We start from the raw sequence: 144,179 nt of genomic DNA, 5'->3' as shown, positions 1-144,179 counted from the left end.
AAGCCTGAAAGCGGTGTCAGTAGTTTTCATAAACCTGCAGAAATATAAATCATATTGCTTAAATAATCCTATAGGATTAGTGGTTGATCTGACAGTGCACAGTGATATATAATTGTTTATAATTCCTGTAGGATATTTTATTTATTAAGCTGACATTTTTTCCTGATAGTATAAAAATTGCCTACTTTCTAGAAACATCAAATTACCAAGTGCTTTTTTTTTTTTTTTTTTTTTAAATACTTGTTTTATTTATTGTATATTAGTTTTAATCTGTGCCTCAATGGGCAGCTTTAGTAAATGGTTTCCCCTTAAAAAATCTCTCTCCTAAATTATTTCTTTAATCAACCATTTCTTCATGTGTTAAAGAGATTTTTATAGGTAAAAGATATAGCAAAATAGCTGTGGTACAGTAACACAGTGTACACAAATTCAGATTGCTAAAAACACTAATTGCGTTTCTCTTTCTCTCAGAGCAACTAATAATTGATAATTCAAGAGCTTCTTGCCACTTCTAGTGATGCTTCCATGCACTTTGTGCTGGCCATTTGGTGAGCACCCCACCCAGCTCGGCAGGCTGCTGCCACTGTCCATTTTGGTCTCTATTGTTCTCCCTGCCTCTGCTGACCAGACCAATTCCCGCTGCCTTAATCTCCGGGGAAATGCTGCCTTCGAATGGGGGCAGGGCCATTCACTGTGTGTGCAAGATAATCTTTTATAGAATTGTTAAGGTACAATGCTGTCCAAGTTGCTGACATAACAGGATGAAAAAAGATTTTAGAAAAGGAAAAATAAAATATTATTTAATTAGTTATACCATTTTTAGAAACCTCTGTGCTTGACTGGTAGGCGTTTTCTGAGAATCCTGTTGCAATGTAGCTGAGCAGGGAAGCATCAATGTTAAAGCATCAGCTGACTTCTGGATCATATCCAGGTTCATTTTCCCAAAACTCAAACTAAATACGAATAAAACTTTGCAAGATTTTAAATTCCCAACCTAACTCTTCCATCCTATCTCTCTCTTTCTCTGGCTCTCTCTCTCTCTCTATAAATATGTTATGGTGCTCTAAAATGTGCCTCATGCCATTAACTTGTACTTATCAGTAGGGAAGCCCTCCTCTATATAATTGCTAGAATTTTTATGGTATTATTTGAATGTAACTCTTTTATTCCTTGCTTACTTTTCTACAGTACATAAGAAAATCTGACAATACAACACTTCTTATTGCCCGCACTGAAATACTTCAGATTCAGCCTTTTGAATAGAAAAACTGAATTATTTTCCTGCTATTTATGGACTTTTGTTATAATTTACATCTGAAAGAAGGGAACTAGCTGGTTACTTTCATATTGGTCCAACCAAAGATAGCACAACATGCAAAGGATCTTGTCAATTTTGTAATATGACTGTGTTAGGCTTTACTTTTCAGCCTTGTAGGATTTCATGGATTTAGAGTTGGCCATTTTGGTTTAAGTCAGTGCTTCAACACAGTTGACTAAAAGTCAGATATGTCTAGAAGCTCCCCCATGGGTGTAAAAAGATAATTTGCAATGCTATATATGCCTTTTGGAGGGAGCAACATAACATTTTTTTTTAAAGTTACTGAGTTTTGGGATTTTAAAGTTGGCACAGGCTAGGCCAGTGGCGTTTTAGTACCTGATTTTGAGAAATCCCTGCAGAACACTGATGTACTATACGGAAAAAGGAATTTTGGCGCTCCTGGTTATATACATTATCTGAGTTGCAGAAGCAAATATATTTTAAATGCTATATTTTCACCTTGGTAGATTAGCATTACAAAATATTACCTTACAGCCATGGGGGTGCAAAGTTTTATGCCGTGTATTGCACAGTATTGCTTTAAAACATGTTTATGAAGGCAACTATCAGTCATTCCAGAAAGCATTATAAAGTATGGCTAGCTGAGAAAAAAACTGCAAAAGAAGGCACATCACCTTCTCTTCCTATAATGACCATTTAAAATATTTTTTAAATCTTAGCAGTGCTTGAAACATAACACTTCTGTTTTTATGTTTGCCTACATAAACAGTGCTATCTAAGCAAGATTTCACATGCAAGCTTTTTATTCTGGAAGCGTATCGGTCTTCTGTAAAACACAAAGGGAAAGGTTCTGAAATCTCTGCTCTGTCATTCGTGCTTTGTCCTTCTCAGAGCAATCATAGTCTTAGGACTGCTAGAGCACGTGGATGGCTCCCTCTAGGCTTTGATACGTAACACAGCAGGAGGAGAAGGCTAGCAGATCAATAATCTGACTCTAGTCTGCAGCTGCCCGCTTCCATATTCACACACACACATACACACACACACACACACACACACACACACAAAACCCTGAAAGACTCACCATGTTGAAAGGATAGCCTGATTTTTAAATGGTGGGTTTGAGAAAAGCTCTTCACATTGCACTGCATGAAATGAGCAAGCTACACTTTTTGTATCCTGAGAATGAGATGCTCGGAAAAGGGGAAAGGGGAATTGCAAATAAAGCTGCAAACATGACTGTCCCTTGAGATCAAGCCTACTTGCCCTTCCAGGCTTTGGATTCTTGCTCTGTGGCCAGCCCATAGTCATTTAGTGCTTTGTTGTGGGGCTGTCTTTCATTGCCTCTGCTTTAGCCAGGTGCTGATAGCCAGGCTCTGAAAAGCTCCCCAGGGTCCATGTTGTCTAATAAGCATACACGCTGCCCGAGGCTACTGTTAAGGCCCGACAAACTCAGCACCATCGTGCTTGGCAGCTTTCTTCATAAAGCAACTTCTGAGATGACAGCATAATTCATTTTACATCATTCTTGACATACAGATTACCAATGGCAAATAGTTTTCTTTTAAGGCTCTATAATATTCAAATTTAGAATTAGTTTACGAGCCCCTTGTCAAGTTTGCTCCACCTATCCTTCTCGGTAGCACTGTTTGATATTCCTACTTTCAGACATGCCACACTGAGGAATTTCCAAAATAAAAGTTGCTGACAAATCCATAATATATCGGGCTTGGTAGTGTGTCCGTCAGTGCTCGCGCATGTTCCCCAGCCCGCCGATAGATGGCGCTATAATATATCGGGCTTGGTAGTGTGTCCGTCAGTGCTCGCGCATGTTCCCCAGCCCGCCGATAGATGGCCGCCATGGAGGCTCAAACACGCCGTACAGCAGTCATGTCACAACACCCGCTACAAGAGGTACTCCTGGGGGAATTCAGCACTATGGCGGAATGCAGATTTTGCGCAGAATTCCTCCTTCCCGCAGATTTCCTCCCTCACTTCTCCGATTTCCTCCCTCGCGGGAAGACTTTTCAAAACAGGAAGGACAGTGGCCATCGCGGGACAAGCAGAAAATATCAGAGAAGACCCTGGTATGCTGCGAATGGGGTGCATCCCGCGCCACATGCGCCGTTCGCGGCGAAAAGGGAAGGCCCTCGTGTGCCGTGATCGGCGCACCCGGGCCTTCATCTTCGCCGCCCACTTACACCTACGATTCCATTAGTAGTGACTACTCCCCTCTTTCTCCCCCTACTTGCTTGGCATAGGAGGCCCTGGCCCACTGTACTCCAGCTCCCTTGTGGTCTAGCTCCACATCTCCATGGTACCAGCATTGTCCCCACTGCCTTCCTTCCATTCTCATCCATGTCTGTGGCAGCAGCAGCAGCAGCAGCTCACTCCGGTGCTGCTCTCCCTCCACCCATAGCATTGGCACTTGCAGGAATGCTCCTGGTCACTCCTCCCCTCCCGGAGACGTGTGGAACATGTGCAGACCCTCACCAAATACAGAAAAATAGAAAGCATAAAATATAACATGCAGGCAAAAAACTGAACTGGAAACCACAACAATGGAAAAAAACAGAACTATCACCAATCATCAATCATTAAACAATAACATTAAGAAATATAATAAATATATTAATCATAAGAGTATAAACTTACTAATAAAAAGAATATTTCAAAGCAGCTGACGAGTGGAAGATCCAATAATTAAAATATACAATTTGTTTTAGATTTCCCAAACATCTTTAAAATATTTAAAAACAGCAAATACCCCCAAATTAAAATTAATAAGGATAAAATAATTCACGCTCTCCATACCTGGGAACTTTTGATTTCCAGCCACTCTGAGACTGTCGTGGATTAATGGGAGAGGGATACACAAACTTTCCTTTCCATCTCGCACAGATATAGATATATATCTATACATACACACATACGCTCCTTCTCCCACACACATACATATATATGCTCTCTCATACACACACATGCTCCCACTTACACATGTTCACACAGACACACACATGCTCTCTCTTACATGTACATACTCACATACACAAGCAAGATCCCTCTCTCTCTCATACATACATGCTCAGGCACATACACATGCTCTCTCTCTCTCTCTCACATACACATACTCAGACACATAGACGTATACACATACACATGCTCAGACACACACATGAAGAGAAATGGCAGGCCTGGACTCCCACACACTCAGAAAACACCCTATGCTTCAATACCACAATCTTTTCTGATATAAACTGCATAATTTATTGCTCAAAAGAACTTGCTACTTGCTATTTAGACCTCTTACTCTATCTCCCTAGAGCTTGGGTCTCTGCACTTGTTTCAGTGCTCCCTCTCACACACACATGCTCAGGCACACCCAAACACACTCCCTCTCATATACACATGCTATGATGCTCAGACACACATATACACACACATACATTTTCAGACACCCACAGTGGCTTCCTTTCACATACACCAAAGTCTCTCTCAGCAGCCCGGAGCTCTCTTTTTCTTCATTTCCACCAAGGGGCAGGCTAGGAACTTCCTTGTGGTCTTTTCTTCTGGCTGTGCTGCTGACTGGGAATCACCAGGTGGCCCCGCAGCTCTCTCTTAGCCACGTGGCAGGTTAACAACCGCTGGGAGGCCCTGGGGCTCTCTCATCTCGGCCATGAGGTGAATTGACAACTACTGGGTGGCCCCACATCTCTTTCTTCTTGGCTGTGCGGCGGTTTGGGAACCGCTGGGCAGCCCCGGAACCACTGGGCAGCTTCTGGCATTAGCGTCTTCAGGCCACCTGGCAGGTTCCTTTCAGGTGGGTGGTGGCCTCTTTCTCATCTCGGGCACTTAGTGGATTGCAGGCCAGTGCTCGTAGCATTCTTTCATTTTGGCTGCTGGCTCTGTGGCTTTTGCTTGATTTTGGGCCCCGGTGCCTCTCAGGCTGCCGCCCCCTTCAGGCCACTGCCCTGTGCAAGTGCTCAGCTTGCACAGTAGGTTGAGCCGGCCCTATATCTAATGCATCTAGGCAAGAAGGAATTTATTAATAAAAAAGAAGCCATTGGGAGCATGGGCACTGTGTTCCTGCATACTCAGTAGATTCAGACAGGAATACATGGAGAGAAAGAAAATAAGAGACAAAGGAAGAGTGAATGCAACAGGAATTGAAAAACTAAATTAGTTGGATGCATGGGCAGATTAGATAGACCATACGGTCTTTTTCTGCCATCACATTTTTATGTTTCTATGACAATCAAAAGAGCTGGAATTTCAGAGGTAGAGGAGAAAAGGAGTGGCTCCTGGCTTTGATGGTGGGGGCGAGGGAGGGGGGAACTGGATACAGACAACAACCAACATGGGCCTTGACTTTTATGGTCTGGGGTACTGATACACAGACGTAAAGGAAAAAGCACTTGACGGCTTCGATGGCCAAGTCCCAAAGCAAAGAACATCAAGCAACATTGTCTGAATTATCAAGAAGGCTCCTCACCGAGAAAAATTTTGCTAGCAGCAATTTATGGGTTTGACAGTTGCTTGGTTTTGATTGACTGTAAATATCGCTACCTTTATCATAAGGCTTGGGGGTAACTACACGGAGTGGCAGATGCTACCATAAAAAGCTTGCTGGGCAGACTGGATGGGCCATCTGGTCCTTTTCTGCCATTATTACTATGTTACTAGTTATGTATGTATGTAAAACCTATGGGGCGTATTTTCAAAGAGTTACATGCATAACCCCGAGAATCCACTCCTGCGCGCGCCAAGCCTATTTTGCCGCTGTGCCTGGGATCGGGAGCCGGCTGTTGGCTGGCACGCGCAACCTACGCCTGCCCAGAGGCAGGTGCAACTTATCAGATAAAGGTAAGGGGGGTCTTTAGGTAGGGCTGGGGAGCAAGTTAGGTAGGGGAAGGGAGGGGAAGGTGGTGGGGGGGGGCGGAAAGAAAGTTCCCTCCAAGGCTGCTCCGATTTCGGAGCGGCCTCGGAGGGAACGGAGGAAGGCTGTGTGGCTCAGTGCGCGCAATATGCACAAGTGTACACCCCCTTGCGTGTGCTGACCCCGGATTTTATAACATGCGCGCGGCTGTGCGCGCATGTTATAAAATCGGGTGTAGATTTGTGCGCGCCGGGTTGCGAGCACAAATCTATGCCCGCGCGTAAATCTTAAAATCTGGCCCTATGAGTTTAACCTTATGAACATTTTTACACCAGTGTGGTATAGTAGTCACCTGTGTAAGTTATATAAAGAATGCAAACTACCATTATCATTCACAATATTCTCCAATTCTTGGGATTTGTAGATGGTCTTGTTGCTGTTTTAATAGTAGAGTGACAATTTTATAAAATATCCCTGAATCTCTCTCTATGCAGAGTGGATTGTACAGTACATGCACAAAATAAAATTCATTAAGTCACAATATGCAAATATTAAAGACTGTGCAAACTCTATCCATACCATTTACTTAGTGGCCAAGGCATCTCAAAACATTTTTTGTTGCAGTGTTTAAAAATGGTCTCAGAGCAAAGAAGCTCAGACCCACATGGCTTTAGACATCTTAAATAATGTTTGTTTTTTTTAATCGAGATCTTATTCTGATCACTAATACAGTTTAAAAGTTTTCATTTATCGTCATGCAGGGAAATATTCTTTTGTCTGCTGTGACTCTGGAAGTTCCAGGTTAAGTAAAGAAAATAGAAAGGGCTAAAATGTCACTGTGTTTATTACACTTAAGGGTGAATTTTCAAAATGATATGCATGTAAATAACAAAATGAATGCCCGTATGTGAGGCATATACACACACTTCTAAATTTCAGAACTGCCTACATACGCACATAGGGGCGGTATTGGGGCATTCCAGAGCAGTAAGTTGCTATTTTATAAAAGACTTACATGCATACATTTTCCAACCGTCTCGCATAATTTTACACCTGCTAATTATCTGGCGTAAGTGACATTAAACGTGTTTATTGCGTGCTACTGACTGACTGGAAGGTCTGGGTGTCCTGGGGGAGAGTTAAGGCTGAAGAACCAGGAAGGTCTTGATGACCTGCAGAAGGTCTGGGTGAACTGGTAGACTATTGTTAAACTAGTTAATTTCATTTATGTGCAAATGTTTTTAAGTTGGCCTACTTATACTCATATATCGGGACTTATGCAAGTAAATAATACTTTAACTTTTTGCATAAAGTATACGCGAGTAAGTTTTTTAAAATAGGGAGGAAAAGTATGTGTGGTCAATGCATTGATATATGTGGCTTCAATGCATTGCATGGATTTGCACGTACGCATACATATGTGAATATTATGGTAAAACTGTGCAGTCATATACAAGCATATATGCCACCTCGTGTAGTTGTTTGAAAGCTATCCTCCCACTATATTTCAGGTCATAAATTCATACAGGGCCGGATTTAAGATGTTGGTGCTCATAGGCAGCAAGCCTAGGGCAACAGATTCATGCCTTCCCCTTCCCCTGGAAACAGATGTGGGAATCCTGGTTTTTGGACACCTTCAGAATTTGGCATCCAAGGCACATGCCTATGATACCTATGTCTAAATCCAGCTGTGCATTCATATATTACTTTAAACAATTGGCTCGGTAAATTCACATCTTTCCATGGGCTTATTCTCTTAGAGATATATAGAAAAAAAACCTATGTGATTTATCAATCCAAAGAAGGTAAATGCAATTGTTGCGCTTGTTGGTCGCAGACGGCTGCAACCTTTGCTGCTCACCTCATTTTGCCCTGTAGCTCCGATTCTGGCTAAGATGGATACCTCTGCCTCTGCACGCTGACCTCCCTGGCGTTCCCGGGATGGTGTGGGCGAACCCGGTCACCATCTTGAATCTGGTGTAACTTAGGGTACGCGTGTGCCTGCCTCCGTCTTATCCACGTCATGGCAGGAATCTCGGGGGCATCCCCTCCGCATGACGTCACTGCCTACGAGTACTTAAGCTTACCGGACCTTCCTACCAACGAGTTAGCAAGGATTCCATCTTGCTCAATTCCTTTCTCAGAGACGCTTCGCCTCGCTGTTCCTGCGTTCCAGACCGAGTGACTCAGGTACCCACTCCTCGGGGGCCTTGCTGCACTCAGGGCTATCCACTCCTCAGAGGGCCTTCTCTGCGAGTCTCACCTTCACCAGCTCAGTGAGTACCTCTCGCTACGGGTGACCCTTCAGTGTTCCTGTTCCGGGTCTCCTGCTGCTACTACGATATCTGTACTGCAACACTTCGGAGTGAATACTGACCTGATCTACAATTCTGCTTCTCTCTTGCTGTGCAGATCCTCGGGTTACCCCGTTCTGCAGACCACTACCAGATCCACACTGTCTTGTTCCTGCTACCAACATCTATCTCTGGCCTACCCCGCGCTGCGGACCACTACCAGAGTTACTACTCACAAGAACCACTGAGAAGCAAGTACTACCCAGGTTACCCCACTCTGCGAGCCACTACCGGAGAACCTATCTCAGGTCTTCCTACTCACGGACTGAGTTTACTAACCCGCTCCTTGGGTTTCTCTTTGCTGTATAATAAATATATCTCTGACTCCTGTGTCCATCACTGTTGAGACCCTGCCTTTCGTGAAGAGTCCCCACAGGGCTCCTCCTTGTGGGTGGAGTCAGCTCTCTCCACGACCTAAGGGCCCACTAACCAAATTCAAGTATAACAGCAATAACTTCAATCTCTACTCACCATTCATAAATCTTCAAAAATGGAGGTGATAGACATGACAGTGACAAGAAACATTTCAGCATAGTGTCTTCTAGAATATCTCATGCAAGGTTTAAACAAGGTTTAAACAAATATATATATATATGTATATATATATATAAAAGAACTTCTAGCCAAGTGCAAATAACAGCATACTATTTGTGTAAGCTAGGATATTTGTATAGTTACCCCAATATTGTTTGTGTCACTTTACATTCCTGAGAGCCGGGATAAAGTGTATTATAAAATGAAACAACTGTGGCTGCATGTCTATTTGTAATCCAAAAAGTCTGCCAGCAGGAAAAGCCTCCATTTCACATACTATTGAAAGTATACAAAATGGAGGTTGTAACCCTCTACATGAACATTAGTCACATGAGAATAACTCTGTTAGCATAAAAAAATTTGTTGTTCACCACCTCAAGCACCACCATGCTTAGGTGTCCACAAAATCAAAAGCATGGTGGGGGATGAGAATTACGTAATTTCTAAAAGTGCATTTTTAGCAGGTTTCTGAAAGGTGAGTAGAGACGGAAGTTATTGCATATACCTTCTCTGGATTGATAGGTAGGGGGAGATTTAGTTAGGGTTGGGGGGTGGGTTAGGTAGGGGAAGGGAGGTAAAGGTGGGGGGGGGGGGGGGCCGGAAAAAACGTTTCCTCTGAGGCTGCTCCGATTTCGGAGCGGCCTTGGAGGGAATGGAGGCAGGCTGCTAGGCTCGGCGCACGCAGGTTGCACAACTGTGCACCCCACTGCGCGCGCTGACCCTGGGTTTTATAACATGTGTGTGGCAATGCGTGCCTGTTATAAAATCGGGCGTAGATTTGTTTGCACCGGGTTATGCAAACAAATCTTCGCCCGCGCATAACTTTAAAAATCTACCCCTTAGTTTTTGGGTACTTGCCAGGTTCTTATGGCCTGGATTGGCCACTGTTGGAAACAGGATGCTGGGCTTGATGGACCCTTTGTCTGACCCAGTCTGGCAATTTCTTATGTTCTTACCAACTGTGCAAGTGGGGGAATTTTACAAGGGCCGCGCACCTATGCTATTTGCCTTTTTCCCAGTTTGTTCACAATTCACCCAGTTTAGGGTCAGGACTTGCAAACCCCCATAATTTAGTAGCCTCCCTTCCCCCTTGTTAGCTCCAATCCTTAAAACCCCACTGATGATTCGGGTAGGGGTGGGAAGAAGGAAGTTATAGGGATGGTGATTGTTAAATTACAGAAGGTACTTCTTTGTACTAGTGAGGTTCCCTGTTTCATGTTTGTAAAGCTGGCAAGCTTATTTTGTCATAGCAATCTGTACTGTTGTTAAAAACCTAATAAAGATATTGAAGAAAAAAAAAAGCTACATGCCATCCATAGCAGGGGACCTCGGCGCATGCAAGGAAGTATAAGTAATTCTGCGCACATTTCTTGGCCAGGCCCCAGCATGCCCAGGACCCTCCCAGACCAGGCCCCACCCCTTTTGAAAAGCTTTTAATTTGGGTGTAAAGCAGGAGATACACGCATCCATGGGCACCTTTTAAAATCTACCTGGCCCGCACCGATCCAACTTGTGCACGTATCTGTGGCACGCACAGGGCTTTTAAAATTCACCTTACAGTGAATCAGGCAGAAAGATAGCCAGATAACTTTAGACCTGTAGCTGGCCTTGGGTGGCCAGAAAGCTTGCTACTTATCCGGATATCTTCAAAAATAATCTGGGTAAGTAGTGCCTTTGCCAAAAAAAAAAAAAAAAAAAGAATTAAAGGGATCTATGGCCTGATCTCTTCTCTGCCCCCATCTAATATTGAAGATGCCCAATCGGACCTTGCATCCCTCCAACCCCCCCCCCCACATGTCCTGAATCAAAAAAATGTGCCATCCCATACTCCGCCCCCACACCACCTGCTGACAAACCCCTTCCCTCAGAGCAAACCCTATAACCCTCCCATCACACGCTCCACAATATAAAATAGCACCCCACCCCAAAGCACCATCAACAAGCCCAGACCTCCCCCCCCCCCCCCCATTTCCCGAGACCTGCAAATCCTTGCCGGTAGCGGGGTCTGCACTTTCTCGCTCCTGGCAAGGTCCGGCGCAGCTGTGCTGGAGACATAAACTGCACTCACTTTACGTTTCCCACGCTAGAGGTAAGTACCCTAGTGCTATTTCATATTGCGGAGGTGGGGAGGTGAGAGGGCCTGGCCTCAGTTATAGGATTTGCTCTGAGGAAGGGGGTTGGAACAGCTTGCAGCGATTCAGCACATTTTTTTATTCATGACGTGGAGGGTGGAAGGGGATGAAAGGCCTGATAGGTCAACTTTAATATTAGATGGGGGGGGGGGGGGAGAGGAAATTGGGCCATAGGCCCCTTTAATTCTTCTTTTTTTTTTTTTTTGGGCAAAAGCGCTATTTACCTGGATATCTTTTGAAGATATCCAAATAAGTAGCAAGTTATCCAGCCATGCATGGCCAGATAAATTAAAAACCTAAATGACTATATTCAAACATGTAGCCGGATAACTTTAAGCAAGTGTATTCAGCGGGACATTTATCCCGCTGAATATACGGGTCAGATTATTCAACTAACCTTAGCCAGATAGCTTGTCCACTAAATGGCCTACTGAATATTGGCCTCGTATAGAATATTTGAACATTTAATACACATGTCAAAATGGGCTGCCTACTCCTACCCTAAAATATTCCCTTGTTTATGCAGCAAAATATTTATGCATTATAAAAGTGTGTGCATCTGTTCAAGTAGGTAACAATTCACTTATGTGAGTGTGACTGGTTTTCTGTCCGTCTCCTCTATTTTACCCATTGTAACAGATGACTACGGTTTTGAAAAATTGAGAGAGTAGATAGCCTCCTAGTGACTAGAATAATGGTGTGGGAACCAGGAGAGTCAGATTCACATCCTGCTGCAGTTACCACCACTCATAACCTTGGGCAAATCCCTTTATTTTCCATTGGCTTAGGTAACTACAAAGGGCCTGATTTTCAAAAGATTTTACACGCATAAAAGTGGGTTTTACACTTGTAAACGCATTTTACCAGTAATACACAATTATCCTATAGATTCAACCATATTTAAAAAATGATTAAATTGTCATATTTGTGTGAACAAACTGTTGACTCCAATATGCATATAAAGCAAAAATATATGGAAAAGTTAAGTCTGAATTCTTGTTACATCAAATGCTCTGACAGCGTATTAAGACCTGTACTTGTTCCTCCTGTTGTGTGGTGGACTGAACCTGTTTTCCTTTCGATAAAATTAACTTTCTTCAACCAAAATGTATTTTTGGGTTCTGTGGTGGCCTAAGTCAGAATTCAACAAAGCACGAAAAGTGTTTTTTGACCGGGCTTTTTCTTAGTGGGCCTTCAGTTAACACACAGCATGTATTCAAGACTACTGAGCTACGGAAATATTCCCAAGGCACAACATCCATGTTCTAAATGCAGTTCATGTCTAGATATCATACACATGACAGCTATAACAGAATAGAGCATGACAGGTATGCCAGAAAGCCTGGTAAACTGCACTTGCTTGCTTAAGTCTAGATGCATTTTGCAATGGAATGGTTTCAGCTATTTAAATTTGCTCCTTTTTTCATTTAAATCCCTTTAAGGCAAAACGTGAATTGAAAAGAGCCAAGCAGGTAAAACAAGAATGTAGTGGTTTCAAACTCATGTTCCAATTAGTACTAAAAGTGTAGTTTGTTGTAGCAAGAAGGGATGTAACACCTTGGCAATTAGGGAATACTTTGACCACAAGGGGATCCTAATAAAGCAAATTTCCTATACTGATGCGCTTCCTTTCTTTGTTCTACTGGCCCGGTTGTTAATAACACCCTGCAGCAAAATATATTCATGAACCAAGAGCTGTCCAGATAAGAGAAAAGGTCATGACCCCCCCAGTGCATGTTCATCAGCGAATGGACACCAATCTAAAAATAAGAGGATGCCTGTCAATATGGAGTGGAAAGCAGCAGCATAACATCAAATTAAAGCCAACGAATGCTCATACAGTTGTACTGAGCTCCAGCCCTAACCAAAAATCAATAATCAACAAAGTATTACAATATGAAGTGACCAAATCACAGGGAAAAGGCACAACATGCAAGATGCCATGTAAATGACAAACAAAAATATAACAAAAAAAGACATTCAGTACTTTTATAATTGTCATGTTAAAATAGGCTGTCTGAGTGCCCTGCCCATAGTACAGCAAAGATGGGAAGTCAGCCCTACATTATTAATAGATAAATGCAGTAGGTGTTATCCTCTCATTTTTAACATGAATCTGAATCCAATTAAAAAAAAAAAAAAAAATATATATATATATATATCCAAAGTGTTTGATTTGAGTCTCAAATACAATAGTAAGTTGACTGGTAACCTAGCATGATTAATTCATGATACATGCATCTCTCTGGCAGGAGGGGAGAGGGAAGTACTCAGGTTGGGAGAATAATGAATGTTTTGAAACAAATAATATCACAAATCTAGGCAAACTCATGTCCGAAAAATAATTTATGGATATTTAATTGAGATGGAAACATGAGCAGGTTCTCCTCAAAGTGGTGCATGGCACTGCCATTGAGCCATCAGACCAGTCATGCATATTGTTTTGTGATTGTCCTGGATCTTCTTCCTCTTAGACGGTAACTTTTAAACAGACACGTGGGTGCACACGTGCGTGCATTTTCCGGTTCGCGTCCAGAGATGTGTCCATTTTATCACATACGCATGTATATGCGCGCATATAATAAAATAGCCTGGATGCACGTACAGGTGCGCACGATTTTAAATGGGCGAGCGCATGTGCGTGCAACAGCTGCTTCTACCACGTAAGTGGGGGAATTTTATAAGGGGCGCATGCTGACGCCATTCATCATTTTCCCCTAGTTCATTGCCAGTTCACCCAGTTTAGGGATAGGACTTGCAACACTCCTTAATTTAATAGCCTCCCTTTCCCCCTATTGGCACCAACCCTTAAAACCTGCCCAGACCAAATCCATGCCCCACCCTTTTTCAAAACTTTTGACTCGTGTGCATAGCGGGAGATACGCGTGCACTTGGGCAGCTTATAAAATCCGCTTGCGTGCACCGACCCGACTTGTGCACATATCTCCTGACTTTGGTGCGTGCAGGGCTTTTATTAGTGTATTCCCTCCCAACTCACTTAGTCCAGAGTCATGGTAATCTACCAAGATGAATTAAAAGTCCTTCCTTGTTGTCCTATGTGGCCACATAAAACATTTTAATCAGACAGCCAATGATTTCTGGATTTAGACTTGTGCCAATTGAGAGGGTCAATGCATGATCATATGAAAGGGTTCAATACAATATCAGACCAGTAGAAGGACCATGCATTAATATCAATAGTAACAGGGAAGAGTAAAATGTTCTTATATGAACCTCTTACAGTCCTAGTCAGATTCCCTTATACCCGAAATGTCAGGGACTGACAAGATACATATTAGAGATGTGAATCGTGTCCTCGATCGTCTTAACAATCAATTTCGGCTGGGAGGGGGAGGGAATCGTATTGTTGCCGTTTGGGGTGTGTAAAGTATCGTGAAAATCGTTAAAATCTTGAGCCGGCACACTAAAACCCCCTAAAACCCACCCCCGACCCTTTAAATTAAATCCCCCACCCTCCCGAACCCCCCCCAAATGCCTTAAATTACCTGGGGGTCCAGCGGCACACTAAAACCCGGCACACTAAAACCCCCTAAAACCCACCCCGACCCTTTAAATTAAATCCCCCACCCTCCCGAACCCCCCCCCCCCAAATGCCTTAAATTACCTGGGGGTCCGTAGCGGCGGTCTGTAGCTTAAATTACCTCTGTAGCCTTAAATTACCTCCGTAGCGGCGGTCCGTAGCTAAATCGGGGGAAGGGGGAGAGCAGGAAAACCGGCACGCTAAATCGTGTAGTCTTCAGCCGGCGCCATTTTGCAAAATGGCCGCCGCAAAATGGTGGCGGCCATAGACCAAAACGATTCGACGCAGGAGGTCGTTCCGGACCCCCGCTGGACTTTTGGCAAGTCTTGTGGGGGTCAGGAGGCCCCCCCAAGCTGGCCAAAAGTTCCTGGGGGTCCAGCGGGGGTCCGGGAGCGATTTCCTGCCGCAAATCGTTTTCTGTACGGAAAATGGCGCCGGCAGGAGATCGACTGCAGGAGGTCGTTCAGCGAGGGTTCCGGACCCTCACTGAATGACCCCCGCTGAACGACCTCCTGCAGTCGATCTCCTGCCGGCGCCATTTTCCGTACGGAAAATGATTCACGGCAGGAAATCGCTCCCGGACCCCCGCTGGACCCCCAGGAACTTTTGGCCAGCTTGGGGGGGCCTCCTGACCCCCACAAGACTTGCCAAAAGTCCAGCAGGGGTCCGGAACGACCTCCTGCGTCGAATCGTTTTGGTCTATGGCCGCCGCCATTTTGCGGCGGCCATTTTGCAAAATGGCGCTGGCTGAAGACTACACGATTTAGCGTGCCGGTTTTCCTGCTCTCCCTCTTCCCCCGATTTAGCTACGGACCGCCGCTACGGAGGTAATTTAAGGCTACGGAGGTAATTTAAGCTACGGACCGCCGCTACGGACCCCCAGGTAATTTAAGGCATTTGGGGGGGGGGGTTCGGGAGCGTGGGGGATTTAATTTAAAGGGTCGGGGTGGGTTTTAGGGGGTTTTAGTGTGCCGTGTTTTAGTGTGCCGCTGGACCCCCAGGTAATTTAAGGCATTTGGGGGGGGGGGGTTTGGGAGGGTGGGGGATTTAATTTAAAGGGTCGGGGGTGGGTTTTAGGGGGTTTTAGTGTGCCGGTTTTCCTGCCCTCCCCCTTCCCCCGATTTACGATTTTTTGACGATAAATCGGGGGAATTGGTATTGTATCGTGGCCCTAACGATTTTTGACGATTTAAAATATATCGGACGATATTTTAAATCGTCAAAAAGCGATTCACATCCCTAATACATATATTAAATATCAGGAGGTCCATATTCAGTCACTGTCTACACTATTGAATATAACTGGCTATCTTAAAGTTAGCCGGCTAACTTTATCTGGTTAACTTTAGGACAGCTCTTTGGCCCAAACAGACTTAGCTGGCTAACATAACTCTTCCCCGAAATGCCCCCCCCCCGGAAAGTCTGTAAGTTATCCGGCTAAATTTTAGCCAGATAATAAGATATCTGGCTAAAATAAAGCAAACTAAATGCCCAAATATTCATTTAGAAGGATAACTTCTGACTTATCTGGCTAACTGCCTCTGAATGTGAACCTCTCTTTCTATATAGGACACTATCTGTTAGAGTAGTGGTTCCCAAACCTGTCTTGGAGGACCCCCAGCCAGTCGGGTTTTCAAGATATCCACAATGAATATGCATGAGATAAAATGTACATGCACTGCCTCCATAGCATGGAAATTTTATCTCATGCATATTCATTGTGGCTTCCTGAAAACTTGACTGGCTGGGGGGGTCCCCAGGACAGGTTTGGGAACCTCTCTGTTAGAGAATCTTAATACAACTCTATTATCCCTCATTCCTAGGCTGTGATATATTTCCTTTAAACAGTATTTACTGTATTATTTTAGTTAACTGGCTAAGAAATGCAGCGTTAATGCTGTCTCTTAGAACAAATAATCAGTTCCTTATTAGATCAATCACTTATTGCAGAGATAGGTTATTTGATTTGATTTTTTTCTTATGTTGTGCAATGTGTTCATTAGTTTCGAAAGTATTGAAATATTTCTTCCATATGTAGTGCTGTCTCTCCTTAGGCTGGTTCAAGACCTGACATGCTGTCATAAGCTTTTGCTCTCTCGCAGAGATTATAGAAATGAGAACTTTCAGTGATGGAACAGGACAGCTTTAACTAATGTAACTGAATTCCTACACAACAGATGACTGTTTCCCCAAGAGCTTGCTTTATTCTTAGGGAGTTAAAGTTTAAATATTATCACAAAAGACAATTCAGTCTCACCTCATAGCAGGCTGGCAAGCAGGTGCAGTGTAGTAACAAACAAAAGATTAAAAATAGGTACAGTCACTTCAGATACAATACGATATAACCAGTTTTAACTTCAAAGATAGCATTTGTCTCTTCCTGCAAATTATTAATATTTACTTTTTATAGTACTTACCAGATATATATAGCACTGTAAAGACACAAAATGGACAGCCCCTATTCTTGGAACTTACAATCAAGTCAAGATAAATGTACAACAAAAAACCCAATAAGAGGCTTTGAATTAAGCGAGGGAGGCACATCATAAAAATACCTGACCCATGGCTGAATTAGCACTCTCCAGTGGTGCCTAATCTAATTAGATAAAGGGTAGATATTAAAAGGGCCGTGCATTCACCCATAAATGCATGTGTCTCGCCATGCACAAACATGCATGCTATTTTATAACCTATGTGCATAGGTTATAAAATGCTGTATGCACACAGTGCCTCATGGGGGGCAGGAGTCTGACAGAGAAAGAGAGAGAGAATGAGAGACAGACACTTTACTTTCATTCGGGATGAGTTTTTGGGAGATAGGCAGGGGTTAGGAGGGTGGTATTAAAGACACATTCAGAGGTATCCATTGTAAAATTCATATCATTAAATAATTTTTGACCTTACAAGTGATGAAAATTCTAAAAAGAGGAGTTGATTTATACAATGCAGCTAGTGGAGACTGCAGTGTCTGTAACATCACCCCCCTAATCCCAGCCCACCTCCTGAAAAATGAAAGTGCCCCCTTACAATGGTCCATATATAGAGTATCAGACTGAGCTCTCTCTCTCTCTCAGCTGTAGCAAAATGCTGTGTGTAACATATATGTGCTTGCTGAGAAATATTTGGAGTAATACATTTCAGCCCTTTCCGGCTATTTAAAATTTGCATAGCTCCTGCTTGGGCCACTTAAACATGTAAGTGGCTGTTTTTGCATGCACAGGGCTTTTAAAATCTACCTTTAAGTCTAGCAACCAACGACAGCCATGCCAGCCCTTTAGGATTCTTGGATTTTCACCTTTATTGCAGATAAGCATGTTAACAGAGGGTACAATACCAGCCCATGAACGGATTTTACTTACTGAGCCTATCAGAGATGGCTGCACAGGATGGCAGCAACAATAGAGCACAGCTTCCAGAATTCTTATTTTTATCCTTCCGTGAGAGATGATATAGGCAGTGAGCTTTGTTGAAAGCACAGAGATAGATTCCATGTGCCAGTTAACTGGTTCCAGCTCCACTATGGATTCACTACCAAGTTTGGGTTCCCACAGGAAGAACTGATTGCAGCTTTCCATGGTTTAACACAGCAGGGCCTGACTGCAACCTGCAAAGAGTCACAGAAGCAGTAGCTTGCTGACTCTATCTGTCTGACTGCAGCAGTGGCTCTCTCAGAACTCACTAATCCCTCCAATAGTCAAGACCAACCTACTGGGTTTGCCTGTCTCTTCTTACCAGTGGTATACTTCACCATAAGTCTAGGGATTCCAGGCCAAACTATTTTTTATCTTTTGGAAATATGAGAAACAAATTCAGGGACCTGCCACTCATATAAACATTGACTATGTTATTTCTGTACTACTTTATAAAGTCAAAGCCCTTGAGATTCCTTGCATAGCTGAGTTTTTCAAGGTGGATGCTCACAGATTCTCTCTCTCTGGACCTGCTCAAGGCTTTGAGCAGCTGCCAAATTGATCATCTTGGTTTGATTTACCTCAGATTGGCTCAGAGTTTGGTCTCCTGAAATTTCATTCTTGGGACTCTGCCTGGGATGAATCTTGAAAAGGCCATGCTCTTGCAATACTTTCCTAGCAGATGGCTGCATTTCACAATGTAAAGGATTTGATTTCAAGAGTTTTATCTTTATTCAAACCATGGTAAATATCTTTTTGTGAGCTGTAAATATATTCTGAATAGACACTTTTATGAGAACAGCTATTTGGGAAAACCTAAATAACTGCTGCTATCCACCCCAGTGAGACTGAAATTTGCAAGAATGAATGGACCCTCTACCCTCTACAGAGATTATGCTTTTAAGATTGTCTCAGACTTTGTTGTATGCGAGTTTCATAACTATCTCTGGTTATAAGGGTGCTGTAGAATGTGGAAGATGTAGTAGGCTGGGCTCTAGGTGGTCATGGAGACTCACTGGTCATGGAGACTATCCTTCTGTGGCTAACAATTCCTCTTGCTTAGTAACTGGCTCCTTAAGGCAGAAACCAAATTCTGTGTTATGTTTTATGTAAGGGTGTGTTTGGATTTGTTTAGTGTTTGAAGAGTTCTGGGGAAACATGGGCACAGAAATGACTCAGGTTCTGAGACTGGTGAAGAATCATCTACAAAAGATCAGGTAGCAATTAGCAGAATACAATTAATTAACTGATTGTATTTGGTGCTGGAACAAGCAGAATTGTAATTTATTCAAATTGTTACATAGACAAGGTATGTTAAGTTGTGTTTCCATTTGTGAGCTATTATCAAACAATTCTATCAAACTGTATCAGTATTAATAGTGTGTGTATATATTTGCTCTACAGGAGTATAAGACATGCAAACATATAGATATAAATACAGCACATATATATTATATAATCTACAGTATATATATAAAACATAACATATCACAGGCAGTGCATGCTGTTAGGGTGATATCATCTTTGATGTTTCACCGAGGATGGCGGACAGAAACATGCAGAATCCCTTCTGAGGGTAAGAGTCACGGAAAGAGTAGTCAAGTGCAGAAGTGGGAAAAAAAGGACAACAAAATTATCTTGTTGGGAAATGCCAAAAGAATAGATGTATAACCCTACCGCTGAAAGAATCACACATTTGTACAGGAAACAACAGTATGTATGCTGGCATAGTAAGTTCCCAAAACAACCAAACAGAATGGGAAATCCTGGGATGTGTATTTGAGATAAACAGCATGATATATTCTATCTACTGTCTGGTTCTTCAATATGAAATTGTATTTGGTTTTCTGGAAGTAAGAGAATGACAAATTAAATCGACTGAAAAAAAAAGTTTGGTGGGATAAAAAATATTGTGCTGAGTTCTTTTCCAATGAATTGCCTAAGAGCTTTATCCTGAATCCCCATTCCTTTCCATGCATTCCAGCAAAGTGAATATCATGCATTTATAACTCCTATTATTTACTTTATTTATTTTAAACTAGAACAAAGGGGAAAGCCGACAGTCGCTCAGCAGCGCATGGTTTGGAGAGATGTATCTTTAAAGGATACTAATGATGCATTAGAATTAGGGCATCCCGACAGTGAAGTTCCAATAATTAGAAAAGTAGTCCAAGTGCCTGTAACTAAAAACTCACCTTAGCTAAAAAATTCTAACTTACCCTATCAATTAAAAAGCAGAATAAAAATACAAACAAAAAACAAACTTTGAAATGTTTGTATGCTAATGCCAGAAGTCTAAGAAGTAAGATGGGAGAATTAGAATGTATAGCAGTAAATGATGACATAGACTTAATTGGCATCTCAGAGACATGGTGGAAAGAGGATAACCAATGGGACAGTGCTATACCGGGGTACAAATTATATCGCAATGACAGAGAGGAGCAGTCGGGAGGAGGTGTGGCACTTTATGTCCGGGATGGCATAGAGTCCAACAGGATAAACATCCTGCATGAGACTAAATACAAAATTGAATCTTTATGGGTAGAAATCCCTTGTGTATCAGGGAAGACTACAGTGATAGGGGTATACTACCGTCCACCTGGGCAAGATGGTGAGATGGACAGTGAAATGCTAAGAGAAATTAGGGAAGCTAACCAAATTGGTAGTGCAGTAATAATGGGAGACTTCAATTACCCCAATATAGACTGGGTAAATGTATCATCGGGTCACGCTAGAGAGATAACGTTCCTGGATGGAATAAATGATAGCTTTATGGAGCAATTGGTTCAGGAACCGACGAGAGAGGGAGCAATTTTAGATCTAATTCTCAGTGGAGCACAGGACTTGGTGAGAGAGGTAACGGTGGTGGGGCCGCTTGGCAATAGTGATCATAATATGATCAAATTTGATTTAATGACTGGAAAAGGAACAGTGTGCAAATCGAAGGCTCTCATGCTAAACTTTCAAAAGGGAAACTTTGATAAAATGAGAAAAATTGTTAGAAAAAAACTGAAAGGAGCAGCTACAAAAGTAAAAAATGTCCAAGAGGCGTGGTCATTGTTAAAAAATACCATTCTAGAAGCACAGTCCAGATGTATTCCACACATTAAGAAAGGTGGAAAGAAGGCAAAACGATTACCGGCATGGTTAAAAGGGGAGGTGAAAGAAGCTATTTTAGCCAAAAGATCTTCATTCAAAAATTGGAAGAAGGATCCAAAGAAGAAAATAGGATAAAGCATAAATATTGGCAAGTTAAATGTAAGACATTGATAAGACAGGCTAAGAGAGAATTTGAAAAGAAGTTGGCTGTAGAGGCAAAAACTCACAGTAAAAACTTTTTAAAATATATCCGAAGCAGAAAGCCTGTGAGGGAGTCAGTTGGACCGTTAGATGATCGAGGGGTTAAAGGGGCACTTAGAGAAGATAAGGCCATCGCGGAAAGTTTAAATGATTTCTTTGCTTCGGTGTTTACTGAAGAGGATGTTGGGGAGGTACCCGTAATGGAGAAGGTTTTCATGGGTAATGATTCAGATGGACTGAATCAAATCACGGTGAACCTAGAAGATGTGGTAGGCCTGATTGACAAACTGAAGAGTAGTAAATCACCTGGACCGGATATTAGGTGCTACAACCCAAGAAAGAGATCTAGGTGTCATAGTGGATAACACATTGAAATCGTCGGTTCAGTGTGCTGCGGCAGTCAAAAAAGCAAACAGAATGTTGGGAATTATTAGAAAAGGAATGATGAATAAAACGGAAAATGTCATAATGCCTTTGTATCGCTCCATGGTGAGACCGCACCTTGAATACTGTGTACAATTCTGGTCGCCGCATCTAAAAAAAGATATAATTGCGATGGAGAAGGTACAGAGAAGGGCTACCAAAATGATAAGGGGAATGGAACAACTCCCCTATGAGGAAAGACTAAAGAGGTTAGGACTTTTCAGCTTGGAAAAGAGACGACTGAGGGGGGATATGATAGAGGTGTTTAAAATCATGAGAGGTCTAGAACAGGTAGATGCGAATCGGTTATTTACTCTTTCGGATAGTAGAAAGACTAGGGGACACTCCATGAAGTTAGCATGGGGCACATTTAAAACTAATCGGAGAAAGTTCTTTTTTACTCAACGCACAATTAAACTCTGGAATTTGTTGCCAGAGAATGTGGTTCGTGCAGTTAGTATAGCTGTGTTTAAAAAAGGATTGGATAAGTTCTTGGAGGAGAAGTCCATTACCTGCTATTAAGTTCACTTAGGGGTAGATTTTAAAAGAAGCGCGATCAGCCTACTTTTGCTTGCGCATCAGACTCAAGCAAAAGTATGCTGGATTTTAGTAGATACGCGCGGAGCCGCGCGTATCCACTAAATCCTGGATCGGCGCGCGCAAGGCTATCGATTTTGTATAGCCTGCGCGCGCCGAGCCGCGCTGCCTCCCCCCGTTCCCTCCAAGGCCGCTCCGAAATCGGAGCGGCCTTGGAGGGAACTTTCCTTTGCCCTCCCCTCACCTTCCCCTCCCTTCCCCTACCTAACCCACCCGCCCGGCCCTGTCTACACCCCCCCCTTACCTTTGTCGGGGGATTTACGCCTCCCGGAGGGAGACGTAAATCCCGCGCGCCAGCGGGCCTGCTGCGCGCCGGGCCGCGACCTGGGGGCGGGTACGGAGGGCGCGGCCACGCCCCCGGGCCGTAGCCACGCCCCGTACCCGCCCCCAAAACGCTGCCGACACGCCCCCGGAACGCCGCGACGACCGGGCCCGCCCCCCGACACGCCCCCGACACACCCCCCTCCGAGAACCCCGGGACTTACGCGAGTCCCGGGGCTCTGCGCGCGCCGGGAGGCCTATGTAAAATAGGCTTCCCGGCGCGCAGGGCCCTGCTCGCCTAAATCCGCCCGGTTTTGGGCGGATTTAGGCGAGCAGGGCTCTGAAAATCTACCCCTTAGAGAATAGCCACTGCCATTAGCAATGGTTACATGGAATAGACTTAGTTTTTGGGTACTTGCCAGGTTCTTATGGCCTGGATTGGCCACTGTTGGAAACAGGATGCTGGGCTTGATGGACCCTTGGTCTGACCCAGTATGGCATTTTCTTATGTTCTTATGTTCTTAACTGCTTCCTCGATACAAAGATCACCAGAGGTGGCACACAGAGTCAACATGCATAGTTCCTTCAGATTACATAAAACAAAAGACTAAACAAAGCATACATAAAATCAAATAACAAAACACAAAATGCATTAAAATTAATAAACAAAGAAAATTACTGCTGTATAGTATAATTCATTTCTTACTCCTATCACCTAACCTCCTAAAAGGTTATCCAGTTTTGCACTCTTGAGACTAGCCATGTTTTAGTCTTTTAAGGAAAGTTAAATAGTTACGCTCTAGTCTAATATGAAGAATTGCCATTTTTACTAGTATTGGTTACATATATGAGCACATTACCTAAAAGTCAGATTTAACCATCTGTTCTCAACACTAATTGTGTTAAAAAGCTAAGGTGGTTTATGTACCCAGCTGCTCTCTTTGCAGTGAAGCATTTAGCATCCAGCATTCATTTTCTGTTTTACAGCTAAAGGAATGGACAATACATTTCTCCTATGCAATATAGAAAAGATAGACTGAGGGAGGGGAATTTTATAACAGTCTGCACAGTGACAGAGAGTATTTTTTAAACCAAACTTACGCTGATTATATGCACTAATTACCTTGCATAAAGTTTCACCTGCTCAGAATATAACATATATGCTTATACTTTTTAAAATAAAAAAGTATGCACGTCAATCCCAGCTCTGCCCCAACTCCACCTCTGGATTGCTTCTCCACAGAGTGCGCACTTTAACTCACAATGTCCTGACTGATTTTATAAACATGGTTTTATGCATATAAGTGGCTTTGAAAATCCAGCCCTTATTGTATCAAGACAGGCTTATTAGATGTTTCACCCTTTTGTAAGAACAAAATACAAAAAAAAAAAAAAGTTAAAAAATGTAGATATGGTGCAGGCCTTGTGACTCAGTGCCCTGCTACATACAGGGCTTTTTTTTATTAGGGGGTACCTGCTTGATTTGCCCTGTGGTCCCTCAAAAAAAAAAAAAAAAAAGCATACATCCTTCATGTGAGTACCGTCACCTTTTTTTTTCCCCCCCAGAAAGAAAGCACTGGCTACAAGGAAGAATGGAATATCTGCATTTAATTCCCTCACTGAATTTCTGATCTTTGGTTCAGGCAGGGCTAGGTTACTCTGGAGGATGTGTTTACAATCCCCATGGAGGAAGGGATCTCAGTCATTGCTTAATGGTGACACCTAGTGGACAGACTTCAGGTCTACATTAGCTGGGTTCTAGAGTTTACGGTCCCTGGCCAAGAACTGAGTTGGGAGGGGAACATAAAAGTAGGGAACAGCATGCCACTCCCCCCCGCTGGATAGTTGTGAATGAAGGCGCATGGTGCTGTAGTCCAATCACTGAGCTGGAAGTTCAATGGGGAAGGAGGAAACTGCTGGTCCAACCCCCCTCTACCATCCCCCCCACCCCCAAAAAAAATTAAACCAAATGTATACATGCACTGAGAATGTCATCCACTTTTGAGTAGACCAGAAATGGCAATTGTAGTGCTAGTGAATTTCTCCCATCATGCCTTGTGCTCTATTGAGTTCACTTAAGATGTAATTGGAAAACATATTCAGCAACACTATCATCAGGACAGACACAAGTGCTTGTCTCTGGAATGGGCTGCCATATAATGTGATAGGCCTTATTTCCACTGACACTCTTTATTCTTTTCTAATAAAGTACACTGCTACAGCCTCGGCAGCCCCACACCATTTGTTAACCTACAAACGTTCACCCAAAGCATCCTGAGAAACATTTTAATAACTATTATAATTAGTTTAAATGTAGAGCATAGGTTCAATTCGTATCTATAGTGCTTTGCTAATCTAGTTTAAGCTAACTATAAGCAAGGGTTACAGGGAAAAATATACTCTGTATAGTAGATATTGATTTTAGAGGTGAGTGATGCCCTTATTATGAATAATAACATTTATTTATATAGTACTGTCAATGTATGCAGTGCTATGAAAGATAAATCACATGGTTTTACTTTCCCTTCCCCAGAGGGCAGACAATCAAGCATAGGCAGGTTAAGTGACTTGTTCAAGGTCACACAGTAAGCAATGTTAAGGGAGACTGAACCTGGATCACCAGATTTCATAATCCTGTGCTCTATCCTAAAATGTACGCTTTCATCTGAACTGCATTTTCTCTTTTTGCTTTACACGTAATGCAAAAGAGCTATATGTGATTGGTGGTGGGGGGGGGGGGGGGGGGGGGGGGGGGGAGAAGGCTGATGTGCATGAACCAAGAGCAGGATCTTGGGGTGATAGTCTCTGGTGATCTGAAGATGGCGAAGCAATGTGATAAGGCGATAGCTAAAGCCAGAAGAATGCTGGGCTGCATAGAGAGAGGAATAAACCTGTAAGAAAATGAAGGTAATAATGCCCTTGTACAGGTCCTTGGTGAGGCCTCATCTGGAGTACTGTGTTCAGTTATGGAGCCCATATCTCAAAAGGGATAGAGGCAGGATGGAGGCAGTCAGAGAAGGGCTACCAAATTGGTGTGGGGTCAGTATCAGAAAATCTATGAGGAGAGACTGAAGGATATGAATATGTATACCCTGGAAGAGAGGAGGCCCAGGGGTGATATGATGCAGACTTTCAGATACCTGAAAGATTTTAATGTTATACAAATGTCAAACCTTTTCCATTGGAAAGAAATCAGTTGAATTAGGAGTCACGAAATGAAACTCCAGGGAGGACAACTCAGAACCAGCGTCAGAAAATATTTCTTCATGGAGAGGATGGTGGATGCCTAGAATGCCCTTCTGGAGGAGGCAGTAAAAACCAAAACAGTGAAAGAATTCAAAAGGGCATGGGATAAACACTATGGATCCCTAAAGGTTAGAGGATGGAAATGAAGAAAAGAGTGCATGGAGTAACTTGCTGGTGCAGCAGTTACTATATTTAACCAATAAGCCTTGATACTGTTGATGCAACTCCAACATTGCTTTCTGCTTCAATGGCAGGGAGAAAAGGGGAATTGAATTCATACAGTGACCAATGAGGGCCCTGACGTTTACGGTCTGGGGAAACAAATATGGGGTAACTTGCTGATGCGACAGTTACTACCCTTAAACCAATATTTATTTTATTTATTTAAAATCTTTTCTATACCGTCGTTAAGCTAGTTGCCGTCACAACGGTTCACAATAAGGCACATAATTTCAAACTTAAATGTGTTGAGTTATATTAACTAAACAGGTGCCATCAAATACTGTAACATATTTTCATATTAAATATTATTTATTATATAACCCCAACTCAATCTGGCTATGTTCACTTCTAAGACTATATAAACCAAACAGACAACTTAGATCCATGAATAAATGTATGCTGGAAATTCCCACTATAAAATCTGCAGGTCTGACATTAACCAGAAAACGAGCTTTTTCTATTGCAGATCCCACTTTATGGAACTCAATTCCTGAGTATATTCGATTAACAGAAAAACGAAATGACTTCAAAAAAGCATTAAAAACGTACTTATTTACTTGTGCTTACAATATATCTGAATGAACATCTCACTTCTGCTTCTAATATTGCTTGAGAATACTGATAAACAGTTGTAAAGTAACTGTAATGTATTGTATTTTACTGTATGTCTTTTGATATTATATATGTTTTAATATGTAAACCGCTAAGATGGATAGACCACTACCCCTAGTGCGGTATATAACAACTTTTAAATAAATAAGTAAGTAAGTAAGTAAGTAAATAAATAAATGTCTCCTTTAAGTATATCAGCTTTAAGATAAATTAATACTTAAGTATGGTCCTCTGTTGTTGCAATCTAATAGAGGTAAAGTAAAATAAAATATACACACACACACCATTCGAGTAAGCTGATGTGTGTGTGTGGGAGTTCTTCGGACTGCATCATACAATTCCCTGGATTCTACTCTTTATTCCCTTTGTGGTATGCTTGCTTAAATAGCCATGTTTTTAAACTTTTTTTGAATGCTTTGATGTCTCTTTGTGTTCTGATTTCTAAAGGCATTGTGTTCCATATTATAGGTCCTGCCAGGGATAGGGCCCTATCTCTTACTTGAGTTAGTCTGTCTGTTTTTACTGAGGGAATAGTTAGTAGGGCTTTGTTTGCTGATCTCAAATTTCTATTAGGGACGTGTACGTGAAGGGCTGTGTTCAGCCATTCTGCCTTTTCGTCATGTATTAATTTATGTATGGTGCGTAGAGTCTTGTATTGAATTCTTTGTTCAATGGGTAGTCAGTGTATTCAATTAGGGTTTTGGTGATATGGTCTCTTTTACTTTTACCGGTTAAAATTCTTGCAGCTGTGTTTTGTAATACCTGTAGTGGTCTTATCGTGGTGTGGGGTAATCCTAGTAGAAGGGCATTACCGTAATCAGTGCTTGAAAAAATTAATGCTTGTAGGACTGACCGGAAGTCATTTGGTGTTAGTAGTGGTTTAAGTCTTCTGAGAGTCATAAGTTTGGAGTAACCTTCTCTTACTTTTAGAGATATATGTTGTTTCATACTTAGTTCCGTATCGATAATCACTTCAAGGATTCGTACTTTCTCTGCTAATTGTATTTTTTGGTTGTTATTGATTGTGATTGGGTTTTGAATGATTGTGATGTTTTTTCGTTCAAGATGTAGGAATTCTGTTTTCTCTATGTTAATAACTAATTCCATCTGGTTTAAGAGCTGTTTTATTATATCTAGATACATGTTGGCTAAGGTTAATGTTTTCTCAATTGAGTCATTAATTGGAAGTATTAATTGAATATCGTCAGCATATATGTAGTGTGAGATGCCCAGACCAGCTAGCAGGTGGCATAACGGCAGCATGTATATGTTGAATAGTGTGGCAGATAGGGCTGATCCCTGCGGAACTCCTGTTTGAAGGTTTATTCTTTCTGACATTGCTTTTTTGATTTGCACTTGGAAATATCTGTTATTTAGGTATGATTTGAACCATTTGATTGTTGTGTTGCATAATCCTATTTCTTCTAATCTATTTAATAGGATATCATGATTTACTTGATACTGTTGATGCAAATCAAACATTGCTTTCTGCTTCAACGGCAAGGTACAATGAGGAATTGGATTCAAACAGCAACCAACAAGGGCCCTGACTTTTACGATGTGGGGAGCTGATAAGCATGGGGGTAACCTACAAGGTGCAGCAGATATTACCATAAGCTTACTGGGCAGACTGGATGGACCATTTGGTCCTTTTGTGCCATCATTTCTCTGTTTCTATGTTATATTGAAACACTCCAAATAGAAGAACTGAGAAAATATTTGTGATGCTAGTCTGTAGTGCAGAGGTCTAGCAGCTGAAATGGTTCTGGAGAAAACTGGAAACCTTGAAGGCCAGGTTACCATTTATTGGCATCTGAAGAAGGGACCTTAGTGGTCTGAATTACTCAGGTACTGCAACAATTTTTCTTGCTGGTCCTTTAAAAGATATCACAACCTATAAAGCCCCCAGTGCTAATTAAATGTTAACTAAGTTGCATTCAGTGAGATGTTTGACTCTCAGTGATAGGTTTAGCTAAAAAGATAGTTTATATTATTGCTTCATGTTTCTATATAGTGGTGATTTATTAATTAAAGTCAAGGCAATTCTAGGGTTGAAATGGATTGTGCCTGCCTGTATTGTTGGATGTCCTTCTTGCTCCAGCTGGAGGGTTTGGTTGGGATTTTTTTTTTTTTCATTTTAATGTTGGTAATGAGAGAACATATTCACCACAGGAAATGCAAAGCATACAGGTTGTCAAGAGGCATTTAGCCCCATTTACAATACTACAATTATTTGGTTACCTTCTTGTGTCTGCTTCCTGTCTGCTAAGTGTGATGTCTTTTCATTTATTTATTTATTTTGCTGCCTAATTTCCTGCGAAGGTGCCAATTACCCTGCCGCTTATCAGCAGAAAACCCAGCTTTGTGCAACTGGGAGCATCAATTATTTGTGAGAGGAGAGCAATCATAATGATAGTACGCTGGGACTTTCAGCCAGGAGGACATATAAAAGGCAATATAAATCTGATAAGGAGCAGCCCGTAAGGAATATTCTTAGAAGTTCATTCTTCAGTGTTTAATTGCTAAAATTATGTTGTTTTTACCGAAATGGCATAAGCATTAAATATAAAACAGCAGGCAGATCAATGACAAAATACAGTGCACTTTTCTCCTCTCCCTTAATGCGCGTCGTCCATTCCGTCCACGTCCAGCCTTAGCCTTTCTGCTGCTTTTCTATCACTTATACAGTGATTTGAAACTGATAACCATGAAGTAATGTGACAGTCCCCTAAGATACGCAGAATAAAAAGGATTCGCCTACAACTAACTTCCTGGCCTGTGTTTCTATGAAGTGGATAACCACACAACTCTGCGAATATTTCTTTCTTTCTTTTTTTTACTATTTAGATCACTGGTAGCTCAAGGTGAATTACATTCAGGTACTGTCATTATTTCCTTGTCCCCAGAGGGCTTATAATCTAAGGTGCTCATTTACTAGGTTGCGTTAGGCATTTACCGTGCCGTACACACCTTAATGCAGCGATAGTGCGCATAACCACTCTCAGCATGGAAAACTGTGAGTACAATTTATCAGCTCCCCCATCCCGTTCCCCTATCCCTATAATCAGGCCAGGGCTGCTATGGTGATGCAGCTTTCTGACGGTCATCCCATACCACACACACAAGAACTCTTACCAACATTAAACTAACCAACATACACCTGTTTTCTGCAACTACTACCCTATTCTTTATTCTCACAATTTATTATGAAAACAAAAATCCACCGTCATCTATGACCTACTTGTCTCCAGAGCTTATGACTGTTTATGTGTCACCAAAAACTGGTTGAAAGACTACAACACTCCAGTTTTCAACCACTGCTGCCCACCTAACTTCTCATACTTTCATAGACCTAGATTAGGATGAAGAGGAGGAGGTCTGGCTGTATTCTTTAAATCCCACCTCAAAATTTACTCTGGTAGATGTCTCTACCCCTGCCCCATTCGAGTTGCTATGTCTAAAATCCCAACACACTGTCTGACCTACAGCCCTCCTGGGCTACTTGCCAAAAAGTGCTCTCCCTCTGTGCGAAGCAATTCTTAATCTCAACCTGTATCCATCAACAACCATAATCCTAGGCCACTTTAACATCCACCCACTGGCCTCACATATTTCAGTTCCCACCAATATTATGTTCGATACCCTTCTTTCATGTGGCTGGAAACAAATCATCTCCTCCCCCCATGCACAAGAAAGGCAATTGCCTGGACCTAGTATTTGTTAACCTCTTTGGCTTTCACATAAATGAATTGGATATAAACATATCTGAAAGTCCTTGGAATGACCATTTCCTTATCAACTTCGCCCTGAAACCCAAATCTTTGATCAAATCTCTCATGGAACTAGTACCACAACCATGAAATGAGGTCATATATACCCTGTGTCTCTTGCATCCAACCTCACTCGAATTCTATATAATATCTCTGATAACTCACCTGAAGAACTCTTAGAATACTGTAACTCATCCCTTACATCAGCACTCGACAAACTGGCCACTCTGAAACCATACTCAACTAAAAGAACAAAATTTTCTCAATGGTATAATACTACACTCCAAACCCAAAAACATGAGCTGAGAAAATATGAGAGAAAATGGAGAAAAGACCCATCCCACACAAATAAAACTCTATACAATGATAAATTGACATCATACCAAGAGGCCATCAATGCTGCAATGGAATCCTACATCTACAAGAAGCTATCAGCCACACGAAAAATCCCAGAGAACTATATACCTCTGTAAAGAATATAATCAATCCAAGCTCAACCTCCTCGACTCTTCCTCCTCCCATCCTGGGGATGAACATTGCTGAGACATTCGCTACTCACTTTACCAACAAAACAGCAACTGTCATTAGCACATTCAATAAATCCGCTTCTGATGAAGCCATCAGTGATCCGGAAATTCAAGGCCCAACCGGGGAACACTTTGATGACATTACAACATCAGATACCACTAGGATCATCGGCAACCTGAAACCTTCATCCAACCCCCTGAACCTGTGCCATACATCCCTACTCAAATTGATCAAACTTGATCTTGCTCTGTTTGTCACTAAATTCATAAACTCATCACTGCAAGATGGCGTCATCCCTAATATCCTAATACAAGCCTCAGTCCGACCCATAATCAAAAAACCGACAGTGGATCCAACCATCACCTCCAACTACCACCCGATATCCACCCTATATTTCATAGCCAAAGGACTAGAAACTGCAGTTCTCCACCAACTCTGCATTTTCATAGAATCAAATAATATCCTCAATCAATACCAGTTCACGTTCAGGAAGCACCATAGCAGTGAATTGCTACTATTTTTTAGCTTTGATACAGTGAGATGCCTAATCCACATTTAACCACCAGAATTTTTATTGTTTTAGAACTTACCTGCTCGATGGAGCAGCAGTAAGTTCCGTGCGCCGGCAGCTGGCGAGCGTGTGCTTCACTGAGGCAGTGCCTAATGGCGCTGTCCTGGCCAGCCCCCGCCCCACCCAAACTACACCCCTTTTAAAAAGTTTGGCACTTCTGCACGTACTGGGAGATATACGCATGGCCAGGTTGCTTTGAAAATGTGCTCGGCCCAGCCACACATGTATCTCTTGAGATTTGCACACGCCGGGCTTTTAAAATCGGCCACTTAATGCGCTCACAATGTATTAGCTAGAAGGAAGAGGGAAAAGTAAGGATATGGTAGAAACATTCAATTATTTGGCAGGCTTCAATAAATTACAAGAAGGTGAAATTTTACATGGAAAAAAAATTTCACGGACAGGAGATCCTGATGAGGAGATTGGAAGGCTCAGCGGGATAATGAGAAAATACCTTTTTACAGAGAGCATCATAAATGCCTGGAATAAAGTTAGTTTTATGGCCATATTTCTTTATGGCCATAATTCAAAATGGCACCAACTGGGTCCATTTTTAAAGAGAACCCAGTGGTGCAAGAACAAATGACAGTTGCTCCTGTCCATTTCAGTATTACCACAAAAGGGATAAAGGATGCAGGGGCCACATTTTTTTAAAACAATTTCTTGGCAAGTAGAGTGCGCTGTTTGCTAATAGTGTACACTATTTGCTGAAATGAAAATCTCGAACACTTTTGTGGGTTTCAGACCAGGTAGGGATACAGTTCTTTTGAAATGAACCAAGCAGCCATTTTTGGTTCCTATTCCAAATTCATTTCAAGTGAACGTGCAGCCCTATTGGAAATGACATAAAATGAAACAGCAAATGATGTAGGAGTGTTTTTTTTAAACAACTGCACCTCCCTATCAATGAGGAGTACAACACAAATAAATTGGATAAGGAGTCATATCTTACAAGCCGTCAAGGTTGATCAAGTAGTAACTAGGAGATAACCGTAGCATTGTAAACTGGAATAACTGGACAGACTGGATAGGCCAATAGGTCTTTATCTGTCATCATCTACTATATTACTGGAATAAGAACATATGAAATGCCATGCCACATCAGACCATCAAGGCCAGCATCCTGTCTCCAACAGGGTCCAGCTCACAAGAACCCAGCAGATTTCTTGTTACTCCCAGGGATAGCAATAGCTTTCTTTAGTTTACTTGGCTAATAATGTGTTCCTGCCTTATCTTCTCCTGTTCCTACCTTCCTGTCCCCTTGCCGTGTTCCAGCTGTTGTCTTCACCTTGGTGCCTTCTGTATATCCTGTCTTGCCCCTGTCTGTCTTTGTCTTGTTCACCCTCTGCACAATAGTGGATAATATATTGAAATCATCGGCTCAATGTGATGTGGCAGTCAAAAAAGCAAACAGAATGTTAGGAATTATTAGGAAGGGAATGCCAACTAAAACGATGGATGTCATAATGCCTCTATATCGCTCCATGGTGAGACCACATTTTGAATACTGTGTACAATTCTGGTCACCGCATCTAAAAAAAGATATAGTTGCGATGGAGAAGGTACAGAGAAGGGCGACCAAAATGATAAAGGGAATGGAACGGCTGCTCTATGAGGAAAGGCTAAAGATGTTAAGGCCATTCAGCTTGGAGAAGAGATGACTGAGGGTGGATAAGATAGAAGTCTACAGAATCATGAAAGGACTTGAACAGGTAAATGTGAATTGGTTAATTATACTATCAGATAATAGAAGGACTAGGGGAACTCCCTGAGTTAGCAAGTAGCTCATTTAAAACTAATTGGAGAAAATTATTTTTCTCTCAATGTACAATTAAGCTCTGGAATTCATTTTCATAGAAACATAGAAACATAGAAACATAGAAATGACGGCAGAAGAAGACCAAACGGTCCATCCAGTCTGCCCAGCAAGATTCACACTTTTTTTTTTTTCTCATACTTATCTGTTACTTATATGTGGTTAAGGCAGTTAGTGTAGCTGGGTTTAAAAAAGGTTTGGATAAGTTCATGGAGGAGAAGTCCATAAACTGCTATTAATCAATAAGGAATAGCCACTGCTTGTTACCAGCATTAATTACTTGGGATCTGTTTAAATTTGGGTATTAGTCAGGTACATATAGCTTGGATTGGTCACTGTTGGAAACAGGATACTCGGCTTGATGGATCCTTGGTCTGGCCTAGTATTGCATATCTTATGTTCATAAGTTATTATGTATGTTTTTGACAAACCTTTTTCCTCTGCCTAGTTCCATAAATGCTTTAGCAGTGCAGATTCTAATAACAATTTGGTAACAATTTCTTAATAATTAAAATTATTACAGAGGACGGTGAGTTATCTTTGACCTAATCTGAATGCTAGGTATGATCCCATTGACCTTAGCACTGGGCAGCTTTCACTGAGTGTCAATTGTAGCCAATGGCTGGAAGGCAAGGGGAAACATGCATGGAGCATCAGCTGCAACCTAAAGGGGTCACAATGGTATTGGGGATTGGATTCCATGTGGGGAATTTGATCTACTTTGGTTAGATGTGCATAAAATTGCTGCTGGGCAGATTAGATGGTCCTTTTTGGTCTTTCTCTGCCGTCATTACTATGTTATTATGTTAGTTGAACTTGTTCAATAAAACTCGTTTAAGTCAAATGGAAATCCAGTTTGACTTGCTCTGAATTTGCACTCTTTTCCATGTAAAAATTAGTATAAGAGCACAACTAGTATGGAAGGTACTTCAGTATTTATCATATATAGAAACATAGTAATGACGGCAGAAGAAGACCAAATGGTCCATCCAGTCTGCCCAGCAAGCTTCACACACTTTTTTTCTCTCATACTTATCTGTTTCTCTTAGCTCTTGGTTCTATTTCCCTTCCACCCCCACCATTAATGTAGAAAGCAGTGATGGAGCTGCATCCAAGTGAATATCTAGCTGATAAGTTAGGGGTAGTAGGGGTAGTAACCGCCGCAATAAGCAAGCTACACCCATGCTTATTTGTTTTACCCAGACTATGTTATACAGCCCTTTTTGGTTGTTTTTCTTCTCCCCTGCTGTTGAAGCAGGGAGCTATGCTAACTTTAAAATGCTTGTTTTGCATCACAGTGATCCAACATATGATTAGTGAAATAACTGGAATGTTACAGTATATTTGTAAAATGTAACAAACAATTTCTCAAAAAATGTTTAATATAGTGGACAAGCAAGAGTCAATGTGTATAACCTAATGGCCATCATAAAGCACCGGGTTCAGTTAGTGTCCCTTATTCTGCAACCCAATTGTTTTCTTTGTGCTTAAAATTTTTTTAATCATCAGTCACTAGGAACACAAGAATTCTAACAACTTTCCAATTATTTTTATGAGAACTCATCTTCATCTTCCTTATATTAAATCTTTTAATCTTTTTATATATCCTTTTTTGTTATTCTTTTTTATATTTTTGAAACTTTTTTTTTGTAAAAATGCTGTTCATCACTGAATCTTACAATAGAAATAGTTCACGCTTACTACGCTTATCGCAGCGAGGATATATAAAAAGGTTAAAAGATTTAATATAAGGAAGATGAAGATGAGTTCTCATAAAAATAATTGGAAAGCTGTTAGAAGTCTTGTGTTCCTAGTGACTGATGATTAAAGTTATTTTAAGCACGAAGAAAACAATTGTGTGGGTTGCAGAATAAGGGACACTAACTCAACCTGGTGCTTTATGATGGCCTCTAGGTTATACACATTGACTCTTGCTTGTCCATTATATTAAAAAAAATTTGAGAAATTGTTTGTTATTTTTTATATTGATATTTTTCTCAGAGATAGGTTTGTATGATTACAGTATATTTGTAGGCACAGGATGAAATGGGAAAGAATTTAGCATATAGATAGGTAGATAGTTGGATCAGTCCTGCTAGGCTAGGGTCTTCTTTCTAATACAATGTAGAGTCTTGATTAAGCTGAACTACTAGTAATGAATAACAAACTAAAGCCATGAACAACTTTTCTCACTTTCAGTGATAACAGAGGTCTTACAGCATGTAGGCCTACAGTCAGCGATGTTGCCAACTTCTTTCTGTCACAAAGCAAGCCAGAATCTCTGCTGTCAGAAGACATACATCCTACGTATAGTTATGCCATTTCCCCTCAAAACAACAGCTATAATGGCTGAAGTACAAAATTCACACTCAGCATTCCACTGAGTCCATATTCTCTCCTCTTCCTCCCCTCCAACTCTTCATGACTCCTAGGATTTTCTTAGAAAGAATCCCTTCTTGGAGCTATCATGTGCTTCCATTTCTTTCTATGCCCTCGTCTGCTTTCGACTCAGACTTTTAACACTGATAGCCTCAACCAATGGACAATTAACTAGGACATAAAATAGGCTGTTTCTGTTACATGTCTGACTAGCTGTCAGAATATATTATCTTAATTATTAATTAAAACTGAGGACAGTAATTTGCTTTTCCATAAGCAGAACATACAGTTGTACTTACCTAGATTGCAAACATTGACAAGAAAGATATTTGGCAAGGATTTTGCCAGATTCAGATTAATCAGTTGCCCGTCCCACTGCCTGCCTCACATTACTCTTACTATATTGAAAAACTTCTGTTTCAGGAATCTACACTGAGTAGAAAAATAAACAACAACAACAAAAAATCATTGTACATGCAACCAGGCAATAAGATAAGGCAAATAGTACTAACCACCATATCATTGACTACTAGACAATGTTAGCCATCTAATTTTTTTTAAATATGTGAGAATAGACATTTGTTTAAAATAAACATGAAAATAGATTCCCATAGAAAACAAAATTCTAGACACCAGAGTCCAACAATGGATGAGTTCTATGACAACCTATGTCAATAGTTCTGACCTGTCGATAGCAGAGGACTTGAGGAAGAGCAAAGGAAAATCAAATGGAAATCTAAAGTTCTTTGAACTTCCTTTAGTCTTCTACTATTTATCTACAGTAACGGGGCAGAATCATTGATAGGCTGTCATAGAACTCTTCCATTATTATGGAAATGTTTGACTCAGGGGTAGGGACATTTTTTTTATATGGGATTCTAGTTGCATGTTTATTTTTAACAGCATATGAAAAAAAAGAAGGTCCTTCATGAAATTATTGGCATGAGCATCTATAAGTGTAAGTGATGGAAAATATTTGCAACCGCTTTTTAATATTTTACAGGGCTCTAGACTATAGTGAAAGCCAGGAGTTGTAAAGTCACAGGTAGATACCAGAGAAAGAACAACAGCATTTCTAAAGGAAAAGAACAAACTGAGCAAAAAAAGGGAATTACGATTTAACCAATAAGTTCAGTCAATTTGTTCTCCTGATTGGATTCTGAATCTGAATCTTCAGGGGCAGAGTCTTCAATGTCCCTTAATAATTTTTCCACTGAATCAGACTCTCTGGAAAAGTGCAATTTTTTTTTTCCATATGCCAAACATAAAGCTTTGCAGAAGTGGGAATCACAGTTGAAAATAGTCTTTTAGAAAAGCCCTGCTTGATCAGCAGTAGGTTTCATATGAAAGTGCACCTGTGCCCATGATTTGGGTGAGAAATGAAAACCAAGCAACATTGCTTTGAGAATATACCAGAAGGTTGTAGAGAACAGTATATGTAATACCTATTAATAATGTCAATGTAAAGCCTGTTGCTAAGTTATTGTTAAATGTAAACCGCGGTGATGTATCTCTTTACGTACTGCGGTATATAAAAACCCTTAAATAAATAAATAAATAAATAAACAGAGACCATATGTTATCACTTTTTAATGAGGCTACTGCTTCCACGTGAGAAAATATTCTCTACCTCTAGTAGTGCTACAATACATTTTCCATATGGTATTTTTATTATGGTCCCACAGTGCTGAATCATCACTGCAAAAAAAAACCCCCAACCCATTCTATTAAAAATAATTGAAATTGTCTTGCAATATGTTACATTTTAAGTACGTGGCACTTTAAAAGTTAAAATTGAAATGATAAAATATACAATTCAGTTTAGAGGTATGCCTTCATTGGATAAAGATCACATCTGGAGCGAAATATTGTTTCTTATCACGTCACACTCAATTGTATGCTTAATTTTTGGTGCATTCTTGATAATGCCTTATGTGATCCTGTAAAGCTGTGAAAGCTTTTTTTTATGCATCTTTTATATACATGCATTGTATTTTCTGCCATTGGCACTATGCTGCCTCCCTGCAACAGGACCAGGGAGTCATTCTCTCTATCACTGTGGTGTAGTAGCACAATTGTTATGGGTTTACTGACACTTTATGCTACATCATGATTTTCAGCCACTGACAAATTTGCTGATAAAAGTTATTTTTTTCAGTACACACTTTCATTTCCAAACCCATTCTGTCATATTTAATAAAGATTGGTTTAATATTAACGGGTTTAGATGATCATAAAAAGAAGATATTTTCTTTAGCTGAAACATTTTTCAGATTATTCATGTTTTTCCAGAAATCCCTTTGAATTGTAACCCAAATTTCATGCAAATAAGGCAATGTATTAATGTGATAACACATGGAAAAAATTGCAAATAATAAGTAATATGTTTGTGAAATGTTGTCTGCATTATTGGCTGTTTTTACACATATAATTTTGCATTTGTGCAACCAAATGTGAAAATTGTGCAAAATCAATAATGAACTGAAGAATTATGCATATAGGCTCATTAGAAAATTTTACAAAGTTCTGAAAAATCATGCAAATTGATGATTTTCCATGAAATGTAAGCAGACCACAAAAAGCTGTAGTGGATTTTTTGTGACAAGATCCATGATTTTGCATAGATTTTATTGCAAAAAAAAAAAAGTTACTTTCATGCCATTTTCATAATATGTAAATGAGTTGGTATCATGAGAAAAACATCTTGCAATACTGGCTTATTGTGATGAAGAGCTTCACTGCTTAGTAACTCAGTCTCAAAGTTAGGGATTAGGCCACTTTAGAAAACTCACTAGGTAAAAAGATATTGACATTGCTGACCAGACAAGGACATGTTCAAAAGAACTGGATAGCATGTTTTATTGTCCATTACAGAGAGAGAGTAATTTTCTCAACAGCTCGCAGAAGGATAACGTCTACGGCTATTTTGTCCTTGCAGACTTTATCCCAAATTTTCAGAGCAGACATACGTGCATGCATCCACTTTGACAACCTGTGGGTTGTTCTAGCACACATGCAGATACAGTATACACACAGATAGATCGCCCTGCTTGGAGCAGGTGGAACTTCCTGTGGGCACATTTATGTGCATACGTTTGAAAATCACTGCAAAAAAAGAAAAGCAAAACAACATTCTATTAAAAATAATTGAAATTGAAAATCAAAAGTATAAGTGCATGAATCCCACTCTCAGATGGGTAAGTTTGTAACTGCCTGCATTGGTGCAAAGTGCAAGGGTATCTTTTATCGGGGACTTTATACGAACTTTCATACTAACATTGCACACATAATTTCACTTTGAACATTACCTAGGAAAACCACCTGCACCCATTTATAACTGCTAATTTGTGAGGACATTTTTCCCTGAGAAAATTAGAGGCGCACTTTTGTGAATCCAGAGTATGCGTGAAAGTGCAAATCCCTCTCCAACCCCATCTCCAGGAATGCCAACTCCTATGGAGGGTAAAAATATCGGCCAAATTTTAAAAGTCTGGTGTGCGTAAAAATGAGTACTTATGTGCGTGGCCGGGACCTGCACGCATTAAGATTATTTTCAAAAGGGCCTGGCCACGTAAGTGCCGATATGCGCAGAAGTGTTGAGCCCTGAAAAAGGGCTGGGCTGGGGGCATGGTCTGGGCAGGGAGGGGCGGGACAGAGGCTGGCCGGGACAGCGGCCATTAGCCGTTGGCCCAGGGAAGTATTCCGGCAGCCATCCGGCATGGGTAAATTACTTCTGCTCCCGAGGAGCAGAAAGTAACAAGATAAAAAAAAAATTGAGGAAAGGTAGGTTAGGCTTAGGGGTGGGGAGGAGAGGGGAAGGGGAAGGAAGGTTAGGCAAAGGGTTAGGGAACCGGAGAAGGCCCAATTGCGTCGCTATGCAATACTTTGCACACGGCCCCCACATATGCGCGTGCAGATTATAAAAAAGGCTCGTCCATGTGCACATGCAGGAAACCGCGCGCATATGGATGTGCGCGCACATCTTTTAAAATCTACCCCTATATGTATAGTTGACTGCATATGGGATGGGCAGTTTTCTAAAGCTTATCGGCCAAATTTTAAAAGGCCTGTGTTATGTCACATACTTAGCAGTCATTTTGCAAGCTGATCACTGCAGAGGCAGTTCATGCAAAAATTGAGCAGTGGCACCAGTGAAGGCTGCCCTTCTTTATTTAACCAGTCTACCAGGGCAAGCACCAGGATATCCCATGGTGGATCTACTGTAAGATAAACTTTTATATTGGAGAGTCAAGGTGAGGTTCGGAAGAGGTTAGGGATTTATGGATAGTTCATTTAACCTACCTTAAATTTGTATAGGCTATTTAATAGAAGCGATAGATAATTTTAAAATGTATTGTCTTTTCTTAGTATCAATTATCTGCAGACACACCAGGGGAAAAAAACCAATCACCTGTTGCTGTGTCACAAGAATTAACAGTTTGATCTGAGTCAAAGATGTGAGAATCTGTACACAGTTCATAGCTCTATGAGAATCAAAAGAACAATTCTATTTTAGAAAAAAAGTTATTTCTTTGATATACTTTCTCATTCTGGTGTTAATCCTTAGCTTTATCATTCATTTCATTACCATATAGCAGATGTAAGCCATATAAAACATCACTGAAATACAACTTTTGATTTTATGGAGTTTGTAGACAATCCCTAAAGCTTTACAAGACACTAGGGATGACTGCAAAGGGAGATTTTTTTCTCTTTCTCCTTCTTCTCTTCTTCCACCGTGAAACAATCATCAATTACCCTTATCCACCTGCACCATCTCATCTAAGTTCATTTTCAAGATGAAGTTTCCTCGTTGGATGGTGACTGTCCAATCCTCTTTCTGTCCATCACTGACTGCTTTAGAGCTGTCCTCAGATTGACAGCCTAAGAGCGAATCAATAATAATTATCCGACAGCAACCATAGCGAGCTGTGTAATTCTGCAATGGGATAGCACTGAACAAACAACCCCCAAGTCCTCCCCTAGCAAGCTTAAATCTACAATTCAGGAGGATCCTCCATTTAGGTACAGCTAATCATGCATTACATAGCTAGGGAATCTTGTTGCATATAGAATCATTCACAATAAATGAAATCCTTTACTTCTTCCTTTCCCACTTATATGACAGCTAACTAAATAAACATATTTACTGAAAGACAATCATTCTTTACAATCTGATGAATTGAACCACTCCAGATTATCATTAACTGTTGCTGAAGCACTCATTATAAGAGAACTGGATACCTTTTTTGTGTCTTCTAAACAAATGAAAAAATATGGGGAAAACAAAGTAGTGCAATGTATTGTGATTGTCTAGCATACTGACACTCTTAGGGGCAGATTTTTAAAATTACGCGCGGGGGGGGGGGGGGTACATTTGTGCGTGCTACCCGGCACGCAGAAATGTACACCCGATTTTATAACATGTGCGCTGCCGCGCACATGTTATAAAATCCAAGGTCGGTGCGCGCAAGGGGGTTGCATACATGTGCACCTTGCGTGCGCTGAGCCCTAGGGGAGGCCCAATGGCTTTTCCCGTTCCCTCCAAGGCCGCTCCGAAATCGGAGCGGCCTTGGAGGGAACATTTTTTTTGTACCTCCCACCTTTCCCTCCCTTCCCCTATTTAACCCACCCCCCAGCCCTACCTAAATCCCCCCCTACCTTATTTTGTTGAGTTATGCCTGCCTATAACTTGCGCATGCCAGCTGTCTGCCGGCACGGCAGGCCCCGACACAGGCTGCTGTGTCGGGGCACTCGGCCATGCCCCCAGACTGCCACCAAGCCCCCAGACACGGCCCCGGACCGCGGCCCGCCCGCAGCCCTGCCCATGCCCCGCCCATTTTTGCTAGCCCCAGGACATATGCGTGTCCCGGGGCTTGCGCACACCGCCGAGCCTATGCAAAATAGGCTCAGCGCACGCAGGGTTTTTTTTTTAAGGATTACGCTCGTAACTTACATGCGTAACCCTTTTAAAATCCGCCCCTTAGAGTAGTGTAAACATCAAGAAACATCAGGTTTTCTTGATGTTTACCACTTAGTGCCCTGTAAGAAATAGACACAAGGGGCTAATTTTTACGTTTAATGCAGGGCTTGCAAACATTTTGTACCCATGGGACTCAAGCGCATTTTCAGAGGGAAACTCCCCATAGGGTTTTCCTTTGAAAATCAGGCTCGCAGCCTATGAGTACTTAGTACCTGCATATGTTTGCTCCTGCTTTGAAGTATGCACAAGGCTTTCAAAATGAAAGCCCTTACGGGCTAATTTTCAGAAGCCTGCACGCGTAAAAACGGGAGGTTATGTTAAAATCCACCGCGCATGTGCGTGCAGATATTGTATTTTATAACAAGCATGCAGCAATGTGCGCATGTTATAAAATAGCCACATCCATGTGCGTGCACTGAGAACATGGACCTGCACATGGACGTGTGTGTGCAGGTCTTCAAATCGACCCTTTAATTTTCTTTTCCCTCCCTCAACCTAATCTCCCCCTTGCCTATCCTTTTTTTAATGCAGGTAAAAGTATTTGCATAGTGATAAGTGGAGGGGTGGGTGGGATTTTCAGTGGGGGCTTTTTATGTGGGTAAACTTGTCTTCTATAAGATTAGTAAATATTGAGTCTTATTAGAAAAGGAATTTTTCCCATTCTGTGCCTATCGAAAAATCTTTATTGAACAGACCCTTTGTCCTTTTTAATCAGAAAACTCTGAGGTCGATATTGAGCAAGCCAGAAAGCTGGTAAGTTTAACTGGATAACTTTACTTGGATAGTCAGAGGAATTTACCCAGATAAATGCACCACTGAATATACCTGGCTAAAGTTACTCAAGAAAAGTTACCTGGGTAACTTTTAGGACAGTGATTTTTCCAGCCAGACTTACCCAGCTAATTTTATTAGCTATCAGCACTAGCTGGATGCATTTTAACCATAGCTCCAGAATGCTCCCCACCTTGCCGTTTTTTTCATCTGGCTAAATTTTAACTAGCTAATAATTTATTCAGCTAAGATTTTACCAGTGAGAGAGGCAGGAAGTTCAAATGTTGGTGTTAATCTAGGTAACTAAAAAGTTACCTGGACAAACCCTTTTGAATATGTACACCAGTGTATTTTTATGTTGATTGCATCATGTACTAAAGCTGAAAATTAGTCCTGATAAGTAAAAGCATAAAACTGACATTTAGGGCTCTAATAAATCTTCAAATTACACTTCATAGCATTATTATTATTGTTGAGGTCCATATCAAAAGAATTTAGCCAGATGACTCAGAGGTTATCTGGCTTAAAGAAGATTTTGGAATTTATCCAGCTACATTCTAGCCGGCTAATAAGTTAGATGGCTAAAATTTAGCCAGCTAAATTGGGGTATTCTGGGGATGTAACTGGGAGGATTTGAGTTGGCCAGCTATGTTACCCAGCTAATTCTACTTAGCTGGCTAAGTCCGGTTGGGCCCTAAATTTAGCCAGGTAAGTTTATCCTGTTAACTTTTCTATCTGGACCTTGACTGAATATGGACCTCATTATTTTTATTTATTATTTATAAAGCTCTGTCGATGAACATGGTGCGGTACAACTGTAGGGATCATAGTAGGTCATAAGCCTTAAATAAATAAAAAGAACAAAAACACAAATAGTCTTAGACAATTGTGTGGCCTTACACCAAAACGGACTGAACAGTAGTGGTGGACAATATTCACAGGAAAGGAAATGCATAACAAGAGGAGGAGTGGGATTTGTGAAAAGCTGTAGGAAGAGAAATTATGGCCCTGCAAACAATGTGGGCTTTGAGGTGGGTTTTGAAGGTCGCAGGAGAGGAGCTTTGGAGAAGACGGAGGAAAAGGAAGGTAAAAATGTGTCATGAGGGCAGAGGCATCTTGTGGCTATGGGATACAAAAAAAAAGACGTGATAGAAAACGTATAAATGAAAAAGAAGGGGAGGAAAAACGAAGGGGATTTCAGAAGTGAGGTCTGAGCGGAGCATGGGGTGAGGAGAAGGAAAAACAAAATATAGGGAAAACTGAGGGCTGAAACAGGAGAGTGGCCTGTTCTGAAATGTTTCTTCCTCATCAGTTGGAATGCACCAAAACTGGCAAAGGGCGATACCACAGCACTGTGTATGATGGAAGTCACTTCAGTCACTTCAGTGCACAGCAACACAGAGCTATTGTACTGCCTTGCACTTCAAATTCCAGCACCTTTGATTGCTATCCTGTTAGCATCCATTTATTGATTATTATGATAAATCATTTATTAAATAGGGTCCTTAGACTTTTTGTTAATGTCAGCCATGGCTATTTTACAATAATATGTGGTTGTAGCCCAAAACAAAAAATGCAAAAACAAGCTCATGCATTTTACAGTTTCAAGCTAAATTGCTACAAATTCATTCATAATAATAAATAATTTCTGAGCAAACAGGTGGATGGGGAAGATACCAAAGAAAGAAAAGTAGTGGTACTGAGATGAGTGGACACAACTTTATTTTGTTTAATACTCTTTCTTTTTCGTTTCCAGCCGGTGGAAAAAAAAGTCACAATAAACAAAATTACTAGAAAGGATATCTGCCAAAGACCGTGCCGCTGAGGACTGTTGAGAAAAGCAGAGCAGAGAGGAATTCTTGCCAGTGGCTGAGAAACAGGTGAGCACTTTACAAGGACAAAAGGGCAAGGAAGAAGTGATCTATCCACAGAAAGGAAGGCCAGGTGGTGGGACTGCTGCCTGCTTGCTGTATCACTGTGAAAAGTTGCTGCATATAATATGGTGAGCTTTAATACCCATTAATCTATTATTGCAAAAGCAGTTTCTGAAAGCCTTACAGAAAAATCTAACTCATTAGTTCCAAATACAAAACAAGATTATCCTGCTTACTGCAGAAGTCCCACTAGAATCCCTAAAAATTGCATTTTTTTCCCCTTAGTATCAGTGATTTCTGCAGAGCGATTTTCACTGTATTTAAGCATGTGAGTCACTTTCTGTTAGCAAAGAAAAGCATAAATATCACAATAGAGAAATAAACAACAGGAGCTAAAGACATCTTATTAATGCATTGTGCATTAGAGGAAAGAACATGGCAGTGACTGATTTAGAAAATCAATCACATTCTTTTGGCTCAATGTCATGTTATGAAAAGAAAAATAACCTTGTTTACATGAATAGCAAGATTAATCACTGGATTCCCAGTGTTCAGGAAGCAGCATATTCTTATTATTCTCATGCAGCAAGAAATTAGCTCGATGCGGCTGCCTACTTGAACTGTGAGCCTACCTGGAAGGACCCGGCAAAGAACAACTTGCTCGCCCCGGAGGCCCCGACGTCAGGGGGAGGGGCCCTGAACGCCATAAGATCAGCGCAGTAGCGGCGTTTGACGCTGCCTACTTGAACTGTGGCCTACCTGGAAGGACCCGGCAAAGAACAACTTGCTCGCCCCGGAGGCCCCGATGTCAGGGGGAGGGGCCCTGAACGCCATAAGATCGGTGCAGTAGCGGCATTTGACGCTGCCTACTTGAACTGTGAGCCTACCTGGAAGGACCTGGCAAAGAACAACTTGCTCGCCCCGGAGGCCCCGACATCAGGGGGAGGGTGGCTTTGTCTGGCTTAGTCTGGAATAGGCCGGAGTAGCGGGAGGAAGCTTACGTTTCGACTTCGGCAGCCACAGAGGTAAGGAGCTTCTCAAGAAACTGACTATATGAGACATATCCTGCTGGAGTTTAAAGTTTTTATTTGCTTACAATGCCACCTAAGCGAAAGGGCAAGGTCAGGGTGTTTCCCACCATGCCCTTACCATCTCCTATCCAACAGGAGATTGTTAGATATATGTCAGCGTCTGTGCAAAATACTCCAGCAGCCAAGGAATCTGCTGAACCGGATCATGAGGGAGGATGCTCTGGATTTATAGAAGAGGCGTCACTGAGTCCCAATCTGGGTTTATCACCTTTGCAGCGGGTGAACGAGTCGACACTTGGAAATATAATGTGTAAACCAGCTTTGGTAGGAGCAGAGGCCTCCCTGGAAAGTTCAAGAGGAGAACCCTCAGTTGTAATAGGATTAAGTGCAGGTCAGAGTGATGAACAACAAGAGGGAATGAAATATTCTGAGACCATAAATGAAGGTGAAAAACAGCCAGCTGAGGGAGAGGTCTTGGAGACTCTAATTCATCCTGCAGTGGTTACACTGGATCGAGTGTGGGACTTGATGGTTGTAATGTCTACCAATATTAAAGGGTTAGAAAAGAAGATAGATTCTATTTCAGGGAAAAATCAGCAGGATTTAGAGAGTATACAAAATGTGGTTAAAAAATCTGAAGATAGAATTAAAGCCCTGGAAGAAACAGGAGTAAAGAATTTGGAATTTCAAGCTGCTGTAGCAAAGGACAGAGAAGTATTATCTAGGCGAATAGAAATTTTTGAAAACAATTCCAAACGTTTAAATCTCTGTCTACTTAATTTTCCAAGAGTAGTCGGAGAAACATTGATGGAATCATTGCAAAATTTTCTAAGGGAAGTGTTGCTTTTTTTGGAACAAGATTCGCCTATTAGTTATTGTTATTTTTTGCCAAAGAAAAATGTTAATTTGAATGTTTCAGAATTGCCTTTCCAAGGCGATCTAACTAATTTTCTAGAAACATCAAATAATCTGATAATTGATAGGGGTATATTACTAGTTTCCTTTATAAATTTTTCCGACTTAAATAAAGTTATGAAGAGATATTTTTCTAAATACCCTATATTGTATCATGGAAATCCAGTAAAAAGTTTTCCTGATCTATCTTTTGCTACACAGCAGAGGAGGAAACAGTTTTTGATATATCGCCAGGAAGTGATAAATATGGGATATTCTTTTATCCTAAGATTTCCCTGTAAGTGCATAATTAAGAGAGATCAAGATGTTTTCATATTTTTTCTGCCTGATCAGTTAAAGTGTTTTGTAGAACAAAAGAGATTAACCACCTCATCCCCTCTCCCCAGTGAGTAAGTGAGAAAAAGGAATAGCACAGAATTATGAATTACTAATTTAGATAAATGATTATCTTAAATAATATCTCCCTATTTTCTTAATACCTCTGTTTTTTGTTGACAAAAGTACCAGTTACACTTGATTATGCTATGAGAAAACATGTTTAATTACTTAGTAATTTTCATATGTGAAATTAAGAAGTTTGGAAGGTTGATTACTGAACCAAACTTAATCTATTTTCTGTTTCTGTTTTTATTATGGAAAATCAATAAAGATATAATTATAAAAAAGAAATTAGCTTCATGTACTAATAAACTGCTAAATGTTTTTGCAAAGGACTTTTCACAGAAAAAATCCCGCAAAATGCCTAGAAATGTGCAAAATGCTAAAATATAGGCATTTTGTGTGAATTGTTTTTGCGAAAAACCCATTTGTGAAATATTTCACAAAAGCAGACTTTGCTATTTCCAGGTACCTTGACCAAGTAGCTGTCATTTATTGACTCCCTTGATAAATCTTGCTCTTATTTCCTCACTGACCTTGACTCCTGGCTTTTCTTCTTCCTGGAACCATCTTCCCCTTCCCTTATTCTTGGGGACTTTAATCTTCATGCTGATGACCCATCAGATACTTGTGCCTCAAAACTCCTTTCTTTAACCTCCTTGAGCTGCTGGAAGTCACCACAACATAACTCAGACCTGGGCTGCTCCCACCCTGCACTCATTAGGCAGATAGCTAGTCCTGAGGAGGATGCAGTACATCTAAATGCTTTTTTCAGCTGTCTCAGATTATGCTCCAGTTCCCTTGGATGTCCACCAATTGGCCAGGACTTGTACGCCTAGCTTTACCTCACATCAGTAGATTTTTCCCTCTCAGTATTTCATATGGCTCCACTGCATCTACTCTTCCTGATTCTATTCCTCCTCATTCTTTTTCCCTGCTGCAAAATACTATCTTTAAGTGTACTGTCCCCATTCTATATGTTTTTAAGCTCATCTTCCATTATCTCTTCTGCCCTATCCACTGCTCCTGAGCTTCAAGGTTTTCTTTCTCTCATCCAGTCACCACCTCTCTCCCTGACAGCATCTCATCTTTGTCGCTGTCATCACACCTCCACCTCTTTACTCTGTATTCTTCTGTTCCTCAAAGTCCTGGCTCTCCAAGATATCTTTCAACTCATCTATGTACCACCAAACTGTTATAATCTTATTCCTATTCCCATCCTCCCATCCTCCCTTCCTCTTCTCTTTTCTCATGTTCCCTGTGGAAAGCCAGCTCTATTTCCAACCAGATTGCTTACATTCATGACCTCTTTGTCTCTCATATTCTTCCTCTTCTCACCTTGACCAGAACTTGGATTTCCCCTGAGGACTCTGCTTCAGTTGCTGGTCTCTGTCTCTTTTCTTTTATACCCCTCTCACAGTAGGCTGAGGTGGTGGTGTTGGACTGCTGGTTTTCCCCTCCTGTAGGTTTCAACCCCTTCTTTCACCTCAGTACCACTCCTTTTCTTACTTTGGTATCTACTCCATCCACCTATTCCCCCCACTATCTTTCCAGGTAGCTGTTAGTTATTGACTCCCTTGATAAATCTTGCTCTTATTTCCTCACTGACCTTGACTCCTGGCTTTCCTTCTTCCTTGAACCATCTTCCCCTTCCCTTATTCTTGGGGATGTTAATCTCCATGCTGATGACCCATCAGACACTTATGCCTCAAAACTCCTTTCTTTAACCTCCTCATTTGACCTCCAACTCTGCTCTAACACCCCTACTCACCAGTTATGATAGAACTTAGAGCTGAGATTAAGAATAGGATTAGTAAATAAGAATTATGTAGACCAAGATACTTGGTTTGTTTTTCCTTGTACCTAAATCCTGAAGGGTTAAACCTCAAAGAGAATATTAAGGAGATTTTCACATGGGACTTTCCACAAACAAGTGGTAAACAAGCTTGATCAGTCAAATTGGAAATTCTGAAAAAGACTAGTTATCATCATTGCAAAGTCATCAACACTCTTCTGTAGTGCACAAACACTGCATACACTCCAACAGAAGCAGATATGGGACCCAGGATAACAGACCCTACCTTGGTAATGAAGGCACACCAATCATCATAAAGTCTGAAAAGCATTCACATTCCTAACTACTTTACCAGATTCTCTTAATTTTTCTAGATATTGTTGCCTGTCTTCCTCTTTCTGCCATTTGTAGTATATGAATGTTAACCTTTTCTTCCTTACCTTTTCAGCTACTTCTTTAGAAAACCATACCATTCTCTTCTTCCTTTTCCCTTTATTTACATTCCTAACATAAAGATTAGTTGCCCTTAAGATATCTCCTTTTAGTTTTGCCCATTGCCCTTCTACTTCCACTAGATTTTCCCATCCAGCTAATGACTCTTTGAAGTACTCCCCATTTTGAGAAAGTTAGTTTTCCTGAAGTGTAGGACCCTCACCTTAGAATGAACCTTCATATCTTGCATCCTAATATTGAGCCACACCATCCAGTGGTCACTGGTTCCTAAATGATCATTCATTACAACATCAGAAATACTGTGCCCATTGGTAAGCACCAGGTTCAGTATTGCCCCCTCCTGTGTAGGTTCCATTACCATTTGACAGAACAGTTCTCCTTGCAGAGAATCCAGGATCACCCTGCCTCTAGAAGATACTGTAGTTGAGATGCCCCAATCAACATCTGGAAGATCAAAATCTCCTAGCAGCAGCATCTTCCCATTCACAACAATCCCGCAAATATCCTCTGTGATGTCTCTATCCATCTCCTCTGAATATTTCTTGGTCAAAACAAAAATGGGAGGAGTAGAATTAAAGTACTAAATAAATCCTTTTAGATAGTAGGTGATGTCAAGTAGTCCATTATAAACATTCCGTATTTATTTGTTTGTTTTTATATACCGGTGTTCGATTCACACATCACATCGGTTTACATGTAGCTTGAAGGTGCAAGAGGAAAGGTATTTCCTTTTGCCAGGTACAAAAACAATGAAAGAAAAGTAATATGAGGTTATAGTGGTGACATGAGTAACAAACAGTGCTAGTAATGGCAGTAATCAGTATTGATAGGGGAATGGATGGACAGCATAATTAAAATAGAGTAACAATAGTTAGCAATGGAGTAACATTAGAATAACAGTAATTAATATTGGATAAGGAATAGACAGCATGAGTAAAAATAGAATAACAATAATTAACATTAGAATAACAATAATTAACATTAGATATATGTTGTATCAGAGATATTAATGAGACCTTAAATATATGTAGTATCAAAGACAGTGAAGAGGGACTTATGTTGGATGGATCATGATGGAGAGGAAAATGTGTTGGGGGAAGCTTGGTGTCTATTGTGTGGATGGATAGATTTGTTGGTGTGGTGGTATAGGGCGGTGTTTACCCTGACTGCAGGGTTGGGGCCTGTTTTTGGGTTGGTTTGCGTGTGTTGTTGGGAAAGCTTTGCGGAATAACCATGTCTTAAGATTTTTCTTGAACGATTGGGTGGATGGATCTGTTCTTAGTTCTGTGGGGAGTTTGTTCCAAAGGATGGGGCTGGCAATTGTAAATGTTCAATTCCTTGTAGATATCCATTGAGTGGCTTTGGGGGGCGGCATTTGTAGGAGTCCAGAGTTTGAGGAGCGAAGAATCCGTGTGGGAGTATGGAGGAGAAGGGGGGAGGGCAGCCAGTTGGTTTTGTTGTTGTAGAGGATTTTGTGAATGATGGTTAAGGTTTTGTACTGTATTCTCTGAGGGATTGGAAGCCAGAGTAGGTCTTTAAGGATGGGTATGATGTGGTCTGATCTCTTGCCGTTATTATTATTTCATTATTATTTCATAATTCAAGAGGCAATCTTCTGCAATCTCACTGTAGCAAGTCCATAAAGCTCACTATAACAAGTCCATATTTTACACAACATGGTCCCCCAACATGGCCATGTTTCGTCTATCGGCTTCCTCAGGAGGGACTTAGCTGTTAAAATCAAAGGGTAAATGTCAGGATAAACACAGCAGAAACTTATATAATAAAACATTATAAAACAACTAGATATGGTACAGGACAATGTACTAGCAGCCTAAACCAATACAGAAAGAGACAGTATCACAAGCACCATAATAATAGATTAATGAAAGAGACATACCTAAAGGACTGGAACAGCTAACTTCACAGTGATATGTAAACACACAGCGTTAGGCAATCAGGTGAAAAGGATACAAGTTTGGGGCAAAAAAGTCACATGATCCAAAGGATCCAATCAAGGCAAGGAAAGGATAGGTTACATGAACACTGACCATTCTATGACATGACTCAGGCCAAAAGAATGTAAAGTTTGTAGTCTGAAACTCCATCTTTGTTCTTTTCGTATTAAGAGCCGATCCCTGTCCCCCCTCTAAGTAAGGTTGGAACTGAGTCGATGACAAAAAAACGTAAATCTGAGATTGAATGGGAAGCAACCAAAGCACCATGACAGTGTATAGTGCGGGGTGCATTAACATTGTTTCTATGTATATTGCTACAATGTTCATAAATATGTGTTTTCAGTACAAATTTAGAGGATAGTGAAATATCTACTGTACCTGAATGTAATATGCTTTGAAGTACCTGATAGATAAATCAAATAAATAAAAAATAAATAGCGGTGACATTATAGAAGAGGTTATATATTATTACAGCCAGCTTATATTTTATATGCCTCTGTATTTGTAACCAGTGAACTGACAATAAAATAGGAGTAATGTAGTTGTGGATGTTTGCATTGGTAAGCAATGCATGTGGGCAGCTATATTCTGGATAATTTGAAGTGGTCTATAGTGTTCTGTGGTAGACCTGAATAAAGTAAGTTGCAGTAATCATGACCTGTGAAGATTAATGACCGTAGAACTGTCCTGAAATCAGAAGGATCCAAAAGTGCTTTAAGTTATCAGAGGAATTTTAGTTTAGCCAAAGATTACTGCACTATTGCTTTTACTTGTGGCTGCATTGATAAGTCTGTGTCCATGAGGTTAAAAAAATCTTTGTAAATTAGTCCATTTAAAAGTCTTATTTTAAAATCATGAACATAGTAAGATCAAGTTCTGCTTGTGCTGAGAAAACCTATTGGCGAATATGAGCTGACATAATTAGCGCCTTTTTACTCACAACAGTCAACAAATGAGTTAAAGCAGTGTTAACCTGTCACCAAGCTGCAAGCATTGCCTACTTCCAGTGATATCACATTAGGAGAACAATCTTCCATGCTTACTGTTAATTCCCTAAGCTCATTATTAAGCACAAATCATACAACTAATCTTTAAATAAAATGTATAAAACAATTTCCTGTCAGTGAAAAAGCACTAAGAAAATTATGCCATTGTGAGTGATGAGAGGACCTCATTTAAGCTAAAGAGGATTGCCTGCAAATCTATGCTGTAATGGTTAAAATGGAAACTTTATTAACCAAATTTATCAAATTAAGTGGACTCAAAGTTAATTCATTGAAATTAAATGCATTAAATAAATGTAAAATGTTGCAAATCTAATCAGGGAAAAACATCTCTCCTTATAAAGAAGCTATAAATTGACATTTAGAAAGCAGATCATTCTTTTTGCAGATGTTTACATCCATGATTATGGTTGTCTGATCCTCATAGGCTTCCAGACTAACAGAGTTAGAAATGTAGATGTAGGAAGATATAGAAGCTTCAGAAACCATGCTGACATATAGAGACCTGTAGTTTTCGGCTCTCTGACATTTCAGTTTTAAGTATGACAATAATTCATTGAGGCATGTATTAAATTAAACACAATGGTTCAGAATCTTACAGGAATAAGTAAAATAGTTTGGATGTCATATTAGTCCACTTGAATACGCAGAAATAAACAGTAACAAATAAAAACATAAAAATACCAAAGAGTAGTGAAATGACAATTTTTGGAAGGTTCATGCCCCTTCACCCTATTCCCTGATTGAAATTTTGGGGTCAATTTTGTAATAGCAGACACAAGAATGCTGGCAAAAATCTGCATAATTTATTTATTTATAAAAATTTGATTTCTTGCCCAATCACCTAAGCACTCTGGGTGAGGTAAAAAAGATCGTACAATGACACTTGAACATAAAGGTGAAATAAAATGTATAACAAAATAACCAATCCCCATTACCTATCTCCAACCCTTTCCCATTACAAAACAAATACAATAGCAAATGCAAAATTACAAGAATAAAACAAAAATATTCAATAAAATGAAAACCAAAAATAAAGACAATAGAAAAATAAATTCAATTCCTTGACTAACCTTAAGTATAGTTACACCAATTTTCAAAGCAAACTTGTGAATGCATGTTCACCTTGAAAATGAACCAGGCAAAACTACCTGCCCCTGCTAAAATGGACATATAAATCTGAGAAATTTTCCATGCATACTTTTCAAAATACTAAATTACGTATTATGTCAGTGTAAACCCTACCCCAACTCCACCCCTGGGAACACCTCTGCTCAGTTGGGGTAAACTTACTTGCATACTGGGCATATGCACATTGATGTACCTACATATTGGGTGGGCAAATTCATAACAAGTCATTGCTGCAGGTAAAGCACTATTTTACTCAAGGAAATACCTTGGAAAATAACCTACTGAGTCTAAGCCACATTCTAGTTACTCCTTGTAGACCCCTGCAGCAGAAGCAAGGAAACTGTCTCTGGGTCCTGTGGTGCCATTTTCTTCATTTCAGGACTCCTATTTGGCTATGTGAAGGATAATGAAAGAAAAAATAGCTTCCTTTGTATCCCTACAGCACAGCAAGTAGCATATAGAGCCAGTGTCTGATGGGAGAATAAATTAGAGAGTGGGGAACTGAAAGGTATCAACAGGGGCAGATTGCCCTATCGGGGGATTAGGCTTCCCCTAGTGGTCCACTCACTTCCATCATGTGATTTTAAAAAAAAATGTTCTGGCCAAAACAAAGAAGAGGGGCTGCTGTGGCCGAAAGAGAAACCAGCGGGACCACATCAGACAGCCATACAGAGCTGGGAAGCCTGCAAGGTCATGGCAGAGCCCATCCAATCACGGCTGGAAGAAAGCCTGATGTCACAGCAGCACGATGATGACATGCCGACAGGGATCCCCACCCCACAGGCATAAGAGCAGAAGTTACTACAGCGACAAGGTGATGATGATCCTGTCCCGTGGCAGTGCACTGATGATGATTCTTCCCCACCCCCCCGCCACGAGCACATAAGCGTGGCTGTGGCACAGTGAAGACCTACCCACGATGGTTCCACACCTGCGGGCTGAAGAGGACCATGGTGGCCTGGTGAAGAGTGGCCCGCAAGGGTACCGTCTCCCGCAGACTGAAGACCATGGTGAATTGACAGGTCTCAGGAGGTGCGGGAGGCAGGCTGTGAAAGGGAAGGTAGGAGGAGTGGGAACTTCTCACTCCCTCGGTCTCCTCTCACCATCCCTTACATTTCCATCTGCCTCAGAGTTCAGCTCCCCTTCCTTCCCTTCTCTCCCTATTTCTGAGAATAGAGGGTAGGAAAAGGGAGCTGAACTGAATAAGTGAAAGGGAAGGGAGGGGGTTGTGAGTGAGAGGAAAGGGAATGGAGGAGGAGTTGGAGAAAATGGGTATCTGAAGGTAGGAGGAGGAGGAGTGAGTGGAAGGAAAGGGAAAGGCAGTGAGAGAAGAAAAGGGGTGAGTGAGCGAGAGGAAAGGGAGCAAGGGAAGGAGCAGGAACAACATTCGCAGTGAGAATGACTGTAAGACTGCTGAGGATGGGTAGGTAGTGAGGGGTGATTGTGAAACTGCTAAGGCAGGGGCATTGAGCGGTGAGTGTGAGACTCATCTCTCTTGTGTGGTATGAGCGCGCGCGTGTGTGGGTGTGTAAGAGAGTTTGGGGGGCCTGTGTATGGTGTATGAGAGAGCTTGGGGGGGGGATGACTGTGTGTGTGTATGAGAGAGCATGTGGGGCCTGTGTGCATATGTGGGGGGACCCTGAGCTGAAGAACCTGTATGTGTGGCTGGGTGGGAGGGAGCTTGTGAGGGAAAGCATATGAGAGTGAGAGCCTGTCTGTGTATGTGTTTGTTTGTGAAAGAGCGAGAGCCTGTGTGTAAGAGAAGAGAGCTGCTAGGTTCCATATTAGGACCAGGGCGTCATAGTGGAAAATACTTTGAAATCCTCTGTTCAGTGTGTGGCAGTGGTCAAAAAAGCAAACAGCATGTTTCAGTGTTTCTATATTTTTGGAATTATTAGGAAAGAAATGGAGCATAAAATGGCAAATGTTATAATGCCCTGTATCACTCCATGGAGAGGTTGTACTAAGGAGGTAATTTTCAAAAAAGTTATGTGAGTAAACATAATGTACTATCGTAGTCATTTTTAAAAGCCATTTACACACGTAAAGTGCACTTACACATGTTTTATTTATTTATTTATTTATTAAAGGCTTTTATATACCAACTTTCTTGATACAAATCAAATCAACTCGGTTTACATCGAACTAAGCAGTAACTATAACCATCCAGTCAACAAGAGATAATTTAAAGGAGCATAAAGTTACATTATAACAAGGATGCCTTAACTGGGAGAAGGAAAAAAAAGAGAGGGAGAACGAAGATAAATTACTATATACAATGGAATATGGGAGGGAGGCAATGAGCCAACCTCATGATGATTTGTGAGTATAATTAGTAGAGATGTGAATCGTGTGATCGATCATCTTAACAATCGATTTCGGCTGGGGGGGGAGGGAATCGGATCGTCGCAGTTTTGTTTTTTTAAATATCGTGTAAATCGTAAATTGGGGGAGGGTGGGAAAACCGGCACACTAAAACAACCCTAAAACCCACCCCGACCCTTTAAAATAAATCCCCCACCCTCCCGAACCCCACCAAAATGTCTTAAATTACCTGGGGTCCAGTGGGGGGGGTCCCGGTGTGATCTTCCACTCTCGGGCCACGGGTGCATTTGATAGAAATGGCGCCGGTGCTACCTTTGCCCTGTCATATGACAGGGCAAAGGTAGCGCCGGCGCCATTTTGGTTCCTGTCCCCCGACGTCGCGAGCGTAGGAGATCGCTCCCGGACCCCCGCTGGACCCCCAGGGACATTTGGCCAGCTTGGAGGGCCTCCTGACCCCCACAAGACTTGCCAAAAGTCCAGCGGGGGTCCGGGAACAACCTCCTGCACTCGAATCGTGTTGCCGTAATGCAAAATGGTGCCGGCCATACGGCCATACGGCCGGCGCCATTTTGCAGTACGGCAATATGGCCATACGGCCGGCGCCATTTTGCAATACTCGTTGCAAAATGGCGCCGCCCGTATGGCCATATTTCCGTACTGCAAAATAAATAGCAAAATAAATAGCATTATTTGTGAATGCTATTTATTTGTGAATGTCATATGACAGGGCAAAGGTAGCGCCGGCGCCATTTCTATCAAATGCACCCGTGGCCCGAGAGTGGAACATCACACCGGGACCCCCCCACTGGACCCCAGGTAATTTAAGACATTTTGGGGGAGTTCGGGAGGGTGGGGGATTTATTTTAAAGGGTCGGGTGGGTTTTAGGGTTGTTTTAGTGTGCCAGTTTTCCTGCCCTCCCCTTCCCCCGATTTACGATTTTTGACGATAAATCGGGGGAATTCCTATTATATATCGCCTCTAATGATTTTTGACGATTTAAAATATATCGGACGATATTTTAAATCATCAAAAAATGATTCACATCCCTAATAATTAGCGTTTGTTTATTTACATGAGTGATGGAATAGTTCTAAATCAGGCTGTTGGGCTATCAGGCTAAATCAGGCTGTTGGGCACACGTAAGACCTATTGACAATTCAATGGTTATAGTGTGTCAATTTTCAAAAGTCCACTTACACATGTAAAATACATTTACATATGTAAAATTCAGTTTTAAATGTGTAAAGACCAGGGCCGGATTTACACATTTCTACGCCTTAGGCCAAAGCACAATTCTGCACCCCCTCCCCTTCAAAAGTTGATTTATAATTTTCAATTTAATATGTAATAATTTATTTTTGAAACGTTTTTAAACTTGCGACAAGTGAACCCAGAAGCAAAATAAAACACACCAAAACCAGTAAAACATTTTTCAGCCCGCGGGACCCGCATTGCCCCACAGAAGTTCTTCTGTCCAACCCGACCCGCGCTGAAATATTTTGAACCTGACCCAGCCTGCGGGTTCGGGTTGGGCCAGCCCGCAAAATGCAGACATCTGCCTATATATCCCATACGAGGTACGGCGATTACTTCTTTGGTTAGTTCAAATTATTCACCCAGATGGCATATTCGATACAAAAACCAGTGACATAAAGGGGCGGATTTTCAGAGCCCTGCTCGCCTAAATCCGCCCGGTTTTGGGCGGATTTAGGCGAGCAGGGCCCTGCGCGCCGGTGAGCCTATTTTACATAGGCCTACCGGCGCGCGCAGAGCCCCGGGACTCGCGTAAGTCCCGGGGTTTTCGGAGGGGGCATGTCAGGGGCGTGTCGGGGGCGGGACCGAGCGCAGCGGCGTTTTCGGGGCGTGTCGGGAGCGTTCCAGGGGCGGGCTCGGGGGCGTGGCTACGGCCCGGGGTGGTCCGGGGGCGTGGCCGCGCCCTCCGGACCCGCCCCCAGGTCGCGTCCCGGTGCGCAACAGGCCCGCTGGCGCGCGGGGATTTACTTCTACCTCCGGGAGGCGTAAATCCCCGGAGAAAGGTAAGGGGGGGTGCAGACAGGGCCGGGCGGGTGGGTTAGGTAGAGGAAGGGAGGGGAAGGTGAGGGGAGGGCGTTAGAGGATTCCCTCCAAGGCCGCTCCGATTTCGGAGCGGCCTTGGAGGGAACGGGGGTAGGCTGCACGGCTCGGCGCGTGCCGGCTATACAAAATCGATAGCCTTGCGCGCGCCGATCCCGGATTTTAGCGGATACGCGCGGCTCCGCGCGTATCTACTAAAATCCAGCGTACTTTTGTTGGCGCCTGGAGCGCCAACAAAAGTACGCCTATTCGCGGTATTTGAAAATCTACCCCAAAATGCAGAAGATTTTCATCAATTCTCTTCTGACATTATAGCATTTTATTGAAATGTTTTGCATTTTGTGTCAAACTTACATTAGACCATATTAAATGATGCTGCATAAACAAGCCATGAGTTGTGTATGTTTCATGTTTTGTAATAAAAATCGCAGCCCCCTTATAATTTGGCGAACACCCCCGTCAACTTTTTCTTCTTACGGCTTTCAGCCCTGAGTTAACCAAACAGTATATAAAAGTAGTAACAATATATTTTACGTACCTATTATTAGTAGATATGTAGAAGACCAGTGATATGAGCGTAATGAATCACTTGGAATCACTATTGTAACGCCAAATCTGGAATTTTCCTTTAACACGTGGTTTACGCTGAGAGATGGGCAACATAAATGTACTGCTCAATTTATTTAAAGTATATGGATGTAAATTTAAAAAACAGCATTTTATATGGCCTTTTCAAAATAATACTGAAAAATTTGTAAATGTTTGATTGTTATTTCTGCTGTATATACGCCCCCCTGACTGCTGCACCCTAGGCCATGGCCTAGGCTGGCCTTATGGGAAATCCGACCCTGGTAAAGATTTTTGAAAATGACCCCCTTAGAATACTGTGTATATTTCTGGCTACCATATCTCAAAAAAGATATAGTTACATTGGAAAAGGTGCAGAGAAGGGAGACTAAAATGATAGAGAATGGAGCGGCTCCCCTATGAGGAAAGGCTAAAGAGGTTGGGACTGTTCAGCTTGGAGAAGAGACATCAGAGGGGGGATTTGATAGAGGTCTAAAAAATCATGAGTGGAATAGAATGGGTAAATGTTTTCAAAAAATACAAAGACTATGGGGTACTCCATGAAGTTAGTGAGCAGAACATTTAAAACAAATTGGAGAAAATTATTTCACTCAGTGCCCAATTAAGCTCTGGAATTCATTACCAGAGAATGTGGTTAAGGCAGTTAGTGTACTGGGTTTAAAATAAGCTTGGACAAATTCCTGGAAGAGAAGTCAATAAACTGTTATTAACCAAGAAGACTTAAGAAGTGGCCACTACTTAACAATGCACAATAGCACTAGCAGCATGGGATCTATTTACTCCTTGGGTTCTTGCCAGGTACTTATGACCTGAATTGACCACTGTTGAAAACAGGATAATGGGCTTGAGAGAATAAGAAACTGTGTGTTTTTGGGAGCCTGTGAGAGCGAAAGCCTATGTGTGTGTGTGTAAGAGCCTGTGTTAGAGAAAAGGGAGAGGATGTGAGAATGGGAGCCTGTGTATGAGAAAAGAGAGCATGTGAGAGCGAGAGCATGTATTTGTGTGTGAGGGAGGAAGAAAAGAAGAAAGGAGGAGATAGAAAAAACAGAAAGAGAAAAGAGACCCTGAAAAAAGCATTAGGAAAAGACAGAGAATGGAAAAGTGGAAAAAAGAGACAAGGAACATCTAATAAGAAAAATAAAAAGATCAGACAATAAAGGTAAAAAGAAATTTGAGTTTTTAGGATTGAAATATGCCATCTTTGGGAATGTGCATATATTTCTTATATTTTTCTTATATTTTTGTATTTTGCTCTCTCTTTAGAGTTCCACTATTCAGATTCTAGTTTCTCGGGCTTTCTATTTTGGTTTTATCTGCATGTTTCTGTTTTCTAATTTGTAGCCCCTTATATATGTATTAGTTAAGGGTGGGTCTGAGTTCCGCTTGTGTATGCTTGAGGTGCAATATTTCTGCTAGTGTGTATTTTCTCTGCAGGGATTTGTAGCAGTCCGGCTTGTTCTTTTTGCCCAGTAGGTGGTGTATTATTGTTCTATGGCCTGGTATAATATTTGTATTGCTGCCTTTTCATAAATAATGGTGCTGTTTGAATCCTTAGAGTTAGAACTGTGATTGTTTGGTATGGCAAAGTTCTAGGTGTGTGTGTGTGTGTGTGTGTGTGGGGGGGTTTGTTTTGTTTTTTTGCAGAGGTTTGTGTTACTTCACATAGGGTCTGATTTTCAAAAGCATTTATGCTCTTACAAATGGATTTTACAAGTATAAATACACTTTACCTGTGTAGGTGGGTTTTTGAAAATTGCTACAATATATGCCATTGAATTGTCCATAGGATTTACTTGAGTAAAGTGCACTTTATGCATATAAATGGCTTTTGAAAATTGCTACAATAGTATGTTGCCTTTAACATGAGTAACTCCTTTGAAAATTCACCTGAAAGTGGTTAGCAGTGGAAGGATTTTGTTTTGCTGAGGTGACACCAAGCTGAACAGTCCCAACCTCTTTAGCCTTACATTTTAGTGATGCGAGACCTGTCAGCGGCATTTGATACAGTAAATCATGACATCCTATTAAATAGATTAGAAGAAATAGGATTAAGCAACAAAACAATCAAATGCTTCAGATCATACCTAAACAACAGATATTTCCAAGTACAGATCAAAGACGTAATGTCAGAAAAAATAAACCTTCAAACAGGAGTTCCATAGGGATCAGCCCTATCCGCCACACTATTCAACATATACATGCTGCCACTATGACACCTGCTAGCTGGTCTGGGCATCTCATATTACATATACGCTGATGATATTCAATTAATACGTCCTGTTGCGGTCCTGGTCGCGGCACTCGCAACCGGGGCCTTACCTCTTGGCTCCTGGCATCGGGTCCAGTCTCCCTGGAGGGCTTCCCCGGGTTCCGGGCCTGTTCAGCGGTGTCCCCGTGGGGGCGATGCCATCAGGACGCCCAAGACAGCCGCCCTCCACCTAGGCGCGCGCGCACGCAAAGAGGCCAAAGATATAGGCCCTTTCCCGCCACTCAATGCTCCACCCGCTCCCTTGACGTCAGACGCCGGCGGGTATGTAAGGTCTGCGCCTGCTTCTATCAGACGCCTTTCAACAAGGTTACCTTGTGGTTCCTAGTTGCTGTGTGCCTCGGAGTTCGCTAACTTCTCGCTTGTAGCCTGCTTCAGTTCCAGCCTGGTTCCTGCTTCTGTGTCTTGCTTCAGTTCCAGCCTGGTTCCTGCCTCAGTACCCTGCTTCAGTTCCAGCCTGGTTCCTGCTTCTGTGTCTTGCTTCCGTTCCAGCCAGGTTCCTGCCTCAGTACCCTGCTTCAGTCCCAGCCTGGTTCCTGCTTCTGTGCCTTGCCTCAGTTCCAGCCAAGATACCTGCTTGATCCTGGTTCATCTTCACAGCATCCTCACTCGCCTAAGTCCCAGTGGCCGGGCTCCTACGGGCTCCTCCCGGGGGAGTCTCAGCTTCCAGGGTGAAGACACCTCTTCTGTTCTCCTAGCTCTAATCCCTCGACTCCTACAGGCGCCTCCTGGGGAGTACAGGCTCCCTGTGTGAAGGCCAGCTCCTTCACCCGGCCTGGTGTCCACTTCCCGGCCTGCTCCCTCCCATACGGAGACAATAGTCCACCTTACCCTAGACTCCGGCAGGCCGGCCCGAGGGTCCACTAAACAGTTAAATCACAACAGATTGCACGGCCATGGACTCGGCGGACATGCCGGGCCTTCAGGCCATTCCTGGAATGACCCAATGAATACAACAACAACAGCATTGCCTTGCAGCTACTGTGGAGCAACTAGCTGCCCGCCTAGATACAATTCCCATGGACCCTCTACCCGCTGCGCCACCGGCTCAAGAGAGAAACTCTAGCGCTGTTACTCAGCTGCCCGCACCGTCACGCTACGCTGGGGAAGCGAAAACCTGTCGAGGGTTTTTGAACCAATGCTTCATACGGTTCTCCCTGCTTCCTCAGCAGTTCCCTACCGATGCGGTCAAGGTAGCTTACATCCTGTCCTTGTTAGACAGGAAGGCGCTAGTTTGGGCCTCCCCGCTCTGGGAACATAATGACTCCTCTCTCGAGGATTTGCCACAGTTCATCTCCAACTTCAAACAAGCCTTCGATGAGCTGGCTAGACTAGCTACCGCCACAACTGATTTGCTGCAGTTGTGCCAGGGAGTACGCTCCTTGGCGGATTACGCCATGGATTTTCGCACGCTCACCCAAGAAGTGGGATGGCGGGACAACAGCCTCAGAGCCATCTTCCTGGATGGCCTGGCCGGGCGTATCAAGGACGAGATAGCCGCCCGTGACCTCCCGGAAGACCTTAATGGTCTTATAGAAATGGCGGCCCGCATTGACCGTCCCCTCCAGCAGAGGGCCAGAGAGTTACGGACGGTCAGATGCACGCCTTCATTGGCTTCTGTGTCCTCTAAGCCATTGTCCTCTCCCAAGACTGTGCGTCCAGAGACCACTTCCAGTGAACCTATGCAGTTGGGGCGTGCTCCACTCTCAGCTGAGGAGAGACAACGTCGCCACACATTGGGCCTTTGCCTCTTTTGCGGTCAGAAAGGCCATTTCCTGGCGCGCTGCCAGGAGCGTTCAGAAAATGCCAGAACCTAGGAGGTCGTGAGGAGCTCCTCCTAGGTTGTGCTGCAGCTCCTCAATGTACGGTACTTATTACCCTGGAGTACCTGGGAGGGTCCCTGGAAACCCTGGCCTTCCTGGATTCTGGAGCGGGAGGTAACTTCATTCTGAAGGATCTGGTACACCAGTTGCAGATCCCCACACAGTGTCGGGAGACACCTCTGTGGATTACCTCCATCCAGGGAACCCTCCTTCCAGGCTGCATCACAGCTTCCATGGCACCCATCACCGTACGCACCGGGGGCGATCCATTCAGAGGAGATAGCCTTCCTGGTATTGGAGAAGGCCATCCACCCCGTGGTGCTAGGGTTGCCATGGCTACAGAAACACTCTCCCACCATCCGATGGGATACCTTGCAAATTACTAAGTGGAGTCCATTCTGTTTTGCCAACTGCCTGAAGGTGCCCAAGGCTCTTGGCCTTCCTCTTCTGCACACTGCCATCAGTCTTCCTGCACCCTATGAAGACTTTTCCGACGTATTCTCTAAAGCAAAGGCGGAGATCCTTCCCCAGAACCGTCCTTTCTATTGTGCCATTGATCTACTACCCGAAACAACGTCTCCTCGGGGTAGGGTATATCCCTTGTCTCTACCCGAGACCCGGGCCATGTCTGAATACATCTCGGAGAACCTGGCTAAAGTTTTATCCACCCGTCCAAATCACCAGCTGGGGTGGGCTTCTTTTTTGTGAGTAAGAAGTACGGCTCACTAAGGCCATGCATAGACTATCGGGGCCTTAACGTGATCACGAAGCGGGATCGTTACCCCCTCCCGTTAATACCAGAACTCCTAGATAGACTGCAAGGGGCGAAGATTTTCACGAAGCTAGACTTGCGAGGTGCCTATAATCTGGTCCGAATCCATCCTGGGGACGAGTGGAAAACCGCCTTTAACACCAGGGATGGGCACTATGAGTACCTCATGATGCCCTTTGGACTATGCAATGCCCCTGCGGTATTCCAGCAGCTGATGAATGAGGTACTGCGAGACCTCCTGAACACCTCAGTCATTGTCTATCTTGATGACGTAATAATTTACTCCCATGATCTACCTTCACACCGCCAGCAGGTTCATCAGGTCTTACAGATCCTCAGAGACAATGGTCTGTACGCTAAACTGGAGAAGTGTACTTTTGAAAAATCCTCTCTGCCTTTCCTGGCCTACATAGTCTCTGCCTCCGGATTCCAGATGGACCCAGAGAAGGTAGTCACCATCAGAAACTGACCTTGGCCGAGAGGCTTAAAGGCGTTACAACACTTCCTCGGCTTTGCAAACTTTTATAGACATTTCATTCCGAACTATTCTCGTATTGTGGCTCCGCTCACCGCCCTCACCCGGAAAGGAGCCAATGCGGTAGACTGGCCCGACTCCGCCTGTCAAGCCTTTGAAACCCTCAAGGAGGCTTTCCTGCAGGATACCTGCCTCTGCCATCCTGACCCACTCCGACCATTCGTGGTGGAGGTGGACGCATCCAATGTCGCGGTTGGGGCTGTGCTCAGCCAGTACTCCGACTCTGGACAACTACTACCATGCTCGTACTTTTCGAGGAGATTCTCGACCACCGAGAACAACTACTGCATTGGAGACAAGGAATTGCTGGCCATAAAGCTTGCCTTTGAAGAGTGGAGGCAGTGGTTGGAGGGAGCCAACCACCCCATTACGGTATACACCGACCACAAGAACTTAGAGTTCCTGTGTCATGCACAACACCTGAACCCGAGACAGGCCCGCTGGTCCCTGTTCTTCAATCGCTTTAATTTCACACTGCGTTATCGGCCAGCCTCCAAGAATGTCCGTGCCGACACCCTGTCACGTTCCTCCGAAGTGGAAGAGGCTGAGGAACAGCCACAGTATATCCTGGACCCCGCAAAAATCAATCTTTCTGTGACCTCGGTGAGTTCCCTAGGGAAGATCGTAGTTCCACAACGCTCTCGGAGAGCGGTTCTTGTCTGGGCCCATGACTCCCTCACAGGGGGCCATACTGGCCGTGAAAGGACTCTCGTCCTGGTCAACCTGTTCTATTGGTGGCCAACGATAAAACAAGATGTCCGTGCATTTGTGGATTCAGTTCCCACCTGCGCCTTGCAGAAGCCATGCACAGGGAAACCTTGGGGCCTACTGCAGCCATTACCCATCCCGGTAGAACCATGGACTCACATCTCCACTGATTTCGTGGTGGACCTCCCGGTCTCCGAAGGGAACACAATCATCTGGGTGACTGTGGACCGGTTCTCCAATATGGCTCACTTCGTTCCTTTGCCGAAATTACCATCAGCCCCGGAGCTGGCTAACCTATTCGCACAACACATCTTTAGGATCCACGGCCTACCGCAGGACATAGTGTCCGATCGAGGTCCTCAGTTCACCGCCCGATACTGGAGAGCCTTGTGTAAGAGATTCAACGTGCAACTCAGCCTGTCGTCAGCGTTCCACCCCCAAAGCAATGGGCAGACGGAACGCATCAACCGGACCCTGAAGACATTTCTTCACTCTTTTGTCAATGAGAGACAGGACAATTGGGCAAAGCTAATGCCATGGGCAGAATTCTCATATAACAACCATACGCATTCTGCTACAGAAGCTCGCCCTTCCTTATAGTTTATGGGCAACAGTTGCGACCGCCACTACCTCTGCCTCTTCCTAGTGCATTACCTGCGGTGCAACTCTCTGCCCGACAATTACTTTCTCTATGGACGTCCGTCCAGAGAAAACTTGCTAAAGCGGCCAAGGCCTCTAAGAGATGGGCAGATAAGCACCGGCAGCCGGCACCTATCTTCCTTCCTGGAGACTGGGTTTGGCTCAGCACAAGGAATCTTCAGCTTCGAATCCCGTCTCGAAGACTAGCTCCAAGATACTGTGGGCCCTTCCGTATTGCTGAGCGCTTAGGGGCAGTATCTTATCGGTTACACCTACCCTCCTCCATGCATATACACAATGTGTTCCATGTTTCTTTGTTGAAACCTCTTGTTCTCGCCAGGTATCATCCTCGAGTTCCTGATTCCACAGATCCATCGGTGCCAAATGAGTCTACCTATCAAGTCCGGGAAGTCCTAGAAGTACGATTCCATCACTGACGCTGGTAATATCTGCTTGCCTGGGAGGGCTGTGGCCCCGAGGACAACACATGGGAACCAGCCCGCAACATCCTGGATAAAGAGCTTCTATGACAATTTCATCGTCAGCAACCAGGTAAACCCGGACCTGCTAAGAGGGGGCATAAGAGGGGAGGTACTGTTGCGGTCCCGGTCGCCTTATCTCTTGGCTCCTGGCATCGGGTCCAGTCTCGCTGGAGGGCTTCGCTGGGTTCCGGGCCTGTTTGGCAGCGTCCCCGCGGGGGCGACGCCATCGGGACGCCTAAGCCAGCCGCCCTCCTCCTAGGCACGCGCGCGCACAAAGAGGCTGAAGATATAGGCCCTTTCCCGCCACTCAATGCTCCACCCGCTCCTGTGATGTCAGACGCCGGCAAGTATGTAAGGTCGACGCCTGCCTCTATCAGACGCCTTGCAACGAGGTTACCTTGCGGTTCCTAGTTGCTGTGTGCCTCGGAGTTCGCTAACTTCTCGCTTGTAGCCTGCTTCAGTTCCAGCCTGGTTCCTGCTTCTGTGTCTTGCTTCAGTTCCAGCCTGGTTCCTGCTTCTGTGTCTTGCTTCAGTTCCAGCCAGGTTCCTGCCTCAGTACCCTGCTTCAGTTCCAGCCTGGTTCCTGCTTCTGTGTCTTGCTTCCATTCCAGCCAGGTTCCTGCCTCAGTACCCTGCGTCAGTCCCAGCCTGGTTCCTGCTTCTGTGCCTTGCTTCAGTTCCAGCCAAGATACCTGCTTGATCCTGGTTCATCTTCACAGCGTCCTCACTCACCTAAATCCCAGCGGCCAGGCTCCTACGGGCTCCTCCCGGGGAGCCTTGGCTTCCAGGGTGAAGACATAACCACCGATCTCCTAAGTCCCAGCGGTTGGGCTCCTAAGGGCTCCTCCTGGGGGAGTCTCGGCTTCCAGGGTGAAGACACCTCTTCTGTTTTCCTAGCCCTAATCCCTCAACTCCCACAGGCTCCTCCTGGGGAGTACAGGCTCCCTGTGTGAAGGCCAGCTCCTTCACCCGGCCTGGTGTCTGCTCCCTGTGTGAAGGCCTGCTCCCTCTCATACGGAGACAATAGTCCACCTTACCCTAGTCTCCGGCAGGCCAGCCCGAGGGTCCACTAAACAGTTAAATCACAACATGTCCCATCGAAGACACAATTGAAAAAAACATTAAACATAGCCAACATGTATCTAGATATCATCAAACAGCTACTAAACCAAATGGAATTAGTTATTAATATAGAGAAAACAGAATTCCTACATTTAGAACGTAAAAACATAGAGAGCATTCAAAACCCAATCACACTCAAAAACAACCAAAAAATAGAATTAGCCGAGAAAGTATGAAACCTTGGAGTGATAATTGATATGGAACTAAGTATGAAACAACATTTATCTTTAAAAGTAAGGGAAGGATACGCCAAACTTATGACTCTTAGAAGACTAAAACCACTGCTAACGCCTACCAACTTCCGATCAGTGTTACAAGGTTTAATTTTTGCAAGCACTGACTATTTTAATACCCTTCTACTGTGTTTAACATACACCACGATAAGACCACTCCAGATACTGCAAAACACAGCTGCAAGAATTCTGACTGGTAAAAGTAAAAGAGACCATATCACCGAAACTAACCCAAGTAAGGGAAAGGGCTCTATCCTTAGCAGGACCTATAATATGGAACAATATGCCTTTAGAAATCAAATTGCAAAGGGACATCAAAACATTAAAAAAAGGTCTAAAAACATGGCTATTTAAGCAAGCATTTCACAAAGAGAATGGAGAGTAGAATCCAGGGAAGTGTAGGATACGATCAGTAGAATACCCACACACACCACTTTATTCAATATCTGTGTTTTTTTTTTTTTTTTTAATCTTTTATTTATAGAATTTTTTAACCTTTCATACAGGTAAAATCACAGGAAAAAAATACAATGGGATTATGCAGTTATCTATCTTTAAACATTTGAATATTGGAAAACAACAATACTACTTTGTACATAATATAAGTTAACTGCAACATTTCTCCATGTAATATTAATGAAACGAAAGACAACTCCTATCTTGAGCGATAAAGGACATTTAGTAATTTACTCTTTTATAATATTGGAAACAGAGAAATTAGTGGCTTTTATCCTTCTCTAACCGTAATTCAAGCTATACCTTGACTCGGACTTACCCGAGAGCTTGAGTTTAGGAAAATCTGTAGCTGATCAGGTTCATAGAAAACATTCTTAACCCCTTGCTTATTCACTATACATTGGCATGGGAACCTAAGAGTGAACTTGGCTCCCATGCCTACCACTTCATTACGCAATAAAAGAAACCTTTTTCTACGCTCCTGAGTAGAACGTGTAACATCTGGAAAGACCCATATGGACTGTCCCAAAAAAGGTGTCTTTCTATTACGGAAGAAAGCTTTTAGTATCATTTCTCTATCTTGTGCAAATACACATTGGATAAACATAGTTCCTCTTTTAGTAGGTTTTATTTCCCCAGATGTTTCTAAGAATTGTGTTAATTCCAGATCTAAATCAGGCACTTGATCGTTTGATGTTATTGGAACAGTTTTTGTCACATAAATTTTTGCCAATGTAGGCATCAATTCTTTAGGGATTTTTAATACTTCCATCAGATATTTTTTAAACATTTCTAAAGGAGAAACCTTTTCAAACAAAGAAAAATTCAGCAAACGAAGATTCAGATATCTAATTGAATTTTCAATATTTTCTATCTTTCTTTGCTGAATTATATCAGATTTTATAAGTTGTACTTGATTGGTTTGTAAAGTAGAAACCTTTTGTACTAATTGAACTATATTTTGCATATTTGTGGAAATACTTAATTCCATGGGGTGAATTTTCCCTACTAAACTAGAGGTAACATCTACAAGAGAAGATACTGACTTTTCTAAAACCATTATTGCAGTCCATATGGAGTCCATTGTAATTTCAGTGGGTTTAGGAATAGCTGGGCGTAGAATAGTAAACTCAGTTCGTTGGGTATCCACAAGGTTACTTGATTCCCCCGATGTTAGTATTTTCTCTCTAGGAGTAGAGGCTTTAATTTCCGGGGAAGTCGAAATTTCATTCCCCCGGATAATGCCCTCCGTGAACCCCACAGCACCTGGTTCCGGGATAGACTCACTTATGACAAGAGAAAATTCTCTGTCAATACTTTGTCCTTCTGATGTATTTAATGCTCCTGAGGGAAAGGGGGGAGTAGACGGCGCTCCGGGACTTAAGCTGACTTGTATGTCCGGCGAACAATCCAGACGCTCCTCTGGATTGGATGCCAAGGACTGCCGCGGAGTTGTCATAGCCACTAAGGGAAGCATGAAACCTTCGATCGTAGGTTGCAAGGAAACTGGGGTCTGGGGTCCAAGCCCCAGCTCCCTAATCCTTGCTTTCCTTTTCGTATGTGGCATATGTTTTCTATAATTTTAAATCAAGGGTTCTACCTTCCCAAAGTCTCTTGAATCCAATAACTTATTTATAGGAGTTGGCAGACGAGGGTACACAGAGAGGTATGGAGAGAGAGAGTTTTTTTTTTTAAGAATAGTACTTACAATTGATGAAACAACGAAGAAACCTTGGTAATGCTCAGGCAAAGCCGCGCACCCCTTTGGCATGCGCGGCTTCGGCAGCGCACCGGCGGCAGCTGCGCACCGCAGAAGGGGGCGGTTTTAAGGCCTACCGTCGCCTTTCTGATGACGTCAGAGGTAAGTCCAGTCAGGCCGGGACGTATCCTCACCTTCCAGAAACAAGAAAAATATTCAGGCCGGGACGTAGGAGGTAAATTCAACAGGTTAAGCACCTCTCCGGGTCCTCTCTCCTCTCTGCTTCCCCCGGAGAAGTTGCAGAAAGCGGCGGTTTTAAGACCTACCGTCGCCTTTCTGATAGAAACATAGAAACATAGAAATGAGGGCAGAAGAAGACCAAATGGCCCATCCAGTCTGCCCAGCAAGCTTCACACACTTTTTTCTCTCATACTTATCTGTTTCTCTTAGCTCTTGGTTCTATTTCCCTTCCACCCCCACCATTAATGTAGAAAAAGTGATGGAGCTGCATCCAAGTGAATATCTAGCTGATAAGTTAGGGGTAGTAGGGGTAGTAACCGCCGCAATAAGCAAGCTACACCCATGCTTATTTGTTTTACTCAGACTATGTTATACAGCCCTTATTGGTTGTTTTTCTTCTCCCCTGCCGTTGAAGCAGGGAGCTATGCTGGATATGCTTGAAGTATCAGTTTATTCTTCTCCCATGCTGTTGAAGCAGAGAGCCATGCTGGATATGCATCGAAAGTGAAGTATCAGGCACATTTGGTTTGGGGTAGTAACCGCCGTAACAAGCCAGCTACTCCCCGCTTTGTGAGTGCGAACCCTTTTTTCTTCTCCCCTGCCGTTGAAGCAGAGAGCTCTGCTGGATGTGTGTAGTATCAGTTTTTTCTTCTCCCCTGCCGTTGAAGCAGAGAACTATGCTGTATATGCATAGAAATTGAAGTAACAGGCTTATTTGGTTTGGGGTAGTAACCGCCGTAACAAGCCAGCTACTCCCCCCTTTGTGAGTGCAGATCCTTTATTCCACATTTCCTCTTGCTGTTGAAGCTAGAACGATGTTGGAGTCACAGTAAGCATGTGTACGTTTATTGAATAAGGGTATTGTCTCCAGGCAGTAGCCATCATTCTGGCGAGTCACCCACTCTTCATTGGCGGCCTCTTGACTTTATGGATCCACAGTGTTTATCCCACGCCCCTTTGAAGTCCTTCACAGTTCTGGTCTTCACCACATCCTCCGGAAGGGCATTCCAGGCATCCACCACCCTCTCCGTGAAGAAATACTTCCTAACATTGGTTCTGAATCTTCCTCCCTGGAGCTTCAAATCGTGACCCCTGGTTCTGCTGATTTTTTTCCTACGGAAAAGGTTTGTCGTTGTCTTTGGATCATTAAAACCTTTCAAGTATCTGAAAGTCTGTATCATATCGCCTCTGCTCCTCCTTTCCTCCAGGGTGTACATATTTAGATTCTTCAATCTCTCCTCGTACGTCATCCGATGAAGATCCTCCACCTTCCTGGTCACCCTTCTCTGTACCGCTTCCATCTTGTCTTTGTATTTTTGTAGATACGGTCTCCAGAACTGAACACAGTACTCCAGGTGAGGCCTCACCAAGGACCTGTACAAGGAAATAATCACTTCCCTTTTCTTACTCGATATTCCTCTCTCTATGCAGCCCAGCATTCTTCTGGCTTTTGCTATAGCCTTGTTGCATTGTTTCGCAGACTTCATATCATTAGACACTATCACCCCAAGGTCCCTCTCCTGCTCCGTGCACATCAGCCTTCCCCCCCCCATCGAATACAGTTCATTCGGGTTTCCACTCCCCATATGCATGACTTTGCACTTCTTGGCATTGAATCTCAGCTGCCATATCTTCGACCACTCTTCCAGTTTCCCTCGATCCCGTCTCATTCTCTCCACTCCTTCCGGCGTGTCCACTCTGTTGCAGATCTTAGTGTCATCCGCGAAAAGACAAACCTTGCCTTCTATCCCGTCCGCAATGTTGCTCACAAAGATATTGAACAGGACCGGTCCCAACACCGATCCTTGCGGTACACCACTTAAAACCGCTCTCTCTTCAGAGAAGGCTCCATTTACCATCACACATTGTCTTCTGTCCGTCAACCAATTTGCAATCCAGGTCACCACCTCGGCACTCACTCCCAAGCTTCTTGTTTTATTCACCAGTCTCCTGTGCGGAACCGTCCTGTGCGGAACCGTCTCCTGTGCAGAACCGTGTCAAAAGCGTCAGAGGTAAGTCCAGTCAGGCCGGGACGTATCCTCACCTTCCAGAAACAAGAAAAATATTCAGGCCGGGACGTGTCCTCACCCTCGTAGGAGGTAAATTCAACAGGTTAAGCACCTCTCCGGGTCCTCTCTCCTCTCTGCTTCCCCCGGAGAAGTTGCAGAAGGCGGCGGTTTTAAGGCCTACCGTCGCCTTTCTGATGACGTCAGAGGTAAGTCCAGTCAGGCCGGGACGTATCCTCACCTTCCAGAAACAAGAAAAATATTCAGGCCGGGACGTGTCCTCACCCTCATAGGAGGTAAATTCAACAGGTTAAGTACCTCTCCGGGTCCTCTCTCCTCTCTGCTTCCCCTGGAGAAGTTGCAGAAGGCAGCGGTTTTAAGGCCTACCGTCGCCTTTCTGATGACGTCAGAGGTAAGTCCAGTCAGGCCGGGACGTATCCTCACCTTCCAGAAACAAGAAAAATATTCAGGCCAGGACGTGTCCTCACCCTCGTAGGAGGTAAATTCAACAGGTTAAGCACCTCTCCGGGTCCTCTCTCCTCTCTGCTTCCCCCCCCTATCTGTGTATTTTAATTTATATTTTAGTTGCAACACCAAAGGATAAGATATAATTTTTAATTCATTCTTACAGCTGAATCCGATAAGAATGGACATGATTTATCACAACCACCAATTAGTATTTATTATGAAACTATGTTACCATATCCTGATGGCACCTGTTTGATATAATTTAATACATTTAGCAACATTAATTTATGTGTCTTATTGTGAACCGTTGTGATGGCATCTGGCTTAACGACGGTATAGAAAAGATTTTAAATAAATACAAATAAATAAATATATATTTTTGGCATGTTGGGTTGTAAAGTAACTGACCTAATTCTGCTCTGCACTTGTAGGTATTATGATTATTGTTATTTTATTGTAGTTATGATGATATCTGCCTTTCTAGAAAGAGGATTCATGAAAGAATACATTGATATTTGTTTTATTACATGATTAATTGGATCTAATATTTATTTTCTTTGATTTTTACATGATATTCTTGTATATTTATAAACTGCAATAAATATAAAATTCATACAGGTTAATAAGGATTTTTTAATGTTGGTTTTTGCTTGGAATAAGTTAAAATATTAAAGTTTCACTCATGAAGAATAACAGCTGTCAGACTTAGAAATTCTTTGTCAGGTGCCCTCTAAGCCATTAGAACATAAGAACATAAGAACATGCCATACTGGGTCAGACCAAGGGTCCATCAAGCCCAGCATCCTGCTTCTAACAGTGGCCAATCCAGGCCATAAGAACCTGGCAAGTACCCAAAAACTAAGTCTATTCCATGTTACCGTTGCTAGTAATAGCGATGGTTATTATCTGAGTGAACCTAATTAATAGCAGGTAATGGACTTCTCCTCCAAGAACTTATCTAATCCTTTTTTTAAACACAGCTATACTAACTGCACTAACCACATCTTCTGGCAACAAATTCCAGATTTTAATTGTGCGTTGAGTGAAAAAGAACTTTCTCCGATTAGTTTTAAATGTGCCACATGCTAACTTCATGGAGTATCCCCTAGTCTATCTATTATCCGAAAGAGTAAAAAAAAAAACGATTCACATTTACCTGTTCTAGACCTCTCATGATTTTAAACACCTCTATCATATCCCCCCTCAGCCGTCTCTTCTCCAAGCTGAAAAGTCCTAACCTCTTTAGTCTTTCCTCATAGGGGAGCTGTTCCATTCCCTTTATCATTTTGGTCACCCTTCTCTGTACCTTCTCCATCGCAATTATATCTTTTTTGAGATGCAGCGACCAGAATTGTACACAGTATTCAAGGTGCGGTCTCACCATGGAGCGATACAGAGGCATTATGACATTTTCTGTTTTATTCACCATTCCCTTTATAATAATTCCCAACATTCTGTTTGCTTTTTTGACTGCCGAAGCACACTGAACTGACGATTTCAATGTGTTATCCACTATGACGCCTAGATCTCTTTCTTGGGTAGAAGCACCTAATATGGAACCTAGCATTGTGTAACTATAGCATGGGTTATTTTTCCCTATATGCATCACCTTGCACTTGTCCACATTAAATTTCATCTGCCATTTAGATGCCCAATTTTCCAGCCTCACAAGGTCTTCCTGCAATTTATCACAATATGCTTGTGATTTAACTACTCTGAACAATTTTGTATCATCTGCAAATTTGATTACCTCACTTGTCGTATTTCTTTCCAGATCATTTATAAATATATTGAAAAGTAAAGGTCCCAATACAGATCCCTGAGGCACTCCACTACCCACACCCTTCCACTGAGAAAATTGTCCATTTAATCCTACTCTCTGTTTCCTGTCTTTTAGCCAGTTTGTAATCCACGAAAGGACATCGCCACCTATCCCATGACTTTTTATTTTTCCTAGAAGCCTATCATGAGGACCTTTGTCAAATGCCTTCTGAAAATCCAAGTACACATTCAAGGTCGGTTCAGTGTGCTGTGGCAGTCAAAAAAGCAAACAGAATGTTGGGAATTATTAGAAAGGGAATGGTGAATAAAACGGAAAATGTCATAATGCCTCTGTATCGCTCCATGCTGAGACCGCACCTTGAATACTGTGTAGGGATGTGAATCGTTTTTTGACGATTTAAAATATCGTCCGATATATTTTAAATCGTCAAAAATCGTTAGGGTCACGATACAATACCAATTCCCCCGATTTATCGTCAAAAAATCATAAATCGGGGGAAGGGGGAGGGCAGGAAAACCGGCACACTAAAACCGCCTAAAACCCACCCCCGACCCTTTAAATTAAATCCCCCACCCTCCCGAACCCCCCCCAAATGCCTTAAATTACCTGGGGGTCCAGCGGCACACTAGAACACCCTAAAACCCACCCCCGGCACACTAAAACCCCTAACGCCCACCCCGACCCTTTAAATTAAATCCCCCACCCCAAATGCCTTAAATTACCTGGGGGTCCGTAGCGGCGGCCCGTAGCTTAAATTACCCCCGGGTCCGTAGCTAAATCGGGGGAAGGGGGAGAGCAGGAAATCCGGCACACTAAATCGTGGTGTCTTCAGCCGGCGTCATTTTGCAAAATGGCCGCCGCAAAATGGCGGAGGCCATAGACCAATACGATTCGACGCAGGAGATCGTTCCGGACCCCCGCTGGACTTTTGGCAAGTCTTGTGGGGGTCAGGAGGCCCCCCCAAGCTGGCCAAAAGTTCCTGGGGGTCCAGCGGGGGCCCTGGAGCGATCTCCTGCCGCGAATCGTTTCCGTACGGAAAATGGCGCCGGCAGGAGATCGACTGCAGGAGGTCGTTCAGCGAGGGTTCGCTGAACGACCTCCTGCAGTCGATCTCCTTCCGTACGGAAAATGGCACCGGGAGGAGATCGACTGCAGGAGGTCGTTCAGCGAACCCTCGCTGAACGACCTCCTGCAGTCGATCTCCATCCATACGGAAAATGGCGCCGGCCATACGCGTATGGCCGGCGCCATTTTCCGTACGGAAATGATTCGCGGCAGGAGATCGCTCCAGGGCCCCCGCTGGACCCCCAGGAACTTTTGGCCAGCTTGGGGGGGCCTCCTGACCCCCACAAGACTTGCCAAAAGTCCAGCGGGGGTCCGGAACGACCTCCTGCGTCGAATCGTATTGGTCTATGGCCGCCGCCATTTTGCGGCAGCCATTTTGCAAAATGGCGCCGGCTGAAGACACCACGATTTAGTGTGCCGGATTTCCTGCTCTCCCCCTTCCCCTGATTTAGCTACGGACCCGGGGGTAATTTAAGCTACGGAGCGCCGCTACGGATCCCCAGGTAATTTAAGGTATTTGGGGTGGGGGATTTAATTTAAAGGGTCGGGGTGGGTTTTAGTGTGCCGGGGGTGGGTTTTAGTGTGCCGCTGGACCCCTAGGTAATTTAAGGCATTTGGGGAGGGTGGGGGATTTAATTTAAAGGGCCGGGGGTGGGTTTTAGGGGGTTTTAGTGTGCCGGTTCACGATTTTAACGATTTTAACGATACTCTAAACACCCAAACGGCGACGATACGATTCCCTCCCCCTCCCAGCCGAAATCGATCGTTAAGACGATCGAGGACACGATTCACATCTCTAATACTGTGTACAATTCTGGTCGCCACATTTCAAAAAAGATATAATTGCGATGGAGAAGGTACAGAGAAGGGCTACTAAAATGATAAAGGGAATGGAACAGCTCCCCTATGAGGAAAGACTAAAGAGGTTAGGACTTTTCAGCTTAGAGAAGAGGACTGAGGAGGGATATGATAGAGATGTTTAAAATCATGAGTGGTCTAGAACGGGTAGATGTGAATCGGTTATTTACTCTTTCGGATAGTAGAAAGACTAGGGGGCACTCCATGAAGTTAGCATGGGGCACATTTAAAACTAATCGGAGAAATTTCTTTTTTACTCAGCGCACAATTAAACTGTGGAATTTGTTGCCAGAGGATGTGGTTAGTAGGGATGTGAATCTTTTTTTTTTTTTTTTTAATTTTATTTTTATTAACTTATATATTCATTACAGAAGAAAAAACACAGATTAGTCTCCGATTATTCCATCCAAAATTACATTTATCAAAGAAAACATATTGTACCTAGGGATGTGAATCGTGTCCTCGATCGTCTTAACGATCGATTTCGGCTGGGAGGGGGAGGGAATCGTATTGTTGCCGTTTGGGGGGGTAAAATATCGTGAAAAATCGTGAAAAATCGTGAAAAGTCAAAAAATCAAAAAATCGCAAAACCGGCACATTAAAACCCCCTAAAACCCACCCCCGACCCTTTAAATTAAATCCCCCACCCTCCCGAACCCCCCCCAAATGAGTTAAATAACCTGCGGGTCCAGCGGCGGTCCGGAACGGCAGCGGTCCGGAACGGGCTCCTGCTCCTGAATCTTGTTGTCTTCAGCCGGCGCCATTTTCCAAAATGGCGCCGAAAAATGGCGGCGGCCATAGACGAACACGATTGGACGGCAGGAGGTCCTTCCGGACCCCCGCTGGACTTTTGGCAAGTCTCGTGGGGGTCAGGAGGCCCCCCACAAGCTGGCCAAAAGTTCCTGGAGGTCCAGCGGGGGTCAGGGAGCGATTTCCCGCCGCGAATCGTTTTCGTACGGAAAATGGCGCCGGCAGGAGATCGACTGCAGGAGGTCGTTCAGCGAGGGTTCCGGCGCCTCACTGAACAACCTCCTGCAGTCGATCTCCTGCCGGCGCCATTTTCCGTACGAAAACGATTCGCGGCGGGAAATCGCTCCCTGACCCCCGCTGGACCTCCAGGAACTTTTGGCCAGCTTGTGGGGGGCCTCCTGACCCCCACGAGACTTGCCAAAAGTCCAGCGGGGGTCCGGAAGGACCTCCTGCCGTCCAATCGTGTTCGTCTATGGCCGCCGCCATTTTTCGGCGCCATTTTGGAAAATGGCGCCGGCTGAAGACAACAAGATTCAGGAGCAGGAGCCCGTTCCGGACCGCTGCCGTTCCGGACCGCCGCTGGACCCGCAGGTTATTTAACTCATATGGGGGGGTTCGGGAGGGTGGGGGATTTAATTTAAAGGGTCGGGGTGGGTTTTAGGGGGTTTTAGTGTGCCGGCTCACGATTCTAACGATTTATAACGATAAATCGTTAGAATCTCTATTGTATTGTGTTCCATAACGGTTTAAGACGATATTAAAATTATCGGACGATAATTTTAATCGTCCTAAAACGATTCACATCCCTAATTGTACCTCATCTGTGATAATCTTAGACTGGTACTGAAAGAAATAACGAAACCTGTCTAATATGCAGAAAAGAAAAGAGCAGTATTTTTATATGCAATTACCAAAAAAAAACTGTGTCAGAACTATATTCTTTCATTTCTTTTCCCTTGCTACTAAGGTATATTACGATGGAATTAGGCATCTAGGTACTCTCGCAGCTGATCTGGATGGTTAAATACGTATCTCGAATTCTGATATGTTAGAATGCATTTATAAGGAAAACGCAATACGTATTTGGCTCCTTTTTGAATAACTCTTTCTCTCATAGTCAAAAATTCTTTTCTCCTCAGTTGCATACTTAATGAAACATCCGGAAAAATTCTAATAGTAGAGCCATGAAACTGAGATTTTTGATTTCTAAAGTATAACTTAAGTATTAAATCTCTTTGAGAAATGTCTGCACACTGAATAATTAAGGTAGCACGAGTTTTAATCTCCAAATCTGATGACTTTTCTAATAGCTCAGATAAATTTATATCCTCATTTATATCTAAATTCCCTTGAGTATGTTCTGGCCCATCTGTACCCTCTGTTTTCTGACTTATATAATAAATCCTAGATATTAAGGGAAGTAAATTCTCCGAATACTTTAGAACTTTCAAAAGATAACTTTTAAACAGTTCTCTAGGAGATAACAGATGGGTCCTAGGAAAATTTAGAATTCTCAGGTTTGCTCTTCTAAATTGATTTTCCATCTGTTCTATTTTATTTGATTGAAGTTTCTCTGATTTTATTAAGTTCACTTGAACTTTTTCTACCTCTTCAATTTTCTGTTCTAAGTTTGTCACAGACTTCTCTATCTTCTCAGTTTTTTCCTGCAGAATTTTGTTATTATCTAAACTTTGTTGAACAGTCTTAGTCAAATCACAAATGGATTTTTGAATTAAACAGATCATACCACCAATTTCCTCCATAGTAAATTTTTTAGGGACAATTACTGATACACCAGCTAGGGTTTCCCCTTGTCCGCTTTCCATCTTTCCTACCTTAGAGGCAAAAACGGTACTACTACCCTGAATCTGGCTTACTACCACCTGGGATTCAGGGGTCTGTTGTGGGAAATCTATTCCCACTTCCCCCCTTTTTTCCGTTGGCGATAAGAGAACCAGACTCTGGTTGGAATCCTCAAATGTAAATACACCTCCTCCTCTTCCCGTTGGTGGTTCAGGCGTTAAGGGAGCACCAGGGCTTAATGATGTCTCGAAAGTCAGGGAGTTGGATTCCTGCTCCTGAATTCCAACTCCAGCGACTTCTGCACCTGGTATTAATCTAGTTCTACCAAAAATCTCCTGTATTCGGGGTTGATTACTATCAACCACTGGTGTTGATGTTGTTATTTTCCCCTTCCTCTTAGTATGTGGCATCACTATGAGGAAGGGGCAACACTAATTTTATTAATTGGAAATGACAGAAGAAATACTACATACAATTAGGAGCTTTGGTGACTCAGTGTAATTAAACAGGTTCCGATTGGCTACTGTTCCAGAAAGAAGAGAAAATGTTCACTTTACCGCCCGACCTCTGAGTTCCTCTCCTCATGCTCCAGCAATCTCCGGTGTTCTCCGGCGTTCGCCGGCGAAGCCGGCAAAGCCGCGCACCCGTTAGGCGCGCGGCTTTGGCGACGCGCCGTTCAGATGCTGATTTTGTGTGCGTCTGAAACGGCACCTCCCTCTGACGTCAGACCCGGAAGGGGTCGAAGCAGTCACTGAAGTTAAAGAGCTTCCCGCTCCTATCAGCAGAATAAGTGTCCAAACACTCAGAAAACTCGCTCAGAGGTCTCAGGCAAGTATGCACACGTAGCAAATGTCAGCAGCAAATGTTTCCAGACAGACGCCGATTTTGTGGGCGTCTGAAACGGCACCTCCCTCTGACGTCAGACCCGGAAGGGGTCGAAGCAGTCACTGAAGTTAAAGAGCTTCCCGCTCCTATCAGCAGAATAAGTGTCCAAACACTCAGAAAACTCGCTCAGAGGTCTCAGGCAAGTATGCACACGTAGCAAATGTCAGCAGCAAATGTTTCCAGACAGACGCCGATTTTGTGGGCGTCTGAAACGGCACCTCCCTCTGATGTCAGCCCCGGAAGGGGTCGAAGCAGTCACTGAAGTTAAAGAGCTTCCCGCTCCTATCAGCAGAATAAGTGTCCAAACACTCAGAAAACTCGCTCAGAGGTCTCAGGCAAGTATGCACACGTAGCAAATGTCAGCAGCAAATGTTTCCAGACAGACGCCGATTTTGTGGGCGTCTGAAACGGCACCTCCCTCTGACGTCAGACCCGGAAGGGGTCGAAGCAGTCACTGAAGTTAAAGAGCTTCCCGCTCCTATCAGCAACAAGAAGCATTGGAGGAGGGAAAAGAGCCACAAGGACAAAAACCCTATGCTTTTGCTATGCCCTTGTGCTACTAACACAGAAATGCTGGACCTGCCATGCCCAGTGGAGATGGTGTGGGCGAGAAGAACATGTGTTAAGAGCCCTTTGGATCTTCATTAGTAGGTGTCCTTAGTCTAAGCGGTAGAAAAATGTAAGCTTTGGTGCATAGCACTTGCTGCAGCACCCTCTGTATGGTTGCTAGGGATGTGAATCGTTTTTTGACGATTTAAAATATCGTCCGATATATTTTAAATCGTCAAAAATCGTTAGAGCCGCAATACAATAACAATTCCCCCGATTTATCGTCAAAAAATCGTAAATCGGGGGAAGGGGGAGGGGAAGGGGGAGGGCGGGAAAACCAGCACACTAAAACAACCCTAAAACCCACCCCGACCCTTTAAAATAAATCCCCCACCCTCCCGAACCCCCCCAAAATGCCTTAAATTACCTGGGGTCCAGAGGAAGGGTCCCGGTGTGATCGTTTACTCTCGGACCTCCGTGCGTTGTAGAAATGGCGCCGGCGCTTCCTTTGACCTGTCATATGACAGGTCAAAGGTAGCGCCGGCGCCATTTTGTTTTTTTGTCCCCCGACGTCAGGAGCATAGGAGATCGCTCCCGGACCCCCGCTGGACCCCCAGGGACTTTTGGCCAGCTTGGGGGGGCCTCCTGACCCCCACAAGACTTGCCAAAAGTCCAGCGGGGGTCCGGGAGCGATCTCCTACGCTCCTGACATTTTACAAGGTTTACAAGGTTGTAAATGGCGCCGGCCATTTTGCGCAAAATGGCCGGCGCCATTTTGCGCAAAATGGCGCCGGCCATACGGCAACACGATTCGACTGCAGGAGGTCGTTCCGGACCCTCGCTGGACTTTTGGCAAGTCTTGTGGGGGTCAGGAGGCCCCCCCAAGCTGGCCAAAAGTCCCGGGGGGTTCGGGAGGGTGGGGGATTTATTTTAAAGGGTCGGGGTGGGTTTTAGGGTTGTTTTAGTGTGCCGGTTTTCCCGCCCTCCCCCTTCCCCTCCCCCCCACTGGACCCCAGGTAATTTAAGGCATTTTGGGGGGGTTCGGGAGGGTGGGGGATTTATTTTAAAGGGTCGGGGTGGGTTTTAGGGATGTTTTAGTGTGCCGGTTTTCGATTTACACGATTTACACGATATTTAAAAAACCCAAACTGCGACGATCCGATTCCTCCCCCTCCTAGCCGAAATCGATCGTTAAGACGATCGATCACACGATTCATATCTCTAGTGGTTAGTGCAGTTAGTATAACTGTGTTTAAAAAAGGATTGGATAGGTTCTTGGAGGAGAAGTCCATTACCTGCTATTAAGTTCACTTAGAGAATAGCCACTGCCATTAGCAATGGTAACATGGAATAGACTTAGTTTTTGGGTACTTGCCAGGTTCTTATGGCCTAGATTGACCACTGTTGGAAATAGGATGCTGGGCTTGATGGACCCTTGGTCTGACCCAGTATGGCATTTTCTTATGTTCTTATGTTCTTATATCTACAGGTTCACCTTTATCCACATGTTTATTAACTCCTTCAAAAAAGTGAAGCAGATTTGTGAGGCAAGACTTGCCTTGGATAAAGTCATGCTGGCTTTGTTCCATTAAACCATGTCTTTCTATATGTTCTGTGAATTTGATGTTTAGAATACTTTCCACTATTTTTTCTGGCACTGAAGTCAGGCTAACCGGTCTGTAGTTTCCCGGATTGCCCCTGGAGCCCTTTTTAAATATGGGGGTTAGATTAGCTATCCTTCAGTCTTCAGGGTCAATGGATGATTTTAATGACAAGTTACAAATTTTTACTAATAGGTCTGAAATTTTATTTTTAGTTCCTTCAGAACTCTGGGGTGTATACCATCCGGTCCAGGTGATTTACTACTCTTAAGTTTGTCAATCAGGTCTACCACATCTTCTAGGTTCACCATGATTTGGTTAAGTCCATCTGAATCATTACCCATGAAAACCTTCTCCAGTATGGGTACCTCCCCAACATCCTCTTCAGTAAACACCGAAGAAAAGAAATCATTTAATCTTTCCGCGATGGCCTTATCTTCTCTAAGTGCCCCTTTAACCCCTCGATCATCTAACTGTCCAACTGACTCCCTCACAGGCTTTCTGCTTCGGATATATTTAAAAAAGTTTTTAATGTGAGTTTTTGCCTCTACGGCCAAATTATTTTCAAATTCTCTCTTAGCCTGTCTTATCAATGTCTTACATTTAACTTCCCCACGTTTATGCTTTATCCTATTTTCTTCTGTTGGATCCTTCTTCCAATTTTTGACTAAAGATCTTTTGGCTAAAATAGCTTCTTTCACCTCCCCTTTTAACCATGCCGGTATTCGTTTTGCCTTCTTTCCACCTTTCTTAATGTGTGGAAGACATCTGGATTGTGCTCCTAGGATGGTATTTTTTTAACAATGACCACGCCTCTTGCACACTTTTTACTTTTGTAGCTGCTCCTTTCAGTTTTTTTCTAACTCTTTTTCTCATTTTATCAAAGTTTCCCTTTTGAAAGTTTAGCACGAGAGCCGTGGATTTGCTTACTGTCCCCCTTCAAATTTGATCATATTATGATCACTATTGCCAAGCGGCCCCACTACCGTTACCTTTCTCACCAAATCCTGTTCTCCACTGAGAATTAGATCTAAAATTGCTCCCTCTCTCGTCAGTTCCTGAACCAATTGCTCCATAAAGCTATCATTTATTCCATCCAGGAACTTTATCTCTCTAGCGTGTCCCAATGATACATTTACGCAGTCAATAAAGGGGTAATTGAAGTCTCCCATTATTACCGCACTACCAATTTGGTTAGCTTCCCTAATTTCTCTTAGCATTTCACTCTCAGTCTCACCATCTTGACCAGGTGGATGGTAGTATACTCATATCACTATAGTCTTCCCCGACACACAAGGGATTTCTACCCATAAAGATTCAATTGTGCATTTAGTCTCGTGTAGGATGTTTATCCTGTTGGACTCTATGCCATCCTGGACATAAGAACATAAGAACATAAGAAGTTGCCATACTGGGTCAGACCTGCTTCTAACAGTGGCCAATCCAGGCCATAAGAACCTGGCAAATACACAAAAACGAAGTCTATTCCATGTTAACGTTGCTAGTAATAGCAGTAGCTATTTTCTAAGTCAACTTAATTAATAGCATGTAATGGAGTTAGAGTAAAGAGTAAATAACCGATTCACATCTACCCATGCTAGACCTCTCATGATTTTAAACACCTCTATCATATCCCCCCTCAGCCGTCTCTTCTCCAAGCTGAAAAGTCCTAATCTCTTTAGTCTTTCCTCATAGGGGAGCTGTTCCATTCCCTTTATCATTTTGGTCATTTTCATTCGACAGGACATTTTAATTCTATAACTGTAACTGGTTACTCAGAGGGAATGCCTGGACAGTCTTAGGGTTCTCCCAAAATTAAGTCTAGCAGATATTGTAGAGGACTTTGGGTGTGGAGCCTGTAGCTCCCAGGGGTGCTTGGACAGGCTTTGCTTGGGTTCTATCCATGGGGAGGGGGTGGGGGGGGGCAGTCACAGAGGTAGCCACAGCTGAAGACACTATTGAAGAGAGTAGGCTAATAAAATTCTCTGCTATCACTAATCATCCAAATCAGTCCAGACAATCAGTTGGTTCCCAAAGATTTTACTTTGAAAAATCAGTTCCATAACAATTTATCTGGCTGTATACACAAATGCAGGTGGTCATGTTCATTAGTTATGTTGGTTGGTGACCCTGTGACCCTAAAACAAAATATTTTATGTAGATGGCAAAGATACTTAAAACATCTCAGGTCAGACAGCAACCTAATTCCCAAAGTTGGTTGGTTGTGAAGAGGTGATGCCTTCTTAATCCTCTCATTCAAAAGGTTACATTAAGAACCTGTTGCCTGGTTCCCAGCGCACACCATTCTTTCTCTTCCAAACCTGGATCTTCATTCCAAAAGATCTTGCAACAGATGGGTTTACTCTGCACTGCTTATGGGTAAAACTTCCAAGGGTAACCCGGAAGCACTGAAAGCCGAGTCAGCTCTTTAATGCCTCATCAAGCAGGCAAACGTAATGCAATGGAGTTCACATCAAATTAAAACCCGCCCACCTAGACAAGCCTCTGCAGTCCCCACTGCTGCACTCCTGTGGACTCATACTCTCCAGAACCTTCTCAAGGCTCATTCACTCAACTCTAAACAAAAGTCAGTCACTAGTGAAGGAGTGGAACATAATTAACCTTACCCACGAGTTAAATTTCTACTTAGGAGTTGCATCAATAAATGTGGATTTGGGTAGGAAAATCAAAAGCATTTTTTGTTGTTGTCTTTTTCCAAAGAGAAGTGTGAGAAGATGTAATAGCACTAGGCCTGTGGGTAAACTTTTACAGTATCATTATCTTCAACATGACTTTCATCATTTAGCCATAATATTTGCTGGTAGCTGAAATAAAAAGCTAATTCTTGGTCTGAGGCGAATGTTACATTTTAGGCCTTAGCAAGTCTACGCTAAATAATGCATGGAGAATAGCATACTTTCGTATTTCTATGTGCCCTAATTCTCTTTTTCCTAATTAACATCTGATATTTATTCACTGCCATGCACATATGTTAATTTTAGCACATACTGCATGCCAGTGGTATTCACTCCCAGCCCTTGAGGGCCACAAATAGGTCAGAATATCTATAATGAATATGCATGAGATAGATTTACATACACACTACCTCATGCATATTCATCAGGGATATATCAAAAACCTGGCATGTTTGCAGCCCTTGAGGGCTAAGAGTGAATACCGTTGCTGTATGCGATAATGTCTTCTGGGCTGGTTTATCAAAGATGCTAAGGCCTTAGTGCATAGCACGCTATTCTGCATGCATGCTAAATGGTCTTAGCTTGCATATTAAATGTTAGTGCATAGGGCTCCTAAGTTTTGCCCTTAATTTTCAGAGAATCCCTAAAATCATTTTCTTAGAGAAAACACCCTGGCACAGAGAAAAGGAAAATGCTGGTAATCCATTTCCAACTAGCAGTTTTAATCACACCGAAAAAGAAAGGCCAGAATTACTAGCAGCTCTAAGGCGGGTAAAGCTGACATGTATTAATGAAAGGGTAGAATTAAGTCAGTAAAGAAAATTAATGATAGCTTTCCAGTCAGAACAGAAGGCTGACAAACTTTTCTAACATACTGCAGAAGGCATCTGCAGCTACCTATTTAATTTGATGGATGATAAATCCAACACTTAAATCCATTCTGCTTTAAAATTCATTGAGTTTTGCTACTCTTTTATTGAGTGTTTAAAACCAGCATTATTTAGAAAAAAAAATCTCTTTTTTCATACACCAACTGACTGAGTAATATTATAATTGCAATTGTAAAACTGTTTTGTAACCTGCAAAGGCCATTTTGGGTGCAGGAAGAAAACCAAAGTATTTAAAAGTTTTCAAATATCTCATTAGCATAATCTTAAAATAGGCGAGAAGGAAAGATAAGAAAATGTGGGATGACAATGTAGCCCCCTTTTGGGGTGCATGCAATGATAGTGCGATGCTGGTTTTGGAGCCTCATACTACTCAGTAGGGATGTGAATCGTGTCCTCGATCGTCTTAACGATCGATTTCGGCTGGGAGGGGGAGGGAATCGTATTGTTGCCGTTTGGGGGGGTAAAATATCGTGAAAAATCGTGAAAAATCTAAAAATCTAAAAATCGCAAAACCGGCACATTAAAACCCCCTAAAACCCACCCCCGACCCTTTAAATTAAATCCCCCACCCTCCCGAACCCCCCCAAATGACTTAAATAACCTGCGGGTCCAGCGGCGGTCCGGAACGGCAGCGGTCCGGAACGGGCTCCTGCTCCTCAATCTTGTTGTCTTCAGCCGGCGCCATTTTCCAAAATGGCGGCGAAAAATGGCGGCGGCCATAGACGAACACGATTGGACGGCAGGAGGTCCTTCTGGACCCCCGCTGGACTTTTGGCAAGTCTCGTGGGGGTCAGGAGGCCCCCCACAAGCTGGCCAAAAGTTCCTGGAGGTCCAGCGGGGGTCAGGGAGCGATTTCCCGCCGCGAATCGTTTTCGTACGGAAAATGGCGCCGGCCATACGCGTATGGCCGGCGCCATTTTCCGTATGGAAAATGGCGCCGGCAGGAGATCGACTGCAGGAGGTCGTTCAGCGAGGCGCCCTGAACGACCTCCTGCAGTCGATCTCCTGCCGGCGCCATTTTCCGTACGAAAACGATTCGCGGCGGGAAATCGCTCCCTGACCCCCGCTGGACCTCCAGGAACTTTTGGCCAGCTTGTGGGGGGCCTCCTGACCCCCACGAGACTTGCCAAAAGTCCAGCGGGGGTCCAGAAGGACCTCCTGCCGTCCAATCGTGTTCGTCTATGGCCGCCGCCATTTTTCGCCGCCATTTTGGAAAATGGCGCCGGCTGAAGACAACAAGATTGAGGAGCAGGAGCCCGTTCCGGACCGCTGCCGTTCCGGACCGCCGCTGGACCCGCAGGTTATTTAACTCATTTGGGGGGGGTTCGGGAGGGTGGGGGATTTAATTTAAAGGGTCGGGGGTGGGTTTTAGGGGGTTTTAGTGTGCCGGCTCACGATTCTAACGATTTATAACGATAAATCGTTAGAATCTCTATTGTATTGTGTTCCATAACGGTTTAAGACGATATTAAAATTATCGGACGATAATTTTAATCATCCTAAAACGATTCACATCCCTACTACTCAGTGGGTTCACAAAATTAAAACTGGTAGAGCAAATGGCGTAGCGCACCTGGCACAGAGGCAAGGGTTGGATTTCTTAAGCTGGCTAGGGGAAGTACCACTAAACACTTCTTTCTCCTCTGAGGCACTTTGACTGCACCCCAACTTCTTCCATGAACTGACATATACTGTGCACAAACCCACACCTTGGAATTAAGGAGGACCCCACACTAATTACTGATATAATCAGTGAATTTTTAAGATTTGGTTATCTCTGACTGCTGGAAACCCCAAGATTGGAAAATCAACCAAAAACTTTGATTTTTCAATCTGGGGTTTCCAGCAGATCTTTATGGACTTTAGGTAACAGGAACAATGGCAACAGCAACAAATCACTCTTTCTCTAAAAATAGTTGTTCTCAGTTAGCACAAACCTTTCTTCCTTCCTCCAGTACAACAGAGGAATTAGTCCATCTTCTTTGTCAGACATGACACAGTGACTAGGTTTGGCCCCAAATGCATATCCAACAGCTTCCATTGAACCTGTGTCCCCTGTGATGGTCAAGGCAAACTATGGCTGACATCCTGCCTGTCAGAGGACAAGCACTGCAGATAGGATACTGATATGGGCATCATTAACTGAGGGCTAATAGAGCACTAACAGGGCATACTTGACCATAGTGGAACATGCATTGTATGGACACGCAACATTAATAGGCCTCTCCAGCATGGAAAGAGAAAGATGGGCCCTGGCACTATGGTTTGTTAACCTAAATGTGCAAGCTGCTTGTCATATATGTGATACAGTCACATCCCTGACTAGTAATTCTGGCCTTTCTTTTTCGGTGTGATTAAAACTGCTAGTTGGAAATGGATTACCAGCATTTTCCTTTTCTCTGTGCCAGGGTGTTTTCTCTAAGAAAATGATTTTAGGGATTCTCTGAAAATTAAGGGCAAAACTTAGGAGCCCTATGCACTAATATTTAATATGCAAGCTAAGACCATTTAGCATGCATGCAGAATAGCGTGCTATGCACTAAGGCCTTAGCATCTTTGATAAACCAGCCCAGAAGACATTATCGCATACAGCAACGGTCACCATGTCACCACTGTTAGCTGTAAACACATAGATGGAGAGGGATGATAGAAAGAAGCACAGCTATTACCTATTAGCCAACTGTCACCATAGAGGCCATCTTCAAATTGTTCAAATAGACCAGATTGCCTAAGTATAAAGGAATCATGCGCAGCTCCCAGCTACTTGGAGACCATGTCAAGGATGTGCATTTAAGCGTCACAGACCACTTGCACATTGATGGAGTGGTAGAGGTTTCTGTTACGGTAGATCTCCTCCCTGTGACAGGGTGGGATGATGGCTATGTGAGTGCAATCAATAGCTCCCAGAACATTTGGAAAGTTTGCTAACATAAAGCCTTCTCTTCAAGTTCAGCAAGTCCTGTCTTTCATAAGGGCAGGGCACACAATAGTTTGGTGAGGCCTGGTATAGTGTGGGACCTTTCTGGGATACGATCCAGGTTCCCTCTTAGTTCTGGATATAAATCCATAATAGCTAAGGGCTTAGGCGATACCATATAACCATGTGGTCCTCTGCTTACCCAGCAATGTGGCGCAGGGATGAAAGATATGCTTCTTGTACCACCTGCATGCCCTCCTGCATGACAAGCCCTGACATAGGCATTCCCGCTCCACTGGCGGGACTTCCATCTCATGCTCTGCTGCAAGTACTTCCCTAGGAGGCGTTTGAACCTCCCTTGCCTGTTGATGTTGTTGTATTTCTTGTAGTTGTTGTTGTTGCTGAGCAGCCTGAAGCAGCCAGTATCCCACTACTAGTACATTTCCACCTTTTAGCTTTAGGAAGACAGGGCAGGTAAGAAAAAGTGTTTTTATTGGCTCACCAGGGCTGTGTAGATGTGTCAGAGAGAAGCCTCATTTTATCACGAACAATAATTACTACTAGCCCACGATAAAATGGCTGCTATGGCATGATAAAAACTGTTTTCCTCCTCTTCTGCAAATCAAATAATTGTTATTTCCCACATTGAATCGTGTGAATATGCGATATTATACCATGAAATACGGTAAATGTGGTAGGAGTACTTCATTTGCATAATTTTCTTGATTCTGCATACTCATTATCATATTTAAATACCAATGCACTTTGCGAAAAGCATTGTATGCTTATTGAGTGTTAGATCCCATTTATCAAATGAAGATGCTCTAATGTGGCTTGATGAATGACCTAGTATAATAGTTTCTAGTTTCTAGTTTATTCATTTTTTATATACCATCGCATCAATTAAAACCTTCACAATGGTTTACAATAAAATAGCATGGAAGCAGAGAAAATACAATAATTCATAAAAATACATAAATAATTATAAATAGTAATAGTAGCAAAAATCACATTACAACTTGACAATAAAAAGGTGGATCCAAAACTAACTTTAATTAAGCAAACACTGACTACAATACAGCTGCTTGAGCAGCTGTATTGCTGCTCAAGCAGCAATACAGCAGAAATACTAGTGACTAACTAAAAAATAAATAACACAATAACAAAACATTAAAGGTGAATTTTAAAAGCCTGGTACGTGCCAAAATTAGGGGATGCATGAGTATGTTGGGCTGGCGCAAACCGAGCAGATTTTAAAAGCTGCCCAGATACACATGCTCTTGCTTCTGCATGCAAAATGAAAAGTTCAAAAAAAGAGGCCGGTAGCGGGCATGTTCTGGGCAAGGCATGGCCGTTCCTGGATTTAAACTTGAAATTTGCATGTAAATATTTAACGCGCATTGGCGCGTTCCAGGGTCCCATTGTGAAACTTTACTTCTGCTAAGGATAACGTGTAACTTATTAAAAAAAAAAAAGTCTATGCAGATCAGCGGAGTGTTAATGGTTGTGTCTAACAAGGGAGAAGAAAGGATATCAAACTAGGGGGGTTTGGAAGTCCTATCCCCTTACCTGGGCAAACTGGGAATAAACTGGGAAAACTGGCAATGGCGTCGGCGTATGTATCTTTTGAAATCCCCCCAATTAAGCAGTAGAAGTGGCATTTGCACACACAAGTGCACGTCCTCTTAAAGTTGCGCATGCAAGTGCATGCGATCAGGCTGTTTTATGAAACGCGCGCATATACGCATGTATGTTATAAAATGGCCTTGGACCGACAAACTCCTGCATCAGTTTAAAAGTTACCATCAGGGACAGTAACTTTAAAACAGCTGCGCGGGTGTACATGAAAGGTTTGGATCACCTATGCCAGTGGTTTGAGGAATATGTTGAAGAGTATTGGTAACAGTATGGAGCCTTGGGGGACCCCACAGTTTAAGATCCAGAGTGCTGAAGTGGTGTCAGCCTGTCTGACAAAAAGGAGGTGAACTAGGTTAGGAGTTTTCCATTTAGGCTGGCTTCTGCTAGTCAAGATAACATGATGTTATGATCTACTGTGACAAAGGCTACAGAGAAATCAAAGTGCACTAGAACTGCTGCCTGGCTTGTATTGTGATATCTCATAAGCTCCTCCAACAAGATGAAGGCTGACTCTCTAATGTGGCCTTTTCTGAATCCAGGTTGGTGTGGGTTCAGCCAGGTTTTTCTGTTAACCAGTCATTCAGCTGAGCGCTTACAAATTGTTCTATTAGTTTTCTTAGAAAACAGATATTAGACACTAGGCAGTGGTTTCCAGGTTTGTCTAGATTCAAGTTGGTCTTTTTTATTAAATGCCACACTATGGCTTTTTTTTTTTTTAACATCTGTAGGAAGCAGGCCCTCAATGAAGAAAAATTTAATAATTTTGGATGCCCAGGTTGTGAGGCCCTCACGTGCCAGCTTTACTAACTTGGATGGTCATCGATCAAGGGTGCAAGTTGTTGGACATAAAGCGGCCAGAGTCTTTCTGAGACCTTCTTTCATGATTGGGATAACTGGTTCCCATATCTATGATATATTTGGTGGAGTTAAGCTTATCTTTATCTCCAGGTAGTATATGTCTTGAAGGTATCGATGAAGGTCTTTGATTTTGTTCTCCAAGAAGGAAGCAATTTAATTTGCTGTTGGTTTAGATTTAGAGGTAAGAATTTGTTGTGATGGTGGTTTTGTCAGGAGATTTATTATTTCAAATAGCTTCTTGATCAGATTTGGGACTTGCGCAAAACAACGGGCGAAGTATGTTTTTTTTAGCCTTTGTTATGGACTTAGAGCAGGTTGTCATGCATATTGCAGTTTATCCTCTTTAAAGTATGCACACCTCTAATTAAAACCACCAGCATTGTTTGCATCTGCTCTTTTGTACAGGCAGTTGAGAGGGGGAAACAGCACGTATGTTTTTGAAAATGACAAGCACGTGTGCTATTTTCCTCCCTTGACCTAAAACTATCCAGAGGGACATCCCTTTTTAATGCAGCTAAGCATACGCGTGCTGTGAACCACATGCATACTCTTTAGCTGCTCTGAGAACAATTTCCAGACAGGCCAACTGAACCAGGTAAATCACTATTTACCTGCATAAATGGCACTGGGAATTGTTCTTTCTAGATAGGAGCATTTCATATCTTTTCACATTCAAAAAGAAGTTGCAAGTGAAGAACTCAAGTCATTTGGTAATGCAATCTAAATCTTAATTTATGTTTTAAAAAAAATACTATATCCCATGTATTATTCCTGTTGTCTGATTGCTTGAACTCTCATTTATCCATCAAGCCCAAAATAGAGAAATAGATGACTTTTTTTGATAAAACAATTCTATTTAAGTGTAATTTCCCTGATAACATTAATTTGGCAAAAGTCCTGTTACATGACCCAAACCTAACCTTATATTGAACGGGGAAAGACAGCAAAACTGTCATTGTCAATTCCAAGGTGCAATTGCACTCGTTTGCCACCAGCCAAAGTACCTCAAATCATGTGTGCGACATGACTAATGAATGCCTGATTGAAGTTTTGACTTCTATTCGTCCATTCAAGGCCAGAGCAATTTTCTTGGTCTGAATGTCCAGAGTCTAGGCATAGCCCCCAGAGGATAAAGAGGAAATCCCTGCAGACAAAAGATGCTCAGTGCATGACTACTTGTTCTCTATTCAGTGGAAGCTCTGCTGCTATTGTAGCCTGCTATTAATGTTTTTAGATGTCAGATTGTCAATACCAGGGTCCAGCAAAATTAGAGCCTTTATATTTTGATGACAAATGAAAGTTAATTGTACAGTAATCATTTGTGGGACTGCTTTAGTTTTCTTCTGACTTATGGGGAAGTACTTCACAATACCATATGATGGTAATGTGTAGTCTGCATCTGTCTTTGACTCTCTGACTGCACTATTTCACTTAGGGGTAGGGGGGAAGAGGGAACAATTTTCAAAGGAATTTGCCCTGGTAACCAAACATTTACCCGTGTAAATTTCCTGAGCTAATAATTCCCCTCCTCCTAGCAGCCAAAAGTGTGCAGACACGAGGAGATATTATGAGGATTCTTGTTTGGCTTTCTTTAGGGGATGAAATTGGGCCACAGTTTCCATAGTGAGCACAAAAGAAATAGATGCCTTAATCTTTTTCAATACTTTATTGATGCAGAGACGTTTCAAGTGAAATGCCCGACTCAGGCCGAGTTTCGCAGCTTGTAGCCGCTGCCTCAGGGGCTACAATTGAACAATCAACATTAACCAAATAAATATCTCACAATAAATATATTATTAAGATCTCTTAAATATTAAAAAGAATTTTATGTAAATTAATAAACATCCTTTTTAAACATTGCAAAGATCTAAAATCATCAAATCAGTTAGAAAAATAAATTTAAAAAACAGCAAATATAATATTAAGATCTCTTAAATATTAAAAAGAATTTTATATAAATTAATAAACATCCTTTTTAAACATTGCAAAGATCTAAAATCAACAAATCAAATTAAAAAATGAAATAGTTAATAATAAAATAGTGACATTAGATGAAACTTTACCTCCAAACTTTAAATCACTGATACTGTATGAACCACTTTGATTAAACAATATGCCATCGATGAATGAACAACTAAAAGAGAAACGACCACTTATTAAGAATGTATGAAATCTAGAAAATCATTTCCATGTGACAAATAGCCTTCATTATATATGCAAATTTCAAAAATTTTTTAAATATCTATTAAAAATGGTGAAAAATATATATAGAAAAAATGATCTAAACTGTAGCTAGTATACCACATCACATTATTTGATTAATAAAAAAATCTTTTTTAAGCATTATTAAAGCAAACATTCAGGATTGAGAGCACATTAATAGCATCAATACCAATGTTTAATCACTATTGCAAACTAGATCTTTAATTCATGCAGAGTCTGCACATCACTCATGATTCATGCCTGTCCTTATAGTATAACACAACCTCAACGGGAGAGTGTATCTGAATATCAGTAGCACTTCTTGAACAATAGTACAGACTGAATCATCATTTGGTACCACATCTACCACCATATTAAAATATACCAACGATTCTAAAATAATCTTTACGTGCAGTTACTTCAAGTCGCGTCTAATCAATCCTTTGAAATTTTTAGCGCTAAGCAGGCATCTGTAAAATTCAATTCCTGCAGGTTTGGGAATTGTATTTCAATTCTTACTGATCTAAAAAGATTTATTTGATACAATTCATCCCAGTGTAAAAATATAATTAATTTTTAGCGCCAAAACATGCATCAGTAAAATACAATTCCTGCCGATTTGAAAAAAAAAATTTCCAATTCCTGCCGATCTTAAAAATGCATATATCTTAATTGTTTTAAAAGTCCATTTAATAATTGATTTTCACAAATGCATCTTAAACCAATACAATTTCTTTTTCATTCAGTCTTGACGTTTGGAAAATAGAGCATTCTATCTGACTTCAGTGCATCATTCTAATGATCATGTTAGAATCGGGACATTAGCCACGCCCACTTTTGATTGACAGCAACTCACAATTTTAAAACCTTTTTGAATAATCGATTTTCACAAATGAATATAGATTTAATTTCATGTATCTTGAACCAACACAATTTCTTTTTTATTCAGTCTTAATGTTTTTAAAAAATTATTTTTTGGCGCCAAATCCGGCTTTTTAAAAATGGCTACCGAAACGCGGCTTACATCTATCACAAGCAGAGACTGCGGTTTGTCACAGAAATCTGGGTTTGAACTTTTTGCATTCAAGGTAATACATAAACTTTTTTCATTATTGATTGTAACTCATAGAGCTTTGCTTAGAAAGTCTAGTTAGCTAACATTAATTTATTCAAAACCCAGCGTGAATCTACTGTCCCTTAGTTGAACTATATGCTCTTATACCTTTCATTCAAATCATGGTATTAACTACGTTTTTACATTGTGAGGAAGTGATTCACATAGATATATGCATTTTTAAGATCGGCAGGAATTGGAAATTTTTTTTTCAAATCGGCAGGAATTGTATTTTACTGATGCATGTTTTGGCGCTAAAAATTAATTATATTTTTACACTGGGATGAATTGTATCAAATAAATCTTTTTAGATCAGTAAGAATTGAAATACAATTCCCAAACCTGCAGGAATTGAATTTTACAGATGCCTGCTTAGCGCTAAAAATTTCAAAGGATTGATTAGACGCGACTTGAAGTAACTGCACGTAAAGATTATTTTAGAATCGTTGGTATATTTTAATATGGTGGTAGATGTGGTACCAAATGATGATTCAGTCTGTACTATTGTTCAAGAAGTGCTACTGATATTCAGATACACTCTCCCGTTGAGGTTGTGTTATACTATAAGGACAGGCATGAATCATGAGTGATGTGCAGACTCTGCATGAATTAAAGATCTAGTTTGCAATAGTGATTAAACATTGGTATTGATGCTATTAATGTGCTCTCAATCCTGAATGTTTGCTTTAATAATGCTTAAAAAAGATTTTTTTATTAATCAAATAATGTGATGTGGTATACTAGCTACAGTTTAGATCATTTTTTCTATATATATTTTTCACCATTTTTAATAGATATTTAAAAAATTTTTGAAATTTGCATATATAATGAAGGCTATTTGTCACATGGAAATGATTTTCTAGATTTCATACATTCTTAATAAGTGGTCGTTTCTCTTTTAGTTGTTCATTCATCGATGGCATATTGTTTAATCAAAGTGGTTCATACAGTATCAGTGATTTAAAGTTTGGAGGTAAAGTTTCATCTAATGTCACTATTTTATTATTAACTATTTCATTTTTTAATTTGATTTGTTGATTTTAGATCTTTGTAATGTTTAAAAAGGATGTTTATTAATTTATATAAAATTCTTTTTAATATTTAAGAGATCTTAATATTATATTTGCTGTTTTTTAAATTTATTTTTCTAACTGATTTGATGATTTTAGATCTTTGCAATGTTTAAAAAGGATGTTTATTAATTTACATAAAATTCTTTTTAATATTTAAGAGATCTTAATAATATATTTATTGTGAGATATTTATTTGGTTAATGTTGATTGTTCAATTGTAGCCCCTGAGGCAGCGGCTACAAGCTGCGAAACTCGGCCTGAGTCGGGCATTTCACTTGAAACGTCTCTGCATCAATAAAGTATTGAAAAAGATTAAGGCATCTATTTCTTTTGTGCTCACCTGACGGTATCATAGATCGCCTACCTCTTTGCTTTCTTGGACCACAGTTTCCATAGGCCACTGGACTTTGCAACAATTACAAAAGCAAAAGCATTCATACACTTTCTCTTGGAAAATTGCCTGGCACAAAATTCGTGCAGCCACTTACCTGCTTTTTGCAGGGATAGAGCTTTGCTTGACAAGTACATACGTAGATTTCAAATGCAACCTGCTTGTGTAACAATTCCTCGTCCCAGTCTAAACCCCAGAAACACCTCCTCTCAAGATGGCTGCAAGCATGCTCATCACTTCACTTTGAAAATTGGTGTATATCGTTACAGGTTTCTTAGATATTCCAGACCTGTCAAGAAGGTGAAAAATGGCCACGATATGTAAAGAAAGTGCTAGGGGGAAAAAAAGAGAAAAGATGATGAAATGTTGGTTTGTTTTTTTTCATCTCAGGCTTTTGATATTCCAAGATGAATCCAGAGCAAAAATCAAATGCTCTCTGATGGAACTTGGAGCATTTCAGCTAATAACTGTTTTGAAAATGGCTTATCTACTACAGGATGCAAAGATATGAGAGACACTGATAACACGGGAATAAGCACTAAGCCATGAGGGGTCAAATTCCACTGCATGCCATGACCATACAGGATTCTCCATTTCTCCATACAATTTTGTAAGAAAATCTAGAGGTTCTAATGTCAGAGGAGGGGCTCATGATATGTGAAACATAAGACATTCTGCAACTGTGTAATCCTCATGCTTGCTTGGCATGTCTGAATTAAGAGGGTTCAGAAATATTTGTAAGTCCTTAGAAAGCAGATTTTACATGTTCATGATGATTCATTCTGATTCTGGATTGGCCACTTTTGGAAACAAGATACTGGGCTCGATGGACCCTTGGTCTGACCCAGTATAGCATTTCTTATGTTCTTATGTTCTTATGAGTATACCACAAACCACATTAAATATTTTAGTGAAATCCTTACTCTGTTTTTTTATCCATGGGTTTGTTTCAGTTCAGGTTCAACAGAAAATTTCAAATAATGGTTCAGTTTCTAATTCAGTTTAAGGAACAAACAGTCAGTCCAGTTTTTTTGAGTTCAGCCCACCTGGGCATTGTCCCTGTCCACTTCCTACTTGCCTAATCTTAGAAAAAGCAGTTTCTGATTCTTTTAATCCCAATCTATGATCTCACTCACCTTCTCTAGAAGTAGTAGTTCCCTGACAGTTCCCTTCCCCCTCACCTCCCAAATTCCCCCCCCCAGCCTCCCAGTGGTAACCCAGCTGAAGGACCCAGGCTTACCTCCTGCTGGTCCAACATTACATGCCTCTACCCATATGGTCAAAAAAGTAGGTGAGCTTTTGAGGACACAAGAGTTTAAGTATTTGAGGCGGGGAGGGGGAAATGGAATGGCCCTTAACCTTACTAAAGGGAACTCAATACTAAAGGGGTACATTTACTGTGCTTTGGGTGTGCAGGAGGTGGCTTCTGTGAATGGAGGGTATACAGAAACCCCTGTAGAGAAAGCATCAGTCTTAGTCTTGTTCATTCCCCTGCAAAGAGCAGAGCAATTCTACCCCAGAATATTGGAGAGGAGAATCATTCACTTATACATCAGCATGGACGTCAGGTTGTGCCATGTATGCCTTTGGTCTGAACTCAACAAACACCTTGATTTGTTCAGTTCAGGAACTAAGTACATTTCATGTGAGAAACCAAATCCTCTGGAACCCAGCGTTCATATTCACTTGCTGACTAATTTGAAAAGGAATGCGCGTGCGCCCATAAACGCGCGTATTGGCGCGTGAGCGGAGACAAGCTACGATTTAATATCGTGCGCGCAAGTACCTGCATATCATTTAAAATCCCACTGTATGTGTGCGCGTAATCTTAAGAGGCGGCTCGAGTAAATGTCGCATGCGTATTTCTATTAGGGCTTTGCCGACTTTTATGCACATGTGCAGGTGGATTTTAAAACATGCTCGTGCGAGGGAAGAACCAGTTTTTACACTTAATCCACCAGTTTGTCCACTGGTTCTTCATCCTGTAAGCACCCCCCCGCTCCCACTTGACCTCGAACCTTCACGCAATGCTGAAAAGCCCTAACATTCGAGATCTCTAATCTTGCTCCTCATCAGGACCTGCAGCAAAGTTACGCGGATAACACATGGACGCGCACCATGGTCAGCTTTTTTAAAATTTGGAGTTAAGTGCATAAATGCCCATTCCCCGCCTCATTCCCACCTCCTTATTCTTGATGTGCGCATGGGTATATATGAGCGTACTTTGCAGATTCTTAAAATTTGCATTGCTCGCGTGCAGCCCACATACACCCATATGTGGCAGATTTTGTGCGAGCAGTTAGAATCCTAAATACCTTGCTGGGCAGATTGGATGGACCATTTTCGTCTTTATCTCTCAAACTTTACTGTTATTTTTGGAAGTACCAGACTGGATAGGAAGTTGGTGGAAGATATAGTGGAGATAGAGGCCTTCCCCTTTATCATAGAAGGGCAGAAGATAGGGATGTGAATCGTTTTTTGACGATTTAAAATATCGTCCGATATATTTTAAATCGTCAAAAAATCGTTAGGGCCACGATACAATACCAATTCCCCCGATTTATCGTTAAAAAATCGTAAATCGGGGGAAGGGGGAGGGCAGGAAAACCGGCACACTAAAACCCCCTAAAACCCACCCCCGACCCTTTAAATTAAATCCCCCACCCTCCCGAACCCCCCCCCAATGCTTTAAATTACCTGGGGATCCGGCGGTGGTCCAGAACGGCGGCGGTCCGGAACGGCCCCCTCAATAGAATCGTGTTGTCTTCAGCCGGCGCCATTTTTCAAAATGGCCGCCGCAAAATGGCGGCGGCCATAGACAAAAATGATTCGACGGAGGAGGTCATTCCGGACCCCCGCTGGTCTTTTGGCAAGTCTTGTGGGGGTCAGGAGGCCCCCCCCCAAGCTGGCCAAAAGTTTCCTGGGAGTCCAGCGGGGTTCCGGGAGCGATTTCTTGCCGCGAATTGTTTTCGTACGGAAAATGGCGCCGGCAGGAGATCGAGTGCAGGAGATCGTTCAGCGGCGGTCCGGAACCCCCGCTGAACGACCTCCTGCTGTCGATCTCCTGCTGGCGCCATTTTCCGTACGAAAACGATTCGCGGCAAGAAATCGCTCCCGGAACCCCGCTGGACTCCCAGGAAACTTTTGGCCAGCTTGGGGGGGCCTCCTGACCCCCACAAGACTTGCCAAAAGTCCAGCGGGGGTCCGGAACGACCTCCTCCGTCGAATCGTTTTTGTCTATGGCCGCCGCCATTTTGCGGCGGCCATTTTGAAAAATGGCGCCGGCTGAAGACAACACGATTCTATTGAGGGGACCGTTCCGGACCGCCGCCGTTCTGGACCACCGCCGGATCCCCAGGTAATTTAAAGCATTTGAGGGGGGGTTCGGGAGGGTGGGGGATTTAATTTAAAGGGTCGGGGTGGGTTTTAGGGGGGGTTTAGTGTGCCGGCTCACAATTTTAACGATTTTTCACGATAGTTTACACACCCAAACGGCAACAATACGATTCCCTCCCCCTCCCAGCCGAAATCGATCGTTAAGACGATCGAGGACACGATTCACATCTCTAGCAGAAGAATGTTGTAAACACTTATACTGGGCACTAGATACCTCTACGTGAAAGAAGAAGTTTTTGGGAACATCAGTCTACTGTGATATGCTTTATTTGTGAAAACAACTGAAGTTAAAAGAGAATGTGTTCACCCACCTGCAGGCCCTAGGGATTATTTATCTCCAAATACTGCCTGTCTCATATTAAAGAGTGAGGCAGGGCTAGGGTTACAAACAAAACGAGGCTGTATTGTGCCTATTACTTATGTGATTCTGCATGGAGCAGTAAACCATGCAGTTTTTGCAAAGCTCTGAATAAAACAAAGAGCTCTCTACCAGATTAAACTGAATTTGGTTTCCTATATATTTCAATAATTTGAAGCAAATTACATGGTCATTCCTGCACCCACTGTTTACAATGGTGAAAAGAGAGAGATCTTTTGTAACTTATTGAAAAGAGTGGAAGCATTATTCATTTGTTAGCCTATTAAAGGTAAAGGAGATCAAACTGCACAAATCATGCCTGCAAAATCAAAAAATGAAAATATGATCCCTACAGACTAGCTTGGCAATTGTTAGCAAAATTCCAAAATGCAGAAAATCATCAAACACACAAAGGTGAAAGACAATTAATTTATTTGGCCTTGAGAAGGATCTGCTATTGGCATGTGACTTACACTAATACATTACCTTTCAGTATTCCTTGTATATGTCATCATTTTGTACACTTTAGCCTGAGTATCATCACTGCCCAACTATTTTGCTGGTTTTCTTTTGATACATTTTTTTTAGGTAGGATTACAAGGTATTTCCTTTGTAAATATTTTTCTTTTAAATCTTTATTGATCCAGTTAATTAAATCAAGGTTATACATGTATTTTATGCTTATATTTCCCTGTATCTGATATAGCTTTACTGATTACTGTGACACCACTTGCAGGTTTGATTTGACATTAACACAAGAGTATTCCATAACTTGGATCTAGTTAAATATATGACCTTCATCAAACTGAAAAATGAATGAAGCTTGTATGGTAAGGTATTATAGATACAGTTATAAGAAGAAGAGGAAGAATAACTTGGTTTGCAGCAGGTATAGTATCTTTTTTTTTTTTAAGTAGTTCAACTGGTTCCTACACTGTCCACTAAAAATTAGCAGGTACCCATGAGAATGGGTCACCATACACTGTCCCGATAGAAACAACAAGAATTCCCTCAGATGCAAGCACCTGTGACTAGGGATCTCAGTGCTAGCTACTTGTTATTGGCTGGCACTGAATATTCTGTGCTAATTGGAATTGTATATGGGAAGTGGATGACACAATGACCCTGTAAAATTCTGAACCCCCATTAAGTTGTAGTATATTTTTCTGTTCAATCCATAAAAACATTTTGTAATCTTGGTTTCTCATTTTTCTTATGTGCTATGACCTAAGACCCATTTGCATAATAAATATTTTAGCTTTTAACCTGATTCTTCTATACCTTTAATTTCCACATTAAAATACTGTCATCAAATAAAGATTTAAATACATTGTATGTATTATACAAGTTGAGGTTTTCTTTAATGTTCATTACCATACGGTCACCTAAACAAAATAAGATTTGCCATAGGGCTCAGACCAAAGGTTTATCAAGCCCAGTATACTGTTTCCAACATTGGCCAATCCAAGCTACATGTACCTGACAGGATGCTAAACATTTAATAGATTCCATACTGCTTATCTATGGGATAAATAGTAGATACTCCCCAAGTCTACCTTAATAATAGTTTATGGACATTTCTTCCAGGAACTTGTCTAAACCATTGCTATATCCAGCTACACCAGCAGCCTTTACCACATCCTTTGGCAACAAATTCCAGATTTTGATTAAGCATTGGGTAAAAAAATATTTTCTCTTATTTGTCTTAAACGTATTACCAAATAACTTTATTGCACAACCCCCTAGTCTTTGTACTTTTTGAAAGCATAAACAACTGATTCAAATTTACCTATTCCAATCCACTCATTATTTTATAGACCTCTATGATATCTCCCCTCAGCCATCTCTTCAAGCTGAAGAGCCCTTACCTCTTTAGCCTTTCCTCATAGGAGACTCGATCTATCCCCTTTAACAATTTGATTGCCCTTCTCTGTACGTTTCTAATTCTGCTATATCTTTTTGGAGATGCGCTGATCATTATTGCATTTAGTACTCAAAGTGCAGTTGCTCCAAGGAGTGATACAGAGATATTATAATATTCTATGTTGCAGTCTCCATTCCTTTTTTAATAATTCTTAGCATTCTATTATTTTTTATTATATCCTATGTCTATTTGATCTTAACTATTTTGATATTTTAATTTGAATGTGACAAAATACATTTTTATAACCTAAACCTTTATTTATTATTTTGTGTTATATAGAAACATAGAAATGATGGCAGAAGAAGACCAAACGGCCCATCCAGTCTGCCCAGTAAGCTTTGCACTTTTTTTTTTTTTTCTCATACTTCTGTTAGTCTTGGCTCTTAGTAACCTTGTGGTTCTATTTCCCTTCCACCCCCACCATTAATGTAGAGAGCAGTGTTGGAACTGCATCTAAGTGACTATCTAGCTTAATAGATGGGAAAGAAGGGAGAAGTGGTGATTGTTGGAGACTTTAATTTGCCGCATGTAGACTGGAGAATCCCATCTGCAGAATCTAACAATAGTAGAGAAATAGTGGATGCTCTGCAAGGAGCTTTGTTCAAACAAATGGTAATGGAACCCAGAAGAGAGGGAGCTATACTCGATTTAGTGCTCATTAATGCAGATAATGTCTCTGATGTGCAGGTGGGCACCCATCTCAGCACCAGTGATCATCAAACGGTATGGTTTAATATCACAAAAAGGATATGGAAAAGAAGCACACGAACCTGAGTTTTGCAGTTCAAAAACACGGACTTTGATGAAATGGGGAAGTACCTGGAGGAAGAACTAGTAGGCTGGGAGAATGAGAGAGATGTGGAACAACAGTGGACCAAACTAAAAGGAGCAATTACCAAGGCAACTAATCTATATGTTAGAAAAGTAAAGAAAAGCAAAAGAAAAATGAAACCTATCGGGTTCTCCAAGGAGGTGGCTGAAAAAATAAAGGCTAAAAGAACAGCGATCAAGAAATATAAAGGATCCCAAAAGGAGGAGCACAAAGAAGAATATCTGGTAGCACTGAGGGAGACAAAGAAAGTAATCAAGATGGCAAAAAGTCAAGCGGAAGAAAGGATTGCCAAAGAGATTAAGAGAGGTGACAACACATTTTTCAGATACATCAGTGAAAGGAGAAAAGTTCAAAGTAGTACAGTGAAATTGAAAGGTGAAAAGGATCAATGTGTGGAGAGAGACAAAGAAATGGCAGAAATATTAAACAAATACTTCAGTTCTGTGTTCACTAAAGAAGACCCTGGAGAAGGACCGTTGCTACTTAACAAACTAGAGGGGAATGGAGTAGATGTAACTCCATTTACAGTAGAGAATGTATGGGAAGAGCTGAGGAAACTGAACGTGGACAAAGCCATGGGGCCTGATGAGGTTCATCCCAGGATACTGAGGGAGCTCAGAGATGAGCTGGCGGGTCCGCTGTGTGACCTGTTCAATAGATCCCTAGAAACGGGAGTGGTGCCGACTCTGCCGAGTGACTGGAGAGGAGCGGAGGTGATCCCGCTTCACAAGAGTGGAAACAGAGAAGAGGCTGGTAATTACAGACCGGTTAGCCTCACTTCGGTGGTGGGAAAAGTAATGGAGTCACTGTTAAAAGAAGGAATAGTGAGCTATCTACAGTCGGAAGAATTGCTGGACCAGAGGCAGCATGGATTCACCAGGGGAAGATCCTGTCAGACAAATCTGATAGAGTTTTTTGACTGGATAACCAAGGAATTGGATCAAGGAAGAGCACTCGATGTCATCTACTTGGATTTCTGCAAAGCTTTTGATACGGTTCCACACAGGAGACTGGTGAATAAAATAAGAAGCTGAGAAGTGAACCATAAAGTCTAGAGGATGTGAATGAAGACAAGAGGCATGGGGGTGGCTTGAGGGAATGTTGGCTACTACCTGGAGATGAATATCCTTATTCAATAATGCGACTCCAACATTGCTCTATGCTTCAACAACAAGAGGAAATGTGGAGAAAAGGATTTGCAACCACATAAAAGCAGGGGAGTAGCTTGCTTGTTACGGCGGTTACTACCCCAAACCAATAAAATACCTGATACTTCACTTTCAATGCAAATTCAGCATAGCTCTCTGCTTCAACAGCAGGGGAGGAGGTTTGACACTTCACACATATCCAGCATAGCTCTCTGCTTCAACGGCAGGGGAGGAAACTTTTGACAATTCACGCATATCCATCATAGCCCTCTGCTTCAACGGCAGGGGAGGAAAATTTGACAATTCATGCATATCCAGCATAGCCCTCTGCTTCAACAGCAGGGGAGCAAGTCTGATATTTCATTTCAATGCAAAGCCAGCATAGCCCTCTGCTTCAACGGCAGGGGAGGAAGTTTGACACTTCACGCATATCCAGCATAGCCCTCTGCTTCAACGGCAGGGGAGCAAGACTGATACTTCACTTTCAATGCATAGCCAGCATGGCTCTCTGCTTCAACGGCAGGAGGGAATGAAGAAAGGTGGATCTATATTCAGGCAACAAATCAACAAGGACTGAATTATATAATCTGAATAAACAGATAAGCATGGGTGTAGCTTGCTTATTGCGGTGGTTAATACCCCTAACTAAATTAAGCTATTTCACTTAGATGCAGGTCTAACACTGCTCTCTACATTAATGGCGGGGGTGGAAGGGAAATAGAATAAAAAAAGGTTACTAAGAGCCAAGAAAAACAGATAAGTATGTGAGAGAAAAGAAAAGTGCGGAAGCTTGCTGGCAGACTGGATGGGCTGTTTGGTCTTCTTCTGCTGTCATTTCTATGTTTCTAATTAGTTAGGGGTGGTAACCGCCACAATAAGCAAGCTACACCCATGCTTATTTGTTTACCCAGACTATGTAATTCAGTCCTTGTTGGTTGTTGTCTGTATATAGATCCACTTTTTCTTCATTCCCCCTGCCGTTGAAGCAGAGAGCTATGCTGGATATGCGTGAAGTATCAGACTTTCTCCCCTGCCGTTGAAGCAGAGAGCTATGCTGGATATGCGTGAAGTATCGGTCTTTCTCCCCTGCCATTGAAGCAGAGAGCTATGCTGGATATGTATTGAAAGTTAAGTATCAGGCTTATTTGGTTTGGGGTAGTAACCGCCATAACAAGCAAGCCACAATAAGCAAGCTACACCCATGCTTATTTGTTTACCCAGACTATGTAATTCAGTCCTTGTTGGTTGTTGTCTGTATATAGATCCACTTTTTCTTCATTCCCCCTGCCGTTGAAGCAGAGAGCTATGCTGGATATGCGTGAAGTATCAGACTTTCTCCCCTGCCGTTGAAGCAGAGAGCTATGCTGGATATGCGTGAAGTATCGGACTTTCTCCCCTGCCGTTGAAACAGAGAGCTATGCTGGATATGCGTGAAGTATCGGTCTTTCTCCCCTGCCATTGAAAGCAGAGAGCTATGCTGGATATGTATTGAAAGTTAAGTATCAGGCTTATTTGGTTTGGGGTAGTAACCGCCGTAACAAGCAAGCTTCTCCCTGCTTTTTGTGGTAACCGCCACAATAAGCAAGCTACACCCATGCTTATTTGTTTACCCAGACTATGTAATTCAGTCCTTGTTGGTTGTTGTCTGTATATAGATCCACTTTTTCTTCATTCCCCCTGCCGTTGAAGCAGAGAGCTATGCTGGATATGCGTGAAGTATCAGACTTTCTCCCCTGCCGTTGAAGCAGAGAGCTATGCTGGATATGCGTGAAGTATCGGACTTTCTCCCCTGCCGTTGAAACAGAGAGCTATGCTGGATATGCGTGAAGTATCGGTCTTTCTCCCCTGCCATTGAAGCAGAGAGCTATGCTGGATATGTATTGAAAGTTAAGTATCAGGCTTATTTGGTTTGGGGTAGTAACCGCCGTAACAAGCAAGCTTCTCCCTGCTTTTTGTGAATGCAAATCTTTTTCCTCTTGCCGTTGAAGCTTAGAGCATTGTTGGAGTCACATTAACCATGTGTATGTTTATTGAATAAGGATATTATCTCCAGGCAGTAGCCGTCATTCTTTAGATTGTTTCTTTACTCCAGTATTTCCATCTTGAAATTTTAGAAAGACAAGTTATAATCTGAAAATTAAATTAAATTATACATGTATAATATATCCTTTTTCTGAACACAACCAGTATGAATTAAAAAAATAAAACCATATGACAGTATTATAAATGACAAAATAACTTTCCCCATGGATTTAGGGCTACTATGTTCATATCATAGATACTGTACTTTCTCTTGCTCTATAAATCCATTCTGGTTTTCACTATGCCTCCTAGCCTCCAGTCTATTGACGCAATTAAGTCAACATAGATCTAAGGAGGTTTTGTGCCAAAGTTCACAACTTGGGCATTTGGAGAGTTCTAAAATGCTGAGGAGTACCTGCAGAGGTTTAAGTATGTTATTATGCTCTTCCAGTTGTCTTGGAATAAAATGGAATGTCACTTGTGTCAAAATTTATCAAAAAAAGGTTTCTTTAGCAATGGGTATAAAATAGGAAGAGCCAGTCCTTAGAGCAATCTCACACTTGGGGACTTCATAATCCATGCCATGCTACATTTTTTTTGGTTAGTGTGTAAGTTAATAAGCATGCTATCTGGAAAAGTATAGCATGCATGCAACGAATTGCAAAATCCTTATGCTAATTGGCATCAAACAATAGGGCTGGATTGGTATGGGGATTTCTTCTCCCACAGCAAGATTAACCTGATCATCTGATTCATGCCCCACACTGCCGATCTAAGCCTTAATACCCCACATCAAGGCCTCCCTCATTAAGACACCCTCCCCACCACACACACATCATGAACCTCTGACTCCACGGCAAGCTGCTCCGAACATTATGGGGCGGATTTTCAGAGCCCTGCTCGCCTAAATCCGCCCAAAACCGGGCGGTTTAGGCGAGCAGGGCCCTGCGCGCCGGTGAGCCTATTTTACATAGGCCTACCGGCGCGCGCAGAGCCCCGGGACTCGCGTAAGTCCCGGGGTTCTCCGAGGGGGGCGTGTCGGGGGCGGGCCCGGTCGTCGCGGCGTTTAGGGGGCGTGTCGGCAGCGTTTTGGGGGCGGGGTACGGAGCGTGGCTACGGCCCGGGGCGGTCCGGGGGCGTGGCCGCGCCCTCCGTACCCGCCCCCAGGTCGTGTCCCGGCGCGCAACAGGCCCGCTGGCGCGCGGGGATTTACTTCTCCCTCCGGGAGGCGTAAATCCCCGGAGAAAGGTAAGGGGGGGTGTATTTATTTTATTTATTTATTTAAAGATTTTTTATATACCGGGGCACGTTAAAAACATCACCTCGGTTCACAATGTAACGTAACATAGCAACCAGCTTTACAATAATTTAATGTAATGCAAACAGTAAGAAAACTAAGTCAACTTGAGACAGGTGGTTACATAATTAACTCTTAAGGAGAGTAGAGTAGAGAAGGTTACATAATTAACTCTTAAGGAGAGTGGATGAAAGAGTTTTTAACTATTAACAAGGTGACAGGATGTAAGGGATGAGTGAGAGGTGGGGGGATAGTGGAGGGGGTGAGGGGTGGGAGGGTGGGAGGAGGGGGAACAGGAGGGGGACAGGAGGAGATGGTTGTTCAGATGGTGTAGACAGATGGTGTAGACAGGGCCGGGCGGGTGGGTTAGGTAGAGGAAGGGAGGGGAAGGTGAGGGGAGGGCGTTAGAGGATTCCCTCCAAGGCCGCTCCGATTTCGGAGCGGCCTTGGAGGGAACGGGGGTAGGCTGCGCGGCTCGGCGCGCGCCGGCTATACAGAATTCATAGCCTTGCGCGCGCCGATCCGGGATTTTAGTGGATACGCGCGGCTCCGCGCGTATCTACTAAAATCCAGCGTACTTTTGCTGGCGCCTGATGCGCCAGCAAAAGTACGCCTATTCGCGTTTTTTGAAAATCTACCCCTATGTCTCCCCACAGAATCAAGGTCTCTCAAAAATGAAGTCCCATCCTCAACACCCCTCTCACCACTCCGGAATGAATCCCCTATCATTCTAGAGGGTCACAATCTCCGCTGGAAGGAAAGAGTTCCAAGCTTTCTTGCCAAAACCACTGCAGCTGCTGAATGATGTCCCTAATTAGCACTTTACCACTTAGACGTGTCTTCTATTAAACAGGGATTTAAGGTTATATTCTCTCACTTCCCTCAGGTTCCCAAGATAATCCAAGGTAAGTCTTCTATGAGCTTTGACTGAATCTAAATAACTATTGTTAAATCATATGGTCTGGATTTTAAAGTACAAGCATGTGTGTGTGTGTGTGCATGTATAGTGTGAATCACACTGGTATCTACAGTGTGTAGAATATACTTGAGGAAACAGGTATGTATTATGTAATCATGAGACAAAATTGGGAAATATTACTTTAATTTATTCGCAATTCGAGTTGCATCTAAAACTAGGCAGAGGGATTGCTGTGGGATGATGTGAGCCACAGCCACTGCTGCCACATTAAAACCATTATGAAAATATGATCTGAAGTTGACAGAAATATGATTATGGTCAAAAGCTAAGTACTGTATTGCCAAAATGAAGGCATTTGATTGGTGACCAAACTGGGCATGTCTGCAAGGACTTTTGTGCTTATACTCATTTCTGTTAGTTCATGCATAAGAAATCATTACTATCTTTATTGAAAAATAGACACTTTAAAGTAGTATTAAACTAATTTTAATATTTTCAGCTCAGTTAACTTATTTTTTTTTTCCACGATCAGCTGTTGCACACTGATGATTTGTATACTTGGTGTAGACATAGATAAGCAGTTCCAGGCAAGAACATATTTACAAAGCATTTTAAATGTACAAAAAACTAGCCAAAACTATCCAGTGTTACTCGGGTTATCTGGTGCATAACTCACTTAAAGTTAAAATCAAACAAAAATGAAAAAGATAAATATTGTTTCATTAACTAATGAACAGAAATACTTACAGTACCTGAATGTAATCTGCTTTGAAGTTCCTGAAAAGCGTTATATAAATCAAATAAAAACAAAATACTGAAACTTGGGGAACCTCTCCATAAACTGCATTGACAGTCTTGTCTGGCAGCAATGGTATATTTGACTTCTCCCATTGGCCAACTCTAGAAAGTGATATATCCCACTGTCCTTGGGAGAAACGGCCACTTCGCATAGTAGAGTAAAACGTGGTTGGAAATTAATGGGAAAAAAAATAGCTTTCTATTGGAGAATGTGACATTTGGCTGACTGCACGATGACCTCGCGACTGGCCACACTCACCACGAAACGCCACTGGCCCTTGCCTGATGACTCACTGCACCGGGGCAGCTGGAATGCCGCTACGCCGATGCTGACCCTGGCCTCCCTAGGCACTTGCGTGCCCCGAGTGGCATTTCTTAGAGCAGGAACCTTCCTCTGGCACCCTCCTGATAAAATCAGTAAGCTCGAGGGATTTAAGCATCAGCATTCCAACCAGTCAGCACCTTAGCAACAGGTCCCCTGCCTAGTTTTCAGCATATGTTGCTCATTGTGTATCCTTGCCTTGGTGCCTATCCTGCCTCGTCTCTCTGCCTTGCCTCTTCCTAGTCCATGCCTTGCCTTGCCTTGTTTGTGCCCTGGTCCTTGTCTGTCCGTACCCTTGCCTCACTCGTTCCTTGCCAGTCTCCCTTGTCGTGCTTGGTCCATCCTGCCCTGCCTTGTTCCCCAGTGTCTTGTTTGCCTCTTCTTGATTCTCTGGTACTGATCTCTTCTATGGACCATGGCCAATCTCTTCCCTGCCACCTGATAATGACCTCTGCTATGAACCACAGCCACTCTCTTGCTGCTGCTTGCCTCTTCCCCTTGGCCTAGAATTGGATACTGTCTGGTTGCCGCCTGCCCTGATCCTTGGCCATCAGCCCTGACTGCCGCACATACCTGGACTTTCCTATACTGCCCATTGAGTGACCCTCGCCTAAGTCCTGCTGGCCCCTGGAACCCAAAGCCCAACTTGAGGGGAACGAGGCTGGTACAGGTGAAGCCCCAGGTCCAGTCTCAGTGAAGGCATGTCCGCCAGTTGTCGGTGTGGGCCTCGCAGGTTCACCTGTGAGGCTGCATCAACCTTGCCACAGCCTAAGAGCTCACAACCATGACAAAGAAACAGTCACTTTGGTGGAATAAAAAGTTGTAGAAAAATAATGGAAAAAAATGGGTGCATTGATAGCAATTCTTTTTTTTTTTTTTTTGCTACAATAATCGGAACTTGGCTGATAACTAAACCTTTTCAACTCTCACGTTCATTTTTCATGTTTATTTCTATGCTTTTTCAGCATTTCAGACAGATAAAATAGACCACCTGACACAAGCCTTTTATACACACACATATATATATATCTATATATATACATAGATGAATATTATTAATCATTCTTGTATTTGAGCTATATCACTATCACTGTAATTTGTTAAATCAAATAATGACTTGTATTTTTATTCACTGTTTACTTAAAGATGCCAATGCATGCTGATTTTGAATACCGCTTTTAAGACAAACATTAAAATGTCATATTTTTTTTCTCTGCGTGTGATTAAGTATTTAAAACAAAGTAACCACTAATATGGAGCGCAGATTAAAGAAGCTTTTCCGTAGGAAAATTCATAGCAGCTTGGCTGATCTGCATAAAATGCACCCTAATCAATGCTTTCAAAGGCCTGACCTGTCTCACCACAGCTGTTGATTGCTTTATCCTTCAAACAGACCACAGACCACAAATCATTGATGAAAATCTGCATTTACAAAGTAGAAAAAACACACAACACACACGCTGGGATTAGTTCCTTCCTATCTCTTTTGATTATTGTGCATCTTAAATATCAAAAAGAAATTATTCATAACTGTCATTAGCCCTAGCTCACAGGATTGAAAACAGCTGCCTCTTTTGTTCTCTAATTAGTACAGATTATATCTGTGATTTGTCCTGGTTGGATGGAGGAGGCAGAATGGGCAGTGCTATGCTAGAGGTGAGAGAGCTTCCATTAATTGCACTGCTTTGTGGCTGGCTAGAACAGGCACCTCACCCTGCACCTTGCACCTTGCACACACCTTAGCAACATTTGATCAGATTTGTACCACAGCCAAGGGGGTAAAACTCTTTGCCATCTAGCATATTCTCCCATTAAAACTGCTGTGCATTTGCGTTCTTCAAAGGATTTTGTTGGCACTTTACTATTGAAATTAATGATCAGCAGGGCCGCTGCTAGCATTTTGGCTGCCCTGTGTGAAAAATTGCTGTGCTACCCTCCCCCTGCCCGTCCTGTTCTTTTTTTTTTAACAAACTTTTTGTTGTTTTCTCCAATAACCAACACAGAATAGAAGCTGCCGGTCTCATGTTCTGACCCGAGCCCCCTTTTGCCACCGGAAAAAAAAAAAAGCCCTGCTCCCTCCAGCAAACAAATCTGTGAACATTAACACACTCCGCCAAACCTATTTTACCGCATCCACAGGTCCGAAATTTCTAAATCGTGAAGGAATGATCCTGAGGTGCTCCTTCCCCCACCTACCGGTACATAAAATTGATGCTGGCTGGGCACTGTAGCCAGCACCAGTTTGTTGTACAGAAAAAACATGCACTGCTGTGGTGCTAACCAGAAAACCCTGCAAAAAAAAAAAAAGACACCCATATAGTACTAGGCCTTTTATAATACATCTTAGGTCTGCATTTGGCCCTTGGACAGTCTTGAGTAAACTGAATGATAACAATATAGTAAAAATCCCATACCAAAACAGTACTAACTGCAAGCCCTCAAAAAGGAATAACCCTATCTATGAAAAGGCAAATATTATACCAGGTCCTAAAACACCTCCTATTAGGAAAGCAGAATAAACCAGTCTCCTACATAGAAAATATACATGCTAGCAGAATACCTCACCTCACTTACACATGCAGAACACAGACAGACCTTCACCAAATACAGAATAGAGAGACCATAAAATATAAATAGAAATGTGTAGACAGAAACTGAACTGGAAACTCCAACAAGCTAGACTCTGTATATTATGAAGCAATGGAAAAACAATCCTCATAAATCAAACAATAAAATCAAGAAATATAAATCAATCATAATAAACCATACTAATAAAAAGAATATTGCCAAAAAGATGACAAATAGAACAAAATCCAATGATTAAGAACTCATATAAAAAGTTGTAAAAATTTCCCAACAGCAATAAAATATTTCAAAGGAGCAGACACATGAAACACCCAATAATTAAAACAAGAAGGGAAAAATACCCCGCTTCCTACTTCTGAAAACTTTTGATTTCCAGTCACCTTGAGCTTGTCATGGATTAGTGGAGTGGCAAAAAATGTTCACTCTCCCCAATCCCCAAGGCAGATGCCCAGTCACATCCATCATCCCAGACAGGCTCCCATTCCTATCCAACCACCTTCCCACCTCAGGCAGGATCCCATTCACTCATCCATCCCAGGCAGGCTCCCATTCACAACCAACCAACTAACCTATCCACCCATTCACCCATCCCAAGTCAGCTGTCATTCACGACCAACCTAGGAAGGCTCCCATTCTCACACACACACACACACACACACACACACACACACACACACACAGAGAGGTAGGTTCCCATTCACTCACACACACATACACACCCATACCCCCTCCCCCCCAGGCAGGATCCCATTCACTCCCAATCACCTTCTTACCTTAGGCAGGCTCCCATTTACTCATCCATCATAGGCAGGCTCCCATTCACAACCAACCAACTAACCTATCCATGCATTCATCCATCCCAGGCAGGTTCTTATTTATTTATTTGATGGTTTTTGTATACCGATTACTGTTTGCACATCGTAACACACACACACACATACACCCATCCTCCCAGGCAGGTTCCCATTCACACCCCCACCCCTAAACCTCCAGGTAAGTTTCTTTTCACACACACACACATATATATACATAGATCCATTGCCCCCAGACAGGTTCCCATTCATAAACATTCTCACACCAGTCTCTTCCAGGCAGGCTCCTATTCACACACACACACACACACACACACACACACACCCTCCCAGGCAGGTTCCCATTCACACACACCAGCCATCTCCAGGCAGGCTTCCATTAACACACATACACACACCCATCCCCCCAGGAAGGCTCCCATTGACTCACACACACACACACACACACACACACACACACACACATATACAGGCAGGATCCCATTCATTCACATACACACCACCAGCCCCTCAGCCTGGTTCCCATTCCCATTCACAACCCTCCCAGCCAGGTTCCCATTCACACATACACACACACACACCCATCCTCCCAGGCAGATTCCCATTTACACATACCCATCCCCCCCAGTCAGGTCCTCATCCACACACACTCACCCCCCTCCCCCCTCAGGCATATTTTCATTCACACACACACAGCCACACTCATCTCCCCAGACAGGTTCCCATTCATACACACACTCATCCTCCTAGGCATGTTCCCATTCACACACACTCGGCCACACTCATCCCCCCAGGCAGGTTACCATTCACACACACAAACACATACACACACATCTCTCTCAGGTAGACTCACATTCACGCAAACATACACACCTATCCCCCCTAGGCAGGTTTCCATTCACACACATACACACACAACTTCTATGCAGGCAGAGTTCAAGGATCTCTCTTGTTGCTGCCACTGCTGCCACCCAGTGCTTTGCTCCTTGGGGAGGGCAGGATTCGTCATAGAGCTATAAGAGTTCTTCCTGTGTCCCCTCCTCACGTGCAGACTGGCCCCGCGGTACTCAATGCTTATGGAGCTAGCACTTCCTGTATTCTCATCTCATGCATCGCACCACGAGTTACCACTGGGCTGGCCTACACATGAGGAGGCACTGCAAAACGAGCTCCCGTTTCCTTCCTCTGCTGCCAGTGACTGCACAGACTTTACATTCTTCCACCACTGGTGGGATAGGGTCCACTGGCAGCTGCACTGGCCACTACATCTTCCTCTGCCGGTGGGATGGTGTCCACTATCAGCTCATAGGCCTCTTGTTTCTCCCTTTGCTGGGCCCCCTTCTATCGCAGCCACTGCCCTCCTGGGTGTGCCGCCCCTTGCAATTGCATGGTTTGGATACCCTGTAGTGCTGGTTCTGATGATCAGCTTCAATTTTTCATTTAATTAATCTCATCACTTTTGAACAGAGGGGGATCAAATTAATATGATCTTAATTTATTCTAAACCAAGTGGATCTCAGGAAATGAAAATCTTAACTTATGAACATGGTTTGATTCATATCAATTTCTCTTCTCTCTTTTTAGGGTGGGAGGATTGGTTCCTCAAAGTTGTATATAAAGTAGCCAGAAAGGGATGAGGATATGTGCAGTCCCAGGATACCCCCTCTACCTGCAGATGGAGTGGACTCTTCTATTCTTGTGGAAGAAGGGGGGAAAGGAATATTCATGGACTAGGAAAATCCATTGTTAAAGCACATTATATTATCTGAAAATGATGTAACATGATTGCAATTAATATGGGTGATTCCTGGTCCTAAGGATAATGAGATTTGCTGGATATCTACTCAGAAGTTCTGGTGTCAAATTAGGTAATTTAGTACTGGAGGGAGTGATATATGGAAACAAAGAAAGTAGAAAGCAGTCTGGGGCAATGACATAAAAAGGTCAAGATCTGGAAACATGGGTGAATGAAAGAGGAAAACTGAGCATAAGGAAAGTTGTGCACCATAGTTGCCAACTCTTACACCAAAGACGGCACGTGATGATTATAATGATGATGATGATTATGGTTGCAGTCAGCTAAACAAATCACTAATTGCTACCCGGGCAGTTCAGAGATCATTGGCCTTGGATTACAGAATTTCCATTGGTCCATCTCTACTTGTAATCTTTAGTGTCAGGAGATTAACCTTTATTTGCTACTTTCCCTTTCCTTGGATATTATTGTCTTTCCCTAACTGTACCCACTGTTTGTGATGGGTACAGTGTGGGATCCAGGAAAGAGACAGTAGCATGGCAGAGACTGCAATAGTTCAACCCCAGGGACGTAATATGTACATGAAAAGAGCACAGACTGCTTTAGACTAGAAGCAGAGAGGGAGCCTGAGACAGGGTTCAAACTCCACACCTTCCTCTTCCTGGAGGAGTCTCAGAAGGATCTGGAAGCACACAAAGGAAAATAAGTCATTGTAGTCAGATCCAACAGGAGAAACAAAAAGATTGGAGAGATAGAGGACTGAGAGGTAGAGAGAGCTGGGAGAGAGAGGAGGGAAATAGCCAGAGAGAGGGAGATGGAGTGCTGAGAGGAGAGCAAGATAGAGAGCAATAAGGGGAGGAATGGCTGATAACCAGCAAAGAAGAGATGGGGGGCTTGTTGGAGTAAATAGTGGAAAATACTAGAGCGATAGAGTGGTGGGGCAGATGATGAGTGATAGTTGAGAGAGAGAGAGAGAGAGAGAGAGAAGAAGAAGAAAGGGGACATATTGGTAATAGAAAAGAGATAACTGAAGTGAAACATGGAGAAAAATGAGATTAAAGAAAAATCAGAAAGATGAGTGATGGAGAGATAAATGCAGAAGGAGGAGACAAGCAGAGAAAACAGAAAGGAGACTCATGAAAGGAAGTTAGCAGACAAGAAATGAAATCCGCTTTGATAGTGCCTGAAACGTGGAATAGAAATCAAATAAAGAGGAAAGTCAAAAAGACACTAAGGGGAAATAAACCTTGAACAACCAAAGTAGAGAATAAACAAACAGAAGCACTTTGTAATATTTGCTATAAATTTGGCTTTTTCTAAATCTTGGGTATAAACTTTCAGAGCCATTCAGCTTTGAATATTGAGGCCTTTATGTTTTAAACTATAGATGTTCCGACCCATAAAAGTGTCTTGGTATTTTACATTCTGCACAGGTTGTAAAGGTAAACGGAGAAATCACAGAAAGGTTAATTCTAAAAGGATGCTACATACATTAGGGGTTCATAAACTTGTGGCCAGGCTGCTGAGACAAAAAACCAGGGTCATTCAAAAAACAATTAGAAGGCTTCCTAAGGGAAAGGAAACTTGATGTCGTGAATATTCCTCACTCCTTCCACAGCAGGAGCTTAGGCTTTTAATCAATTTGATACCACCATTTTTTTTCTGTATATAAAGGGGCCTATGCACTAAAGTGTAGTGTGCATGCTAAGGTTGTTTAGTGTTCTTTCTATGCACTAAAGACCCTAGTGTGGAAGGTTGTCTAGCATGCATGCAGAACAGCATACTTGGCACTGATGGCCTTAGCATGAATCCTAAAGGGATCCCTAATGACTTTAGTGGGTATGCACTAAAATTATCTTGCACCTGCTTGAAAATGAAGAAATGTCATAAGTCAATTCCACTTTGGTAATGTATCTTGAGTGATGCTCCTGCAAACTTTAATCACAATCAACCACAAATGGTACCATGCAGTATTAACACAAACTTGATCTTTTCGGATCCCAGACAATACATAGGTAAAAACATTCCAGTATTAAATGGGAGCATCAAGTCCAAGAACGCTGACCAAATTCTAATTTTCTATTTCACTTGTTGCTGTTAGTTCATAAGCCCAGTGAGACTTGTTTCCTTGTGAATACTTATCAGAAGAAGAGATGCAAATAGTCTCTAATATTAAAGCTTTAACTTTAATTCATTGAATTAAGTACTTCCCCATTAGAGGACAAAGCAGTTCGTATTTTAAAGACATGAGAGTATTTACTTTCTGTTTAAAGACTTTTTGGATTAAAAGGTATTGGAATGGATAACACCACAAAATTAGTTTTTGCTAGCTGGTAAAGCTAAGGCTCCTGCAGTTGCTAGGATATACTATCCTATCGCAGCTGATCTTGACGGTGAAAATTGGTGCCTTAATTTCCCAGTGGTCCGTGCTGCTTCTGACTTAGGCCTCATTCTGGTTAATCACACTGTCATTCTCTCTACAGATTGCCTTTTGACATCTTCATCTGCAAAAGGATTCTACAGTCAAACCTGTATTGAATCAATCCTATATTCTTTCAGTGGGTAAAGCCTTGACAGCGGTCAACTTCACAGTCTAATTTTGGAGAAGAAAAGAGAAGGAAGGGGCATTTTTGTAAAGATGGAGATAAATATGGTATAAGAAATAATTACAAGCACACACAGAGTACATCTTATAGTAATTATATGAATATGGTACAACAGTATAATAAAACAAGCTGAGAGATTTAGAGCAACATATAATAATAGATACATTATATATTATTTCTTTAGAATTTAGGTGTGATTAATATAAGTCTTAGACTTGTGGTGAACCTTTTAGAAAATGTTTAACAAAACAAACAGCTTTGAGGCCAATATTCACTTATTCAGTACTACTTAGCTGGATAAGTAGGGACTTATGCAGCTAAGTGGTAGTGACTACTGACTAAATATCTGGTCCCATTCAGCGGCTGACACTTAGCTGGATAACCACTTATCCAGTTAAGTAGTTAGCCAGATAAGTGGTGGGCAAGTTGTGGGCATTCTGGGGAGAAGCTACTTATCCAACTAAAATGGCCAGATAAATAACGATATTCAAACTTATCTGATTATGTTGACCGGATAAGTTAGACCTGTTCAATTGGAGGGCTAAAGTTAGCTGGATAAGACTTATCTGGCTAACTAGCGATTTCATCAGGGAAATTCAGTGGCATAGTGCTGCTGAATATCCCTTGTAAGTTATTGGATAAGTCTTATCTGGCTAACTTAAACATTCATCTCTGAATATCTATCCCTATATGGTCATATTCTTCTAAAAATTTACTTTTCCTTGCAACTACCATGTCATGGTCTTCTTACCTTAGGCACTTGCAAGCATAATGCTTTTTAAGCCTTTGCCATAAAGTGTGGAAAATTCCAGCAATGGGAGATCTCAGGGATGTAGAGTATTTTTTGATTGATTTTCCTGGTTCATCTCGAAAAAGAGGGGGGTTTCTGTTTAAAAACTCTATAGGTGTCTCCACTAGAGGGAGTCAATATCCTGGAGGAGTGGACGGAGGCAGTAAAGTATGTTAACCTGCTCTTTAGAGAGGTTTCTCCAGTGGGAACGCCACTTGTCTTTTTGCAGAGAAAGAGCTGGCCTGTTCCTCGTGTTTTTTAAAATATTTTGTAGGAGTGGAAGAGTTTCCCTTTGCTTTTTTCCCCCAACAAGTGAGGATAGCTTAATGCTCTGGAAATCTTTTGTTTCTGAGGATCTCTAGTGAAGTGCTACAGATCCACAGCTGTGAGCTGTATTCTATTTTGTGCAAGAGAGGTTTGGTGAGGACTCTGTGTGCAAATTTTGGAGGCTGTTCAGCTCAAGAAGAGAAGGGTGCCTGTAGCATTTACAGTCTGCATTTATTGCAGGAAGGTATTGGAGGCGAGAAAGGCCAGAGGAACCTCTGGCATTTATTCTATTGCTTTGTATTTATTTATTTTTTTTGGATTGTGAACTGGAACTTTTGGGAGAATACAGAAGCCTGATCTGGATTGTTTTCTCTTTTTGTTTTCTGCTATTTTATTATTCTTCAATAAACTATTTTGCTTTGGAATAATACATTTTTGTGAAGAGCCTTATTTTATTGACTATGAGCACTGCAGCATTGGGCTGTCCACTGGATGAATCCTGATCCAGGTCTGCAACCAGTTTTCAACTGCAGGTCCAGTTTTATGGAACTTGTTACCGGATGACATTCGGACTACTGAATGTCAGAATACTTTTAAAAGGCATTGAAAACCTATTTGTTCAAGAGACTGTGTAATTAGGAGTCAGCCTTATCTTAACTTTGCCTGAAAGCAGTTTGTTAGCTTTTCTTGTGCCTTTCAGCATTTAACAATATGCAGGCTATAATGGGGTTTTTTTTTGTCTTTCATTAGTATATAATGTTGAAAGGATTATGTATGTTTTAAGTTATAATCTGCCTCGGACCTTTGTGTGATGAGTGTGTACAATACATTTTTAATACATAGAAAATAGAAATAAATACTCTGCAGTACTCAAAGGTGGCTTCTTTGCTTCTACAGGGAATGCCCGAGAAATGGGGCTACAGTATAATTTGAATGCGATTTCTCAGTAATTGCAACAGTGACACAGCTTGGTTGAAATGGGCCCCTGGCAGAAAAGATCAAAGGACTTCCATTCCCCACACACACATGGTTTCACATGCTTTCTCCCTTCCATGTACAAGCAGGCTCCTGGGCTTGTGGGCCCAGGAGCAGCTGGACTGTCTGTATAATTAGAACTACACCACCTGGATTGCAACTCACATTATATCTTCCCTATCCCTAGAAACAAGTAAGCATCCATAAGCTATATGCATTTTCTAAAACATGTTTGAAAAGTTACCTACAGTATTATACAATTACCCTCTTATTGTGTACCTATTTGAGATTTTGTCCTTTGCTAAGCTACTGCACTTATTACATATCTAAGCTGTTGTATTTATTTACGCTGTGCTACCCCGCCTTAGGTGAATTTCTTAATCAAAAGAGTGGCTAATAAATCCACATAATAATAATAATAATAAACAACAACAATAACATAAGGATCAGTTCAGTGGCTAGTGCTGCCATGCAGAAAATCTGGTGATTCAATGGCCAGACTTCTGTTCCCTGGGCTGGCCTGAGGAGTGCCAGCGAGCGTACCTGGGTGATATCCAATGACCTATTTTAGAGGCCTATGCGATAAAACTCAAGGTATAATAGTTTTCCCATGCACCTCAGTAAAATGCTTAGGTGGACTTTGCAATGAGATGATGTATTATGCAGCTCAGGGTTGCAGGGTTCCAAGGATTGCCACTGCAATGACTGGGCTAACTGAACTGCAGAGGGCAAAAGAGGCCAGTTCTGACTGAGCTGGAAACCCACAGATGCAGGATCCTGCAGGACAAAACATCAAGGAAAAAAATATCATGAATCTATAGGGGGTGAACTATCAGAGAGCCGGGTACGAGCTAACAGAACATTCTTAAAATGAAACACTGAACGTTATGTGCCAAATTTCCATACTATACATTCCTTTTTTTCTCATGAAGCTTCCCTTAAAGTCAAGCTGGCAACCTGAAGGAAGCTGTGTGCTGCACCTCCTAGGAACTTGCCATTCTCTTTGTTCCTCTGCCTTTCTCTTACCAGGCTTGTATGGGTAAGATAGGATGCACACCTCAGCACCCAGATCTCCAACTTCTCAGGACCCAATGGACATGGATAACTTTTATGTGGTATAGTGGACTGAGACTAACCCCATGGAACAGTTCTTGGAGGTGGGTGCTGACTTCATCTTTGGGTGAGTTTTTCTTTTTCAGCCCAGGGCAGTATATGGTGTTGCTTCGGCAAATGATGAGTCATCACCCAGCAACCCCGTCAGCTTCTCCCTGGAATGAATGCATTAGCTAGAGGCAAAACTTGAGAGGGGGAATTGCCAGACTTCTGGGGGGATGGAGCTAAGCCCCTGAGCTGCAGATTTTTGCTGAGAGCCAGCCTGGCTCCTAATATTCCAGTTTTATTCCATGTGGAAACAGTGACCTGGGAGATTGAAATTGATGAAGCATCTCAGCCTATGGGACCCTTTAGGCATGGAGCAGCATCTCAACCTATGGGGGCCTTTAGGCATGGAGCAGTATCTCAGCCTATGGGAACCTTTAGGCATGGAACAGCATTCAATGTGCAGAAGAGAGCTTCAACAGATTAATCTCTACCTCCACACTGCAGGAGACTAAACTAGAAGATATTTAGAAGGCTATTACTGCTTGGCTATCCATATATCTAATCTGATTGTGTAGATTTTGGATTTCTTCTGTAATTTTCATGGATTAGAGCAAGAAATGTAATCCCATAGTACCTGTCAGGTTCAACATGATGAGCTGGCTCTGATTAAGGGCATTTTGGAATTGATACTTTGGAGAATGTCATCAAGAAGATAACTTACTTTTTTGAATTTTCCTAAAGTCCCTTTGATTTCCTCTGTTGACATGTTTTAAGTACTATCTTTGAGGTTTTAAAATTGCAGTAGATGCCCTCCCCCCCTGATTTGCAAAGTGTAGTATCTTCTTCTATCCAAGAGGAGCAAGAAAGAGAGAAATCAAGCAGCTGAAGCCCCTGAGATAGCTTACACCTCTCTGAAGTCCTGGAAGAACTGGCTACTAGCAATACTTTACCGTTGGAATCAGATAGGCCCTGAGACATTTGTGTCCAGGGACTCTTGTCAGAGAAATCACATTTCTCACTTTGTACCTCTCTCTCCACTATTGCTCCCTCATGGCCTACCTCTCTAGTCTGGAGCTTTTTCTTTCCTAGGCCTCTGGAAAGAAAGGTTGCCTTGGATGAAACTCTGCCCCAGAGCACTTTTTTTTTTCATGTTTCTAGTTTTTTTTCTTCTGTAACTTTATTTAGAGACCCTTGTCTTTCTGAGGCTTTCTGTTATTTTTTGGTATGTGTAGGCTTTTTGGCCCTTCTGTCCATATTTCTCACAAGATATGTAGACTCCATCACACTATGTACATGACAGGCTATCTCATTTGTGAATGATTTACTACAATATATCTGGATGTGCAACTACTCGAGAACCTTTTAAACAATTTCTAAATGTACTTCAGACAGGAGTTAATTTTCAAAGGAGTTACGCACATAAAACTAGCGTATACACACATAAGGAGCTTGAACTCGTGTGCATCCCAGAGTGGCATGACGCTGTCACCTTGATACAAATGCTACTAGTTTTTTTAAACAGAATTCCTGGCCCCTGATGAAGGTGCACGAAATGCGAGTCGTGTCGGCTGAACTGTTCGTTTATCTGGCATATCCAGCATTTTTCAAGCAAATCCCTAAGATTAAGCTAAGTTATTTTGTATTCAGCACTTTGGATGTTTTGTTTATATGTGCACATAATAAGTCTAAGCATAAAATTAATTTAAAAAAATTAAGGTGTGGCTATTTGGAGACCCATGATTAAATCTTCATAGTGGATGAGCCCCACCAGTGACTTTTCAAGCAAAAGATACAATGTCTTTTCGGGTTTCTCAGCCGTGTTTATGAAGGTCTCCTATACTTTCCCACTTTATCAGTTTTTTGGTGTTTATTTTTGAGTTTGTACATTGTTACTGCCATTACTGGGTTCTTTTCTCCATGCTATTTTATAAACATCAAAAGTATGCAAATTTTTGGTTTCGCGTACACATTTACCTGTGCAAAAAAATGGGAGGTCTAGGAGCATTCTGGGGTGAGGCCAAGAGGTTACGCATCTAAGTAGCTATTTTATAAGAGATTTACTTGAATACATCAAGCAACTTATTCATGCAATTTTACACCTGCTAATTATCTCACACAATTAATTTCAGACATCTGTTGCTTGCTATTGCTGGGCGGGAGGTCTCGGTAAACGGGGGGAGTTTAGGGTGAAGTACTAGGAATGGGCTCAATGACCTGGGGACAGACTGGGTGAACTGATGGAGTTATCGGCAAACTGGTGATTTTAAGAATGCGCACATATTTTGAAATATACCTACTTCCGCATATAAATCAGGGTTTTATGTGAACAAGTTATATTTTTTGTGAATAAAATATACACATGTATGTTTATAAAACAGGTAGGAAAAGAATGCACTTGCAATGCACTGTAGGTAATTGCCTGCACTGAAACAAATGGCGGTAATTTCTGACAGAATGAAAATGTAGATGTGCTTGGCAAGCAACAGAAACATTTATAATCTTGGAAGAATGACATTTTTAAATAACTAATGAAGATAAAACAAGAAAAATGGCTATCCATAGTAAAAATGGTTATCCATAGTAAAATGGTTATCCATAGTAAATGGATAACCATAGTAAAAATGGTTATCCATAGTAATAAGAAAACATTTCTTGTGGCCACAAAGAGTTCTAACAATGAGCCAGGGGGTTGAAGCAGCACTTCCTGTAGCCTAGGAACTCTGGCCCGGGAAAATAAGAACTTAAATGCTAGGCTGGATCCACGCAGCCCAGCGACCTGTATCTGACAGTGGTCAATCTGGATCACAAATCCCATTGTGAAGGTCTGTATCACGTCACCCTACCTGAGAATTAAAAGGTGGAGATACCAAACTCAGTCAGGTTAATAATTATTTTTGGATGCATCCTCCAGGAAACTTGTCCAAGCCTTTTTTAAACTCAGTGAGACCAGTATTCAGTAGGCCGTTTAGTGGATAAGTTATCCAGCTAAAGTTAGCCGGGTAACTTGTCCAGTATATTTACCTGGATAAACATCCTGCTGAATTTACTTGTTATCCGGCTACATATATCCAGATAACTTTATCCTAACCAGCTGCACAGTGCGCTTCCAGCATTATTACCTGAGTAATGCTGGAAGTGGCCAGGATCGCAGAGCAGAGCAGGAAGAGGAAGCAGATGTTCAAGGTAATGGGTGAGTGGGAGGGTGTCTGCATGGGAGGTGGGTGTATTGTTTGTGGGGGGTAGAAGATGTAAAGTAGTGATTTTTTAGCGGAGGTGGGGGGTGGAGGTGTAGGTCAGCAGTACTCTTTTAGATTGGGGCACATTTTTGGGTCAGCAGGGAAAGAGGGAGTAGAAATGTAATTGAAGGGAATTGAGCATCGGGCTGGGAGGCCAGTGACTCAGAGCTTTTTTTTCTAATTCGAGCTACTTACCTGGATATTTCTGAAGATATCCAGGTAAGTAGCAAAGTTTTCTTTAGCCAGAATTACTTGATATTTGGCTAAGTTAACCAGATAATGGAACCCCTCCCTGGAATGCCTCCAGAACGCTCCTTTTATATCCAGCTAAACTATAATTGGATAACAACTTATCCCGCTATAATTTAGCCACATAACTGGTTGAAATTGCCATATTAGTCATTTACATGGATAACTTTTCAATTATCTGTCTATATGGCTTTTGAATATCTACCCCAGTGATGCTACTAGCCTTTCTGGCAACAAATTCCATGGCTTACTTGCGCATTGGTTGAGGGAATAATTTCTTACATTGGTTTTAAATCTGCTACCTGTTGGTTTCAGGGAGTTTCTCCTAATTCTAATAGAATTTGATGATGTAAAGAATCACTCTTTATTAAACCTGTTCCATACTGCACATAATTTTATAAAACCTCTATCAAAATAGTGATACACTGGAGACTTCCGGAATGATGTCATCGGGGTCGGCAGCATAGCTAGTTAGCTCCAGACCCCCCTCCCCCCATCAGATGCCATCCTCACCCGAAAAACTTTGATATCATAATTTTTTGCTGGGAGTCAGATCAATGTATCTGGGGCAGGCGTTTCGCCATGATCTGTGGCGAAAATGAAACTTCTGAGGCTGGTAAGGACTTAAAAACGGCGCAGCCTTCCCCACATCATCGGCGTCTCAGGCCTGGACTCTGTTCCTTTCAATCGGCGGCCATCCTCCCCTGGAACGCTTTAATACCTAAAAACGTTTGTTGGGAGTCTGACCAGCGAGTCGGGGGCTGTTGTTTTACCTCGATTTGCATAAAAAATGAAGCTTCTCAGGCCTGTACGAATCTAAAATCAGTGCGACTTGAGCTCCCTCCCTTTGCATCGACGGCCATCCTCCCTACCTTATTTAGCATCTAGCTTCTGGATTTGTGGAGGTTGCAGAGGACACCTGGGGCTTTGGAATCGCCGCGTTTTGGGACGGAATTGAGCACTCCTGGGCCCGTAATGCGCCATAGATCAGCGAGATCCTCTCAGCACCTTCATAGTGTGGCCAAGATGGCTGCCGCAAACGCGGGAGACCACACGACTCCGGTTGCTGAAGTATCGGAGGAAGCCCTGTGCAAGATATCCGCAAAGGTGGCTGAAGTGGTGGATGCCAGGCTCCTTAAAATTCAGACCTCCATCGAAGATGTTTTAAATGCTATTGAGGGGCAGGCTAAAAGGCTGGATGAAGCGGAGCACAGATTGTCTGATCAGGAAGACAGGCTGCATGCGGCAGAAAGGCAAGTACAAACGCTTACTGCACAGAATTCTTCATTGCTAGACCGGCTAAAGGATCAAGAAAATAGGAATCACCATAATAATCTTAAAATAATAGGCCTTCCTGAATCTGTGCCAGACCAGAAACTGTATGATCATGTTGAAACCTGGCTGCCCAGTCAGTTGGGCCTGACTTTGAATACTGGCCGCTTGAGCTGTAAAAGAGTGCATAGAATGGGGCCGCCTAGAACTGATGCTGATAAACCACGGCCAGTGATGGCCAGAATTCTTAACTGGTCTCACAAAATTCAGCTTATGCGAGCCTTTCGGCAGCACTCTGGAGTGGAGTACCAGGGGCACAAGATTCTGCTTTTCCATGATTTCTCCGCTGCAGTATCTGTACAACGGAAAGCCATGTCTCCTGCCTGCACAGAGTTACATAAAAGGGGGATACCGTTTGCCCTACTTTTTCCTGCTAAGTTATGAGTTCAACACAATGGAACTGTCCTATTTTTCAGCAAAAAAGAAGATGCCAATTCATTTATCTCTTCGCTAGAGCCAGGCAATGTTACTTGAAAGACAGAGTTATACTGGCTTTGCTATGCCAGTGCCACAGTCTTTCTTCTGTTCCTCCAATGGATTACATAATTGACTGTTTCTGGTCCTATACAGAGGAATGGGCCATTGTCTTATGGTTCTGTTGGTAGTTTCACCTCCCATGTTCTCTTTAATTTGTTCTAAATACCTGACATTATAAGATCAATGTCGGGGGGGGGGGGGGGCGGGAGGGGATGGGAGAGATGCTAAGGGGGGGGGAGGGGCAGAGGAAAGCCAGTGAACCCTCCAGGGCCACTGGGTACTTTGTGCCTCTTGAGGAGCAAGGAGTTCTGGGTGTGGATGTATTTGGTGTATGTGGGGTGTGTGGGGTATGTGTGGGTGTGGCAGCTGTGGTTTGTGTGTGTGAGTGTGCAACTGGCTGGGGGGGAGGGGTGTAGGGGGAACCTCTTTCTGTTTGCAGGACGTAGTGTATTTGTGGCTCTTTCATTGTATGCCAAGCTGTTTTCTAAGGCCCAGGCTGGGGGGGCCTTGGAAGTCCAAATGTGAATAATGACATTTTTTTATGTGTCCTTCTGGATTCAAGGTATGGTGCAGGTTAAAATTGTCTCACCAAATGTGGACAGGGTGCACTCCCCGATTAAGCGAAAGAAGTTACTCACAATGTTTAAGGGCATGCAGGCTCAGGTGTTATTCCTGCAGGAAACGCACCTTTCAGATAAGGAGCATGCTAAACTATAAAGAGACTGGGTGAGTCAATGCTACTTTTCCTCTTTTAGTTCGAGAAAGCATGGGGTCACCATTCTAATCCATAAAAATTTACCATTTCAGCTAGCGCGCAGATACCAGGATCCAGAAGGGAGATATGTGATTGCTGTAGGTACAGTCTATGATCAGAAAATAGTGTTGTGTAATATTTATGCTCCTAATGTATATTCTCCTCTATTTTTTGCTTCCTTGGTGAGTCATCTAGCTGAGTTCCCTAACTATCACCTGGTAGTCTGATACTTCAAGCATATCCAGCATAGCTCTCTGCTTCAATGGCAGGGGAGAAAGTCTGATATTTCACTTTCAATGCATATCCAGCATAACCCTCTGCTTCAACAGCAAGGGGAATGAAGAAAAGTGGATCTATATACAGACAACAATCAACAAGGACTGAATTACATAGTCTAGGTAAACAAATAAGCATGGGTGTAGCTTGCTTATTGCAGCGGTTACTACCCCTAACTAATTAAGCTAGATATTTCACTTAGAATGCAGTTCCAACACTGCTCTCTACATTAATGGTGGAGGTGGAAGGGAAATAGAACCAAAAGGTTACTAAGAGCCAAGAGTAACAGATAAGTATGAGAAAAAAAAAGTGCAAAACTTGCTGGGTAGACTGGATGGGCCGTTTAGTCTTCTTCTGCTGTCATTTCTATGTGTTTATGTTTCTAGTCGGGGGGAGGGGTACTTTAATACAGTGGCTAATAAGCAACTAGATATTAGACCCCCCAAGCCTATGCAAAATCAAGACAGGAGTAAAGGTATCAATCTCTTATGTGATGAATTGCAATTAATGGACATCTGCAATTAATGGACATCCCGGAGACTCTGACTTTACGTTTTTTTTCTAACCCACACCAGTCTTATTCCCGATTAGATTACTTGCTGGTATTGGATAGCTGTTTCCCGAGGGTGACGGAGGCCCTATTGGTACTATTTCTGTCTCAGATCACACCCCTGTGATGGCAACAATACAATGTGGATCCAGGGCTCGCCCTCCATTCTCCTGGCGCATGCATCCCGATTTATATCTGGACAAAGTATTCCAGACTTATTTACAAAATCAATGGCTGGAATACCTAAAATATAATGCGACCCCAGATATGAGCACTGCGACTGTGTGGGAGGCTGGTAAGGTTCTGATGCGAGGTGCAATAATAGCGTATGTGGCTAGAGCAAATAAAAAATGCAATGCTGAAATTCTGAGGTTAACTGCTGTTCTTAAACAAGCTCAACAACAACATATGACCTCCATGAGGGGGAGTCCAAGGCGGTGGCTGACAGGACTAGGGCTGCTCTTAATGATTTACTGTACCAAAGGGCATCTAAATCGCTCGGTTACTATCAATATCACTTATATAAACAAGGGAACAGGGCAGGAAGACTGATGACCCACCTTATTCGGCCTAGGGGGCAACAGGCAGCCGTAACGGGGATTAGGGATAGCCAGGGAGTCCACTTGATTACCTCATCTGACATTGCCCGTAGCTTTCAGGACTATTATATGTCTCTTTTTGGATCTAAGCCTATGGGCGCTGATGTTGCTGAGTCCCTCTTTCAGGGGATCTCATGGCCCTAGCTAACTGTAGATCAGATTACTGCATTGAACAGCCCTATCACTGAGGGGGAAATCTGTGCTGTTATTTCCAAGCTTAAATTGGGCAAGGCAGCAGGCCAGGATGGACTAGGCTCCGAATTTTACAAGATATTGAAATTTTCAGTCTTGTCTCCATTACAGAAATATTTTGCGGACCTTTTGTTCACTGACCGCCTGGCTGAGGACTCTAACCGGTCTGTCATTGTCGTTCTCCCAAAGCCAGGAAAAGATCCCTTGGAGATGGGTTCTTATAGACCCATTTCCTTATTAAACGTAGACGTTAAAATCCTGGCAGCTGTCCTGGCAGCCCGGCTAAATGGAATTTTGCCCCTCCTTATTCATAGAGATTAGACGGGGTTTGTTAAGTGGCGACAGGGGGTCTGCAATGTTCAGTGCTTGCTGGCGGTATTAAGCTATCAATCGAAACCAGAGGCCCTGATTTTGAGTCTGGATGTGGAAAAGGCATTTGATTCCTTATCCTGGGACTACATGTTCTGGGCTCTGCAATGTTACGGCTTCTCAGGGGCCTATCTCCAATGGCTGAAGGCTCTTTATTGTAACCCTAGCGCCACTATTTTGCTTAATGGGGGATCCACCGACCCTTTTCCTTTACACTGCGGAGTACGGCAGGGGTGTCCCCTTTCCCCATTGCTATTTGTGTTGGCATTGGAACCCCTGGCTATTCAGCTAAGAGGAGACCCGGGATTCACTGGGATTAGTGTAGATGGCCACCCTTTGAAGACTGCTTTGTTTGCAGATGACATCCTTCTGTTTGTGGGACGACCCCGCACCGGTGTGCCTACTATTATTCACCTTTTTGATCAGTTTCGACTGGTGGCAGGGCTGAAAATCAATTATGGAAAGTCAGAGGCTTTGGCCCTAAATGCTCACCTGCCTGGATCCTGGGACGGTCCCTTTCCTTTTCAGTGGGCCCCTGGTAAGATCAAATATCTGGGCATCTGGATACCCCAAAAGCTGGCACAGCTTTATGAGCTAAATATTGCTCCATGTCTCCTTAAGCTTCGGGCGCAGCTGCAGCTCTGGACCCCATTGCACCTTTCCCTATTTGGTAGAAGTGCTCTTATTAAAATGGTATTGGTGCCATGGCTTCTCTATCTGCTGCACATGATACCCTGTTGGTTGAGAGCTGGGGATCTTCGGCAATTGCGAGCTAGTTTACAAAAGTTTTTGTGGAAGGGGAAACGGGCTCGGTTGGCTTATGTGGTCCTGGAGCGCCCCCGGGAGCAGGGAGGGCTTCATTTACCGGATTTTGGACTCTATAATGTGGCTTGTCAGTTGCGGTATGTGGGTGAATGGATTACAGAAACTTACTCTTATTGTGATTCATGGATGTTACATAAGATGTCTCAACCTAGCTCCCCTTTAAGTATTATTCAGATGCACCTGAGGCTGCAGAGTACCATGGCATACCCTCGAATGTTTTTACTAGGGATGTGCAGAGCAAAATTTTATGTTCATATTTTTTATGTCCGAAAGGGGGTCCCACTTGCGGCCAATATGGACATAAAAAAAATCCAATGAGTTGGGTATATGTACATATGTGCAAAAAAAAAATTTAAACCCCCTCACCCTCCTTAATCCCCCCCCCAGACTTACCACAACTCCCTGGTGATCGAGCGAGGAGTGAGGACGTCATTTCTGCAATCCTTGGCGAGAAGTATGTGACGTCGGTGGCACGTCGAGTGACGCGGCGTCACGTGATTCCCGGCGAGTTCGCGCCGGACGGCTCGTTCGGCCCAAAAAGAACTTTTGGCCAGCTTGGGGGGCCTCCTGACCCCCGCAGGCCTGTCATTATATTCAATCCCTCGCATGGTCTGTAGAGGAACTGACAGCGGAAACGACGTTTGCTACTAAGGTTTTTAACACTGCCTGCCTCCATAATACAATTACTGGATGGAAAAAATTAGGGCAGTCCTTGGGTCACTCAGGCCGATTACAGCATCTTACAACTCGTTGGACTGCCTAGTTGTACTCACAGTTGGCCCCGTCCTACCTGAAGAGCTGCTTTATGGCTTTTTACCAGTTATTGCCAGACAAGGGGCTGTGTGAGGTCCAATTCAAAATTCTTCATAATATTTTCTGTGATGATGTTCGCCGATTTCATATGAAGCTTACCCAGTCTTCTTTATGTAGCCGGTGTGGCGTTGTTGAGGGCAACTTATATCATCGTTTGTTGGCGTGCCCGCACGTGGTGCTTTTTTGGAAGTCAGTCCTTGATGTGATTAATAAAAGTACAGGTATTGTCCTTCCTCATACGTGTCGTCTTTTGATGGCACCCCAACAGTCCTCTCAGGTTCCTGGTACGTGTTCCAGAGCAAGATTTGAACGCTTAGCGGTTATGATAGCGTGCCATACTGTACTGGCTATCTGGACGGACCCCTTGGTGCAGCCTTCAGTTGATGCGTGGTTTGGCAGGATGGCCTCTCTACTTCAGATGGAATTTATGGATTTTCGCCTTGGCAAGAGAAAACCGGATAAGATATATGCTGCCCTGTTTCCTCTGGCTCTCCAAACTGAGCTTAATAACACTGGGTACAAGGCCATATGGTCTTAAATGAGGTTCCGGGGGGGGGGGGGGGGGTGTAGGTTGGGGGGGGGATGCGCGGTCTGTTTGTGGTATGCATGCGGTATGAATGAGGATGCTTTGGAGCTGGGTATTTGGGGTGGGGGTGGTAGGGTCAGGAGTGGATGGAGGGTATAAAAATGGAAAAACGGGGAGTATGTTGACAGAGGATTGGTTGTTGCACCACACACTTTTGTGCAACGCTTGTATTGTATGCAATTTTTTTTCTGTTTGCATCTGCTATTGTTATCTCAGATTTGTGTAACGTCTTCCTATTAATAAAAATCATTTTGAAAAAAAAAATAGTGATACTCTAAGGCCAGTGCACCAAAGAGCAAAACAGTCCAAGAAACACACAAAGTAAATCCCAGTCACTTTCAGCAACAATAAAAGTGCCCTCCCAAACAGGTGAGCTCTACAGGTCAGGAACCCTCCTCCCTTGGTCTCTCCTCAGCAGTTCTCCTCTTTTTTTTTTTTCCCTCAGCAGCTTCTCCAACTCTGGGGAGCTTCTGGATGACTCTCTTCAGCCGAGAAATGCTTCCTCTGCTGGGGAGCTTCCTCTGTCCACAACTCCCACCAAGGTCAAAGGGCCTTCTCAGTAAGCAACTTCTGTGAAACCTCTCCCAAGACAGATAAGGAACTGCAAACACATCTGCTTCCCGGTAACATCTTCTTTTCAGATCCCTGAGGTTCTCCCTTTTACCTATCATCAGCGCCAGTAAAGAACTTTTATGTTGAACCCATATGGCAATGTTTACGCTTTTCATTGGGCTGATGAGAAGAAAACCACCAGTGAGGAAAAATCCTCCTCCCCGCCCCCCATGCGGAGACCGCAGGAGGCTTGCGCTAGGCCATGAGCCTCCTCATGAGCCCCATGTGCCCAGGACCAGATTTGGCAGGGGCTACCTGTATATAAAACCACCAGCAGCTCCCCACTCCCCCCCCCCCACCACTCCCATTTCCTTTACCTGGTCTCTCACCCCTATTTCCACTACTACTGCTTTCTATGGGATCAATTTTCAATCAGCCTGTACAGTGGCAAACTACGTGGGCAGTTCTAGCATGTGTAATTTGTGTACAGCAACAAAGAGAAACATCCTGCCTTTAAATGCAAAGTAGACACCTTAAAAGTGTCTGCATTCTCTCCGCCTGTTACCTGTTATTTGTGCAGCTTGCGGGGAAGTGGGGGGGAAGAGATCAAAACAGAGTGCATGCATTTGAAAATCGAATACACACAAGCTTCCTTCCCTGATCTAAGCAGGGTCCCCAAGGAAAACCTTTTTTTAATGCAGCTAGAAATACAGCCGTGGAAGTTGTGTGCATGTTTAGCCACGTTCGGTATTCAGTCTGGCCATTTTACCCGAGTATATGCCTTTGAAGCTTGCCCTCCACATCTGTCCCATGTGGAGGGCACGCTTGTTCATTAATGTTAGGGAGGTAAGCATGGCCACTCCTTGCTGGTTGCCCTGGCTTTTTCAGAAGTGTAATGCAAACGTAACTGCTAATGGTAGGGTTATAACCATGGTTGCCCAGGGTCGTTTATTCCATTCTTCTTGGAAGCTCCGTGTTGGTTTTGCCCATTCTGTAGTTCTGGAGAATGAGGCTCCTGCTCTCCCAAGAGTTTGTGGAAAGTCCTGACAGTGTTTAGAAGCTCCTGAATCTGCCAGATGTTGTGGGGGGTTGGGAGTAAAATGCCCTTTTGGCTAAAGCTGCCCCTGACCCTGAATTGTAGAGCTGGGTCAGGCTGAAGTCAAAATCCAAGTCAGTCCACAGATGGCACAGATTTCATCGAATGTGCTAGTGAAGATCATTTAAACTAGAAAATGGGGGACTTGGATCTCTCTACATCAAATTAGGTTACACTCAGTCTTCTCTTTCTGAATTTTTTTTCAAACAGGTCAATATAGAATTACTTATCATCTGCTGTGATCATTCTGTAAGAAAATAACAATACTGTGCAAGGCTACTAACAATATTTGTGTTGTTTCTAAAGTGAAAAAAAGACAAACTGGACATAATCTTACAAAAACATTGTGTATTTTAAAACCACCTTTAAAAATAAAGACCTGGTGCAAACTATATTAATATAGTAATTGATCCAAAGTAGATTTTAAAAAAATATATAAATAAATGGTAGTGGTTATCTCATTTACATAAACTCATACATCCTACCAGTGCATCGTAAAGAAATGAAACCCATGGGAAAATGTTGTGCCTATATAATCCAATCTTTTGGGCAGCTTCACTCTACATGTGAGTTGAATTTTGGCGACGGGACGTCTAAGTTCAGGAAGTCTCTGTCTAACTTTTCTTTTTTCCAGCCCGGCGATTAATCTAGTTCAATCAGAACATTGCCCCAGTAACAGAGTAAGAGATAAACAACGGCAGAAAAAAAGACTCAAATGGTCCAGACCAGTCTGCCCAGCAATGCTTTTTACTTTGTTTAAAAACTACTTTTCCTTTAACAAACCAGCCGGCTTTGCAGAGTATCAAACTACATAACATAGATCATACATCACCAAAACTGACCCAAATAGAGAGAGATTTCTTCATATAGCAACATATAGCAAACCTCAGGAAATTTAATCCAACTCCGTATGGCTTTCGCTATAACACAGTCAGAGCCTAATTAAATTGATGAACTGACTCATATCCAGTACCTGCCCCATACCTTAAGAACATAAGAACATGCCTTACTGGTCAGACCAAGGGTCCATCAAGCCCAGCATTCTGTTTCCAACAGTGGCCAATCCAGGCCATAAGAACCTGGCAAGTATCCAAAAACTAAGTCTATTCCATGTTACTGTTGCTAGTAATAGCGGTGGTTATTATCTAAGTCAACTTAATTAATAGCAGGTAATGGACTTCTCCTCCAAGAACTTATCCAATCCTTTTTTAAACACAGCTATACTAACTGCACTAACCACATCTTTTGGCAACAAATTCCAGAGTTTAATTGTGCATTGAGTGAAAAAGAACTTTCTCCGATTAGTTTTAAATGTGCCCCATGCTAACTTCATGGAGTGCCCCCTAGTCTTTCTACTGTTCGAAAGAGTAAATAACCGATTCACATCTACCTGTTCTAGACCTCTCATGATTTTAAACACCTCTATCATATCCCCCCTCAGCCGTATCTTCTCCTTATTGTACATAAACTGTTCTTGAGTGTGTACGTCAATTTTTCTATTCACGCAATTTTGCAAAGTTATTTACGCTAATGTGCCACAAGTTGCAGGGATTTCCACAATGTGGTTATTGTGAATCTTGCCACATTAACTAATTGGGAACATAGCTTCCCTGGGTATTTATTAGCTCTTCATTTGACACTCTCCACAAAAGTTTTTATAGGGTTGTAATTGCTGCTCTGTGCAGGTTGCTCCCGATGCCTTATGGTTACACTTGGTGCAGGTTACCACGGTGCTTTATTACTATCCTGGGGTCCTTTGTGTTTTTCCAATGCCTTTTTCAATTCTGGAAGGGAATGGTGAATAAAACTTAAAAATCTAATAATGTCTCTATATCATTTCATGGTGAGACTGCACCTTGAGTCCTGTGTACAATTCTGGTCGCCGCATCTCAAAAAAGATATAGTTGCACTGGAGAAAGTGCAGAGAAGGGCAACCAAAATGATAAAAGGGATGGAATGGGAAAGGCTAAAGAGATTAGGACTGTTCATCTTGGAAAAGAGATGGCTGAGGGGGGATAGGATAGAGGACTATAAAATCATGAGAGATCTAGAACGGGCAAATGTGAATCAGTTATTTACTCTTTCAGATAATAGAAGGACTAGGGGGCATTCCATTTAAAACAAATAGGTTTAAAGAAGGTTTAGTTAAGTTCCTAGAGGAGAAATCCATAAACTTCTATTAATCAAGATGACTTAGGGAATAGCCGCTGCTATTACTGGCATCAGTAGCATGGGATTTATTTAATGTTTGGGAACTTGCCAGATACTTGTGGCCTGGATTGGCCACTGTTGGAAACAGGATCCTGGGCTTGGTGGATTCTCAGTCTGACCCAGTATGGCAACTGTTTATGTTCTTACCATTTCTCCCCCCTCGGAGCTTCCTATCATGCCCCCTAGTTCCAGAACTTACTTTTCATTGAAAAAGGTTTGCCTCTGAGCATTACTAATACCTTTCAGGTATTTAAAAGTCTGTAACATATCCCTATCTCTTCTTTCTTCCAGCCTATACATTTTTAGATCCCCCAAGTCTCATCTCATATGGCTTCTCATGCAGATCCCACACCAAATTTTATTGCCTTTCTCTGGACTGCCTCCAGCATCTCTCCATCCTTTTTGAAGTGTGGTCTTCAGAACTTATTCCAGGCGAGTGTTATAGCTCCTCTGGATTTATACACCCAGATGCATGCCTTTACACTTTTTGGCACTGAATCTCAAATGCCAAGCACTTGATCACTTCTCAAGCTTTCTTAGATCACTTCTCATTTTGGCCACTCCCTAAGTTGTGTCCATTTTGTTGCAGAATTTTCCTTCTAACCTTTCTGCATTATGAAGTGTTTTCTGATTAATTTTAATATTTTATTTTCTTTAATTGTTGTTTGTCTTAACATTGCTTCATGTGGTTTTTGTAATCCGCTTAGCTTATCAAATTTATTATAGGGGGAATAGAAGTATTTTAATAAATAAATTAAACTGCTCAAAAGGTATTGAATAGAAGTGGCCCTAGGACCACTTAGGTCCTAGGGCCACTAGGTATAACCATCAATATAGACCTCTCACTAAAGCAGCACATATCCATGATCACCAGGAACTCATTCTATAAGCTTCAACTCTTAAAACGGCTCCGCCCTCTACTTTTCTTCCACGACTTTCGGACTATCCTTCAATCACTCATCTTTTCCGGACTTGATTACTGTAATTCCCTGTATATAGGTCTCCCAGAAAACACACTTCACTCACTCCAACTGATTCAAAATGCAGCAGCACGCATTCTAACAAACTCTTCAATAAAAAATCATATCACTCCAATACTTCAATCCTTACACTGGCTACCAGTTAAATACATAATTCAATTCAAAATCCTGTCCATTTTACACTCTCTTATCTATACTCCCAACTCGGTCACTCTATGCTCCATTCTTCGAATATACAAACCAGCCAGACATTTAAGATCAATGGACAAAAATCTTCTAGACATTCCTTCACCTCGACAGGCCCGCCTTGACATCACCAGAAAAAGAGCATTCTCAGTCATAGGTCCCATTCTGTGGAACGCATTACCAGACTCCATCAGATCCATATCCAATTCCAAGCATTTCAAAAAGTCCTTAAAAACACACCTATTTCAAACTGCATTCCATATATCACTTACCAAATAATACATTCCACTTTTCCCACTATCATAAATTAGTTTGGCACCTTGTTTTAGCTTTACTTACTGATTTGTTTTATATTAACCAATTTTATTTTAAATAATTATTATTTTATATTGATGAAATTTTTGTAAACTTATGTTTTTATAATTTTTTATGCTCTTTTAATTTTCTTAATTCTTAATTTTTTTTCTTCTGTCTATGTTTATTTTATTCAATTATGTAAACCGTTTTGACCAAACATCATTTGTAAAGATGGTATAGAAACACTCTTAAATAAATAAATAAATATATATATATATATATATATATATATATATATATATATATATATATATATATATATATATATATATATCTGAGGCATTCCACTAATCACCATTCTCTCCTCAGAATGAATTCCATTTATTACTACCCTCTGTCATATTCCACTCAACCAGTACTCCATATTAGGACCTACTCTAGGCTGCTCAGTTTATTCATGAGTCAATGAGGCTATAGTATCATCAGCCTTCATTATACCTACCTAAGGCTCTCCCCCATCTTTACCGCTGATCTCGTCTAGTCCAAATATCATAATGACAGTCCTTGGCCTTCTCAAACCCAGCATATGTGCACCCTGATACTGACCAGTAGGTGTTAATATTCTGCAGTGCCAAAGAGACCATAGCCCCAGAGGCTATGAATGCTGCCTCTGCGGCATCTTCAGCTCTAGCTGGTCCCAGGAGAAGAAATCCTGCACGGCAGCACTCAGCACTGACAAAGATTCATGTGATCCCTGCCCATTGATAGCCCCAATTCGTCCCCATTCTCCATCCCCAGGCTTCCTTGCCTGTACAAATATTACTACATTACAACAGATTTTGTAACACCCTTTATTCTATAACGTCTGTTAATGGAAGAGGGATGAAAGGGAAACATAGCTTTGATAGCCAGTTAAAACCCAGGGAATACACTGAGGTCTTTTGATTCATATTAACATACTGGCACTGCACAGCTATTTGGAACAATAGAGCCTGTTTAAGGCAGCAGAATCAATGAGCAAAGGGCTACTTGAGAGCTGATTGATGTTATTGTTAGAGGTGGTGATTTAAAGATACTTTCCCAGCAGCTATGTAAAGATATCATGGCAGTGGATGAATGTTTGTAACATTCAAGTGATTTGTGATAGGAGGAAGTATGGGTGTCACCCTCAGAATAGGACAGCTTATCATGTACCTGTCTCCCATGTTTTAACTTACCTTTCAAAAATTGGGCTGGGGGGCATGGATATCTCATTTCTACATGGTTAAATATTTTGATTTATTCAGTGAAATCCCCCAGGGTGAAAATTCATAATCTTATTTATCAAACATATGCTGCTATTGTTAAGAAAGCTTCTATGCAAGTGAAAAAGGTTCCTTCATATAGCTGCCACTATATTTACATTTTTTTCTCCAACCACAGGGGCGTGTAGGATAGCTTTACAATTTTTTAATCATTGGGCTCCAAAAAACACTTGCTAAATATGTAATGCAAAACAAGCCAGCAATATCTTCAAAATTTTGTAAATGTGTAAACATACAACCATTTTCAAAACAAATGAAAAAAACAAAATCCCTCCAGTTAAATAGATGTAACCATAACGGTTTTCCTTCCAACATGGAACATGTTTCGCTATTCAACTTTATCAAGGAGGCTTATACTGCAGAGGCAGCACTTATAAATTGAAGGCTGTGAATTTTTCTGTGAAACAATGAAAAAAATTATTTTTGTTAGTTGAAAAACATCATACTCTATAGACTTTCAAACTAAAATATTGTGGCAGCTTAGCAATCATATGGATAGGCTGCATTCTTAAACTCCGTTCCTTTCAACAGTGAAAAAATGCCAGGCTGGACTGATCCTCATATCTACCTTGTGACCTGATACTTGGTCAATCCAATGCTGCTAACTCTCTCAAAAACTGACCAATCCCAAAGAAGGCTGAAAGAAAGGTTTATTACAATATGAAGACTGAAAAAATGTATAAAGGTCTTAGAAAAAGAAACCATTCCATGATCTTCTACATACATTTAATCTGCATTTTAGGAGATCTTACAGTCATACTTTCCATTCTGCTTCACGGTTAAGGCCCAATGAGTGAATGGTATTCCACGTGAAAATAAAACATTGTTCTTTACTGGATATGTCACCTCTCCGCTCTAATGAAACTGACTGCAAAACAAAAAAATCAGTGATCTTCCACATTATGCAGTGCTTGCCACCAATGTTCCACAAGATGAACATTTTTGGATATTTTGTTTTTTTGCTACCACAACTGGTAAAACTGTAAAATTTGGCTGAGCAAATATGACATAGATAAGCTTTTGAAAATGTCCTCTCCCACTCACCAGCAGAGAGTTAATTTTGAGTGCTGGAGAGCAAGCCTAACAAGGCCAAAGAACACCCTGATAGCTGAGAAGAGGACGCCGTTGGCAGAACCAGGCTGCATAGAACACTGGAAGTAGCATGGATGCATTGGCTAGAGGGAACTCCTCCCTTCCCCTGCCACCGAGTAGAAACGGTATGGCAGAGGGGATCATTTTCAGCTTCAATTCAGGCAGGGTAATGGAAGAACAATGCAACATCTGCCCTGATCAGGGCCTAGGAGGCAGCAGCAGGGCCACAGGGAGACAAGAGAAGACTGCAATAGAGATGGAGGGGGGCAGAGAGAACAGTGAGAGGCACAGAAGGAGGGCAGAAGAGGAGTGTGACATGGCTCAAGGAAAGGGAGGAGGAGAAGGTGAGTGAAAGAACTGAGGGGAAAGGGAGAGAGGAGAAGAATGAAAAGCTGCAATGGCTGCAGTGGATTGGGTGGGAGGGAGGAGGCTGAAGGAGGAGAGAAGACTCCACCTGAATGGGATAAGGACTGGAGGAGTAGAGAGAGCGAGCTGCACTATAGTGCGGTGGGAGGTGGATGAGGAGAATAACAGAGCTGCACCAAGGTGGTCTGGGGAGTGGAGGAGGACAACAAGATGGCTGCATGGGAGGTAGAGGAGGGAGCTCATTAGGGAAGAAAAGCACTCACTATATCCTCTCACACACGGGCTCTCAGACACACCAGGCTCTCACCCTCTCTGTCACACACAGACACATACTTTGGGGGGGGGGGGGGGGGGGGGGGCGTGCCTTCACCTATTTTCTCACAGGGCACCATTTGCCCTAAAGCTGGCACTGATTGGAAGGGAGGGAAGGAGAAGGCATGAGTACATGCTGACTAAGTCCTGGAGGAATTTTCACTTCCCTGGACATGGAAAATATAAAAGGGATATATTTAAGAACTGCTACAGCCCCATTTTTATAGACATATTTGCATACTACAACTGATTTCTGAGAACTGTAAACACTGAGACATGGCATATTTCATTTGGTGGTTTCTTTCAACCTCAGTTATTTTTAGAATGATTTAAAATCCAATCTGTATCTCTATGCTCATCATATTTTCAATAAGTTCTGAATTTAAAAAATAATTTCATTTAAAGCAGATGAAAACCAGTGAAAATGTTTCTCTTGGATATAATAGCAGTAAATAGTACTGTTTAACTATGAATTTATGAAATGTTGTAGATATACTTTAGTTCTTCTAGGAGGTACAGAGTCACTGTTCCTCAGCTGAAAATGTGTATGTCTGAGTGAGTAAATGTGCTTGGGATCATCTTATGTTTTGTTTTGTGATTCACAACTGCATAGAATTTCTAATAATGTAGTTCCTAGAATTATGTCACTGTAAAAATGAGCATATCTTGATAAGTACTCCCACTTGATTTTTAAATTCATATGTGTTTATTTTACATCAGAATAGATTAAATTACTTAGGAAGTAGATCGGTTTTAAATTCCCAGAAAATTGAGCTTGTAATGACTGAGAATGCTGAGTTGGATAAATGCAGAGTTGGATAAATGCTCTATTACAGTAAACATGGAATCAAATTGTGTAGGGAGTGAAGTTTGATTTGGCCTTTAGCTTAGAGTTCTAGAACTCATTGATGGTTAGGAATGCCATTTTCAAGCTGAGGACTCTTAGAAGACTGTGTCTTTTTTGTTCGTAAATCTTTTCAATTAGTAGTGCATGAGAACATAAGAACATAAGAAGTTGCCATACTGGGTCAGATCAAGGGTCCATCAAGCCCAGCATCCTGTTTTCAACAGTGGCCAATCCAGGTTACAATCACCTGACAAATATCCAAACATTAAGTAGATCCCATGCTGCTAATGCAGTAATATCAGTGGCTATTCCTTAAGTCAGCTTGATTAATAGCAGTTTATAGACTTTTCCATTAGTAACTTATCCAAACCTTTTTTAAAACCCAGCTACACTAACTGCCCTAACCACATCTCCAACAATGAATTCCAGAGCTTAATTGTGCGTTGAATGAAAAATAATTTTCTCATGCTTTTATTATGTCACAATTGGACTACTGTAACAGCCTAGGCATGGGCTTGGCCGAGCATCTTATACATAGTGTACAAGTAGTCCAAAATACCCCAGACAGGGTGATATATACATTTTCCAAACACACTGGGATGACTAATGTGTCATCTTTACATTGGCTTCCAATATTTGTCCAGACCCAGTTTAAATAGTTGCCTTTGATATTTTGGGTGGTCATAGGGAATGTTCACCTTTATCTTAGGGATAAAGAGGATAATTTTCAATATTGTGCATAGCTTAGCACATACACGCATAAGTAATAGGGATCTGCATTTGTGTGAAACAAAATAGGTAATGAAATGACATTTTCTATTTCGTTTTATAACCTTTACAAAATGAAATGATAGAAAAACCAATGAGATTTTTTTGTTTCATTTAAAAAAGAGGGGCAATAAATCTTTTGACTGTTCCCCAAAAATCTCCCTGGCCCCCACTTACCCACTCCATGGAGGGTCTCATCAATGGTACCAGCCTGAGACCCAGGCCTGGAGCTGGGGTTCGGCCTCAGGCCTAGTCCTGTTGCCTAGGCCTAGGTCCAGGTTTTGTGCAGGGCCCAGATCGGAGATCAAGACCCATTGCTGAGGCCTAGGCCCAGGCCCAGTGGCTGGATTCTAAGATGTCATCCTAGGCCCAGGCTCAGGCTTGATACTGGAGCCTGGACCAGAGGCTGGATTCCATTGCCAAGGTCTCAGATTAGGCCCAGGCGTAGGCTCAACAATGTGGATCAACCCACAGGTTCCCATAACTGAAGCTTTGACTTAGGCCCAGGCCTGATGCCAGTGCCTGTCCCAGAGGCTGGGGCTGAACTCCGAGGCCTTAACCTAGACCCAGGCCCAGGCCCAGGCCCTGGCCCAGACCAAACGCTGGGGCCTGGCTTGGAGTCCAGATCCCGATGCTGAGGTCTCAGCCTAGGCCCAAGGCTGAATCCTGATGCTGAGGCCCCTTATATTGTCGGCATGTTGTCAGGGATTTAATGATGTTTGTTGTATTTTCTGTTTTTGTAATTGCAATGGTGATTGGCAGATTTATTTTTTTTTTTTGTTTGTATTATATTGTTAACTTTGCTGTATACCACTTTTGTGGACCTCATTTGAGGCTGGGATTGTTGTGATCAAGAAATTTGATAAATGAAATATTTATTTATTTATTTATTTTTAACTTTTTTATACCAACGTTCCTGTATAAAATACAAATATAAAATATTCTTCCTTCAAGGTTTCCTTTTATATTAGATTCAATGATTCTTTATATATTTGGACTGGTTACTGTAGCTCTAATTGACAGATTATGTAATCTATATGACTAACACTAACCAAAAAAAAAATCAGTTTGCTGGTCAAACATCTCCATAAGGACATAAGAAATGCCATACTGGGTCAGACGAAGGTCCATCAAGTCCAGCATACTATCTCTGACAATGTCATATTTTCTTCAGGCTGAAGATCTCTAACCTGCTTAGTCTTTCCTCATAGGGAACTGTTCCATTTTGATTCCTCTTCTCTGTACCTTTTTTAGTTCTGCTATATTTTTTGGGGGATGGGGCAACCAGAACAGCATACAAGGTACATTCACACAATGGATTGATACAAAAGCATTATGATATCTTCCATTTTATTTTATATTCCTTTCCTTATAATTCCTAACTTTCTACTTGTTTGTTTGTTTTTTTGACCGCTGCTGCACATTGAATTGAGGATTTCAAAGTATTGGGCACTATAACTCCAAAGATCCTTTTCCGGGATGGTGACGTCTAATATGGAGTTTAACAAAGCGTAACTATAGTTTGGATTATTCTTCCCTATATGCATCACTTTGCACTTGTCCACATTAAATTTCATCTGCCATTTAGATGCCCAATCTCCCAGCCCTGCAAAGTCCTCTTGCAATTCCTCACAATTGGCTTGTGACTTAATTAGTTTGAACTATTTTGTGTCCTCTGCAAATCTGATAATCTCACTCATCACTCCCTTTTCCAAATCATTTATAAATATATTAAAAAGTACCGGTTCCATTACAGATTCCTGGGGTACTCCATTATTTACCTTTCTCCATTGAAAGAAACCACCATTCAGTCCTATTCTCTGTTTCCTATCTTTTAACCAGTTACTAATTCACAATAGGACATTGCCTTTTATCCCATGACTCTCTAATTTCCTGATGAGCTTCTTATAAGGACTTTGTCAAATGCCTTTTGAAAATCCAGATACACCATGGGGTAAATTTTAAAAGCCCTGCACGTGTAAATCCAGCCAGATTTATGCATGCATGGGACTTGTGCGTCGACGCGCCTATGTTGCATAGGCCGCCGGCGTGCGCAAAGCCCCGGGACGTGCGTAAGTCCCGGGGCTTTACTTGGGGGTGCGTGTTGGGAGCGTGTCGGGGACGGTGCATTTGGGGGCGGTCCGGGGGGTGGGGCCGTGGACGTGGTGCCGGCCCGGGCGTGTTCCAGTGGCGTGGCCGAGGCCTCCGAAGCAGGCCCGGGGCCGGGCGTGCAAGTTACGCCTGCCTGAGGCAGGCGTAACTTTTTCGACTAATGAAGGGGGGGGATTTAGTTAGGGATGGGGGGTGGGTTAGATAGGGGAAGGGAGGGGAAGCCGGGGGGGGGGGAGGGGCAGAAAAAAAGTTCCCTTCAAGGCCGCTCCGATTTCGGAGCGGCCTTGAAGGGAACGGGGAAAGCCATCAGGGCTCCCCTCGGGCTTGGCGCGCTCAAGGTGCACATTCTAAACTGACAATGACTGATCATATATCTGATCTCGTAAAAAAATCTTTCTACAAAATATATATGATAAAGAAACTCAAACCACTCCTTCTCCCAAATGACTTCCGACTGATTACCCAGGCATTAATTCTATCTTCACTAGACTACTGTAACGCTCTCTATCTTGGTTTACCGCAATCCACGATACGACCTTTACAATTAATACAAAATGCAGCCGCTCGTATGTTATACAACACACCCCAGACGAATCACATTACTCCTATTCTACATCACCTGCACTGGCTTCCAATTTCATATCGTATAACATATAAAATTCTGTCTACTATACACAACCTACTTTACAATACCAATTCCATCTGGCTATGTTCACTATTAAGAATCTACAGACCCTCTAGACAACTCCGCTCCCTTGATAAATGCATTCTTGAAGTACCTACAGTAAAATCCGTAAGTTTAGCACTAACCCGCAAACGAGCATTCTCTGTCGCCGGTCCACTACTGTGGAACTCACTTCCAGAACATATCCGTCTGACAGCCAACCGTACAGAATTTAAGAAATTGTTAAAAACTCATCTCTTCACCCATGCATACAAATTATATTAAGTTTACTACACTACATTATGATTGGTAATTTAACTGTCTATTTTATGAATTTTAATGTGTTTGTGTATGATTTTATGACCTGTTTGTTAATGTGTAATACTACTTGTGTATATGCAAATATGTAAACCGCCTAGACGGATAGCCCCCTACCCATTGTGCGGTATATAAGAATTTTAAATAAATAAATAAATAAATACATGTATGCACCCCCTTGTGTGCGCCGATCCCGGATTTTATAACATGTGCACAGCAGCGCATGCATGTTATAAAATTGGGCATAGATTTGTTCACGCTGGGTTGAGCGAACAAATCTACGCCCGCGCGTATGTTTTAAGATCTGCCCCCATATCAACTAACTCACCCTTATTCACAGGTTAGAACTGGGTTAGACCATGGGTCCATCAATCCCAGCATCCTGTTTCCAATAGTGGCCAATCCAAGTCACAAGTACCTGGCAAGTACCCAAACATTAAATAAATCTCAAGCTACTATTGCTTATTAATTAATAACATTTTATGGATTTTTCCTCTAGGAACTTATCCAAACCTTTTTTAAACCCAGTTACACTAACTGCTGTAACCACATCCTCTAGCAATGAATTCCAGAGTGTAACTATACACCGAGGGGCAGATTTTCAAAGGGTTACGCACGTAAAATATGCGTGTAATCCCTGAAAAGCTGCCCCTTCCACCCCCTATGCCATCCGAGCCTATGTTGCATAGGCTCGGCGGCGCGCAAAAGCCCCGGGACGTGCGTAAGTCCCGAGGCTTTCCTGGGGGGCATGTCTGGGGCATGTCTGGGGGGGCGTATCGTGGCGGTGCCTCATTGGGGGCATTCCATGGGCGAGGCTGCACATGTGGTTCAGGCCTGAGGGCATTTTGGGGGCATGGCTGAGGCCTCTGAAACTGCTCCCAGGCTGGGGAATCGCATGCCGGCAGCCAGCCGGGGTGCGCGAGTTACGCCTGCCTCGGAGCGACCTCGGAGATAACGGAGGCATGCTGTGCGGCTCACCGTTGCAGGCTGCTGATTTTGCGTGGCCTTGCATGCGCCGACCCCGGATTTTAAAAGATACACGCGGCTACGTGCGTATCTATTAAAATCTGGCATATTCTTGTTTGCGCTGGGTGCATGAACAAAAGTATGCACGCGCGTACTTTTTTAAAATCTGCCCCTGAGTGAAAAAGAATTTTCTTCAATTTGTTTTAAATGAGCTACTTGCTTCTTGTTTATTAACCCTTTCAAAAATATCCAACATATTTGTAAAATAAAACTTACCTTTGTTAAGTTCATGTTGGCTCTGCTCCATTAATATTTATTTGTCTAGATGGCCAGTAATTTTGTTCTTCAAAATAGCTTCTACCATTTTGCCCAATACCAACGTCAAGTTCACATGTCTCTGTAGCTTTCTGGATCACCCCTGGAACCCTTTTTAAAAATGGGTGTTATGTTGGCCACCTTGCAATCTTCAGGTTTCATAATTGATTTGAAAAAGATTACTCTAGGGTATATACCATCTGGTCCCAATGATTTGTTACTCTTTAGTTTATCAATTTGCTGTATTACATTTTCTCAGTTTGCTTCATTCCTTTGATTCATCACCCTCAAAAAAGACCAAAGCAAAGAATTCAATCAGTTGTGCTGCTGTATGGGCTTCCCTGAGCACCCCCTTTACCCATCGGTCATCTAGTGATCCAGCTGACTCCCTCACAGGTTTCTTGCTTTTAATATACTTGAAAAAGATTTTTTATGGGATTTTGCCCTATCTGGTAATCTTTTCAAATCCCTTTTGGCCTGCCTATCCTCCTGCCTTAATGCTTAAATCTAACTTCCAGTGCTTATACTCTTTCCTATTATCTTCATTTGGATCCACCTTCCAATTTTTGAAAGATGTCTTTGTGGTTTAATAGCCTTTTTCGCTTCACTGTTTAACTATGCTGGCAGTTGATTGGTCTCTTCCTACCTTTTCTAAAGTTCACAGCACAAAGAATTAGATACACAATCTTAAAAACAAATAATCACAGTATATCTGTTACAGCACTAAAACAAATGAGAGACACAACAAGGAACCCAGTGTTAATTTTGATAAGCCTGTTCAAAAAGAAACATTTTTAAGGCTTTCTTAAATGATCCTGTGGGTGATGCTGTACACTACACACCGATTCAGGTAAACTATTCCATAACCGTGGACTGGCCACAAAGAAGGCTTTGTTTCTTGTGATTTCTCATCTTGGTACTTCTAATAAGTTTTTGTCCACTGACCTGAGCTGATGGGAGGGCTTATAAAGCT

This window comes from Rhinatrema bivittatum, chromosome 13 (assembly GCF_901001135.1).
Source record: "Rhinatrema bivittatum chromosome 13, aRhiBiv1.1, whole genome shotgun sequence".
In the NCBI taxonomy this organism is placed as follows: domain Eukaryota; kingdom Metazoa; phylum Chordata; class Amphibia; order Gymnophiona; family Rhinatrematidae; genus Rhinatrema; species Rhinatrema bivittatum.
This window is presented reverse-complemented; position numbering follows the sequence as displayed.